Source organism: Trichosurus vulpecula, chromosome 5, assembly GCF_011100635.1.
Source record: "Trichosurus vulpecula isolate mTriVul1 chromosome 5, mTriVul1.pri, whole genome shotgun sequence".
In the NCBI taxonomy this organism is placed as follows: Eukaryota; Metazoa; Chordata; class Mammalia; order Diprotodontia; family Phalangeridae; genus Trichosurus; species Trichosurus vulpecula.
In genome coordinates this window covers 277,066,011-277,210,189 of record NC_050577.1, presented here as the reverse complement: position 1 = coordinate 277,210,189, position 144,179 = coordinate 277,066,011, and the positions used below count along the sequence as shown (strand labels likewise).

The 144,179-nt window shown below is 42.0% G+C and overlaps 3 protein-coding genes across 5 annotated transcripts; 1 reads left to right on the top strand and 2 right to left on the bottom strand.

The window, feature by feature from the left end:
* The first annotated feature begins 48,474 nt into the window (after window positions 1-48,474).
* On the top strand, window positions 48,475-64,579 carry CACNB3 (calcium voltage-gated channel auxiliary subunit beta 3). Of its 2 annotated transcripts, XM_036761738.1 has the most exons (13): window positions 48,475-48,527; window positions 58,448-58,570; window positions 58,737-58,859; window positions 59,498-59,613; window positions 59,745-59,803; window positions 60,075-60,094; window positions 60,655-60,735; window positions 60,982-61,040; window positions 61,206-61,315; window positions 61,750-61,901; window positions 62,205-62,300; window positions 62,547-62,696; window positions 63,165-64,579. In XM_036761738.1, the coding sequence occupies exons 7-13, from the start codon at window positions 60,691-60,693 to the stop codon at window positions 63,477-63,479; spliced, it is 927 nt and encodes a 308-aa protein (XP_036617633.1). In that variant the 5' UTR covers window positions 48,475-48,527; window positions 58,448-58,570; window positions 58,737-58,859; window positions 59,498-59,613; window positions 59,745-59,803; window positions 60,075-60,094; window positions 60,655-60,690; the 3' UTR covers window positions 63,480-64,579. The 2 variants fall into 2 exon arrangements, with proteins under 2 accessions (XP_036617633.1, XP_036617632.1); XM_036761737.1 differs by lacking the exons at window positions 48,475-48,527; window positions 58,448-58,570; window positions 58,737-58,859; ... (1 more) ...; window positions 59,745-59,803; window positions 60,075-60,094 and having other exon boundaries at window positions 60,600-60,735; window positions 63,165-64,556.
* A 1,255-nt stretch (window positions 64,580-65,834) lies between these two features.
* DDX23 (DEAD-box helicase 23) lies at window positions 65,835-82,882 on the bottom strand. 2 transcript variants are annotated; one of them, XM_036761155.1, is made up of 17 exons: window positions 82,796-82,882; window positions 76,481-76,689; window positions 75,289-75,393; window positions 73,155-73,248; window positions 72,972-73,037; window positions 72,701-72,839; window positions 72,333-72,466; window positions 72,127-72,239; window positions 71,749-71,892; window positions 71,441-71,666; window positions 71,052-71,197; window positions 70,016-70,193; window positions 69,209-69,451; window positions 68,596-68,747; window positions 68,119-68,227; window positions 67,253-67,427; window positions 65,835-66,783 (listed from the first exon to the last, which is right to left on the bottom strand). In XM_036761155.1, the coding sequence occupies exons 2-17, from the start codon at window positions 76,687-76,689 to the stop codon at window positions 66,560-66,562; spliced, it is 2,457 nt and encodes an 818-aa protein (XP_036617050.1). In that variant the 5' UTR covers window positions 82,796-82,882; the 3' UTR covers window positions 65,835-66,559. The 2 variants fall into 2 exon arrangements, with proteins under 2 accessions (XP_036617050.1, XP_036617051.1); XM_036761156.1 differs by lacking the exon at window positions 82,796-82,882 and adding an exon at window positions 77,366-77,437.
* Window positions 82,883-96,256: 13,374 nt separating this feature from the next.
* On the bottom strand, window positions 96,257-102,796 carry RND1 (Rho family GTPase 1). The gene is made up of 5 exons (XM_036761891.1): window positions 102,590-102,796; window positions 101,806-101,893; window positions 99,036-99,145; window positions 97,686-97,820; window positions 96,257-97,277 (listed from the first exon to the last, which is right to left on the bottom strand). The coding sequence occupies exons 1-5, from the start codon at window positions 102,707-102,709 to the stop codon at window positions 97,032-97,034; spliced, it is 699 nt and encodes a 232-aa protein (XP_036617786.1). The 5' UTR covers window positions 102,710-102,796; the 3' UTR covers window positions 96,257-97,031.
* Between the last annotated feature and the right edge of the window lie 41,383 nt (window positions 102,797-144,179).

Genomic DNA, 144,179 nt, shown 5'->3' with positions numbered 1-144,179 from the left:
AGCATCTTGGGAATTATACTCTCCCACTCCCCCACCCCACTTCACAGCCTTGGCTTAGCTGGAGAGGGAGGAAACAACAGTTGGGATTTGGAGTAGGAGATGTGGCAGTCTTAAGTGTCTAAGAGGAAGTGCGGGTAGAGACAAAGCCACAGAGATAAGGAAGAAGGCAGAGACTTTTCACCAGGCTGCAGAACAATCAGGTCAATCAGGTTCCCCCCCTCCCCGGGTCAATTTCTTCCTCCACAGCAGTAAGTACCAGATTAGAGGAAGGGTCTCAGTGATAGTGAACTTTCTCCCATCAACTTCAATGCTAAGTGACTGAGATGCATCTTTTTCCTCTTCTCTTCCACCTTCTTTTCCTCTTTCCTCCTTCTTTTCTTTCCTTCAATCCATTTCGGTGAAGCCAGGGATACTTCTCTTGTTGTTGATGAGATTGCCCTCATTTGTTCCCATTTCCCATAACCTCAGCTTTATCCTGGACTTATCATTCTCCCTTCCATTACATAGCCAATCCGTTTCCGTATCTTACTGTTTCTACCTTCACAATATTTCTTTCATCTGACCCCCTTCTCTTCACTCACACAGCTACCACCTCAGTTCAGATCCTTCTCAGCTCTCAATTAGGTTGCTGTGACAGCCTTCTAATTGGTCTCTCTGTCTCAGGTCTCTGACCACTCAAGTCCATCTTACACACTGCTGCTGAATTAAGTACAGACGGGACTGCCCGGCCAAACCAATTTCAATTGCTTCACGTTGCCTCTAAAGCCCTACGTAACGTGGCCCCAACCTATCTTTCCAGTGTGATTGCACATCACTCCCTTTTCTGCACATTTTCAATCCAATCAAACTGGCCTTCTCTCTGTTCTTCATCACAACACTTTCTCCCATCTGTATCCTTTTCTCTTTTTCTTTCTGCATGCTTGTAATATTACACTCCCTCCTCACCTCCTCAGAGAATCCATCTCTTTAAAAAAAATGCAACTTAAGCCCTATATTTTGCATGAAGCCTTTCCTAAGCTCCCTTACTTGCTAGCATTCTTCCCTCCCAAACTAACTTGTATTTAACTTCTTTGTATATATTTATTAATTTTATATGCTTTTCCATTAGAATGTAAGCTCATTGCAAGGATTTTTTTTTTCACTCTTTGAATTTGTATCCCCAGTGCCTAGCACAGTACCTGGCACATTTATTGTTGTTTTTAAGTCATTTCAGTTGTGTCCAACTCTTTGTGACCCTATTTGGGGTTTTCTTGGCAAAGATACAGCAAACAGGGTTAAGTGACTTGCCCTGAGTCACACAGCTAGTAAGGGTCTGAGGTCACATTTGAACTCAGGAAGAGTTGTTTTCCTGACTCCAGGCCCAGAACTCTATCCACTTTGCTATCTAGCTGCCCACTTGGCACAAAATAGGTACTTAATAAATACTTGTTGATTTATTATCTTTCAGGAAAGTTGATCAGTTCATGAGGGAATCACCCTGAGAAATTTTGTATTTTATAATCTATGCTAGGAGATTGAAAGAACTCCCTGGAGGTTATGGAGACTGCTCAGTTTGATGAATAATCCTGTAACTCTACTAAGCAAAAACTCAAACTTGAACTTAGGACTCACTTATATTTCCTCTGAAGAAAGAGCCAATTGAAGTCATGCTGTGACTGAGGGTGTGAGCCCCTGTCTCTGTCTGGAGGTAGGGGTGTGTGTGTGTGTGTGTGTGTGTGTGTGTGTGTGTGTGTGTGTTCAAGGGACTAGAAGAGACAGTCCAATCACTAAGTTAGTTCAGCAGGCATGGTCTATCAGGATTTCAACTCTACTTCTTTCTGTTTGGGAGAAAAAAGTTAGGAGAGCATAGACCTCCCTTATGTTATTATTCTCTCTCTGCTTATAGACTCTCTTATCTATGGAAACTTGCTTTTGCTTAGGGGTGCAATTTCAATGTGCTCTCATTGCATTTGTGCTTTCCAAATGGAGCCAGGGCCAGTTCTTCCTCCATTTTTGTGTCTCAGCATCACTGTAGCAAGGACATGTCTCCTGTCCCTCCTCAGAAATCCAAGCCCCTTCTCAAATTTCTACCCAGGACAGCATTAATCACACCAGACAAGTGTAGTGAGTTCATTCTGGTACACTCTCCTAGAATCAGGAGATTCATCTACATCATCCCTTCACCTCAGGGTTTTTAGGGTACCTTAAGTTTTAGGGGTTGCCTCTTCTTTACTATTATTTGCTCAAACCTCCAGTGGCTATATTCCTCCCACTGTTGGGTACCAGTAAGTAATTCCCTAGTTCCATTTAACCACTTAGTACTACTTAGCTTTTGCAAGGGATATTTACTTCAAAGATACAGCAATAACAAAAATACCAGTGTTTTCCCCCATACCTTGGCAATACAATTTCCCTGACACCTGGGTCTCTGGGGAGAATGGACTCAAATTTAGTTCAGTGCCTGTATAGAATTGATTCCATCCAGTTCATGTATAGATGTCACATAACTGTTGCATGAGTCCTGGTCTCAGTTACTACTGGTCTGGGTCCTATAGGTCATTGTTGTGTCACTTCAGTCATGTCCAACTTTTTGTGACCCCTTTTGGGAGTTTTCTTGGCAAAGATACTAGAGTTATTTGCCATTTCCTTCTCCAGCATATTTAACAGATGAGGAAACTGAGGTAAATAGGGTTAAGTGACTTGCCCAGCTATTAAGCATCTGAGGTTGGATTTGAACTCAGGTCTTCCTGACTCTGGGTCCAGGGCTCAATGCACTGCACTACCTACTGGACCTAGTGGACCTTTGTCAAGTAACACACTCTGGGAAATTTTCTACATGTTTCATTGGATTTGAAATTTACTTTTATTTTTCTATAGCTTCTGGATTCAGAATTAGACAAATTTAGTTTACTATTTTAATTTCTTGATCTCTCTTCTTTTTGTTAATGTTTTTCTTAACTCTGACACCTTAGACTTATGCTTTTATTCAACTCGATTTATTTTTTTCAATTAGTTCAATGGCTGACTCAGAGTCTTTCCTCCTTGGAAGTCCTGCTTTCACAATAGAGGACTTCAACATACATACTGATTCTCCCTCAAACCTCCTAAACCCACAATTCTTCAACTTGTTGTTTCCCATGGCCTACTCCCCTGCCCCCATCTCAGCCACACACAGATGATTATACCCTTAAGCTTGCCATCACCCACAAATGTACCACTTTCATGTTTCTGAACTCTGAAATTTCCTTATTTGATTCATCTCTCTCTTAAACAAAGTATTACCACCCAACTTCACAACTGTTTTCTTAATTGTTTTTAACCCTTAGCAGACTTCAGACTGGCATTGCTGAGGTGGCAGCCAGCCTGTTCCTGATTCTTTCTTCTAAGGAGATTTTTGTGTCTTGGAGGTTAGTAGATGATAGCTACCAGAATTTTGATTGGGTAGTATATATGGACTGAGTGAACCTCAAAGCAGAAGAAGCTATTGAGTGTGATGGTGGTATAGGGCAGAGGTGGCGAACCCATGGCCTCAAGGCCACATGTGCCCTCTAGGTCCTCAAATGAGGCCCTTTGAATTCAAACTTCACAGAACAAAGCCCCTTAATAAAAGGATTTGTTTTGTAAAACTTGGACTCAGCAAAAAGCTGTACCCAAGGATCTAGAAGGCCATACTGTGGCCTAGAGGCTGCAGGTTCCCCGCCCCTGGTATAGGGTAAACTTAGGAGTGGCAATGGGAGTAAGGAAGGAAGGAAATAAGCATTTATTAAACACATGCTATGTGCTAGACACTGTGCTAAGTGTTCTATGAATATTATCTTTTTTGATCTTCAAAACAACCTTGGTGAAAGTAGGTGGAAGGAGTATTCAAATTCCTCTACCTTGACCAGTGAGTTGGGAGGAATGAGTGAAAATGCAGCCAGTCCTAGAAAAAGAGGCCAGGGAGGCTGTGCCATCAGGAAAGAGCCAGATCTCAGTAGGAACAAGAAGATGGGAAAAAAAAGGAAAGGGAACAATTTGAGAAGAAAGCAAGTTTGTTGTACTTGGATCAAGCATTCTATCTGAGCAGCCTAAATGTGTAGCAAAGCCCAGTGAAGGGCTAACACAGCATCGGGGTGACCTGCTTGACCCAGTCCAGATAAGCTACTTGTCCAGCTGAGATGTAATACCTATCGAGAAGGAAGAAGTTTCAGGGGTAGGAAACCCGCAGGCCTCGAGGCCAGGTGTGGTGCTCTAGGTCCTCAAGCATGCCCTTTTGAAAAGTGGATTCATTCAAAGGGCTGCACTTGAGGACCTAGAGGGCCACATGTGGCCTCAAGTACTAGAAACCCCAGCTCCTCAGAGTTGCCCCTAGAACCCAGAAGGCAAAAGTAAGTCACCCATCCTCTGGGGACCCTAACCTGTGATTACAAGTGTGAATTGGGGAAGTGCCCAGAGGAAATGTTACACAGGCAAAGAAAACCCAATCCTTGTGTGGTATGATTAATGCCAATGCAGGTAGAGATTTAGGAAGAAGTTTTGATTCCTCTAGAGAGATGGGACACATATTCCTGCTTCTGTGTGGGCTGAGCTGAACCTGTTCTCATTTGGAAGTTCCATATACAAGAGGGATGTGCTAATATCAGACCCCTAGTCAAGCACTAGTTTCTAATAAACAGAAGAGCTTATAAAGCAGAGAAACATAATTTTATATATTTACTTCTTATCCTCACTGAAATAATCCCTTGAAGCAGATAAGGGCTGAGTCTGGGTAGGATGAGCTTCCAGCAGGGTGTTTATGCTTCACAGAACTAGGCCTGCTCCTGCTACCACTTTGGGTGGGGCAGCCCATGCTTGGCCAGACACAAGCATGCTACATGTGCACCACCATAGAATGTCAGTTCCTTTTAAGGCAGAGTTTCAGTTTTGTCTCTTTATCCCTTGCTCCTCACACAGTGCCAGGCACATAATAAGCACTTAATAAATGCTTGTCACTTGATTCATCTCTCTCTTAAGCAAAGCGTTACTACCCAACTTCAAAACTGTTTTCTTGTTGATTGTTTTTAACCCTTAGCCGACTTAGGACTTCAGGAATTGCTGATGTGGCAGCCAGCCTATACCTGATCCTTTCTTCTCAGTAGATTTTTTACAATGCAAATAATTGCCTCCTAGCTCAGATTTTTGTAAGATCTACGTATTTCTTTTTAAATCAAACATATACCTACACGTGAAGCAAGGTTGTTCCTATTCTCCTCCTACTGAATTCCATCCAATTCTTCCTGCAACAAGCAAGTGTCAAAGGTTGCTCCTTCTAAGTCACGTGGCAACTGGTGCTGGAGACTGCTGCTACCACCAACCATCACCACATACGCAGGAAGACGGAAGGAATAACTCCAATTAGCAACACTGCCATGGTGACTGACAGGTTAAAACAAAGATTCCTAATCTATTTTTGTGCTATGGTGCCCTTTGGCAGTCTGGTGAAACCTCAGGGCTCCTCACTAATTTTTTTCTAACTACATAAAAGAAAGGATTACAAAGGAAAACAATTATATTCATGTAGAGTTGTCAAGATAATTTTCCCTACCAAGTTCACAGACCCCTCTGAAAGAGTTAAAAAGTTAGAGCCAGGAGCTTAAAATTCAAGGGAGCAAAATATCCCTTAACTCACATATTAGATGTTATTCCTAACTTTTACCATCAGCCTTGGACCTGGGGCTCTAATCTATGCCCTCTCCCCTAACCTGTGACCTGCTTTCCATGACCTTGGCTCCCTTTTGCATCTCTCACTAATCTTATATACACGTACTTGCCCTCCCTGTGCTTCCGTGAGAGTGGGAGATGTGTGTAGGGATTTGTGGCTCTTACTTCACATCCTAAATGGCTAGGATGGAAAAGAACTGAACTCCGAGTCAATAGACCTGGATTAGCATTCCATCAGGGACACTTACCACCTGGGTGACCACTGCAAGTCTTTAAGCCTGAGTTTCTGAATTGGTAAAGTAAGGATAATGTAAATTACATGATTTTCCCTACAGGGTTGTTGTGAATAAAGTACTTTGCAAACTTTGAAGTATTTGAGAATAATTATAATTATAAGATTGGCAGCACAGTGTACCTTCTCACAACCTCCCCAATATGCAGAGTTTAAGCCTTAATAGTGTAAAACTGCATTGAGACTTTGGTGACGCCATATACACGTATAGGCTTGGGGGCTCCTGCCTCTTCTGCCTCCACAAAAGCCACAGGCACAGCTCCCACCAACTACTGCTTAGACTCTTGCTTATTGGACCCCTGGATTGAGGTGAAGAGAGAAAGGGAAGCTGTGGAAAGAGGGAGAGTGTGTTTGCAGATGGGAGATTAGGACAACGAAGAGGAAAAGAATCTAATGTCCTTTCAAGATCTTGTGTCAAAACCTATAGTCCACGGTCTAGAGGAAAAAAATCTGAGGGAGCTTGCCGTGCAACCAGGGTCTAGAAAACAAGGGGGGCCCATTTGGGTGGATGGATGCCCATTTTTCTTTATTTCCTGCTTCCAAAATCCCAGTTAGCAGCCACAAGCTACAAGGTTTTGTTTTTTTTAAAGGGAAAAACACTCTCTGCCTGCCTCTGGATGTTTCTGAGCCTCTTATGCCCTCTGCAGGCAGATCCTAGCACATCAGTCTTTTTCCCACATATCTGCAAAGGATTCCCCTATGCAACTCAGAACTCCCAACCTTACACAAACTTCTCATTGATCCGGGTGCTAAAGAGCAGGATGAGAGACATTATGATACTATGAAGTCAAGAGGGAAGCCCAGGCAAAATATAAAATCCTCATGTAAACACTTGAGTCTCTGAGACACTAAGATAGGAAGATACTCTGTAAAGCATCATATAAATGAGAGCTATTATTATGCCACCTGAACAATCCTACACACAACTGCCAGATTAATCTTCCAAAAATTCCATTTTCACAATTTCCTACACCCCTTCTTAAAAGCCTCAGATAGCTTCCCATCAGAGTCATAATTAAACTAAGGTGAGGCAATGGGGGCTTTGCTCAAGAGCCATAATAGGATGCCAAAATTTAGAAGAAGTCAACAACACTTAAAATCCTTCAGCTGGTAGAAAAAACTAAGATGAGAGCCTAGTTATCAAGAGCAATGAGTGAAAATAGGAGTGCCCTAGGTCAGTAAATCTTTATTCCTTACCTTCGCCTCCCCATTCCTCTCTGCAGCCAGAACTTCTTTGTGTCCTGGAGTTCCTGTCTCCTGACTATAAGACATTGTCCTGTTTCAAAAATCTGCTAGTAAGACCCACCAACAACCAGCACACAGAAAGCTGCCAAGACAGGTTCTTTTGATCTGCTTTACTAAGGAAAGCAATGTTAAGGGGTTAACAATCTTAGTTTAATCCAGCATACAAATATCATTCACTTAGTTCAGGTGCAAAAGCCAGCACCCTGAACTTCAGAGCAAATACAAACAAATTACAAACATGGACAGACAGACCTTGTCTGATTCAAATCTCAATGCATAGTTACCAGAGTTTGACAAAGTCCGAACATCTGGGTTTACAGGCTGGAGGGCTCTTAACTACAGCTGCCCAGAGTCTCCACATCAGCACCACACTGCCAATGAGTGAGAGCCCTAAGCAAATAGCTCTGTTCTCTCTTTTTATGTACTCTTCAGCCATCATCAAACGTCATCTGAGTGACCAGAACTTAGGCTCCTACTATTGGCTCTGGTCTTAGCAACTCCCCTTAGGATGCTGACCGTTTCACGCCCACATAGGCTTAGCACCTAATAGATAGGGGTTTAGGCCTGGGGCTTAGCACCTAATAAGACTCAATCAAAGACACCCAACTTAATTGATATTACATGTCCTAAGAGCTCTCTTCCTACAATTGCATTTGTCTTTAAAAGTTGACTTCAGGGTTTATTTTATTATGCCCCAAGCATATTTTCTGAAGTTCATCTCAGGTACCAAAACTGTTAGTTATGGCTCTGTTCTGTATTTATCTGTAATATTAGGTTCTACTTCCCATTATCTGTAGGATCAAATTGTAATTCCTTATGTTGGTTCTCAAGGCCTTCCACAGTTTTATTCAACAAACCTTATCTTACACTACTTCCCTTTGTGAACCCTCTGCACCAGTCTCTCTCTCTCTCTCTCTCTCTCTCTCTCTCTTTCTGTCTCTCTATAAATAGAACACCTGCATTCTCATCTCTGTCTTCTTACTCAATTCCCTCAAGCTTGGAATGCCCTGCCCACCCCTCTCAGTCTATCCTCAAATCCCCATTCTCCTTCCATGAACCCTTCAGTCTATAGTATTCGATTAAGCAAAATCCAACAAACACTTATTGTCTATTATGTGCCAGGCATTGTGCTAAGTGCTATGGAAACAAAGACAAAGGTGAAGCTATTACTACCTTCAGGGAGCTTATATTCTTCCTTCTGTGATTGATTGGCTAGCCACTCATTTCATAAGAAATTATAATCTAATTTGGAAGGTACCTTAGAAATCAACCATTTCCCTTACTTTATAGATGATGAAAATGAAGCCCAGAAAGGTAACTAATAAAACTAATAAAATAACTAATAAAAATAAATAGTAACTAATAAAGTCATGTTTTGAAAGTAGGTATTCTGACTCCAAAAACAATGCTCTTTCTATTATACCACAATTAGGACTTTTTACATACTACCCTGCATTGCTCTTTAACTTTACATTTGTGTATAACTTGTCTGTATATCCTCCACAACCCCTAGAACAGTGCTGAGCACAAAGTAGATACTTAGTAAATACTACACAGATAAATGAACATTCCTATTGCCCAGTTAGGACCTCAGTCACAATTACCTGCTTAACAATTTGGATCTATGCCCAAAGGGCCACAAAACCATGCATACCCTTTGACCAAACAATACCACTTCTAGGTCCCAGGTCTGTACCCCAAAGACATAAAAAACAAAAAGGGAAAGGATCTATATGTATAAAAATATTTATAGCAGGTCTTTTAGTTGTGACCAGTAATTGGGAATTGAGGGAATGTCCATCAATTGGGGAATGGCTAAACAAGTTGTTGTATATGATTGTGATGGAATACTATTATGCTTTAAGAAATGCTGAGAAGGATGCTCTCACAAAGACCTGGAAAGACTTACATGAACTGATGCAATGTGAAATGAGGAGAACTAGTAGAACATTGTACACAATAACAGTAATATTACCTGTTGATCAACAGTGAATAACTTAGCTATTCTCAGCAAGACAATGATACAAGACAATTTGGAAGGACTTGTAATAAAAGGTGTTGTTCATCTCCAGAGAAAGAACTAGTGGAGCCTGAATGTAAATGGAAGATACATTTTCTTTACATTCTTTATTTTTCTTGTTATTTTTGCTCTATGTTTTCTTTCACAGCATGACTTACATGGAAATGTGTTTTCATGACTATACTTGTATAACCTATGTCAAATTGCTTGCCTTTTCAATGATGTGGGGAGGAGAGAGAGGGAGAGAATTTGGAACTCAAAATTTGGAAAAAGAATGCTAAAATTGTTTTTACGTGTAATTGGAGGAAAATAAAATATTAAATTTAAAAAAAGAAAAAAAAAACAACTCCCTGCTTAAGGACAAGGTGTGATGAGATCAATGTCTGTCAGAGTTTACCCCTTCTCTTTTCTTCCCTAACAGGGAGTACTTTTTCTAAAAGTCCACAAAGCTGTCTCTAGGATCTGATTGGCCTCTGACCCCCTTAAAGTAGCTCCTTGGCCATTGAAGGGCAAAAAGTTCCACTTATGGGGAGTTGGTGCCCCTTCAACTTGGTAGATGTTTGAAGACCACCCTGCTTGCCAAAAGGGTTTTCATATAGTTATAAGAGATGCTATGCCTATAGAAGCTAAATGCCACTGTACCTTTGCTAAGTTAGGGTTAAATAAATCTCCTTTTGTTAACCATTCAATGATTTCTTCATGTCTCATTTTGTCCCCAATTGAGACTGAATTAACAGAGTATTGGCCTTAGGTCCATCCTGAGCATTTGGTATTATAGTTGGAAATTGGGATGAGACGAAATAGTCTCATTGCTCACATGAACTGAGCTAAATTTGGGGAAAGGCAATGCAAATATAGAGGGAGGAGTGATCTGATGACCTGATGTTACTCCATGCCATTCAGTAACAAGAACAATGGCTGTTTATGAAGAGTCTTCTCAAAAAGACAGGAAGCAGGCTCTCACTCAGGCAAAGTAATTAGCCCAGTCAGGTCTGGAAAAGGTTGTCCAGGAGGGTAAAAATGTGCCATGCCTAGCATTGCCTGGTTGCTCTTGACCTTCAGAAACTGGACTGCCAAAATAAAATAATTGGAGTGAACTGGCCCAGAATATTCATTAATTAGAGAAAGAGGGACCATGTAATGAAAGCTGAGGGGAAGCTATTGGAGATGGTGGCCATAAAAGTCAAGGGACCTCTCTGGAGGGGGTGGGGACTAACAGGCCACAGCCAAGAACCTATCATAAGGTCTCCAAACCAGAGGTTCCAATTCTACCTCATTCTGCTGATATTAGAACCATGAGATAGGGGAGTGAGAACAGAAGTGAGGAAAAGACTTGGGAACTTCCCCAGAATTATTCTCCTTCTGGGAGAGGGGGATTCACTCCCCCAAGGGAGGGAGTGGAGAAGTCTTCACTATCAAGGAACTGGGTAGGTAAGAAATTCAAGCAGAAACCCAATGAAGCAATGGAGCAATGAATGGAGTATTCTAACAGAGTTAGTGCTGAGACATTTACCCTGGCTGAGTTCCATAGGTTTGGGGAACTGCCTGTAGATTTATTATTATAGAGTCGACTAAACTGTTTTAGAGTTTTCAAACAGAGATTGTCTTTTGTTTCTTTTTAGATGGCTAAGCTGAGAGTTATTTGTATCTGACCCCATAAAGATGAATTCTGGCTGCATATAGTTCTCTGATGGGGATCTGCATGCAAAGGAAGGGGTGAAGTTACAAAAGAAAATGGATTAGATTTATTGGATTTATGGGTAGGGGGAGGGCTACTCTGCCATATTCAATGACCAGCCTGGGCTGTGGTCAAGTGGTCTGGAGCCTGGAGAGCAACCTAGGTATGGATAATTAAAGGCTATATTCCCTTTGGGGTGAGGACCAATGGAGGAATTTTGCCACAGCCTCCCACTGCATACAGTTGTTTGTAGGGTATGGCAGCACACATCAGAAATATCATATGCGAAAAAGTCAGATTGAAACCATTATATGAACAGGAGAGGTCAGGGAGTGAGTCTATTTCCAATATGGGCATTGAGGTGACATTACCACTAACTAAGGATAAGTTCCAACTCCTTGTCCAACTAGACTCTTTATGTCACTTGAAACATGGACCTAATCCAAATGTCCCTCAATTTGTCACCAACTAATAAAATGTCATTTTTCCATTTTGGGTTAAGAGGTTTTCCCCTGCTAATCTACAATTGCATCTTCTCTTGTCCATAGTCATTACCTTGCATCAGGAGAAAAGTCTGTGCCTGTATTGGAGATGCCATCATCTGCTCCGTGTCCCTGATATTACTGGTGCTGTTTCAATTCAGTGGCTTATGGGGCTATAGGTACCACCTTGCATTAGGAGGTTTACTTTGATCTGCAAAGATGCAGCATCACTTACTTCATTGACTAGATTGTTGAGGTCTGAGATTTGGTCCTTCCAAATAGGGGAGAAAAATCATAGGATTTTTAGCTTTTGACCTCTTTATACTTTTTCATCTTTCTTCTTTTTTCTTTATGGTGATGCTTAGAAGGAGAAAGGGCATGTTTTTTTTCTTTTCACCTTAGTACTGCCCATGACAGGAAGATTGTTCAGTAAAAGCCCTGAAAATATTTAAGTGGTTGAAGGTCCTCTAGACAGTGGTGTCGACTCAAATAGAAATGGGATCCTTCTGGGCTGCATATTCAGTTGAAAAGCTACAAGTTAACATTACTTATGTTGTATTGCATTTTTATTTATTTTGGCAAACATTTCCCAATTACATTTTAATCTTGTTTTGGCCTGCACTTCGGAATTTTGTAGGCAGAAATGCCAGTGCGCCTAGAATTAGATGCCTCCTCTCCTAGAGGAGATCCTTAGGACCTTGCTACAAGGGGTGGAATATGTGAGAGAACCAATATCTAAAAGAGTTCCCCTTCCACCTGCTTAACAGGGATTCATTTTTCCGAAAAGGCAACAGAGCTGATTGGCTTCTCCCTCCTTTGAAGCAGGTCTCTGGTCACCTAAGGGTATAAAAAAAATCCCACCCATGGGAAGTTGAGACCTCTCTAACTTAACAGATATCTGAAAACCATTAAGTGACCATATCCTGCTCTGCTGACCATCTGGAGATGAAGGAGACCATATTTATAAAAGCTAAGTGCTACTGTCTCCTTGTTGCATATCCTTGTTATGTTAGAGCTAAGTAAACCTCCCTTTGTTGACCATTCAATGAATTCTGAGTGTCTCATTTTGTCCTCAATTGAAACTGAACTAACAAGGTGTTGGCCTCAGGCCCACTCCTAACATAGGAGCTGTTATTCCTAGCACAATACCTTATACATGGTGGGTGCTTAATAAATGCTTATTGAATTGAAAAAAAAATTGGGGAATAGGGGGTGGAGCCAAGATGGCAACTGGAAAGCTGGGACTTGCTTTGACTCCCTGTCAAATCCCTCCAAACACCTGTAAAAAATGTCTCTGAACAAATTCTAGAGCTGCAGAACCCATGAAATAGCACAGGGAAACAGGTCTCCAGCCCAGGAGAGCCTGGATGGTCGCCTGGAAGGGTCTATGGCATGGTGCTGAGAGCAGAGGGCAGCCCAGCATGGGCTGCTCAGGGACAGACCAGACCCTGAGTCAGCCAGCTGGAACAGGCTTTGGGGCCATGAAACAGTGAGCTGTGGCAATCACTAGACTTCTCAGCCCACAAATTCCAAAGAGCAGGTTAGGGGGAAACTGTAGGATTGAGTTCAGAGCAGTCTGGCCCACCAACTCTGGGGGTGGAGGAAGTGGTACAGCAGTAGTGGTGGAAGCAGCAGCAGGAAGTGCCTGAGGCTGCTTCCAGAGCACCTGTGTCAGCGGCTTCCTGAGTCCCTGGCTCACACGGTGGGAGGAATCTAGAAGTGGATCAGAGCGGGAGTGGAAGGAGTACTTTGTGGGCACAAAGGCAGATTCTCTTGCTGTGCCCTGTTTGGATCTATATTGCAGTCTTGGTGGGCAGTTCTTGGGGGAGGAGAAGTGCTGCTGGGACAGAGCTTGGGGTGACAGTGGAGTAGAAGTAGCTCTGAAAACAGCAGTGCTTGGACCCTAAAGCTTGGGACAAAGTATACTCTACAAGCAGTTATACACTGACAGAAAGCTCAAGGGTCAAGTAGTTGGCTGGGAACACGAACAGGCAATGAAAACAAACAAAGACTCAAACTCAAACTCTAGATTTCTTTTTTGGTGACAAAGAAGACCAAAACATACAGCCAGAAGAAGTCAGCAAAGTCAAAGACCCTACATCAAAAGCCTCCAAGAAAAACATGAATTGGGCTCAGGCCATGGAAGAGCTCAAAAAGGATTTGGAAAAGCAAGTTAGAGAAGTAGAGGGAAAATTGGGAAGAGAAATGAGGGTGATGCAAGAAAACTATGAAAAACAAGTCAATGACTTGCTAAAGGAGACTCAAAAAAAAATACTGAAGAAAATAACACCTTAAAGGATAGACTAACCTGAATGTCAAAAGAACTCCAAAAAGCCAATGAGGAGAAGAATGTTTTGAAAAGCAGAATTAGCCAAATAGAAAAAGAAGTCCAAAAGACCACTGAAGAAAATACCACCTTAAAAATTAGATTGAAGCAAGTGGAAGCTAGTGACTTTATGAGACACCAAGATATTATAAAACAGTACCAAAGGAATGAAAAAACGGAAGACAATGTAAAATATCTCATTGGAAAAACCACTGACCTGGAAAATAGATCCAGGAGAGATAATTTAAAAATGATTGGAATACCTGAAAGCCATGATCAAAAAAAGAGCCTAGATATCATCTTTCAAGAAATTATCAAGGAAAACTGCTCTAATATTCTAGAACCAGAGGTAAAATAGAAATTGAAAGAATATACAGATCACCTCCTCAAAAAGATCCCAAAAAGAAAACTCCTAGGAATATTGTCACCAAATTCCAGAGCTCCCAGATCAAGCAGAAAATACTGCAAGCAGCCAGAAAGAAACAATTTGAGTTTTGTGGAAACCCAATCAGAATTACACAAGATCCAGCAGCTTCTACATTAAGGGATTGAAGGGCTTGGAATATGGTACTCCAGAGGTCAATGGAGCTAGGATTAAAATCAAGAATCACCTACCCAGCAAAACTGAGTATCATGCTCCAAGGCAAAATATGGATTTTCAATAAAATAGAGGACTTCCAAGCTTCCTCAGTGAAAAGACCAGAGCTGAATAGAAAATTTGACTTTCAAACACAAGAGTCAAGAGAAGCATGAAAAGGTAAACAAGAAAGAGAAATCACAAGGGACTTACTAAAGTTGAACTGTTTTGTTTACATTCCTACATGGAAAGATGATGTGTATAATTCATGAGACTTCAGTATTAGGTTAGCTGAAGGGAATATACATATATACATATATATATAGACAGAGGGCCCAGGGTGAGTTGAATATGAAGGGATGATATCTAAAAAAATACAATCAAATTAAGGGATGAGAGAGGAATATATTGAGGAGGGAGAAAGAGAGAGATAGAATAAGGCAAATTATCTCACATAAAAGTGGCAAGAAATAGCAGTTCTGTTGGGAGGGAAGAGGGGGCTGGTGAGGGGGAATGAGTGAATCTTGCTCTCATCGGATTTGACCTGAGGAGGGAATATCATACACACTCAATTGGATATCTTACTCCACAGGAAAGTAAGGGGAAGGGGACAAAAAAAGGGGGGATGACAGAAGGGAGGGCAGATAGGGGGAGCAGGTAATCAAAAGCAAACACCTTTGAAAAGGGACAGTGTCAAGGGAGGAAACTGAATAAAGGGGGACAGGATAGAATGGAAGAAAATATAGTTAGCCTTTCACAGCAAGAGCATTGTGGAAGTGTTTTACATAATGATACATGTATGATCTATGTTGAATGGCTTGCCTTCCTAGGGAGGGTGGGTGGGAAGGGAAGAGGGGAGAGAATTTGAAACTCAAAGTTTTAAAAGCTTAAAAAAATTTTTAAAAAGTTTTTTACATGCAGCTGGGAAGCAAGATCTATAGGGAATGGGGCATAGAAATCTATCCTGCCCTACAAGAGAGTAAGGGGAAAGGGGATGGGGGCAGGGAGTGGGGTGAAAGAGGGGAAGGCTGACTGAGGAACAAGGTAATCAGAATATATGCCATCTTGGAAATAGGGGGGAGGGTAGAAATGGGGAAAAAATTGGTAACTCAAAATCTTATGGAAATCAATGTTGAAAACTAAAATATTAAATAAAATCACTAATACATAAAAAATAAAAAAATAGATGAATAAAAGAAAAGCTAAAAAAAGAAAAACAAAATTGGAGGCATAAGCTAGCATGCACAGAGAGACACTTGAAGATACACACAAACAGAACTCTTAATCCTATCCATCTTTTAAGAAGTGGTTCAAGGGATATAAATAATTCACATTTATATATTGAGACATCTTTATGGTTTTCAAAATGCTTCACCCTCTCCCCAGTTAGTGCAAATATTATTAACCCATTTAATAGACTGAGGTTCAGAGAAATTAAGCGACTTCTATATAGTCACAGCTTGTAGGTGACAGGTCTCTTTACTCTAGATCCTCTGTACTGCATTGCCTTTCCTGATCCTCCAAGTCAAAATGTCCTTTCTTGACTCAACTCTCACAGCACTCTGAACACTTCTTATGTATTTACAATATTTTATAGCATAATTATTTGTTTTAAGTTTTAGATTAGATTAAAACAATACCTGACAGCAGGCTCTCTCTTATTTATGTTTATAATTCCCTCAGCAACTCAGTTGGTTTCTAATCTTCCTGGATATGCCTTCCTTCTTTTGATTATCTTAATTTCTCCTGTATCCTTGTCTGTACATAATTGTTTGCACGTTGTCTTTCCCATTGGACTGTGAGCTCCTTGAGAGAAAAGACTGTCTTTTGCCATTCTTTTTATCTCCAGAGTTTAGCACAGTGCCTAGAACAGAGTTAGTGCTTAATAAATGCTTTTCGACTGACTGACTGATTTAGTCATTCATCAGCCCTGACTTCTCCTTTAAACAACAATCTTAAATTTCCAATTGCCTGCTGGACTACTTTACCTGCACCTCAACCACAATATATTGATGTTGGATTTTGTTTAAATCTGTTGAAACATATTTAATCTGCCCTCAAAACCTGCTCTTCCTACTGATTTCCCAGTTTGTTAATGGCACCATTATTCTTTTTTTGTCCCGGGCTTAAAACCTCATCTTTTACTCTCTCCTTCAACTCTTATACCCAAGCAATTGCCAAGTGCTGTCGATGTGATCCCATTTACTTTGGCCTCTCCAGGACCTTATTCTTGCAGTCACCCCTTCTCTCATATGCATTTTTAATTTCTCACTCACCAATGGCCTCTTCAGATCTGCCTACACACAAGCAAGCCTAAAAAAATTTCTCAGCAAGCCTGAAAAAACCTCCCCTTGACCCTTCCTGACCAGCCAGCTACAATGCTATTTCCTCCCCTTCACTGCTAAACTCACTGAAGAAAAAAAAGCTATCTGCCTTCTTCACTCCTCATTTCTCAACCCCTTTCCACCAGATTTCTTACCCCTAACACTTACATATTTCTACATATTTGTTTGCTTGTCTCCACCATTAAATTGTGAGCTCCTTGAGGACTGTCTTTTGCCTCTTTTTAGATCCTCAGTGCTTATTACAGTGCCTGGCATATAGTAGCTGCTTACTTATTTATGCTTATTCATTTACTGATTAATTGATTGACTTGACATTGTACTCTCAAATGTTAACCTTAACTTTCAGTTAAGATGGTGTTCTAAGCCAAGCCTGACTCAGGCCACTGGTTCTGGTTTGGAATTGTAGTGAAATGCAAGACATATGTAGACCATCTATTATCTAAGGGAAAAAAAGTTTAATTAACAATAGCACAGAAAGGATATTGAGCAAGAATACAGTATTGACTTACTTGGGCACAGGTGTTCTCCCTCCTTATGTGTCACGGCAGCTTGCCTACCAAGCCTGAGGAGCAAACGATTGGTCACATGCTGGGCTTTTGTACTTAGGTGACAGGGAAGTAATTAAATGGCTTGACTCATAGTTTCTTGGACCAAGCTGAGGACACTCCCTTCCTCTTTGTAACAACAATGTTACCTGCGGCTACTGTAGCTTTGTAAGGCCAATAACATCAACACACAGGAGGGCTGCTAGCAAGGCTCTTTGGTTCTTTAATCTACTTTTTGAAGGAAAGCAACTTTAAGGGGTTAACAATCTTACTTTCATTAAACATACATATATCATTCATTTAGTTCAGGGGGAAAAGCCAGAACCCTGAACTTACGAGAAAACATAAACAGAAATTACAAGCAGAAATTATATAAACAGAGCAAATAACACAAATCAACAGACAGGTTTCTAGCTGTCTGACCAAAGCTATACATACATAGTTACTAGAGAGACAAGCACCAACATCTGGGTTTTCAAAGCTGGAGGGGAGGGGCTCATTAACAGCTGCCCAGAGTCTCCACACCAACACTCTTTCAGTAAGTGGAGCCCCAAGCAAAATGCTAACCTCAGAGTATATATATATATACTGCTTCAGGGTCAAAGGGCATCACAACCATGGGACTCAAACCCATGTGACCTAGGCCTTCCTCTGAAGGTCATCAAAGACTACCAGTTCAATCAAAGACTCCTGACTGAAACAAAGACAAGACTCCAAGGCACTTGATTGCCTTAGTGCTGAGAAGCACTTCAAAACAAAAACACAGCAAAAAGTCCCACCCTGCTTGCCATTACACACTTTTAGGGAAAACTAGCCTAGCTTACATGGCAAATGTTGCTTGTAGGACATGTGGGTATGTGAAATGTTGTGGAGGAGCCCACCTCCACCACAAATGTCCCAGCAAATGTCTAAAAAGGATCATAGATAGAGCAATGATAAAGAAAACCAAAAAAACAGAAGTAAGCATTTGAAGCAGCTGATGGTGTGGTAGAGAGAGCACTGGGTCTGGAGTCAGGAAGGCTTGAGTTCAAATCCAGCCTCAGATACTTACTAGTTATATAGCCCTGGGAAAGTAATTTAACTTTTACCTGCCTCAGTTTCCACAACTGTAAAATGGGGCTGATAATAGTATTGTTGTGAATAGTTATGAGGAACAAATGAGATAATATTTGTAAAGAACTTATCACAGTGCCTGAAACACAGCCGATGCTTAATAAATGCTTATTCCTTCCTTCCTTCCTTCCTTCCATTCTTCCTTCCTTCCTTTCTTCTTCCTTTCCTGTATAGTACTTCACAAAACTACAGCCAGAGGCTTGGAGAGGGGTCAGACCATGAAAGAAGAAAATACAAAACACGATGAAAAAATACCTCAAGAGAAACCTATGAGGTAAATCCAGAAGGAACATATATGCCTTCACAAGAGAAAAGTATGTCCCAGCCACAAGAAATACAAGACTCCCTGAAAGAAGTTAAACAAGAGATACAAAATGCAAAATTAAAGAAAATGATAGCTAGGGAGGAAGGAGAATTAATAGCTTAGAACAAAGAATGGTGAGCCTCACCCAGAAACTGAGATCCCTGAAAGCTTAACTAGGTCAAAAAGAAACCCTATAGTATTTGATAAATCCAAAGACCCCAGTTACTGGGCAAGGACTTGCTATTTGTTAAAAATTTCTAAAGAAACTGGAAAGCTGTTGGGCAGAAATTAAGTATAGACTGACATTTCACACCAAGATAAGCTCCAGATGGACACATAGCTTAAGACATAAAAAGTGGCATCATAAACAAATTAAAAGAACCAGGAAGAAATTACTCTCACATGTGTGGATAAGAAAAAATACATAACTAAAGAAGAGACAGTGAGGATTACAGATTAAAATGGATAATCTTCATCACATAATAAAAAGTAAAAAAAATAGTTGTTACACACACAAAAAAAAAAACCTAAGGAAGCTAAAAATGGAAGGGAAACAGGTAACTGGGATGGGTGATCTTTGTAGCAAATTTTTCTGATAAAGGTGTCATCTGAAATATAAGGACTGGATTCAAATTTATGACAAAAGCCATTGCTCAATGGATAAATGGTGAAAGGAAATCAGGATGTAAAGAATTCTGATCTCAAAGGCTCAAAGGCCATTTGCATAAGATTCTCCTCATTGGCAGAGACTGGGGATAGATTGTGCTCAGTGATCCATGCTTGTGTAAGGGACAGAGCTGGCAAGAGTTTGGGGGACAAAAGAAATTGTGGTCTTCTGACTTCTAGATTTGAGAGAGAAGGCAAGCAGTTCCAGACTCTTTAGGTCCCTGAAGGAAAGGAGACCTTGGGGAAGAAGCAGATATATAGAGCTGGAAACTTGATTATGTCCCTATCCCTAATTTGCTATGCTAGAGTCTTTGGGGAATTTTCCCTTAGGTGAGATCTGGGATTATCTTTTTCTCTCTTTTTACTGAGCTATCTGTGTGTTAATCCTGTTTAAAAAGGAAAAAATTCAAGCTGTCAACAATCATATGAAAAATACTCCAACACTAGCAAGAAGAGAAGTATAAAACAAAGCTCCTCTAAGGAGCTTTCCCACTTGTCAGATTGATAGAGACGATGGAAAAAGGAAAGTGACAAATGTTGAAGAGGTTCCAGGAAAACAGGCCTACCAAGACACTGTAGGTGGAGATGTGAATTGGTCCAGCCATTATGAAAAGTAGTCTGATACCATGCCTCCAAAGTTATTCAGATTTACATACTCTTTGACCCAGCAATGCCACTATTAGGCCTATGTCCCAAAGAGATCAAACAAAGAGGAAAAGGACCCATGTGTACAAAGATATTTGTAGTAACTCTTTTTTGTGATGGCAAAGAACTGGAATGGAGAAGGTGCCCATTATTTAGTAATGGCTGATCAAATCATAGCATATGAATATAACATTTTTATGCTACAAGAAATGACAAAATGCATGGTTTCAGAGAAACCTGGGAAGATTTGTATAGATAGAAGCAGAGTGAAGTGTGAAGAACCCTGAGAAAAATTTCTATAACATTATAAAGATAACTTTGAAAGATTTAATTGTGCTCAGTGCAAAGATAAACCATGACTTTAGAAGCCTGGTGATGAACCTCCTGACAGAGTGATGATTGACTGAAATGGAGGATGAGACATATTTTTAGGCATAGTCAATATGGTATTTTGTTTTGCTTGAATGTGAATAGTTGTTATATAGTTTTTGTTTTTCTTTTTCTTTTCCATTTTGTGGGGGGAAGAGAAAATAAATTCTCGTTACTAGAAAAAACTTGATTTTTTAAAAAAGTATTTGATTCAGTAAAGCAAAATGCTGTCTTAAAGGCTCTCTTCCCACAAGGTGTCTCCTAGAAACCATCATAGATAAGAATAAGCTTTATAGAGGGGAGATCTGCCACATCTGCTACCACCAACCCAAATTATCAAACAATTGCCAAAGATCCTCAGGTAACTTCTAAGAGCCCTGTTAATAACAGTGCTCCTCAGACCAATGACTCCACTTTTAGCTCACCCCCTACAGCCATTATAAAGCAGCTCTTAGGAGTTAAGATCTGGAAACTTCTTCTGCAGACCTCCTCAGAAACAATAGCTACTGAAGACTCAGGGAAAAAAAAAAAGTTCTCACTGAAAAAATACTTGGCATTGTTAAATGACTCAAGATCAGAAATGGATATACTTTTATTAATGCAAATGACACTAAAGAATATACATTACTATCTGCTTTGCCACTGTACCATAAAGACCCTTGGGCCTTTCCATCTTACTTGTGGCTAAAACCTCTATGTATTCTCTTCCCTACCAGAATAGATTTGGTTTTGCTTTTCCCCCACACCCACCTCAGTTGATATAACCACAGAAAGTAAAGAGTTAAGAGGCAAATCTAAGATGGCAGAGTATAGGCAGGAATTCAGTTGTACTCTCCCAACATTCTCCTCCAAACTACCTTCAAATAACACCTCAAATCGAATTTTAGAGTGATAGAGTCAACAAAAGGTCAGAGGGAGACATTTTTCTGACCTATGACAACTTAGGAGCTCCTCAGGAGAGGTTTATAACACTGGGGTGGGTGCAGGCCTGGAGCAGTAGGAGCACTAGTAGTGGGCCATGGAGGTAGACCCAATACCAGCAGGAGCAGCTTTGGGAGCTCTGAGATAGAGATGACAAGGGGGTTGGACAACTTGTCAGAAAGAGATTGTAGGGGGCCCTTTGCTTACATTAGGTGCAGCTAGCACTGACTGGCAACTCTATGGCCCATAAGCAGTTCTAGGTCACAATTCAACAGTGGAGAGAAGTGCTTGTGATCAGTTATAAGGAAGCAGGGGCCCTGGTCACAATTCTAGGACCAAGAGGAGCACTAGTACTTGTGGCTGCAGGGAAGCAGGGGCTTTTCCTGGGCAAACATCAGAGCACAAAACAGGAGGACAGTGACCACACCTCCCCCAGCATAATACTACCTTGGAAGCACCAGAATTAGTTCTGAAAACAGCAGCACAAATAAGCCTAAATCTCGAGACAGTATTTTCCCATCCCCTGGTAAGCAGATATTAACAGAAAGTTCAAAAGGAAGAAACAGGCTGGGAAAATGAGCAAACAACAAAAAAAGAACTTGACCATAAAAAGTTACTATGGTGACATGGAAGACCAAAGCACAAACTTAGAAGAAGATAACAAAATGAAAGCAGCTACAAAGCAAAGCCTCAAAGAAAAATGCCAATTGGCCCCAAGGCCAGCAAGTATTCCTGGAAGAGTTAAAGAAAGAGATAAGAGTGATAGAGGAAAAATTGGGAAATGAAATGAGGGCGATGTAAGAAAATTATGAAAGAGAGAATTAACGGCTTTATAAGAGAGGCACAAAAAATACTGAAGAAAATAACACCTAAAAAACAGAATTGGCCTAATGGTAAAAGAAGCACAAAAATTCACTGAAGAACTCCTTTAAAAGCAGAATAGGCCAAATGGAAAAGGAGATACAAAAACTCACTGAAGAAAATAATTCCTCAAAAATTAGAATTGGATAGGTGGAACTAATGACTCCATGAGCTGTCAAGAAACAATAAAACTAAGTCAAAAGAATGGGAAAATGTAAAATATCTAATTGAAAAAATGAATTGACCTGGAAAATAAATCAAGGAGAGATTATTTTTGGTTTTTTGGAGGGCAATTGGGATTAAGTGACTTGCCCAAGGTCACACAGCTAGTAAGTGTGTCGAGTGTCTGAGACCAGATTTGAACTCGGGTCCTCCTGACTCCAGGGCCGGTGCTTTGCTCACTGCACCACCTAACTGCCCCCATATTTCAAGAAAATAAAGAAAAACCACCCCAATATCTTAGATCCAGAGTACAAAATAGAAATGGAAGGAATCTATCACTTCCTAAAGGAGATTCCAAAATGAAAACTCCCATGAATATTATAGCCAAATTCCATAACTTTTAGGTCAAGGAGAAAACATTGCAAGCAGCTAGGAAGAAAGAATTTAAAAATTCCATGGAAATGCAAGTCAAAACAATTCTGAGGTACCATATCACACCTATCAGATGATTGGCTAACATGACAAAACAGGAAAATAATAAATGTTGGAGATGTGGGAAAATTGGAACACTAATGCATTGTTGGTGGAGTTGTGAACTCATCCAGCCATTCTGGAGAGCAATTTGGAAATATGTCCAAAGGGCTATAAAAATGTTCATACCCTTTGACCCAGAAATACCACTTCTAGGGCTATATCCCAAAGAGATCATAAAAAAGGGAAAAGGACCCACATGTACTAAAATATTTATAGTAGCTCTATTTGTGGTGGCAGAGAATTGGAAATTGAGGGCATGCCCATCAATTCAGGAGTGGCTGAACAAATTGTGGTGTATGAATGTAACGGAATACTATTGTGTTATAAGAAATGATGAGCAGGTGGACTTCAGAAAAACCTGTAAAGACTGATACGAACTGATGCTGAGTGAAGTGAGCAGAACCAAGAGAGCATTTTACACAGTAACAGCCACATTATGTGATGACTAACTTTGATAGACTCAGCTCTTTTCAGCAATGCAAGGATCTAAGGTAGCTTCAAAAGCATCATGACAGAAAATACTATCCACATCCAGAGAAAGCACTATGGAGTCTGAAGCATACATTTTGTTCTCTTTTTTTCTTGTTTTGTTTTGTTTCTTCTTTCTCATGGTTCCTCCCATTGGTTCTAATTCTTCTTTACAACATGACTAATGTGGAAATATGTTTAAAAAATACCATGGAACCATAGTCGCAACTGCCACATTAAAGGAGCCAAGGGACTGGAATATGATATTCTAGAAGGCAAATAGCTACTATTACAACAAAGAATAATCTATCCAGCAAAACTAAATAAAATCCTTTAGGTTAAAAAGATGTGTATTTAATGAAAAAGAGGACTTCTAAGCATTTCTGACAAAAAAACTAAAGCTGAATAGAAAATTTGACATTCAAACAGAAGACTCAAGAGAAACATGAAAAGGTAAACATGAAAGAGTAATCATAAGGGACTCAATGAAGTTAAAGTGTTTACATTCCTATATGGGAAGATGATACATGTAACTCCTAAGAACTTTATCATTATTGGGGCAGTTAGAGGGAGTTTGCACAATAGAGAGCATGGTTATGAGTCTATTGTGTTGGGATGATTTCTAACAAAAGAATGTAGGGGTGAGAAAGAGGGAGAAGGAGGAAGAGAGAGATAAAATGGGGCAATTTTTCTCACATAAAGGAGATATGCAAGGAAGAACTTTTATGGTAGAGGAGAAAATTTGCAAGGGGGGGCGAGTGGCAATGTTTGAACCTCACTCTCATTGGAATTGGTTCAAAGAGGGAAAATGCATATATACATACATACATACGCATATGTATGTACATATGCACTCAGATGGGTATAGAAATCTATCTTACCAGATAGAGAGAAAGGAGAGGGAGGGGATAAGAAGTATGGGGGGACATGCTAAGGAAGAGGCTAGATTGGTGGAAGAAGTGGTTGGAAGCAAGACAGACTTTTCAGAAGGGACACGATAAAAAGAAAGAGAAGGATAAACAAAAGAAAATGAGACTGTAGGAAATGCAGTTAGTGATCATAACTCTGAATGTGAATGGGACGAGCTAACCCATAGAATGGAGTCAGATAGCAGAATGGATTGGAAACCAGAATTCAAGAATATGTGGTATACAAGAGACATAGTACAGAAAGACACACACAGAATTAAAATGAAGGGCTAGAGTGGAGTCTTACAATTCATCTGAAGTGAAGAGGGCAGAGGTGATTGCCACCTGGCAATCATCATCTCAGACAAAGCAAAAGCAAAAACAGACCTAATTGAAAGAAATAATCAGGGATGCTACATTTTGCTAAAGGTACCACAGACATTGAAATAATATCGAAAAAATTTACAGCAAGCTTCTTTGATAAAGGCCTAATTTCTCAAATATATAGGGAATTGAGTTAAATTTATAAAAATCAGAGCCATTACCCAATTGATAAATTGTCAAAGGATGTGAAGAAGTCAGCAGAAGAAATCAAAGCTATCTATAGTCATACAAAATAAAAATGCTTTAAATCACCACTAATTAGAGAAATGCAAATTAAAACAACACTAAAGTACAACCTCACACCTGTCAGAAATGGCAAATGCTGGAGGGGGTGAGGGAAAATAGGTACATTAGTGAACTGGTGGTGGAGTAGTGAACTGGTCCAACCATTCTAGAGAAAGGTCCAGAACTATGCCCAAAAGGCTATAAAACTGTATATACCTTTTGATCCAGCAATGCCACTACTAGCTTTGTATCCCAAAGAGATGTAAAAAAAGAAAATGTATAAAAATATTTATAGTAACTCTTTTTCTGGTAGCAAAGAATTTGAAATTGAGGGCATGCTCACTGATTGGGGAATGGCTGAACAAATTGTGGCATAAGATTATGATGCAGTACTATTGTGCTATAAGAAATGACAAGGGAGTTGGTTTGAGGAAAAAAAAAAACACGGCAAGACCTATATGAACTGATGCAAAGTGAAATGAGAAGAACTGGGGAGGACATTATACACAATAATGATGATAACTGTGAAAGACTTGGCTACACAATGATCCTAGATAACTCCAAAGGACTTATGAAAAAATACTACCCACCTCCAGGGAGAGAACTGAGGAACTTGGAATGCAAACTGAAGTATAATTTTCTTTTTTTTTTGAGTATTTTTATTTTTAGTTTACAACACTCAGTTCCACACAATTTTGAGTTTCAGATTTTCTTCCTCCCCTCCCCACATCCCTCCCCAAGATGGCATGGAATCCGATATATCTTCTACATATAACTTCACATTGAACTTATTTGCACAATAGTCAAGTTGTAAAGAAGAATTATGACCAGTGCAATGAAACATGAGAAAGAAGAAACTAAACCAAAAAATAAAAATAAAATAATGACAAAAACAAAAGAGAAAAAAAAAACAAAGGGAAGGAAAAAAAAAAAGATGAGCATAAAGTGTGCCTCAATCTGCATTCAGAATCCGTAGTTCTTTCTCTGGATGTAGATAGCTCTCTCTATCATGAGTCGTTTGGAGTTGTTTTTGTACCTTGTATTGCTGAGAAGAGCGAAATCTATCAGGGTTAGTCATCACAGAATCCATACATCTGTGGTTGTGTATAATGTTTTCCTGGTTCTGCTCCGCTCGCTCAGCATTATATCGTGTAGGTTTTTCCAGGTTATTATGAAGTCCGTATCATCCCCATTTCTTATACCACAATAGTATGCCATTACCTTCATATAGCATAACTTGTTCAGCCATTCCCCAATTGATGGGCATCCCCTTGATTTTCAATTCTTTGCTACTACAAAAAGAGCTGCTATAAATATTTTTGTACGTATGGGTCCTTTTCCCACTTGTATCTTTGGGATACAACCCTAGAAGTGGCATTGCTGGATCAGAGGATATGAACGTTTTTATAGCCCTTTGGGCATAGTTCCAAATTGCTCTCCAGAATGGCTGGATCAGTTTGCAATTCCACCAGCAATGTAACAGTGTTCTAGTTTTCCCACATCCCCTCCAGCATTTAACATTTTCCTGTTTTGTCATTTTAGCCAATCTGACAGGAGAGATGTGGTACCTAAGAGCTGTTTTGATTTGCATTTCTCTAATCAGTAGTGATTTAGAGCTTTTTTTCATATGCCTATAGATATCTTTAATTTCTTCCTCTGAAAACTGCCTGTTCATATCCTTTGACCATTTCTCAATTGGGGAATGACTTATATTCCTATGAATTTGGCTCAGTTCCCTGTATATTTTAGAGATGAGGCCTTTATCAGAGACACTAGTTGTAAAATTTTCTCCTAATTTTCTGCTTCCCTCCTAATCTTTGTTGCATTGGCTTTTTTATACAAAAACATTTCAATTTAACATAATCAAAATTATCCATTTTGCATTTTGTAATGCTCTCTATCTCTTGTTGTGTCATGAATTCTTTGCTTTTTCGTAAATCTGATAGGTAAACTATTCCTTGCTCTCCCAAATTGCTTATAGTATCAGCCTTTATTCCTAAATCATGAACCCATTTTGACTTTATTTTGGTATATGGTGTAAGACATTGGTCTATGCCCAGTTTCTGCCCTGCCATTTTCTGATTTGCCCAGCAGTTTTTGTGAAATAGTGAATTCTTAGCCCAGAAGCTGGATTCTTTGGGTTTATCAAAGAGTAGATTGCTATAGTTGTTGACTACTGAGTCTTGTGTACCTATCCTATTCCACTGATTCACAACTGTTTCTTAGCCAGTACCAGGTAGTTTTGATGACTGCTGCTTTATGGTACAGTTTAATATATGGTATGGCTAGGCCACCTTCCTATATTAGGAAGGCAGAATTTATGATTTCAAAGAGAATCTCATATGTGCCTAAAAGGTCCGGAACCGCGGGATATAAGGAATTCTCTAGGCAGAAGGCAGGAGAACTAAAGCATGTATTTACACTCCACAATAACAAGCCCACAAACCAGCATCCCCATTTTGATATTTTCATCAAAAACTTCCAGGCCCAATAAGTCCGCCTTACAAGGGTAATCAGAAGGCCACAGAGAAACGAGATGGTATAAGGCAAAATTGTATACATGCTTCCCCTCTACGGTAAGAAGATTACCCACTAGCCTCTAGTCAGCTCTGCTACTGGCAGCTCAGCTTCGGCTGTAGGTATCTCTGGCTCCAACCGGAAAAGGAAAGGAGGATCTTCAAGCTATCCTCTCCCCTCTTATAGAGTTTTTGACATCATCAAGCGCCGCCTGAACGACCAGGGCCGATTGGTTCCTGACTTGGACCCTCCCCCAATGTAGACCACGTTAACACACCTCCCCTCAGCCAGCGCCACTACTCATCACACAGGAAGCTCTGGTCCTGCCCCGGAAGAGCAAGCCCCAGCGTCCAGGGAAGCTCAACGAGGCGAGCTGAGTCATTCAAAGAAAACAAAGTCCATTCTGGCTACACTTCCCTAGCATTTCTTTTCATTAATTCCCTAGATATTCTGGACCTCTTGTTCTTCCAGATGAATTTTGTTATTATTTTATCCAGCTCTGTAGAATAATTTTTTGGTAGTTTGATTGGTATGGCACTGAATAGATAATTAATTTAGGTAAAATTGTCATTTTTTTTATATTAGCTCAGCCTAATCATGAGCAACTGATATTTTTCCATTTACTTAGATCTGGCTTTATTCCCATGAAAAGTGTTTCATAATTATGTTCATATAAGCCCTGGGTTTGTCTTGGCAGATAGACTCCCAAATATTTTATAGTGTCTACAGTAACTTTGAATGGAATTTCTCTTTCTATCTCTTGCTGTTGGGCTTTGTTAGTACTGTATAGGAATGCCAAGGATTTATGTGGGTTTATTTTATATCCTGCAACTTTGCTAAAGTTGTTTATTATTTCAAGTAGTTTTTTTACTTGATTCTCTAGGATTCTCTAAGTAAATCATAATATCATCTGCAAAAAGTGATAATTTAGTTTCTTCTTTGCCTATTCTAATTCCTTCAATTTCTTTTTCTTCTCTCATGGCTACAGCTAACATTTCTAGTACCAAATTGAATAGTAGGGGTGATAATGGACATCCTTGTTTCACCCCTGATCTTATTGGGAATGCATCTAGCTTATCCCCATTACAAATAATGCTTGTTGATGGTTTTAGGTAGATGCTATTTATAATTTTAAGGAAGGCTCCACTTATTCCTATGCTTTCTAGTGTTTTTAATAGGAATGGGTATCATATTTTGTCAAAGACTTTTTCAGCATCTATTGAGATGATCATATGGTTTCTGCTAGTTTTGTTGTTGATATGATCAATTATGCTGATAGTTTTCCTAATATTGAACCAGCCTTGCATTCCTGGAGTAAATCCTACCTGGTCGTAGTGTATTATTCTTGTGATAAGTTGCTGCAATCTTTTTGCTAATATTTTATTTAAAATTTTTGCATCAGTATTCATTAGGGAAATTGGTCTATAATTTTCTTTCTCTGTTTTGACTCTTCCTGGTTTGGGTATTAGTGCCATATTTGTGTCATAAAAAGAATTTGGTAGGACTCCTTCTTCACCTATTTTCCCAAATAGTCTATAAAGTATAGGAATTAATTGTTCTTTAAATGTTTGATAAAATTCACATGTAAAACTATCTGGCCCTGGAGATTTTTTCATTGATGGCTTGCTCAATTTCTTTTTCTGAGATGGGGTTATTTAGGAATTTTACTTCCTCTTCTGTTAACCTGGGCAATTTATATTTTTGTAGATATTCATCCATATTCCTAAGGTTGTCAAATTTATGGGCATACAATCAGGCTAAATAATTCCTAATTATTGTTTTGATTTCCTCTTCATTGGAGGTGAATTCACCCTTTTCATTTTTAATACTGGTAATTTGATTTTCTTCTTTCTTTTTTTAAAATCAAATTGACCAAGGGTTTATCAATTTTATTGGTTTTTTCATAAAATCAGCTCTTGGTTTTATTTATTAATTTCATAGTTTTCTTGATTTCAAGTTTATTAATCTCTCCTTTGATTTTCAGTATTTCTAATTTTGTATTTAATTAGGGATTTTCAATTTGTTCTTTTTCTAGCTTTTTCAGTTGTATGCCCAATTCGTTGATCTCCTTTTTCTGTATTTTATTCATGTGAGCATTTAGAGATATAAAACTTCCCCTAAGAACTGCTTTTGCTGCATCCCATAAGTTTTGGTATGTTGTCTCATTATTGTCATTTTCTTGCATGAAGTTATTAATTGTTTCTATGATTTGTTCTTTGGCCCACTCATTCTTTAGAATTATATTATTTAGCTTCCAATTAATTTTTAGCTTATTTTTTCATGGTTCTTTATTACAAATAATTTTTATTGCATCATGATCTGAAAAGTATGCATTGACTACTTCTGCCTTTCTGCACTGGATTGTGAGGTTTTTATGCCCTAGTACATGGTCAATTTTTGAGTATGTGCCATGTACCGCTGAGAAAAAAGTATATTCCTTTTTTATACCCATTCAGTTCTCTCCAGAGGTCTAACGTATCTGCCTTTTCTAAAATTCCGTTCACCTCCTTAACTTTTTTCTTGTTTATTTTGAAGTTAGATTTATCAAGTTCAGAGAGGGGGAGGATGAGGTCCCCCATTATTATAGTTTTGCTGTCTATTTCTTCCTGTAAATCCCTTAACCTCTCCTCTAAGAATCTGCATGTTATACCACTTGATGCATATATGTTAAACAATGATATTGCTTCATTGTTTATGGTGCCTTTTAGCAGGATGTAGTGTCCTTCATCTCTTTTAATTAGATCTATCTTTACTTTTGCTTTGTCTGAGATTAGGATTGCTACCCCTGCTTTTTTTTACTTTAGCTGAAGCACAATCTATTTTACTCCAGCCTTTTACCTTTAACCTGTGTGTATCCCCCTGTTTCAAATGTGTTTCTTGTAAAGAGCATATTGTAGGATTATGGTTTTTAATCCATTCTGCTATCCACTTCCATTTTATGGGAGAGTTCATCCCATTCACATTCACAGTTATGAATGTGACTATCTGTGTCTTTTTCTCCATCCTATTTCCCCCCTGTTTATGCTTTTATTTTTCCCTTTTCCCTTCCACTCCTCAACAAAATTTTGCTTTTGACCGCTGCCTTCCTCAGTTTACTCTTCTTCTTGATTCCCCTCCCTTGTCTTGCCTTTTGCCCTTTGCTACTTCTTCCCTCCCTTCTGACTACCCCCTTCCCTTTTCTTTCCCCTTTCCGCTCCTACTGCCTGTAGGACAAGTTAGATTTCTATACTTATCAGGGTACGTTATTCCCTTCTTGAACCCAATCCGATGAGAGTAAAGTTCAAATACTGCTCTTCTCCTTCCCTTCTTTCCCTCTACTATAATATATTTTTGTGCCTCTTCATCTGATGTAATTTACCCTTTTCTACTACTTCTTTACCTCTTGCCCCAGAACCATCCCTTTATAGCTCTTAATGATATTTTTTATCATTATTATCAGTTATTTTATACTGACACCCACAGTCTATGAATATCCTTTTCAATTGTCATAATAATTGTACTGTTTTCAAGATTGACATATATATAAAACATATATAAAACAAAATAATCCTATATAAGGATATAACTAATTAGCCTTATTGATTAACTAGGGTTTTTTCCCCCTGTTTACCTTTTTATGTCTTTCTTGAATTTTGTATTTGAAGATCAAATTTTTCCATTGAGTTCTGGCCTTTTCATCAGGAAGGTCTGGAATTCCCTTATTTTGTTGAATGTCCATCTCCTTGCCTGAAAAATTATGCTCAATTTTGCTGGGTAGTTGATCCTTGGTTGTAGTCCCAGCTCCTTTGCCCTTTGGGATATCATATTCCAATTTCTGCTGCCATTTAATGCAGAAGCTGAAAGATCCTGCATGATCCTGGCTATAGTTCCTTGATATTTGAATTGTTTCTTTTTGGCTGCTTGCAGCATTTTCTCCTTGACTTTGTAATTCTAAAATTTGGCTATAATATTTCTTGGAGTTTTCAATTTGGGATCTCTTTTAGGGGGTGATTGGTGGATTCGTTCAATGACTATTTTACCCTCTGGTTCTAGGACCTCTGGGCAGTTATCTTTGATAATTTCTTCGAAGATACTCTCAAGGCTCTTTTTTCATCATGGATTTCTGGTAGACCAATAATTTTTAAATTGTTTCTCCTGGATCTATTTTCCAGGTCAGTTGTTTATCCAATCAGATATTTCACATTTTCTTCTATTTTGTCATTCTTTGCATTTTGTTTTACTACTTCTTGATGCCTCATAGAGTCATTAGCTTCCACTTGCTCAATTCCAATTTTTAATGAGTTGCTGTCTTCATTTTGCTTTTGAATCTCCTTTTCCAATTGGTCGGTTTTACCTTTCAGGGTGTCATTTTCTCTATTTAGATTCTGAATCTCCACAGCTATTTCGCCAATCTTATTTTTTAAAGACTTGATCTCGTCAGTGTTTTTTTTTTTTCCATTTTTTCTTTTACCTCCCTAATTTAGTTTTTAAAATCCTCCTTTAACTCTTCCAGTAGTGCTTTTTGGGCTTGAGACCAGTTCACATTCCCTTTTGAGGTATCAGATGTGGGTATAGTGTCAATGCTATCCTCTTCCCAATTGGTATTTTGATCATCCCTGTCTCCATAAAAAGAATCAATGGTCCTCAGTTTTTTCATGTTCTTCTTCATGTTGGTTAGCTTTTGCCTGGCTTTACAGTGGATTTCTGCTTTTGGGGTGCAGGGATTTCTGTCCCAGGTTTCTCGTTCTGGGGATTGTGAGTCTAGTTACTGGCTTTGTGTATTATAGCCTTCAGTTTCCTGAGGTGTGGGGGAGGGGTCTGGCTCCCTGAAGTCTCCTTTTCCCCTGGGGCTGCTGTCCAGCACTGTTGCTCTTCAGAAATGGTCTCAGCTATTTGCTGTCTGTGCTGGTGTCTGCCACTTCCCTTGGCTGTGCAAAGGTATGTCTGGGCTCCTTGTGTTGACCGCTCCTGGCTCTGCCCCTCTGGGACTCAGGAACTCCCACTGCTTGACCACTGAAGCCCCACTTCCGTCTCCTCTATTCCAGCATTTTTCCTGAGGAATTCTCTGGGTCAGGGAGGGAGGGATTAGAGCCGTTTACCTGGCCATTATGTCTCCAGGGAGTTTAAGAAAGCACGTTTCCAACCTTTGGGCTGCAAGCCCCAGGAGTAGATGTCTCATGGCCAGAGGTGCTGCGCTGCTGTCTCTAGTCACTTCAACAGACTCCCATACTGTGTTGAGAAGCCTGGGGATCTCTGCCGGTTTCGGGCTCCCAGCTTTCTCCCAGCCTGGATTGCTGACTGGTTTCCGCAGTTGCTTCCGCTTTGGTGCTGTCTGGTGCAGCTCTGCTTGCCCAATGCTCTTCCAGCCTACAGATCCATCCCATCGACCTTTTGGACTCTCCAGGCTTGGAAATTTGCCCCACTCAGATTGCTAGCAGCTTCTAACTCTCTCAAATCTGCTCAGATTCACTTTTTTAGAGGTATCTGGCAGAACTTGTGAGAGAGCTTCGATAAGACCCTGTTTTCACACCGCCATCTTGGCTCCACCCCTCTGAAAGATAATTTTCTCACTTTATTTTTTTATTTTTTGTCAATATGGCTAACACGGAAATTTGTTTTGCATGCTTTCACATGCATAAATAATGTCACATTTTTTGCCTTCTCAGTGAATGGGAGGCAGATGAGAGGGAGGGAGAGAATCTGGAACTCAAAATTTAAAAAGAAAAGAATGTTAAAAATAAATAATAAATCTTAAAAAAATCCAAAAGTAAGGAGTTAATTAGAGGTAAGAATGTATTTATATGCTAATAAAGTTCAAAATGTGTATTCTTTGTTATCTCTTTATGAAGTATGAAAAAGTTTCTTTGATTAAGTTGAAAGAGGAGATGGTATTGACTAGTGAAACATTGGTCACATCCCTAGAAACCTCTAAAATTTTCAAAAAATTTATTACAAACTAGAAAAGCACTGAAAAGCACAAACCATTCCATTTCCAAAGAAAGTTTAAAAAAAGATAGCATATGAAATCTTGACTCTATTACATATAGCTTGGTTTTAAATATATAGATGTATGTGTATACATACATATGCACAATACGTATATTGTATATGTGCACATACATGTATATGTGTCTATGTATGTATATGTAATGTATAGAATGCACACACATCATATATGTATATATACATATATTAAATGGGGTAATATCAACACTTTCCTGCTTGTCTATATCCTTTTCTCATTCTCCTTCTACCTTCTTCTGCATATTTTAAATGATTGACATTCTTTTCTTCTAATTTTTTTGCATTACTATATTGTCTCATAATCTCCTCACCAATTAGCCCTATCAACAAGTAAAATCTTTCCTTTATTAAAAAAATGTAAGAAACATGTCATAAAATCCAACTAACCTGAAAAAAAGATCAAGGAAATAAGAATTATCAGACTATCTTAAAATCATGACCCTTGAAAAAAGTATAGATGTCATATTTCAAGAAAATACAAATGAAAATGGCTTATAACCCTTGGGACCAGATGGCAAGGTGAAAATAGAGTGATCACCTCCTGAGAAAAAAAGTCCAAAAATGAAAATTCAGAGAAACATCATAGCCAAAATCCAGAGCTTCCTGGTCAAAGCAGAAAAGAAGAAGAATGAGAAGAAGAATGAGAAAAAGGAGGAGGAGGAGGAGGAGGAGGAGAAATGAAGCACCAAGGAGCCACTATAACAATTACACAAGACTTAGCAGCTGATACCATAAAGAAGTGGAAATCTTGGAATATGATATCCCCAAAGGCAAAAGATAAAACCTTACAATCAAGAATAATCTATCCTGTAAAACTAAGTGTCATTCTATAGGGGTGGGATGGGGGTGGGGGGGAATGGACCTTTAATGAAATAGAAATTTCCAAGAATCTCTGAGTAAAAGAACAGAACTGAGTAGACATTTTGAAATGGAAGCACAGGCTCCATTAAAAACATAGAAAGACACATATTTGTTTAATTGGAAGGGAACATATTACTATGAACTATTTACATGACAATAGGAAGATAAAAAATAAATGTCTTCTCAAAACTCTAAAATCAAGTGCTTGTAACTCTACCCAGCCTCTCATTCAGGGGTGGGCATTGAATAATCAATCTCCAATGAGGAGAAAGTTCCATACAATTGGCCATTTGTTATGTTATATGAAGTGATACAAAGTTAATGGAACAGAACTAAGAGAACAATTGATACAATAATAACATAGAGAAAAATAACTATGAAAGACTTTAAAACTCCAAACAATGCAATGATAAATCATAAGTCCAGAGGATTACATACGAAACTTGCTACCTACCTTCTGCCAATTAGGTGATGGACTTAAAAAGGAGAATAAGATATATTTTTAACCTTGGGCAATGTAGGAATCAATTTTATTGGACTACACAGATTTATTATGAGGATTTTATTTTTTATTTTTTCATTGTTCAGTGAGGGCAGAAAGTGGGAGGGAGACATAATAGATGCTCACTGATATTAATTGATTAGAAGCTAACTGTAAGGGGAGTTCTTCCCCTACTCTAGACTTCATTAAAAACTGGTAGTCCAGAGGGGCTAAATGATTGAGACATTGAAATTAAAAGAGGAAACTATTCAGACACAAAATAAACATTCTACACTTTAGAAAGAGTCTGAGGGTTGAACACTTCTATTGCATATGTACAATCTACTAAGACAATGAACTTGCCTCTAGAGCACAGAACGCATTCATAAATTTGTCACAAGTCACTCATCAGCATAAGATTCCAAATGGAGTTTGGGAAATATCAATGACTAAATTGAGACTGATCACTGTAAATCAAGGTGGAGTCCATTTCCAAAGGAAGGTACTTTGGAAATTGGAAAGATTGTTGAATGGGAGAGGCTAGTCCCTCCTACCTATTTTTTTCAGGTTATAAACCTCAGAGCTGAGGCTCTAAGGTAATGAAAGAGGAGATGCATTTTGCCAATACTAAGTTAAAGATCATTGTCCTAACAGAAAGAGCATGATCAGCACTCCACTTGATAAGAGTACAGTAACAATCCAGCTAAAGAAAACACAGTACCACCCAGCCAAGTCTGTGGCTAAAAGTACCAAAAAACTTCAGCAGCTCATCAAAGAAAGAGCCCAGGGACTCCATCTGACTGATGATCCACTAAAGACGCTTTGCCTTGAGAATAGTCAAGGAGCTTGATAGCTTGGCCAGCCCTACCTGGCAGGAGCTGACCAGTGGCAGAGTGGTTTGCTTGGCCCAACTGGCAGCTACTGCCTATTGGCAGAGCATCCTGCCCTGAGTAGTCCAACAGCAGCTTCCCAACAGCTGAATAACTTGCCTGGCCCAATCCAGCATCTGTCCACTGTCTGGGAGACACAACTAGAGTAGTCCCAAATTACAGAGCTTGGAGGAAAGGCAATACAGCAACGTACCAGCCTCCTTGACTCAACCCAGCCATAGATTGGCATGTTCAGTTGAGACACCATACCCTGTGAAAAGCCTACCCAGTAGAACTACCCCCAGAAAAGATAACCAGCCCCTGTGAGGATTCAGTCCAAATGAGTAAAGGAGTGAATTATTCATCACAGATGCCATGCCTTGTGGTGAATTTCATGAGGACCCTCTTGGGAAAGAAATGACATTAAGACCCATCAATTCTGGAGTTGTGAATTGTCTTGGCAGTGTGTAATTCTCTACATGCTTTTTACCTCACTAACAATTTAAACTCATGACTATTTTTTTCCCACAGACTTGGGGTTTATTTGTGGTTTGGCGGAGGGGACACTTTTTCAAATAGTATTATTGTCATGTCATTTGAGTAACATTTGAGAATTGAATCTAAATGTCTGATTTTTAAGGGGAAGCACAGTGGTAGGGGCTCATAAAATAGTGTTAAAAGAATAGCAATTCACAAAGCTGCTCTTAGAATCCTGAAAGTGCCGCAGCCTTTTCTAGGATCTAATCTATCAGTGCCAATGAGAGGTGGGGGAGTGAAATAAAATGCTATGTTACATAAGTATAGTCAAGCGAAACAAATTGGTGTTGATTTAGTCAGGTCTGGAAACGTATATCTCATTCTGTATTTACAGTCTATCAACTCTCCAACAAGAGGTGGTAGGCTTATCTCATTATCAGTGCTCTGGAGTCAAGCTTGGTCATTGCATTGATCAGAGTTCTTAAGTCTTTCAAAGGATTTTTCTTTACAATGCTGTGGTCATTGTATAAATAGTTCTCTTGGCTCTGTTCACTTACTCTGCATCATTTTATGCAAGTCTACCCAAGTTTCCCAGAATCCATCCTGTTCATCATTTCTTATGACACAATAATATTCCACCCCATTCATATATACAATAATTTATTTGGAAATTCCACAATTTGATGGTACCTCTGCTAGTTTTTGGTTCTTTGCTACAACAACAAAGTGCTTCTATAAATGTTTTTGTACATATGGGTCCTTTCCCTCTTTCTTTGAGTTCTTTGGGGTTATGTGCCTAGTAATAGTATTTCTGGGCCAATTTGATGAGTTGGGGGGTATAGTTCTAAATTGTTTTATGTGAAGACCTTTAAAAAGTTAAGCCTTCTAAGCCCTGGAGACACTTGATGATCCATGGGAGTACAGAGGCAGGAGAAGCTTGGTAAAGTATGACCATTCCAATTCTACCAGAAGGCAGTTAGGAGGGGGGAAAGAAGGTGATTTTTCTCCCTTCCTCATGCCTCATTTGTCTTGATGCATCAAGATGCAAGGCATCTTGCAGCAGAGCTACTTACACAGTAAAAGATACCACATTAAGCAGAAAGATAGAGATACTGTGACTTGGGAGCAGGAAGCAGTTTCAAGGAGCATGACCTCTGGCAGCAGAGAAGAAAACAGACTGAATTCTTGAAAGAGAACCTGGCAATCAGGAGTTAAACTTCAGAAAGGAGCAGACCCAGGGATTCCCCGGCTGAGTGACCTTCCCACAGTTACTCCCAGTGGGGAGCACCATTAGAACACCATGAGAAGAGACAGTCAACAAGTATTGACTAAGCATTTACAGTGTCAGAAACTATGCTAAGCACTGGAGATATTTTAAAAAGGGCAAAAACATGGTCCCTGCCCTCATCCTCATCCCATGCCCCCTGCTCACATCCTAATGGAAGAGATGACAAGCAAATAACTTTGTATATGCAAGATAGAAAGATATATAGATAGATAGATAGACAGATAGATAGTGTAAATGAAAGATAATCTCAGACAGAAGGTGTTGAAGGACCAAGAAAGTCACCTTACAGAAGGTGGAATTTGAGTTGAATAGTGAGGGGAGCTAGGGAATCCAGGAGGTGAAGGTATGGAGGAAGAGGATTCCAGGCCAATGGAACAACCAATTATGGAGTTGGAAGATGGAATGTTGTGTATTGGAAGCGGCAAGAAGATCAGTGTCTCTGTATTACATAGAGTACGTGGAAAGGAGTAAGATGTAAGAAAGGTGTAAAAGTAGGAAGGGTCCATGCTATGAAAGAGGATTTTATATTTGATCTAGGAGATAACATTGAACCACCAGAGTTTGGAGTTATGAAGTGACTGTGAAGTAGTGGAGAGTTTGGAGTAAGAGGGTGACAAGGTAAGACTTTCATGTGTGCCCTGAAGTATCAGAAGAATCAAGTATCCTCACCACATTTTCTTTATGGACCCAAAGTTTGTGCCCACTTTTCTCATGGATGTATATTGTGGGAGTGCTCCCAAGGTTTATGGGGGTGGGGTTTATAGCCACTGTCACTACGAAGCCCTTGCTTTGGGAAGTGGTTTTTTTCCCCATTGGAGTATTCTACAGACCACTTGGATAGAAAAAGGAATTAGGTGAAGAATTTGGGAAAGAGATCATGGAGTATGATATAATAGTGATAGGGGAATTCAGTTATCCAAACATCTGCTGGAATTCTCTATGCCAAAAGCAGAGCAACTAATAATTTCTTGATTTGCCTTAGTGATAATTTCATCCTTTAAAAGGTGTTGGAACTAAGAAGGGGAAATTCTATTCTAGAGCTGATTCTCACTAACAAGGTTAGTGGTTAGGGTGGAAATGATACTTACATGGACCACCCTACCCTTGAGTCTGGGTTCAGAGGGAAGATAGGTAGAAACCAATGGATCAAGTGTTCCAGGAGAAAGTTAATCCAGGAGAGATGGGAGATACTCAAGGATAAAATTATGAAGACAAAAAGGGAAAATTCCAGTGAGAAAGAAAAAATGGGACAGATGTGAATATATAAGGAATTCACCTACTAAGGTAGATTTTTAAAAGAAATAAGCAGAAGATAGAAGCAAAGCCATTTTACAGAGAATGAGCATAAGAACATATCCCCTAAAAATGTGCCTAACTACTACTGTACTTTAAGTTTGTGTTTACATTTTCCTCAGCCCTGGACTTTCACTATGCTTATGAGAGAGTGCTGAGTGTCCTGGTATTGGGGAAAATGCTTTGTAACATCTGTCTTTGCTATGCCATTTGAGTACATGCCTTTGCTAAAAAGAATTGAGTCTCCTGTATGAGTAAGAAAAAGCACATTTGTTGGGGTTTAGCCACATGGTTGTCCCTAGGATCCTAGAAGTAATAAGAACCAACCCTCTGGGTATTCAATCTGCCAATGGTGATATGAATTGGGCTAGTGAGTCCTAAGGGGTTGTTACACAAAAATGACAAGAAGGAGGTCATACCTAAGATAAATAAAGAGCTAGAAAAAAAGCACCTAGATGCCACTGATGAATTCAAGTCACCAAGTGAAGATGAATTACACCCTTGGGTCCTGAGTCACTATCAGTGATATTTGGAGGGTCATGAATGATGGGACAGGTAACATGAAATTGGAAAATGTCCTGATTTTCAAAAAATGGAAAAGAAGCAATTGAAAACTATAGACCAATGAACTTGCCTTCAGTTTCTGGGAAACATCTTGAAAGCATAACTAAGAGATGATTGGAATATATTTGGAAAGGGAAAAAGCCGTTACAAAGAGTCACCTGGCTTCAGCAAGAAGACATCATGTCAAACTAACCTCATTTTATTTTTTTGAAATTAGTATTGCTAAACCAGTAAATGAGGGATATACTATAGACTTTAGCAAAGATTTTAATAAAGTATGCCATATACTTGTTGAAAAGATATAGAGATATGGAGTAGGTGACAATATCGTTAGATAATTTCAGAATTGGTTGGATGGTTGGATTAAAAGAGTTAATAGTTTGATGTCCTCATGACAGGAGGTCTCTGTTGGAGTAACCCAGTGATCGGTGTCTAGTCTGTGCTATTTAAGATTTTTATTAATGTCTCGGATAAAGGTATAGATGGTATTGTGTGGGTTGGATAATTGTGAAGACTTCACAGGGTATGTCTAATAGAGAGGTTTTGGGATTTGGCCTTGTAATTTTGGGAAGGCATGCCCTTCCCTCTCTCTCTCAGATGTTAGAAGATAATGAACTTCCTGTGAGCTATTTGTTCTCTGCTCCAGGAAGGGTCTCTCCTTCCCCCATCCCATTTCTCCTCCTAGACTTTCAGACGCCACCCTGGCGGTTGAGTTCTGATAGGGAAAAACCTGGACGAACCGGATCAATCTTGGTCCTCTGTGTAGTTTTCGCGCCTAGATTGTAAGCCCACCCACCCCAGCCAATGGTGAGAAGGGATACAGATGGGTGGGAATCTTCTTCATTAAGACTATAAATTAAGGCAGGTACCCTTTTACCTCGCCTCCTCCCTTATGGAGGTGTGCCCAAGTCTTGCAAGGTTTGTGTAATAAATTTACTTTGTTTCTCTTAAAGATGTCTCTCCTATTATTTAAAGATTCTGTCCCATACAGTATGCTCACTAAAGTTTCTGATGAATCACAGCTGGGAGGGATAGATAATACACTTGGGTGACAGAAAAGTCAATGTAATCTTGGACTGCATTAAGAAGGGCTTAGCTTCCAGGAATAGAGAGGTGATAGTTCCAATGCACTTTGATCTCATCAGATCTCACCTGGAATATTGTGTTCAGCTCTGAGTATCATAGATTAAGGAGGAATTATCAATATAAACTAGGGAGTGTCTAGAGGAGGGTAACCAGAGTGCCCTGGTTGATGAAGAGCCTTGAGTCCATAACATATAAGGATCAGTTTAAGGGGTTGGGCATATTTCCTCAAGAGAAAAGAAGACTCAGGAAGAATATGATATATCTGCCTTCAAGTATTTGAAGAGCTGTCATGTGATTGTTCTATTTGGCCCGAGAAGATAGAACCAGGAGAAATGGGTGAAAGTGAAAAACAAGCAAATTTAGGCTTAATGTCAGGAAAAAATTCTTAAGAATTTGAGCTGTTCAAAAGTGCAATAGGTTGCCTCAGAGAGGGGGTAGGTTGTTCCTCCTTGGAGGTCTTCAAATAAAGGCTTGATGATTACTTTCCAAGTATGTTACATCTATTCCAACTTATTCCTTTCACGAATGGATTGGATTTATTGCTACTGAGGTCTCTTCTAATTCTTAGTTTCTGTGAGCTGATTGTTTCTACTGGCTGATTGTTAAGGGTAAATTCACCAATAGGGGCTTGTGAGCTTTAGTTTTAGGAGAATGAACCCACAGACTCTCTTTAAAGAGGAGTAGTCAGGCCCCCAGTGATCCAACTTGCAAACTGTGAATTTGAATGCACATTGTGGGGAGTGGCCCTAGAAAGAGTGCTACACATTGCTCCAAAGAATGACTCTCTGATTATAAGTATCAAGGCATAAAACAGGGAGATTCATGCTCACCAAAAGTGTTTGCTGCCATTATGGTGGGAGTCCAGAGCAGAGTTCAAGTTATTCCCTATGGATGAGAGGTCTTTCAGATGCTTTTTTTGTGGATGATTGATTACATCAAGCCCTAAAATATTATGGAGCCTCTTGGAAAAGATGCATAATGGCTCAAGAAAGTTTGGTTCAACTATCCACACAGGAAATACCAAGAGGATGAAGAATATGTATTGGCCAAATGGTGATGTGATTAAATGGACAACCATTGGTATTGCATATATGGGACAAACAGTAAAATAGTTGAGTTGGGCCTAGAGTTTAAGAGGAAATTGCAAAGCTCCTTTAATGACCATGTTTCTCTTACAAACAAAAGACTAGGTGACTTGAATTCATCTGTGGCATCTAGGTGTTTTCTTACTATTTCTTTGTTTATCTTAGGTATTACCTCCTTACTAAACAAAAGATCATTTTTTTAAAATGCCAGTTTTCTACCAATGCGTGCTTGTCATTGTTTGATTGTGAGATATCCAACACAATAGTCTCCAAAGAATGGAAAATGAACATCACACAGAGGGAACAAGATGGTTGTGAGTAAGCTAAAAGATATAGTCAATGAGGAACTTCAAAAAAAATTATGAGGAAAAGGCGTCATCAGAAAAACATCATAGGAAGGAAATTGGGTTGGTCATCTGATGAGGGTTTGAAGGATAACAGGTGGACAGCCAGAGTTGTTAACTAGCTTCACTGGTATCCTTGATATATAAGAAGAAATTGAGGAAGGCCTCCATCTACAGTGGGCAGACCCACTGTGGCAAACTTAGGGGAGGATATGGTGAAGAGTTGCACAGGATGAGCAGGGATGAGATTCATCATTGGAGCAAACATACAAATTGGTGAGATTGCAGATCCCTTTAATATTTAGAATCATAGATTTAGAGCTGGAAGGGACTTGAAAGTCATTGAATCCAACCCTATCATTTTTTACATTAGGAAACTGAGGCACAGAAAGGTTACATGGCTTATACACAGCTAGTAAATATATTAGGTGGTACTTAAATCCAGGTCTTCCTGATCTAAAGTCCAGTGGCCTCTCCATTACACCACAATGCCTCTCAAATCTCATCACATCCCACCACTGCCAATAAGGATTTGAGTGGAAGAATTTGAGTATGTGTATGTGTACTTGGGATGCTTCCCAATACTAATGCTTTGCAAGCACACACTTAGAATAACTCTAGACCAGATGGCCCATTCTGGGTTGGTACTGCAGAATTCCAGGGTTCCTGAACAAGGGCATCACTACCTATCTGGCCTGATAATTCCTTGGTGTGTCCCCTTTCCAAATTTCAGTGAAAAGCAATTGATACGGAATCCAGAAACCTTCTGGACTTGGGTTACTGTGCAGAAGTATTTGAGGCCTCGCTGCTAAGGTAATCTGGGAAACTCTACACACCATTTCTTTTGCCCCTCCCTCCAGTTCAACTCCAAAGTAATGATCACATTCTATTTTAAAGAGCCCCTCCTGGTTAATAGCCCACACTGCAGGCTTTTTTTCTCCATGTTTCCCAATTCACCTCTTGGCTTTGCCCACTATGCCCACTGTCCCTACAGTTTGCAAAGGGGTTGGAAGAACACCGTGATAAGTGAAGTGATAGGCAATGGGGGACCCAAGGGGCACACAGCTCTGAGCATGATTCCCTTACCCTCTTTAATAATTCATGCTTGAGGAGGTTGGCCAGCACCATGCCCTCATTCTGAGCTGGAGACGTTGCAACCAGGTTCCTTATGAGGATATGAAGGAGGCTGGTATAGAGAGGGTGGAGGGCACCTAGTCTTTCCAGGCTCCCCAACCCTGCCTCACAATTTTTTACAAGCCGCATGGTGATATGGAGTTAATGCTGCAGCAGTAGGGATTGAGGGATAGATTACAGGAATGCAAGCTCCACAGTGCAGAGGGAGGAGGGAACAGATAAGGAATCAAAAGAGAAATGCTCTTCACCCTCATAAACACACCATGTAGCTGAGGGTGCCAGAACTTTTCCCCACAGCATCTCTGTATCTTCTCCAATCTGCCCTGTCTCCCATCAGCAGAACCATAACCCCCCTAAACAAAATTTGGGTATCTAGTCACCCAGATCCAGTTTTTCTTTTTAAGAAGTCCCTGGAAGTCCCAGCTGCTCCTTTCCCTGGGACAGGCCTTTCACTAAGGGACTCCCACCCTTCAGACCCCAGACCCACTAGCTTTTTGTCTGTGAGGAAGGGAAGAGTTCCTTGTTTGGATCCCTGGTTTCAGTCTCATCTGTTCTCCGTTCATTTATTTCACTTTGGATAATAATAAAAATAATACTTAAAATTTACATAGCATTTTAAAGTTTGCAAAATACTTTGCAGATATCTCATTTTATCCTCATAGCAACCTTGTGAGGTAGAGGTTCTTATTATTCCCATTTCACAGATGGGGAAATAGAGGCAAACTGAAGTTATGTGACTTGCCAAGGTCACGTAGCTATTAAGAGTTTAAGTCAGGTCCTCCCTACTCCAGGTCACCACAAGGATGCCTCATACTGCCTGGGGACTTTGAATTTAACCCCCTCTTCTTAAGTGCTGAGTTTCAGGGTATCTGGAAGTATCAAGGGGCCTCTAAGGACTAGGGCGAACTAAATAAATGTTTATCGTGGAGAGGGCAGCTGACAAGCTGAGTTTTCCAATGCCTTTAAGAGGACCCAGCAAGCCCTATAAAGGCCACACCCAGTGTTGTTACTGGCACTTTGGCTATAGTGCATCACTGTTCTTTCCCTGGCCCTTTTCTTCCCTCCAAATGATAGAATCTCCCAGTCGGTGGAACAGATATCACATCATCTCAACCCTGAGCACAAAATAGAAACAGAGGCCAAATGATATTTAGGCTTCTGGCAAGTGAGTGAGGATGCTTGGGAGAAGAATCCAGGTATCTTGTGTGTCTCAATACCTGATTCCTCCATCCTCTGACCCTAGGAATGCCCCCCAAACTTCACAATAATTACTGGGCAGACTAGAAGCCACAAAACCAGCAGAGTGGGTCTTTAAGCCGCAGCCCCAGTCCCCCAGAGAGAAACTGATGGGGGATGGGAGAGCTCACCAGATGCTGGGTCCATAAGCAAGAACCTCTTCAGACATATTTATAGCAAGTGCTGTGTCAGGGGATGGAGGCTGAAACTGCCTGGAAGCATTGAATAACATCATGGGCCCAGAGGAGGAGCCCAGAGGAGGGAGGATAAATTTACAACAGGAAGAACTGAGGTTAGATTTCAGAAGAACTTCCCCAGTATGATATTCTGTAGTTGGTCGTGGAGAATGCTTGTGGAAACTCCCTCCCCAAAGACCTCTCAGAACAGAAGAAAAAAAGCTTTGTTTTAGCTTGGGCTAAGTGATGGGCTGTTCCTTCACAGAGATAGAGGGATGGACAATGTGAACTCTGTTCTCTACCCTAAGCTGCCCTTTTGGTACTGATTGCAAATTCCCCGAGGACTTGATTTGGGACAGACCAAAGGAAGTGGAGGGGAGGGTGAGTTGATGCTTCCAGACACTGAGGAGTCTAGCTGCTGAGAAGATGGGGGGGGGGGGTAGAGGGAAGAGCTCATTGGTTCCAGTAAGAACAAGGATGTAATGCTAGTCCTATCTAACACCCCTACCCCCAGTCTCTAGTGTACCCCCAAGAGGAGTATCCAGCACAATTCCAAGATCTGTGAGGTCAGTGATGAGACCAGGGTGGGAGGATGTCTGGAGGAAGAAAAGATTCCTGGTGGGAAGAAAGGAGTCTGGATCTAGGACAGGAGAGGTGGTGGTGGTGGTGGTGAGGGAACTAGTAATCCTACATTGGAGACCCTTAGGGGAAGGGAAAGTTCAAGGCCAGGGATATAGATCGGGTCAGGGCCTGCATTTGCCATCTACCCACCCTTTGTGACAAAAAGGGTATCTCTAACCAGACATCTAGAGTAGGTAGAGGGGGAGGAGAACAGTGGAGGGGATAGAGTTCTTTAGTTACTCATCCTAACTTTACCCCCCCCCTTCCCTTCCCCTTCAGGCTCAGAGAGAAACAATTGATGTTTCTATTTAAAAGCAAGGGGGTGGGGAGAAGTGGAAATGGCATTTCTCTAAACTGCAGATTCTGGGAGAGAGGGAGAGGAATGAGAGAGAAAAGGGGGGGGATGCTCTAACCAGGCCAGCCCCCACCCCAAAGCTCCTCCCTGGGTAACTCAAGATGCCCCCAAGGCCCAAAGGAGCCACTCCATTAGCTGTGGTCAGCAGGTGGTGGTGGAGGGGTGACTCTCTTCTCCAGCTCACATTGCCAAATGGCTGGCGCTATCCTTGCTTCACTCCAAACATATACAAAGTAAAAACCCTGGGGAAATACCGTGCGCCCGCGCGCGCGCGCACGCACACACACACACACACAATCTCTGAATAGTTGAAGCTGAATAATGGGGGTGGGGGGTTAGGGAGGAATACATTCAGTGCCTTTAATTGGTCGGGGGTGGGGGTAGGATGGGAGATGAGATTAAACACACACACATACACACACACACACACACACACACACACACACACACACACACCCCTCACTGCTCTTTCAGATCGCAGAGTATACAGATCTTTTCGCTTGGGGGGGAGGCGAGGGAGGGCGGATTGAGGATAGCGGCTAGCATGGAAGGAGGTCTGGCAAGGTGATAACTGGAGAAGGGAATCTAATATTCCCAATGACATTATTCTCCCAAACTAGCTCCCAGGAATGAAAGGGAGGGTTGGAGTGTTGGAGTTGGGTGGAGGAAGCCTCGACTTCTTAGGCAGGTGATGCTGAACTCAGTGGTAGAGAAAGGAAAGTTCTTAGATGCCCAGTCTGGGAAATGATTTAGGGGAGTAATGGGATTGGGATGGAAAAGGGTGAGGAGCATGTTGACTTGGGGTAGGGGGAAAATCTTGGTTTCAGGGTGAAACCAAGGTCCTAGTTCATATTGTCTGCTTATTCCATACCTGGGGGAAGTAGGGCTCCCTCTGTAGGGCCTCGGAAGGGAGGCGGCACGGACTTCTAGGGTTGGGGAAGATGGAGAAAAAGAGGACGGACTGCATAAGCTCTTGGAGGGGAAGGGGCATAAAGACAACTAGGCTTAGGTTTCAGAAGCAACACTACTACCACCACCCTGCCCCCATCCTTTCCCTCTCCCCCCTCCCCCCGTCAGGACTTGGGCTTGTCCTGTTTGACGTGCCAGCCGAAAGGGGGTGGGGGGGTGCTGACCCGGGGAACAGTCCCCGTTGCTCCGGCCACTCCTGTCTTCTAGCCTAGCAGCAGCGTCCAGGGATTCGGTCTGGCTCTGCCTAGGAACTCAAAGGGCGGGCGTGCTCCGAGGGGGCGGAGGTGCCGGCAGGATGGAGGTAAGTCCAAGTGGTCTAGGAGTCTGGGGGCAGGGTGGGGAGGAGGAAAGGAGAGGGCAACTAAAGGGTCTGGGCTGGAGGGGAGGAGCCAAAGCGGGGGTCGTGGCGAGAAGTGACAGAACCTGAGTGAAGAGGAAGGATTGGGCTCCACGGAAGTGGACTGGCAAGGGCTAGTTATTGGGGTCTTATCTCCTATGGCTAAAGTCCTCTTCTAGAGCCCAAGGCAGCGCCTCCTGCTGGCCCAAGTGCACCCGGCACCCGGAGTTCCCCACCCACTCTGGGCTACGGGATCCCAAAATGTCTGTAAAGATTAACTGCCCCTCCGAGCTTCCCCCGCCTCACTCCACCCCGCCCAGTATCACCAGGGACCTCAGGTCTGGAGCAGTTGAGGATAGACTAAGCTCAGTACTCAGTGCAGCTGGTTTGGGAGAAGAATTGTACGACGATACTGAAACCCTGGGATGGGGAGAGGTAGGAAGAGGGGAGAGAGGCGTCAAATCCGTATAGAAGTGGGAGCACACACGTGAAGCCCAGCTAGTAACTTGGCTTATCACCAGACTGATACAGAAGCTTGGGCGTCGGGGGTGGGGATGGGCGAGAAGAGACAGTCATGAAGGCGCAGAGAATTGGGGAGCCAGAATGGGGCTTCAGTTGATTTACGCATTAAGAAAACGGCATGTGAATTGTTCATAAGTGACAGGCAAACTGAGTAGTTTATTTTCAGTCCTCAGCTCTGCTATGTAGCTATGCTGCAGCCTTGACTGTTCCTTTTTGGAAGCAAAGGGTTGAGCTAGTTTGCAGAAGTACTAGAAGCAAGTGACTAGGGATGAATCTCTCACTACTGGGCTCAGGAGTTGTGGGTGCCTCCAGATGCTTCTTTTATTCCTAATTCCCTCACCCTCTTTCCTCTCCCCTTGATTTTCCCCCCAGGCTAAATAATACCCAAAGTAATATAATAGGAGATGCCAGGGCGGCTAGTTTTCAGGAACTGGGGTGGGGGTCAGAGATCGAAGGGGAAGTTCATTTGAACATTATAATTCAATAGAATGTGATGGACATCTTCTCCTCCTCACCTCCCCCCTCCCCAGCACACCCCAGGTATTGTTGGGAGTACCTGCATCCCAATATTGTCTGAGGGAGGAAGAAAAGAAGGACCTGAATAGAGGACCAAAAGAATAGAGGACCTGAAAAGAGAAGACTGAGAGGGAGATGAAACTAACAGAGACAAAAACACAAAAATGAAGGACATATGAAAACAGGAGACAGAGAGAGAGAGAGAGAGAGAGAGAGAGAGAGAGTAAGGGAAAGGGAGGAGAAGGGGAGGGAGCCGATAGGGGAGGAGGCTGGTGGAGCGAGTCCGGACTGGTGCTGGGTGAGGCCAGGCAAGCAAGCGAGAGCTTGTGTGCCTGGCGGCTGCCTGCTGTGGTCTTGCTCCCGCCTTTGAGCTGCTGGCCCCGGGGGCGCCGCTAACCCTGTCTATGTCTTTTTCTGACTCCAGTGCAACGTTTCTGCTGAACGAGGTAACCACGGCCCTAAGCCAGCGGGCTCCGTGGCCAGGTCTGGGGAGGGGGGCGGGGGGAGAAGAAGTATCGTACAAGCTGCCCTGGGCAGGGTGGAGGTGCTCAGTTGAGAAAGATAGCAGCAATGGGGAGCCAGAAGAGAGACACCAGAGCTGAGGGAGATGGAAGAATCAATCATTGGTGTGGGCAAAAGAAAGGAAAGGGCCAGAGCAGGGGAAAACGTGAGTATTTGGATTGGGGTGGTATCTAGTTCTAGGCTGGGGAGGATTAATTGTGAAGGGGAAAGAGGCAGTAGTCAGAGTTGCCTAGGAAAGAGGGAGAAGGACTATGGCCAGTCGTGCCCCTCCCCCACGGTCTCCGAGGATGACCTGGGAGTTACTGGGAGCTCCATCTAGATGCTGGAGGCAGCTGAGAAGGGGTGGCTTCCTGGGATGTCCTCAACTTCTTCCTTATTTCCTAATCAATGCTCTGGGAAATAAACTGCTCTGCTCTCCGGTGCACTTAGGAAAGATGGATTGCATTTTAAGGACTGCTATGCCCACAACTCACCTGCACATCCCTCCTCCAATCCTGGCCATCCTGATCTGTGCTTTGCCCTTCTTTGGTGTATGAACACCTGGTAGGTGACATCTCACCAGCTGTGATATATAATGGTCTATAGTCATTTATCACTGGGGAAAGATCAGGATGTTAAAGTCTGATTTTGTCCCCACTCTTTCATCTCATTCCTCTTTTTGGGAGGGGGGGGTCCCTTGTTCTCTTATGCCATCAACTTTCTCCTCTGAATCCCAGTTTGTGCTGTTCCATTAAGAATAATAGGTGTTGCTGGCAAAATGAGTTCCTAGAGGCTTGGCATAGCCTGCTATAGAATGGGGAGATTTTAGGTCCCTATGAGGCAGGCATGGGGTTGGGGTGGGAAATTGAAGAGAATGAGAGGGGAGAGCTCTAGGTAAAGATGTTGGCAAATCAGGGCAGATCTTGCACAAGGCAAGTTTTGCAAATGGATCATCTTTCCTATTTGAAAAATGTCTCCCCCCAACCTGATATGTTGCTGTACACAGATTTTGAGACTTTGATGTAACTTGAAATTGTAAAAATGTACTTCAAAGAAGCCTAATGTCTTAGAAGGAGCATTAGTTTTGGAGTGAGACAGCTTTGGTTTAAATCCAAGGTCTTGTCACTTTTGTGATTTGGACAAGTCACTTTACCTCCTGAGTCTCAATTTCCTTCTTTGTAAAATGAGATGGTTGGACTAGATGGTTTCTAAGGTCCCCTTAGATACCCTAAAATACCATGGCTTTAGAAAATTGCAGCATTCAATGCCTTTAATGTTCCTGGAATGGCATAGAGTGGACTTGGGAGAGAATGGGGCACAGTTGTGAGTAAGGTAAACCACAGTGAGGATAGGTGTAGGTATGAAGAACATAGACTCATTCTTTAATAAGTGATTAGAATGATAACCCATTGGCTGAGGGAAGCTTCTGCCACCAGAGCCCTGGGTTGGGGAGGGGTACCTTTTAAGAACAAGTGGGACTAGGCTGCCGTTAATGACACTACAAGTCTGGTAAACCAACTGCCCTTGACAATATTCAGGCTATTGCTACAGTCCTTGCCTTCTCCCCACACTCACAGACCTTGACTATACCCTGATGTTTTGTTACCTCTGAATGTGCTACTTACTCCCTGGAGAAAAGAAGAGCAATAAAGGGCCAGGGAAGGGGCTCAAGGGAGGGAGGGACAGATCTTGTTCTGATAATCCCATTCTCCAGTTCAGAGGACCTGATGAAATTTCTCTCTGAATGAAAATATAAATGAATAAAACATGGGGATACAAATAGAAAAGTGAGATAGTCTTTGCTCTCAAGGAGCTCACATTCTAGTGGTGGAGACAACACAATGAAAACTTGCAGCTGTAAGTCAGATGGAAAAATCCCATGCTTCTTTCATGTCATTTCCACTTATCAGTTTCTGGTGTTGTTTCTGATGTCATTTCCACTTATCAGTTTCTGATGTTGAGATATTTGACTGTGCCAAGGTAGCAAGAACTTTCCTTTCTGAGCCTTGAGGCTGTAACACCTATAGGAGCAGTTGCCAGGCTGCATCTCCACAGGGGTTCCTTCCCAGGATGATGGCTGTGAGGATTTGGCTGGAAGCAGGATTGGCGCTCTGGGAGTTCTGCCACTCTCAGGGTTCCTGTTCCCTCTGCCTGTCGGTAGCAGTCGGTCAGCAGAGGTTGCTGGTGGTGATGAGGAAGTTGGGCCACCTCTCCACAATGATTTCTCACTATATCAATGGTTGTGAGGGCTGGATTGCAAGCAGGAAGTGTTGTGGTTAAGTCATTTTTCAGTCTTGTGTCTGACTCTCCATGAGTCCATTTGGGAGTTTTCTTAGCTGAGATACTGGAATGGTCCAGTTCATTTTACAGATGAGGAACTGAGGCAAACAGGGTTAAGTGACTTGCCCAGGGTCACACAGCCAAATCTGAGGCCAGATTTGAACTCAGGAAGATGTCTCCCTGACTCCAGGCCCAGCGCTTTATCCACTGAGTCACCTAGCTACCCCTTTGGGGAGAGCATGGCACTGCTATCCTCAAAGCTCTTGTGCTTAGGGTTCTGCACTGATTCTGTTAAGGTCTGAGGGGAGATGGTGGTCAAGGTGGTGGTGGTGATGGTGGTTTGACTTACCTGGCATATACTACCTCCTGCCTCTCCCTCAGGGTGCCCTGCTACTTCCATCCTCAATTCTTCCTCTATACTCTGCTGAAAGTATATTAGAGGAAGGCTCAAAAGCATTTTATGGAGCAGGGAAACTGAGTATGGAAAGAAGAGTCAGTAACAGGGGAGGGGAGTCGCTACGTGGTGCAGTGGATATATTACTGACCCTGGAGTCAGAAGGACCTGAATTCAAATCTGGCCTCAGACACTTACTAGCTGTGTGACCTTGGGCAAGTCACTTAATGCCAACTGCCTTCAAAAAAAAGTCAATAGCAGAGTTGAAGTTAAAACCTAGACATCCTGTATTACAAACTTTCACACTCAGAATGTTAGAACTAGATGGGCCTTAGAATCTAGTTCAGCTAGTCCAATCCCCACATTTTATAGATGAGGAAAGTGAGACCCAGAGAGGAGACTAAGTGACTCATCCAAGGTTATACTACTAGCTAGAGACAAAAGCAAAACTAGAAACCAGGTCTCCTGATTCCCATTTCATTACTCATTTTATCATGCCATGATGTCTCCTCCCTGCCTCTTCGGGACCTCTTGCTTTTCAGACTAAGTGCCCCTATTAATTTTGAGATCCTATCCCTTCTATTGAAAAACTGTAATACTGAGACATCCATTGGTGCCTCCCACCCTACCCTCCAACTTCTATTCCCATTCCCACTATTGAAAGAGAAAGGGACATAATAGTAGACTTTTTATAAATGCTTTTTTAGACTGAATTGGATTGACAGGCTCCTTGGTGCACTCTCAGGCAAGGAGCTGGAGGTCAGAAAGCTGGAGGTCAGAAAGTTCCTTCTCCCTTCCTGGATCAACTTGCCCCCTGAGGGTAGAATCCCTCAAGATGACAGTTTTGAATTTGTGTCTAGACAAATGCAAATGACTTTTCCTTCCTATACTGCCCAGAGAATGGGGAGAGGAGAGAGCCAAAATGACAGAGGATCTGGAGGAGCTCCTAAATGCTTTGAGGTTGAGGAATGTTTTCAAAGATGTGCCACCCACCTCAATCTCTGTAGGAAGGAGGGAATTTGACATCGGCACCAGTGACTGGGTGGATATGAGAAGGCTCACCCCTGGTACTAACAGGGCATGCTAATTTACATTCATTCCCCATCCCAAGCTATGCTCCTGCTTTCTTCCTCAGAGTTTAATCATCCAACTCAACACTGTTTATTAAACATCTGCTTGGTACAAGACATGATTCTAGGTAATAGGTATGTAAAGATAAATGCAGCTATGCTCTCAAGAAGTTTAATGACTTTTAAAACTCAAGATAAGGGGAACAAGTAGCTACTTATCTACATATGCATACATACATACACACTCAAAAGGGAAAGTATGAAAAGTGCAAAGAAGAGATCTAGGAAAAGTGTTATGAGAAATTTAACAAAAAGGAGATCGCTTTCAGTTGGGGCAGATGTAGGAAGTAAAATCTTCTTGGAGAAGGAGGTACCTGAGTTGGGCCTTGAAAGAAAAGTGACTTCAATGCATGGTTTCAGGAACCTTCAAATGGGCAGCCTCCCTAGTCAAGCCCTCAGCTCTGTCCGAGGTACTGAGGATACTTTGGGGATAACCAAAGGGAATAACCCTTTCTCCACATACTTCCCAGCCTACTTTTGGGTGGGGTAAGGGAGAGAGGAGGCAATTTATTTTCACCAAGAAAAATGACTCTGACATTTACTGTATCGCCTCGGAGGGTCAGTGCCGAACTCACTCTAATAGTCCTCGAGGTGGATTTGGAAGTGTGGTCCTTTTCATCAGTTCCTCATCCTTCAGACACCTGCTGATCTTTGAAAGGGGTGGGGAAAGGGCAAAACTGCTTGTAGGTTTTGACCTGGAGTTCTCAAAACAGATTTAAAGCCCCCTCACAGGCCTCTTCTTTCTGTCTTTCACTCCTTTTGTCTTTTCCCCTTTTTCCCCCATCCGCTCCCCCCACCTCCAATACACCCCTTTAGCTTGTACTCTCTAGGCCTCTCTACTTTCTAGCTCTTTCCTTTTCCTCTGCCTCCCTTTCTGCCTTCCTCTCTTTATAGTTCTCTCCTCCTTTGCTTGGCTGCCTCCTTTTCTCTCTATGTCTCTCCTCCCCTCCCCCTCAGCCCTTTGTTTCCCTGAGGAGTATTTCCTGGGTTTCTGTGTGTCTGTCTCCGCATCTTTCCTCGCCCCGCCCCACTCTCTGCCAAGCCCTCCTCCCCTTCCTTCACCCTCCCACTCCCCCACCTTCCCTTTAGCGGGATAGGTGCTTAGGGACCCACCCTACCTCTTCGCCACCCCCACGCCCCACCGCCTTCCCCCCCTCACCCCAGTCTCCCTCCCCCCACCCCGCCCAAGCCTCCTTACCGGGAGCTGGGGGAGGGGGGACGCTGGTGGGCGGGCGCTATTGTTGTAGGGGCCGGAGCTGGATTCCTCAGCAGCGCTCTGGGTGGGACCAGCCTGGTGTGTGGAGAGGGCTGGGAAGAGGGAGGGGAAGAGGGTGGTCGGGGAGAGAGCTGAGATTTGAGCTCCTAGCAGCTGGTCTTCTCCTCTCGTTCCCTCGTCGCCTGTCCGTCTCCCCGGGCTCCGGTGACATCTCACAGGCCCGGGCGCTGCCCTCGCTCCCTGCCCCGGGCTATCCCCTCCCTGCCCCCGCCCACCCTCACCCCCGCGGCCCTGATCGCTCCCCAATCCGGACTCCCCCATGTATGACGACTCCTACGTGCCCGGGTTTGAGGACTCGGAGGCGGTGAGTGTCCACGGCGGTGGAGGTGGGGAAGTTGGGGACATCATCACCCCTTCCCCCTCTACCTCCCATTCTGAGATATGAAAAATATCTCTACTGAGGGAGAGGGGAAGAGACTGTCGGCAAGGAAGGAGGATCATCTTCCCGCTGTTTCTCCGTCGTCCCCCCGCCCCACCTCCCAGGGCCTGCGAACTCTGAGGTTGGGGTTGGCGGCGTGGGGTGGGGGAAGAAACCTTAGGGAAGATGAGGACAGGAACAGAGTTAAGCTCTTGGAGATCCCGGGAGGGGGGGAAAAGAAGCTTGGAGTTGGCAGCAGAGGAATTGATAGGAGAGGGATGTCACTAAAGTAAGGGGCACTAGGGATAGGGTTAACGTGGGGTTGTATAAGGGAGGTGGGAGGACGAGGTGTATAGGGACAACAGGACACCAGAGAAGAGTTAAAGGGCTCTGAACTGCTTGGACGAGCCAGAAATAAGTGGTATTGGGATCTGGAAGCATTTTGGAAACATAGCTACAACTAGGTGGATATGAAACACCTGGGCGACTGAGGGAGGTGGGGTGGATAAAGGATTGGGCCCCTTCTAGCCTAAACGGTCAGGAGCCTCCTTTGAGGGGGATCCCCCAAAGGGGCACCAAACTGTAGAAACCTTCTCTTCTCTTACTCCTATCCCCAGGGCCTTTGCTTCTTTCCTGCCTTCAAAACTTCCTCTTCTTACACACCTCCTGTCCAAACTCCTGATCAAAACCTGAGCACTGCACACATAATTGGGCTAACTGGGCCAGAGCTTGAATTGCCCACCAGATTCCTGGTATTGCCCACACATGGCCACTTTGATGCCAGATGACTCCTTTGCTTTCTCAGCAGAAAAAATCTGGGTGATGGGGCTGAGGGAGCCAGAGGATGGAGGAAGCTTTTTGCACAGGGAAACAGGCGACCGATAAATATTTAATTTTCATCTTTGCTTTTATCTCCTGACTCTTTGGAGACAAATCAGCTCATTAGGCAAGGATTCTGGTGATCTTAGGGAGGTGGGGTGATTGGAAGAAAAGGAGGGAAGTGTACTGGGGAGGACAGAGCAAAAGGTTGGGTAACAGCTTTTTGGCCCCCTACATGATTGCCCCTCCCTTCTCCCCTGATTCCATCGAGAAATTCCTGAATGTCCCAAAAGATGTCTCTATGATTCTAAGTGGAGGTAATGGATATTTAGGGTATTAGTCGAAGCGATTTTTGAAGGGGCAAGGTTCAAGCCTTCTGCCATCCATCCCTGACCTTAACCAAATCCTAGGTTAGATGTGGCCCAAGGGATCCAGGAGGTACATCCTGGTAAGGGAGGTAAGAGTACCAGTAGTACCCACAGTGCTCCCAGTTGGGGGTTCCCTTTGCTCTAGATTGCACCACGGGGGGCTAATTGTCTGGCATTCTGACTCATTGTCCAAGGCTTTATGGGTCTCATCTGTACTATTTGTTGAGGGGGCAGCTGGCACTACCCAGGGTGTCAGCTTATGCCTGAGAAGGGATTTTTGAGGTCAGAGGGACGTAGCAGATCTTTCTTATCCCTTGTGAATGAGCAGAGGATTTCTTTGAAAAGCTTAGGCAAGTGGCAGAATAATGTCACTCAAAAAAGAGGAATAAAATAAGGAGGGAGAGAACTTGGTGGGAATGTTAAGGGGATAAAGCCTTTATCTTGACCGTTCTGGCCCCATGCCTATTCTCTACCCTACTCTGATTCCTAGATCTACCATCTCCTCCCCCAATGCCCTCAACCTACTTCAATCCTCCCTCTCTCCAGGGTCCCCACTGAAGCAGTAGGAGGCAGATCCGGGCTCTAAATAAATCCACAGGCTCATCTTCCTTCTTTCCTTTCCTTGTGCCAGGCAAGAGCGGTGCTGCAGCCTGCCCACACATTCACCAGGCAAGGGGGGCACCACCAGGGCACCATGCCAACTCCCAGCAGCTCCACAGCACTGTGCCTCTGGCTGCCTTGTGTGAGGGGAAAGAACGAACTTGGGTCTCCAGGGTCTGGCTTGGCAGGACAGCCTTGCCTTCTCCAAGGTAATGGCAGGGTGCTAGGTCTGTGCACTAAGAGTAGTAGATCATAAGATTTAGAACAAGATGAAACCTTAGAAAACATCTGCTCCTACACTCTCATTTTACAGATGATGGAACTGAGGTCTAGAGAGGTGACATTATTCTCCCAAGGTCAAATACTTAGTAAGCAGCACTCAGGCTTGGAACCCAGGTCTACTAAATGCAGTACAACTCCAGTACAAAACACGATGTTGTCTCTGGCATGTGACACAGAGGAAGAAGTGCTAGCTTTGGAGTTTGAAGAGCTGGCTTCAAATCTCACCTCTGATACTACCTAAGTAGTATCAAGTGGACAAGTGACTTAATCTCTCTTTGCCTGAATTCCCTCATCTGTAAAATGAAGGAGTTGGACTAGATGGCTCCTGTGGTCCCTTCCTGTTCTGGATCTATGATCCTTATCTATGATCCTGTCTGTTTAGAGACATTTATTTATATCTCATTTAATGTCTCATTTATTTAAGTCACCATAAATTAATTCAATTCTCCATCTCCCACCTTCAAGTGGGGGCAAGGGGAACAATTTAATTTTGATGCCCCAAACAGGTAGGTAAGTTGAGGCTGGGAGTGGATGAATTGTTGATGTGTATTTTGGAGGGAGTTTTCATGATGGAAAGTACTTACCAGAATGAAGTTACAAATTGGGATCCTCTAATCTTCCTCCCAATCCTAGTACATATATTAAACTCCTAACCTACTATGTCATTGTGTTGGACACTAGGAGTGATACCAATATGAATTAGGGTACTGGGGAAGGAACACAATATAAATATTACATCATCCATGCTTACATCCTCAGAGGGGAATAAAAGGCAAATATTATAAGAAATCAAATGTTAAGCTTGGTGCCCACAAGAGGTACGAATGAGGTGCCATGAAAGATAGAGAAATCACTTCAGACTTGAGGGTGGGTGAAAGAAAATGATGAAGCTGACTCTCAAGTAAGTAGTTAATAATAAATGAGCATTTGTGGGTCAAAGACCCAAATGATTCTTCCTGATTCTGCCCAGGGGGCAGAAAGAGGAGAGAGCTTATATAACAGTGCCTGAGGATTGAGGTACTAGCGGAAGGGAGTCTCTGAATGCTTCTGAATGTCGTAAGACTGAGGGGCATTCCCATAGCCCAACCCTGGGCAGTATCAGGCCTACCTTCAAACCTCAGAACACATCTAACTGCCAGGGGTATAATAAATGCTTATTGCACAAATGAGTAAATGGGGATTCCAGTCTATTATTTTGCTCTCAGAGAAGGTGGAGCACAGTGAGAGGTTGCTTTCTGTGCAAAATCAGAGACTCCATCAAAATCAAGTCTCCATCATCTTTTTTTCCCCATGGATCCAAGCCACCTTTTTTTTTTTTTTAAAGACTGTTTGGTCTGGAGACTGAACCTGATGTGAAATAGAGAGCTATGGTGAGAGGGGAGATTTGTGTCCTAGGCGCATTGTCTTCTCATACCTAAGTGGCCTCTATCCCCAATCAAAAAGCTCTGGTTCCCTCTGTCAAAAGTGTTTTTAGATTTAAAGGTAGACAGGAGTCCTAAGGGTATGTGTGTAAGCCTAGGAATATCTAGGAAACTGATCTGATGCCCCCCCGCCCCCCACCTATTCTTTCAACAAACTCTCTCTCATCTAAACTTTTCATCCCTTGGACAGAATCAGACTCAAGATTTCCTGTCTTCTAGATACAATGAAGCAGTGAGATGGAGACATGATGTAAGACAAAGAGCATTGACTTTAGAGTCAGAGGTCTGAGTTCAAATAATAGTTCTGCTACTTCTTATCAGTGTAACCATACACTCTTCGCTTCTCTGAGTCTCAGGTTCTTCATCTGTATCTTGTGGGGGTTGGAATAAGGTCCTGTCCAACTTTAAACACTGTGAACAAAGCTGTTCAAAACTTTTATCCTGAGGGGCTTTTTTCATAGAGGGGGAAACTAAGATAGAAAGATTCCTTGCTACTTGTTCCAGAGTCCAGTTATCTGCCCTTCTCTATTTCTTGTTTCTTTCTTACACCCAAGAGAAAATCATGTACACTCAACAGTCTGCTACTACTGTCCTTATATTCAAGGATCTTCGCTTTTAGAGAAAGGAAACACTGCATATAGAACTTCATGGAATCCAAGTGATTCAATTGTACCTTCCCCAAATCCAGGTCCTTCTCGCCTGAGTTGCTTGGCATCAGCATAGGTCTCTCTAGAGCCTGGCATCCTGTGGGGATGGTAAAGGGGCGGGTCAAAGAAGATCAGGTGGGTGGGTGGGGCCTTTCCTTACAGGTGCTCAGGGAGCTGGTGCCAAGGGAGACAGCTTTGTGTCTTAGTCTGGAGCTGTACCCAGCTCTGATGCCCTAGCAAGTGGGGGAGGAGAAGGCACCAGGAAGTGACTGCCTTTTCTACCTGAGAGGAAGCAGGAACTGAAGAGGGTGGGATCTCAGTGCCCAGGGACAAGATGGGTATAAGTAGACAAGAGGGGTCAGTGCCACGCGTATCTAATTTTTTGTTGTCGTTGCTATACTTCAGCCAGCTCCCTATGACTGTCATGTATCTTAAAATGATTCTATTCAATCAGATCCTTTAGGAGGAGGTAGGATTCCTGGGTATCATCCCTGTGTTTGAGGTTTCCTCTGTTTGCTGTGGAAGACAGGAAGAAGTGGGAAGGAGGGATAAAAAAGGAAGTATAGCAGGTATTATATAAAGACAGTACTAATAGGTTAGCTTAGCAGTTCAAGTCCAGGTGTGATAGGGGATGGACAGAGTAGATCCTGGCAAACAAAGATTTTGGTGGCTTTTTGACCCGCTTCTATGACTTGATGCCCAGCCATGGGCTTAAGTGGTAGTGAGAGGACAACAGAATTCTGGCAGTTCTCCCTCTTCCTCCTTCCCCATGTAAAAGATGAGAGGGAGAGTATTATAACAATTTCAGGGTACTCTGCTGGTTTTTGCAGTCTCCATAACACTTTTGTACAGAATGTACCTTTTCTGGTAGTGCTCAACCCTGGGATCACTGCCTCTCTCTTCATCTAGGGTTCAGCAGATTCCTATACTAGCCGACCATCTTTGGACTCATACCCCTCCCTGGAGGAGGACAGGGAGAGTGCCTGTCGAGAGGTGGAGAGCCAGGCTCAGCAGCAGCTGGAGAGAGCCAAGGTATCCAGTGTGTCCACCTGTCCTGTCACTCCTGAATCTTTGGCCTTCCCCATCCATCTTACTTTTACTCTTAAAGTACCAAGAGTTAGGGAAGGAGGATAACTCAGAAACTGAGGAGTTCTTTGCCCCTCTTCTCATCTGTATTCTTTGCTTATCCCTCTCCTAGCACAAACCAGTGGCATTTGCTGTGAGGACCAATGTCAGTTACTGTGGGGTGCTGGATGAGGAGTGCCCTGTCCAGGGCTCAGGAGTCAACTTTGAAGCCCGAGATTTTCTGCATATCAAAGAGGTGAACCTTGTCCTGTTCCCAATCTTGAGTCTCCTTGATTTCCTAGGTCTCCTGCTGAGATTCTGCCCCTACAAACTTTCAAATTACCGTCCAAACATTAGGACCCTAACTCTCCAATCCCTAAAGACTAGGTCCCCAACCTCACCAACCCTTACTATTCTCCTTTCCCCCCCCCTTAATTTCTCTTCTCTTCTCTCCTTTCCCTCTTCCTAGCGGTCTCATGGAGACTTATGGAGAGCACCCCTCAGTTCCTTCCCCATCTTTGGGGGGTGAGGTTGAAGAACCCCAACACGCTGTTGGGATGAGAAGGGGTCAAAGTTCTGGGCAAACTCCCTAGACCCTCATTTTCCTCTGGAGGCTGCTAGGTGGCTCAGGGGAATAAGTTAGGAATGAGGAATCAGGAGCTCATGAGTTCAAATTCCACTTGAGATCAAATGAGGTATAATCTGTAAACAGTTTTGCAAATCTGAAAATGCTTTATAAATTCTAGCTGTTACTCCATTCCCTTCTTGCCTTACACCTAGGCCAAATGACTGACCTGCTCTCTGGCTCCAAACTTGGGAGAAGAAATGAAGGAGTTGCCCCTTCTCCTGTACCCTTTTCCTAATTCCTGAACTGCCTTCCCTTTCTGCTTCTAGAAATACAACAATGACTGGTGGATTGGGAGGCTAGTGAAGGAGGGTGGGGATATTGCCTTCATCCCCAGCCCTCAGCGTCTGGAAACCATACGCCTCAAGCAAGAACAGAAGGCTAGGTATGGGACAGGCACTAATATGGGGAGGGCTAAGTATACGAAAAGGCAGGAGCCACTCACTTTCTTCATTTATCTTCTCCCTCTTCAACCCTCCTCCCTACACCATCCTCCTAATCTTGGTCTAACTTCAGGAGATCTGGGAACCTCTCTGGTGATATTGGCAACCGCCGTTCCCCTCCCCCATCTCTAGGTAATCTCCTCCCTTCCCATTTCAGGTGGAAAAAGGGTTCAGTGGGGGAGGGAGAGATCTTCTTATAATGACTGATTGGGAAGAGGGTGGGGGGAGGGAAAGGTATAGTACTGGGGGATGCTGGCACCTCTCCCACAAGGTGGGGCCACCCTCACCCCATTGACTAGTGTGGGTGTGGGCATGGGTATGGGGAAGACAGGGGCCACCATGTCTCTCCCAGGGCTCCCTCCCCCCTCACCAACCTCAGTCTCTTATTTCCTTTTCCAAAAAGCCAAACAGAAGCAAAAGCAGGTGAGTGCAAGGATGGGGTTGTGGGCTAGGGAGGCTCAGAATTTATGGGGAACTGTTAGAATTCCCCCCCCCAGTACCCCTTTTCTCCTCCAAGCCAGAACAGAGGAAGTGGAAGTTCAGTCAGCTGCCCAATCCAAGAGAAATTTTGTGGGGAGGGTAATCTAGGAGCTCCCAGGAGGAGCAGATAGTGAGAATATAACTGAGAACTTAGGGCAAAGCTTGAGGAGGAAACCCTTCCTCATTTTCCACATGGTAGGGCAAATCCTTACCTTGTCCTGTTTCTCTCCCCCTTTCTTTCCATCTTATACACTTTCTACAACTCTAGGACCTCTAATTTTAGGAAATGAAGCAGAGCAAGGAAGGAAATTGAGGACGAGAGGTCTGGAAGGATCAAGTCATCCTGATTTTCTGCTTGCCCTTCAATACCTCCCTGCTTCTATCCCTCAACCCTATTTATCCTACCCATGTCCAATGGTCATACATAGTGCATTAGGGAGGAGAGGTGTCCTTTAATGAATGATGGGACCCCATGTGGCTCTGATGTTCTTTGCCCTCTTCAGGCAGAACATGTGCCCCCATATGATGTGGTCCCTTCCATGCGACCTGTGGTGCTTGTGGGCCCTTCCTTGAAAGGCTACGAGGTAAGCAGGGCAGTGGTCTTCCACTCCAACTCCCCATCTCGACTATGTGTCCCAAGCCTCTTGAAGATATCCGCTGTCCAGGGCAAGGTCTCAGAGAATGCGAAAGGCAACAAAATCTGATCCCCTACCCAATGGCACAATGGATATATGTAGAGATGGGACTATGTTATGGAGAATGGAGCATGCTATCCCTTTCCATAGGGCTTTTATATCCAATCAATCTGTTTCCATACCCTAACCCATCAGGTCACAGACATGATGCAGAAGGCACTCTTCGACTTTCTCAAGCATCGATTTGATGGCAGGTGAGTCTCCCCTGTGGTTGCATAGAGCAGAGTCAGACTCCCTAATCCACTGTGTCATTTTTGAGGGGGTAATTTGGTGGTTAGACTTGGAAAGACCTTAGGGTCAAGCTTTCTTGGCTTTAGAGTCCAGTAGTGACTTTCCATTCCATTTCCTCTACTCTCCAGGATCTCTATTACTCGAGTTACAGCTGACCTCTCTCTGGCAAAGCGATCAGTGCTCAACAACCCAGGCAAAAGAACTATAATTGAACGCTCTACAGCCCGATCCAGCATTGGTGAGAACCCTTCCCAGCTCACACAAAGCTCCTCCTAGTTCCCAGATACCTTATTCCTTCTATCCCCTCCATTTGCTCCCAACCTCATCACATCCCATCGCTGTTCCACCCATGCTACAATGCTACCCCATCACCCATTCCCACCAGGGTACCTTAACTCTCAGTCCTTCGGAAAGCTGAAACAGAATGATGTTTTTGAGAAACGCTTCGATTCAACAACTATTTAAGCCTTACTAGGTAGTATGGAACTGGGCTTGGTACTGGAGATTCACATCTGAAATTAGATAGCCACTGCCCTCAAGGAATTTACAATCTACTAGAACATTTATGGTCACAAGGCAGTGTGGGGAAAGGTAGACTCTTGGAAACCTCCCAAAGTCCCGGAGTTTCCCCCTCTGGGGGTGGGGGGAACCTGCTGACCACTCCCCCCACAGCTGAGGTGCAGAGTGAGATCGAGCGGATCTTCGAGTTGGCCAAGTCTCTGCAGCTGGTAGTGCTGGATGCCGACACCATCAACCACCCTGCCCAGCTGGCTAAGACCTCTCTGGCCCCCATCATCGTATATGTCAAAGTGTCCTCACCCAAGGTCAGCAGGGAGGTGCAAGGGGGATGGGGATGGTGCCAATCTGGGTCCCCGAAACCTACCAGGGATGAGCCTGCTTAGCTCGGTGTCACTGCCTAAGTCAAGCATGTCTGTGCTCTCTTCCTGCCCACTAGCAGCTAGGCTTATTTTCCCTTATACCTTTCATAGTCACCATACTCAGCTCCACTCATGTCCCTGAAGACAGCATACCAAGAACCTCCCCCATTCCCTTGAATGACATCATGCCCAATTTTACTCATGATCCCTGCCAAGAGACATTGTGCCCATGTTTATTTTTTCCCCTAGGTGCTTCATCGTCTGATCCGCTCCCGGGGAAAGTCACAGATGAAACATGTGAATGTTCAGATGATGGCATATGATAAGCTGGTGCAATGCCCACCAGTGAGTATGCTAACTCTTGCTCCCACTTTACTTTTTAGGATCTGGCTGAGGTGGATTGTGGGAAGTATGGAAGAAGCAGCCTGGACCTTCATATGTAAACTTAGGCAAGATGCTTAACCTCTCTGGGTCTCAGTTCCTTCATCTGTAAAATGATGGAGCTGGATTAGATGGCCTCTGAGGTCCCTTCCAACTCTAGATCTGTGTTCTCTCATGCTTGCTCCCTGCCTCTCCCCCTTACTCCCCAAGGAATCTTTTGATGTGATCCTGGATGAAAACCAGCTGGAAGATGCCTGTGAGCACTTGGCTGAGTACCTGGAAGTGTACTGGAGAGCTACTCACTACCCAGCCCCAGGGCCTGGCCTGCTGGGCCCACCCAGTGCCATCTCTGACCTTCAGGTAACCAGACTTCCCTCAGACCAAGTATCTTAGTTATTATTCCCTTCCTAAACTATTGCCAACGCAGACATATTAGTCTTCAAATTTCTGGAGAGAAAGGGATGATGAGCTGGTTTAGCAGATAGTTTCTATCAGCGGGCAGAACCAAAACAAGACAGGATGAAGGACTGATGGGCAAGGAAGGCAAACTGCAATATAGGTGGAGGTGAGGAGAGTCAAGAGCATTTGAAAACAGCACTCATCTCCTTTCAGATTTGGGTGCAGTGCCATAGAGATGATAGGAAAAACTGTGATTAAATTACAGTCCCCCATTTCCGAGGAAGGAAATCACCTTCTTTAAGTGTGGTCAGGAAGAGACTCATTCAAGTTTATCTTTTCCCTCCACCTCACACTCTGCCTGCCTAGAATATGGTTGGGGAGAGGATGAGAGGGAAGTCAGTTTTGATTTTGCTTTGATGTCATGCCCAGAACCAGCAGCTGCTGGGGGAGCGAGGAGGGGAGTGCTCACCCCTGGAGCGGGACAGCCTGATGCCTTCAGATGAGGCCAGTGAGAGCTCACACCAAGCTTGGACTGGATCTTCTCAGCGCAGTTCTCACCATCTGGAGGATGAGTACACTGATGTCTATCAAGATTTGTACCAGCCACATCGTCAGCACACATCAGGGCTACCCAGTGCCAATGGACAGGACCCTCAAGACAGGCTTCTGGCCCGGAATTCGGAGCATAATTACAATGAAAGGAACTGGCAACGCAACCGGCCTTGGCCTAAGGACAGCTACTGAACTCCTTCCTCATGCCCTGCCCTGGTCTGTCCAAGGGAGTGGAGGGGGAAATGGGAATAGCAGGGCATGAGCTTACTCGCAGGTTGGAGTTAAGCTAGCATTAGGCTGGCACTAGGCTTAGCCCCCTAGGTCCCCTTGCCCAGCTCTGGACCCCGATATTCCAAGAGCTATAGGTGGCCCTTTTACCTTCTGGGCTAAGGACCCCCTTGCTCTCCACTTTCCAAGTACTAGTTGTACACAGTTCTGTACCCCTGGCACCTTTGTCTTCTCTCCTGCACAAGAAGCTGTCCTCACTGGGTAGCACCCTCAAGTCTAAGATTCCTGTAGAAATGGCCTTCCATTTCTTCCAGACTCAGGAAACGGTTGTCCCCCAAAAGGTGACTAGGAGATGAGGAGGGGCCATGGCAAGGGACAGTGCCTGGGTCCAGCAGAGAGTAAAGGTCCTATTGCTTCATCAACCAAGGGATTCAGACTTTGGGATCCTCATAGGACCTCTCTAGCCCTGAAACCACGCGCAAGAAGTGAGACAATCACCCCATTTCCACACCTGAATTTTGCTTCTACCCATCCATTCAGTGGTCAAGGTGTGGGGGATGGGATAGGGGTGGAGATGACAAGAGCAATCACCAAACTATGTTGGGAAGAGAGAAAGGGACCACTTGGAGATCTTAGGGTGGAAAAGGAGTCAAGCACAGGAGACAGTCAGGCCCTCACATTTTCTAGGATTTTTCTGACCCAAGTGTTAATCCTTCAAAACTGGAGTCTGAGGGGGAAATGGCAGCACTGAAAATACTGAACAGTTCTGGGGGCCCCTCATCTGCTCCTGTATTTTCCTTTAATTCCTTCTACCCTGTCATGACCAATGGGGGCCATGGACCCCAAACTTTTCTTCTTGCCTCATATACACAACTATTTAAGTTACAGTTAGGCTAGGGGAGAGAAAAGGAGCAGAGGTGGGGAATCTCCTCTGGCTTCTGGACAACCTAACTGCATCCCTCCTGTATGACTGTGTAGCTGAGCCCATACCCCACATGGCCATGGCCTCCACCCTGCTGTCATCACCAATAAATATCACATACTGCCCCACCACACCACACCCCATCCTTCCCAGGGTCAATGTCTTTTGTCTCGAGTATGAATGTCATACTGGCTGGCTTATGTCTGGAGTAGATTGAAGAAATTACCTGGTTTTCCCTGAAGAATATACTTAGTGGAAAAAGGGGAGAGAAATGAGGCTTACATTGTCCACCCACCCCTATGACCAAAGGCTTAGAGGAAGAAGTATTCACCAGAACATAAGGGAATGAGGGAGAAAGGAGGCTGGGTTTGGTCTAGGTCTCATATTTCCTAATTCTTTTTCTTCAGGGATTCAGGATCCCCAGGCCATAGATAGCCTGGTCCCCTTCCACCTCCCTTTCTAACTTAGGTTCTGAGCAGCATAATGGAAAGTGTAATGGATCAGGATTCTTGTCCTAACAATACCGGTAACTCAAAATCAAATAATTTCATCTGTCTGGGCCTCAAAATGTGATAGCTGGGTTAGACAATTTTCAAAGCCAGTTTAGCACTGAGATTTTTGTGACTAGATAAAGTATTCCCTTAGTCACGACTCCATTTCCTCCGGGAGTCTGTCTAGCCCTTTCTGATGGGCCAGGGTCCTTTAGTAACAGTGAGTGAAGTTGTCATGGGGAGGGAGTGTGGTACCAAGTGTTTAGCTTAGGCTCTCAGTTATAAACTATCATTGTCCCCTGAGCTGCTGGCACCGGCCCAGGTCTGGTTCCAAGTACATGGAATTCACTACTGCCCAGGAAAGGCAGTCCTGCCCCTGCTTCCACTAGAGCTTGCACAATCTTTCCCTGTGGGCCGTGAACTCTAGGTAACTATGAAGGACCTGAGGCTAAAAGGACAGTGTTGGACACAACTGTACTCTTACCTGAGCTATCAACCATCCCCACATTTCAGAAACACTCCAACAAGCCGGCTGCCCCCTTACCTTGCAAAGCTCCCTGCTGGACATTCAGTTTAATCATGGAAATAAGGGCAGGACTTTCACTGCTATCCTGCTGCTAACCTCACAAAAGCACCCCCACGCAAACACAGAATGCTCCTAAGTCTGTCTGGTGCGTGTCTTCCCTGGGTTCCAATATCAGTTCTTTTTCCCAACCTTTCTTCCAAGCCTTTTGGATCTGCATTGGCCCAAAGTTTCTACCCCCAAATGAATTTAGTAAAAATGAGCCCTGCTCTCCCATACTATTCCCACATATATCTAGAAACTAGGTTTTTCTTTTGTTTCTGTCTTCAAAATGTCAGGCAACGTCCAGGAGGTGAGCTAGCACATGAAACTGACTAAATACATACATAATGTTTATATATTTATTCCCAGAACATACAAATTTTCATCTCAGAGAATAGAAAACAGAACTGTTCACAGCTAGTAATTGAGATTCAGACAGCCAGTCCTACTCTGACCCCACAATATTTGTTTAAAAAAAAATACTCCCCTTGGGCCAGGAGTGGCTGAGTATGCAGAACATTTTCTCCCTGGCACAGCAGCTATACACAGGTCAAATGCTCTTGACTTGCTTTATAAGCCAAATGGGAAAAGGTGATCAAAGTGACCATGAAGGAAAGCTGCCAATGTCAAAGAGCCTTCGTGGTTTCAGTACCCCCAGATCACTCCAGGCAACGCTGCTGTGGCTAGTGCAATCAGAAGACTGTGCCAAAGAAGGTTCCATCCAGGCACCCAGGGGCCTGTTCAGTCTGGGGGAAAATGACAACCCAACGCCCAACTGAGAGCCAGAGGGAAGTCTCTACTACCCTAGGAGAGACCACAGATGGGTATGGTGAGGCCAGAGTTTGCAGCTGTTTACTTTACTCCTGCTTTAACCCCCACCTCTTACCTCCCCTTACAGTCCTAATCCTGGGCTTGGAACTTGTCCAAGGGATTAGGCAGGATGGTCTAAATGCTTCCATCAGCCCCCATCACTCAGTAGGAAGCTGAAAAAAACAGATGTAAAGGCCCAAAGAAAAAGCAGCAGGAAGCCACAGAGCATCTGACACCCAGGGAAAGGGCTGTGGGGTTAGGCAAAGATGGTCTCCTCCCGACGTTTCTTGGTGAGGATGGTGCCTGGCTTGTGCTGAGCATCAGGATGGTTGGCCAGCTCTGGGGGACAGGATGACACAGGGCTTTCTAGTATGGCCTGCTTTAGCTCATAGAAAACAGCAGAGTCCTCCTTGGTGAGAAAGGTGATGGCAACACCACTCTTGCCTGCTCTCCCTGTACGTCCAATACGGTGGATATAATCTGAAGAGTTGGAGAGAAGCTTGTAATTAGGTATATGTTCATTTCACTAATATTTATCTCTCGGCTAAGAAGTATCTGCAGACTCTAACCTCCTAGTTACAAGTTCTTCCTACATCTACGTCCTCCAGGGCACCTTGAGACTGCCTGGCTAGGACTGCCCCAGGGGCTGCAACTTAAGACTTTGTTTCCACATCCCATTACCTTTGCCCCACTCTTTCCCCCAACATCCGAGGGACATTATATTTTTCCCCAGTGGACAGGGGCACAGATTACTGGGACGTGAAAGAAAGATAAGGTTAGAGAAAGGGCTGAAGGTTTTCCCAGGGTGAGGGGCAAAGCTGGGTCTCAGCAGGAAAAGCTGGATAAGGATCTCCCGGGTGTGGTGCCTTTTGATACTGAGTATTAGACATGAAAGTAGCGGCCAAATGAGAATGATGGGCTTGGGAGATTGTCATGGCACACTCCTTACCTTCAATATTTTTGGCCATGTCATAGTTGACGACCATAGATACATCTTGAATATCGATACCACGACCAGCCACATCTGTGGCCACCAGTATGTCCTTTGCACCAGCTTTGAGATTGGAGAGGGCAAACTCACGCTGCTCTTGCCCCTTTCCACCATGGAGTGTGCAAGCATTGTACTGTGGAGAGAGAAATAAGGTCAGGAGAGAGTACTGCATTCAGAAAAGGACAGAAGAATTGCTGAAGGGATCAGGAAAAGAGACACTGACTTGGAGGAAAGAGCAATAGAAGTGAAGAGAATACTTCAGTATTCTAGGGGGTATGCTGTGAGAAAGAATGACTGAGACGAGTAAAATCAGAATAGGTAGAAGAGAGGAGAGGATGAGGAGTGGTAGGGTTGAACGGGGTAAATACAGGAAGAAAAGCAGACAGGAAGACAATGAGATCAGTTAGGACAGGGGATGGGAAGAGCAAGGGGGCTATACAGGACTGACTGCTTTGGTGAAGGTTAAGAGTTCAGTGGAAGGAATACACTCAATACCCACCACTGGAGAAAAGGAGCACAGACTGTATGCCTTAACCCCACCCCAGCTCTAGGCTTTTTAGAGGCCTGTTCTACTTTGCATCTCCAGACTTCTGACAGAGAAGAACCTTTCCTAGCCCCTTTAAATCTGAGTGGGACTCAACCACAGACTGCTGTGGTTGTCACTGCTAGGCTGACCTGGCTTTCCCTTGACCCTAAGATCATTCCCATCATACTGTCCTTGGCTTCCAGGATTCTGAAAAGGGGCAGAAAAGGGTTAGAAAAGAATCCCATAGCTTGTGGCCATTGCCCATTAGTCTAGGCTTCTTTCTTCCCCCAACACTCACCCCCATTTTTTCTAGGGACTTGGCCAGCACATCGCAGCCTTTCTTTTGGTTGACGAAGATGATGATGGGTGGGTCGAAGCCTTGCTCCAATATTGCTAAGAGTTTTTTCCTGGGTTAAGAAGAGAAAGATTAGTAAAAGGCAGGAGGCTGCAAATGAGCTCTCCAACCCACTGACTGGACACCCAGAACCACAGGAAAGTTGCCTGCAATGGAATGACCTACTTTACCCCAATACAGGCTCCCCAAGACTGCCTGGCACTAATAGCTGCCAAAGGAAAAATAGCAGAGCAGAGTAAGCAACCCCAATTTAACATTTTGAGTCTTAAAATTTATCATCCAAGTCCCCTCCTCACTCTGCTTCCCATCAATACTCTACCCCCCAAACCAGCTCTGGTATCTATGCCCTGACTCAGATGAGAGGTTATCTTAGAGTCCCTTCCCATTCCATCTTACCCCTAGTCAGACTGCCCTTTGTACCTTTTCTCTGACTCTGACATGAGGAACACTTTCTGCTCCACACGCTCATGGGGCTTGCCTGCAGAGCCAATGTACACCACAGCCGGACGCCGCAGGTAGCTACGAGCCAAACGTTCCACTGCTGGAGGCATGGTGGCTGTAAACATGACTGTCTGTTGGAACAAAAGACTACCATCTCAATCCCTTATCCTTTCACTCCCACCTGATAGTTTAACCGAGGATGTAGGACGTAAAGTGCTATGTATGAAGATAAGCTTTAACATGAAATTTATGCCTTAAAATGGTAGGGAAAAAAAAAAGGAAAACCATAATGTTATTTAAAGTCCTTTTAAGATCTCATTTAAAGAGTACAGGGCTTTCACGGGACTCTGACTTTCAGGATAATGGTAATGACGGAGTCTTATTTGCTAGACACTGTGAAAAACTCTTGTAAGGTCTGAATTAAATGCCCTATTCTCCTAAGCCATTGCCTAATCATGTCCTCACCACCACAGCGTCATGCCTGGTTAATAGTATTCTCTGCTGCCAACTTCAGTAAAAAAAGTACCCTCAGGATGAGCAGGTTCTTGGAGCATGCCCAACCCTCGAGCCCTGTCCAGAGATCCAGCCTTACCTGGCGGTACTTATGCTTGCCTGACTCAAAGTTTGCCAACATCTTCTCCGGATCCTCGGCCTCATCTGTATCTGGCTTCTGGTTGCTGACAGGCATGTGCTCAAGGATCTTCTGCACATCTGGCTCAAAGCCCATGTCAATCATCCTGTCGGCTTCATCCAGGACCACATAGGTGCAGCGGCTCAGCACCAGGTAGCGGTTCTCAAGCACATCAATCAGTCTTCCAGGGGTGGCGATGACAATCTGCAAGAAGACATTCTTTTCTTCTCCTTCCTGCTTAGTTTCCCCCGAGGAACAGCACATCAACCCTGGGACATTTGTAACACCCTGATGGCATTTCAGCCCCGACTATGTCTGGTAGTGCAAACTGGCCAAAAATTATGCTGCCCTAAGACCACCTTGGATTGTTCCAAGAAAGAATGGACTAAATCAGTAAGGAGGGTGAGCAGAGATAATATCCAAGGGAACTTTCTAAGGAGAAAGGACATATGAAGGTGGAATTCTATAAAGAGAGTGATGGAGGTAGGCAACTAAAGGCAGAAGGGCTGGACCTACTACCCTAATTCTTCTGAAGAGATGCTTCCTGCTTCCCTCTCCAACTCCGGGAGGAGAACCATATTTCGGACTTGCAAACTTATTCCCAGAGTGAGTTTAGAGGTATATATAGTTGTCAATTAGCCAGATAAGCCATATTACTCTTAATTCCACTAAATACCCACAGAAGGAGCTCTCAAACCAGAACCAAAGTCTCCTACAATGGAGATTCCCCTGAACCAGAGGGTTGACTTGTTGGCCAAACAAACAAACCTCACAGCCCATTCGTAGTCTGAATCCCTGGTCCTCTCGGGAGATGCCACCAATGACAGCCACGGTACGGATACCTAAGGGTTTCCCAAACTTGATAGTCTCCTCTTCAATCTGCTGGGCCAACTCACGGGTAGGAGCCAAGATAATTGCATAGGGGCCCTGGTCCGACTCTTCAATCCTGTGACAAATGAAACCACCCCATTTTCATCAACCTCAGTTCTTCCTCTAATACACCACTTCTCTTCTTCCTGTTCAGTAGGCAGGCCTTAAGGAGGTACAATCATCCTTAAGGGAAGCTGGAGAGTAAGGGGATTAAGGGTCATACTGTAGACTAGCAGGGCTCTCTAACTCCTTCTAATTTCTCATTTGTCTCTGGGCAAGACAGGCCTAACCCTAGCCTAGGAAGAATGTCCTTCCTATTCTTGAGGGCATTGGAACAAGATACTGAAATTCTACTCATCAACTATTTCACACCATGTGCAGCCAAAAAATTCTTCCTAATGTTTAAACTAAGTACTTTAAGTCTCGTTCAGACATTAAGAGAAATAAAAATTAGCTGTTCACCTTCCTCTGTGTGATCTCTCTTCACAAACTAGAAAACAATTATTAAACCATCCCTCTACATTCTGAGTCCCAGCTCCTTTCACCATGTCTGAGCGGTAGTGAACAGTCTTGGACTAGGAGTTAGAAAAACGAGATTCTAGTGACAGTTCTTTTTCTCACTAGTTATGTGACCCTGGATAATCTACTTAACCTCTCTGGGCCTCAGTGTCCTTGTCAGTAGAATAAGGGGTTGGACTAGATTACTTTTAAAGTCCCTTTCCAGCTATAAAATCCTATATTCTGTGATCCTGTCTGCAGTCCTATTCCTTTGCTCTGGACCTCATTTAAGATCTTTGGCAGTGGAGAACCCCCAAAATGGACCCACGTTTACAGAGAGGCCTACTCACTGAAGAGGCAGAAAAAAGAATTCAGAGAGTTCATTTGTTGCCTCTGCTCCCTTCCACCCAGCTTCACCCACTCCATCAGGAGTCACCTGTCAATTTTGGGAAGGGTGGTGATCCAGACCAGCAGGGGGATAAGGAAGGCTGCTGTCTTGCCACTGCCAGTCTCAGCCACACCAATGATGTCACGATTCTGTAGTCCAATAGGAATTGCCTGTCGCTGGATGGGTGTTGGTTCCTACAGAGAAGCAAGGAAAGATCAGTAAGTCCACACAGGATCATTCTACCAGGGATGGTACTGAAGCGGGGGATACACTCACCGAGTGAGGTTGTAAGGTAAAGAGACGCAGGAAATAAACAGAAATACCAACAGGCCAAAGCTTTTTGAAGAAGAATGCCCACTTAAGTCAGAAGAGACAGCAGGTAGGGAAGAGGCTGAGTTCTTGTAACTGCCACACAGGACCTCCCTGGCTCCACTCACCTTATAGCCACACTTGTCAATGACCTCCAAAATGTGTGGGGGTAGTGAAGAGTCTTTCCAGGAGCGGATGGGATTGGGGATCTTACCACCCTTGGTGGTAATGCTGTAGTCTTCCCGGAAGATGCGCCAATCTCTGTCTGTCATCTCATCCAGCTTTTTCTGTGACCAGTGCCTGTCATCCCAGCGCTGCTTAGCTTCTTTCTTCCGAAGTTTTCGAAGTCGTGCCCTGGGAGAAGAATCAGGACTCTCACACTCATTTCTGGGGAGCATTATATTTCACACCACCACTCTCAGCTCGGGTCACTTACTCTTCCTGCTCTTTCTCTTCCAGAGTGCGTCGTTTCTCCATCAGGTCTCCGTAGAAACGTGACTGTTCCCGTTTCTGCTGCTTCAGGTCAATGCCAGCAATAAAGCCTCGGCCTAACAACTGCACCTGGTGCCTTTCCTTGTACCTGGGAGTTGGAAAGGAAAAGGATAGGAAAAGTGGGTGTTCAGCTGACGAGTCAGGAACGTAGAAGAGCGACGAGCCTCAGCTCTGCTTCCTGACCAGGGGCTCTATTTTCCAGGAGATCAGGGTAAGGAACACTATTTCCAGTCACTCAGTTCTCCTGTTTAGTTCTGATTTATTCTCATTCCCGCTCCCGTTTATAGGGGTGTCTTCCTGTACAAGCACCAAAGCCACTCACAACGGGTTGTAGTCTATGGATGTGTCCTCAGAGGCATCCCACTCAAAGACAAACTTCCTGTCATTGAGGTGCCTCGTACGACGCCTCTTCTTCACACCGCCCAGGTAGCGTTCCTGCCCAGGAAGACAGAGCCCTGCCTGTGAGGCTTGGGTTCCACCGGCCTTTTTCACTTTCTTAGTGAGAGGTCGGTGAGGTCACGTAGATACCTTAATGGCATGCAGCTCCTTGCTCTTGTCCTTCTCCTCACGGATCTTCTGCCTCCCTTCCTCATCTTCATTGCCGTTCGTTTCTCTCTCCATTCTTTCCCTTCGTTCTCGGCGTTCCCGCTCTTGAGGGTCTTCTGTAGACCAGAAGAAAACAAAGGAAGCGTTAGCAGAAGAGAAGGAAATGAATGGGGGAATAAGCACAGTAACCAGTGAAAAAAAGAAAGAAAATACAGTCCTGGTATAAGGAGAATTTTGCTTCAAGGCAAATCTATTATTTCATCTTGTCCGTGTATCAAGACCCCAGAAGTTTCTCTCCTTCCTAGTCTCCCTGTCATCCAATCCACAGTTTCACCTAGAAGCGCACTCACCCAGCATCTTCCTGCCCAGGTCTTGGAAGTGTTTCCTTTTCTTTCTCTCCTCCTCGATCAACTTTTGCCTCTCTTCTACTTCTTGCTGCCGCCGTTTGAGGGCTTCAGCCTCTCTTTCTGCTTTAGAGAGGAACTTGGGCTGTACAAATGATTAGCACAGTCAATGAAGATACAAAATATCTAACCAATGCAGAGAAAGGAAGGGGCTAAACCCAGAGTTCTAGGCACCAGGACCTCCAGGGAGAAATAATCCAAATATTTAAATTCTTACCTTGGCCTCAGCTTCCTCTTCAGCCTTCTTCTTGGCCAGAAGTTCCTCCAGAGATAAGGGCTGGGCCTGCAGACATAAAGGGTACCTATTACTGGCACATAAAACTCTCCTTTCTCTGAAGACTATCAGTCACTAGGAAACGCAGGCAGTAAGTAAAGTAAAGGAATCTGTCCATTCCCTTACTTTTGGCTTCTTTTCCCCCTGGTCATCTTCTTCATCCTTCTTGGAATCTCTGTCCTTCCGGGATTTAGAGTCTTTTCCTCGGCCAGGGGATAAGCTTCAAGAGGAGGGGAAGAGAAAAATCCCATGTTACTGCTTTGTCTCGGGCCCTTTATTTATGCAAGCTCAGACTGAGCTCCGGAGTATGACAGAAAAGCTGAATGAGACAAGATCTGCTAATCAACCACCTCTTAAGGAATCATGGCAAACATGCCTTGTCTACAGCTGAGCAGGGACTGAATCTCTGTTCTCTATTTTACTTTAATTTCCTCCGCTAAGCCAATATGGTGAAATAAGTCTTCAATTGGCCTTTACAAACGTCAAAGCTATTTTCTCCAAATTGGTTGTAGGCATGACAAAAAATCTTACTTATCTGTAAATGATCCAAAATTAACATAAATGACTTCTTAGATCCCACACAACAGCCCTTACAGTCTCTTTCCCATTTATTAACAAATATTCCCTCTTCTTCTAGCCTCATCCTTTTTCTCCTGAGGTTAAGGTATGAAGAAATTTGAAATAACCTCCAAAATATCAGCATTTTTAAAAAAATATAACATTCTTCAATTTATCTCATATACTTAGGGCTTGTCAGAACTTTGAAGAAGATGCTGAAACAGTCTTATTTCTTATTCACTTGTGAATAAATTGAGGCACTAAACCATTACAATAACAAAACTGGGCAATTAATAGACTTGTACTTTTTTCCCCTAAAATTATACCTAAAGTCAAAGGCAAGTCAAAGGCTATATAAGAATTTAAAAAAATAAAAATCTAATAATGGTGTTTGATAACCCTAGGAATATAAAAATACTTGGGGAAGAACACTGTATTTGACATGTACTGTTCAGAGAAAGCAATTTGGTGGAAATCAGATTTAGACGAGTATCTTGTATATAAACCATAATAAGTTTAAAATGGATGCTGGACCTGACTATCAAAGGTCAAACTATAAAAACAATTAGAATAAAATAAGATCAGGTAACTTTCACAATGACTCTGGCTAGGAGAATTCTTAACCAAACAAGGGATAGAACTTTTAAAATAAAAGAGGTAATTTTGATTATATGAATTTGAAAAGCTTTTGAATGGACACAATCAATGCAACTGGGATAAAAGGGAAATCATGGATTGGGAAAATAAAAAGCTTACATCAAATATCTCTGATAAGCATCAGATATCCAAGATCTCTAGGAAACTAACACAAATACATAAGACCAAGAATCATTTTCCAACAGATAAATGGTGAAAGGATATGAATACAAATAGTCTCAAAAGGAGAATTTCAAACTATCAACAATCATATGAAACACTACCCCAAGTTGTTGGGGTTTCATCTCACATCCATTATTAACAACCATGTGAAACTACCCCAAATTCCTAATAGAGAAATATTAAAAAACACAACTGAGGTTTTACCTCACATCCAACAAACTGGCAATAACAATAAATGATGGAAAAAGTCAAGGTCAGAGATGCTGTAGAGAGACAGGTACACTAACATGTTATTGGTGGAACTGCAAATTGGTCCAACCATTTTGGAAAGCAATTGGGAATTATGCAAAGAAAGTGAATAAAATGTCCATCACCTTTGACCCAGAGATCTCAATACAAGGCATATACCCCAAGAAGGTCAAAAGTAGAAGCAGTCCCAGATATAGCAAAAGATTAAATTAGTGGAGCTTAGTAGCAGCCACTGCATAATTTCAAATGCCTTTTTAATAAAAAGGAACATGTGAACAAAGTCACCCCATGGGGTTAAATGCTTCATTGATTTTTATATGGTTTTACTGCTAATTCATATTTTTATATTACCTTCATTTCTGAATCTACTCCTCCCCACTCCCTTACCCGGTAAGCCATCTCTTATTACAAAGAAAAGAGAAAGAATAAAAAAGCAATTCAACCAAATACATCAACCAAGTCTAACAATATAGGAAACGTTCCATTCTCACAGTACCCCACCCCTGCAAAGAAAGAAGAGAGGTTATGTGCCAATAATTTAAATTTACTTTTATATGGACTCAGGGCCATTCATCATGCAGATGCAAAGGGCCAGGTGAGTTCATACGCAGACCTTTTCCTATTTCTCAGATACCTGGATCGTTTACGGTCCTTATCTCGTCTGTGTCCATCCTTGTCCCGGTCCTTCTTGTTTCGCTCCCTATCCTTGTCCCGATCTCGATCTTTATGTCGCCTTTCCCTGAAAGACAACAAATTTAAGGAATCATTTATGTCATTCCCACTTCAACCATAAGAATCTCCTTTTTCCCCTCTCTTTTCCTTTACCTCAAGCAATATTTTCCTTCATTATCACCCTAAAGAAATGTTTCTCAAACTGGGAGACAGGGCTCTTAAGGATGTCATGAATGAGATCTCAAGTCGTGTAGATCTGTTATACTGAGGGAGAAGGAAGTTGCCAAGTGACAAACAACAGCTGATTGATAATGGTAATAACTACAAATGACCCAGGATATGGAAAGAGAACTGGGTCAAGGCATATATGCACTTTGGGCACAATTACGAACACAATTTTACCTCTTAAAAGAGTGGTTCATCTCTATTTTAGAGTTGTAACAAGAGTAGCACAACAAAATTAGTTACTTATATACCTTTAATAATAATTACAACACTTTCTTTGCTTTTAATGGCTGTAAAATCATCGGCCATGCTACTGAGATGAGTGTGCTTTGTAGTGCTGTATCAATGAGTGCTTGGTCCGTAGTCTTTACATTTCACTGAAACCTGCAGTTCTTTCTCAGTATTTCCCACCCCGGATGCCTAACACACAAAGTAGACAGCAACAAAATATGATTTACAGAAACATTTGCAGTGTGCTGCACCAAACAGAGAATTCTCTATCTAAACTGCCTTAGGACAGAGACCATGTCATTTTTATATTCTGACTATTTGGTACAGTGCCTTGTACATAGCAGGTACTTAATGTTTATTGAATTCAACTGAATTAAATTCTCACTGGTGTTACTTTCCACATTTTAATATATATAACTAACTAAACTTAACACAAAATAACATTACCTGTGGGCCTCTGAAACAACCAAGTTTTCTAGCCTTAAAATTTGCATTTATAAAAAATGTTACAAAAGGTCCTCTATTTCCAGCCTCACTCTCCCACCCCTTTTTGCCACAGCCTAGCTGACTGCCTGTTGTGCTTATCCCAGGCCTAACTCTTTGACAAATGCAATGTGGAGTCATGGGAGCCACCCCAAGGGCTAGAGTGGGCATGAGTTAGAATCTCCAGTTCTTTCCCCCACACCAGAAACATTTACCTTTCTGTGGACTTGGACCTGGAACGTGAACGAGAATGGCTGCCTCCTCGTCGTCTGTCCCTTGACCTGTGACGCTTCCGATCTTTGGAAGGGGAAGACTTTCGATCTCTATCCCTCTCCCTCTCTCTATCAGGGGACCGTGACCTTTTCCTCTCTTCCTTCGAAGGTGATGTATCACGGTCCTTCTTATCAGTCAGCTCTCCTGCCATCTGTTGATGGACAACGAGTGGTGGTGAGGAAACAGGGTACTACTGAACCACAAAAACATCTCAAATTGGCCGTCTAAGTACAATGCTACGTCAGCTAGCCCTATCTGGACCTGAATAACATGTCTAAGGTCCAGAGAGGATGCTTGGGAGGAAAAAGTAAATAATAATAGTTAACATTTAATGCTTTACGGTTTATAAAGAGATATACGCACACACACTCTCTCTCTCATTTGATGCTTGTGACAACCCTGTGAAGTAAATGTTACATTTTATTTCCATTTTGGAGATAAAAAAAATTAGGCCTGAGAGAGGTTAAATAACTTGCACAGGGTCTCATAGCTAGAAGGCAGGTTTTGAACTCAGTCTTTCTGATTCCAAGCCCAGCACTTAACCCTACCACCCAGCTTCCAAAATCTAAAGAAAAACTTAGAGGTTTGGAATAACAATTCACAAGGCTGTTGATCTCAAAAGAAACCTGGTTTTGGATACTACAACTCACCTTCAATCAGACTAAGAAAACAGTACCATGCAGGAACAAGGAAGAAGTCCTGGGGTCCTATTTCTTATACTCAAACAGATCTCACTCTCCCAAGGACCTGAGACTTAGAAAGTAATACTGCTATTAGGGCCAACCAGATCTCACAACCTGGTTCAACTGCCATCCTGTCTGCATTACCTTGTCTCATCGAAGGGCTGAGCAAAAGTGATTCTGTTCCCCCTTCTGCCTGGGGTACTCTAAAGTCCCAACCTAAAGAGAACAACATTGACACTTTTACTCACTGTGGCTCAGTGTTTCCAAATGCCACTTGGTCCATCAAACCCACTTCAAGCACTCATAAACTGGGCTTTCATCCTCTACAAGTCCAGATCATTGGTTCTCTAACTTCTGACCACAAAACTTTTCAGTCTCATTTTATATCGTACATTCAAAGTGCAGGAGGGGACTGGCTGTGTCAATAAATGTATATGGGCAAGAAGAGAAAATCATGAATACTCTATAATGGTCTATGTCACTAGACCTGTTAACACTATACGGAAGTAAGTTGGTGACTGTCCCATTTTATACACCAACACTTGTAAAAATGAAGGAGTTGGATTAGAGTGCCCTTTAAGGTCCCTTCCAAATCTAGATCTATGATACCATAACTATGTAGCCCCAAGGAAAGTTCTTGAGGAAGTACTGGTCTATCAGGTTTTCTCCCTGTTTGAAGTAGCTTTTGCCCCACAGGGCCAAGTAGTGGAGGCACAAGGGCTGTGGCAATCCCTTCCCTGATGAAGCCGGACACTCAAAGTATCTGAGCCCTTCACGGTGATAACTACCTCTGTCCGCACAGTGCTTGTGCATAAATCAGGGGAGCTGCTCACTGACCAAGCAGAGCTTTTAGACTGCTTTCTCCAGAACCATAAGTGCGCTCAATAAACGTTCCTGAGTTACACTGATTCCTTGATTCTTTCCTCGCTTTCATTTTTCATATAATTTTCATATAATTACCAAGTATTGTTGATTCTACTTTTCTAATAACTCTCACATCTGTCCTCTCTTCCCTACTTCTATTACAAATACTCTAGTTAAATATTAGCACTCATTGTCACCTGATGCCTAGATCAGCAGTCTCCAAAGTGGAGTATACAAAATGATCCACTGGAGTAACTAATCATATGAAAAATGAAAGCGTGAATTGACTCAAAGAAGGAATAACATACACATTCAATTGGGTACAGAAATCTATCTAACCCTACAAGTAAGTAGGAGGGGAAGGGGATAAGAGGGAGAGGGTGCTCATAGAAGGGTGGGTGGATTGGGGGGAGGCAACAGTCAGAAGCAAAACTTTTGAGGAAGGACATGGTAAAAGGAGAGAGAGAAAAGAATAAACATGGGAAATAGGATAGTGGGAAGTACAGTTAGCAATTATAACTGTGAAAAATTTTTTGAAGTAAGTTTCTTTGATAAAGGCCTCATCTCTCAAATATATAGAGAAATGAGTCAAATATATACAAATAAGTACCATTCCCCAATCGATAAATGATAAAAAAACACGAAGTTTTCAGATAAAGTAATCAAAGCTATCTATAGCCATATTAAAAAAATGCTCTAAATCACTATTGATTGGAGAAATGCAAATTAAAACAATACTAAGGTACTACCTCATGCCTAGGTATACCTAGGACAGAAAAAGAGAATGATCAAAATATTGGAGTATAGGAAAATTGAGACACTAATGTACTGTTGGTGGAGTTGTGAACCAACTCAGCCATTACGTAGAGAAATTTGGAACTATGCCCAAATATTTATAGCAGCTCTTTTCTGATGGCAAAGAACTGGAAATTGAAGGGATGCCCATCAATGGGGGAATGACTGAACAATCTGTAGTATATGATTGTGATGGAATAGTATTATAAGAAATGATGAGCTAGATGCTCTCAGAAAAACCTGGAGAGACTGATGCAAAGCGAAATGAAGAGCACCAGAACACTGTACACAGTAACAGCAGTACTGTAAGATGATCAGCTATGAATGACTTAGCTATTCTCAGCAATACAGTGGCTCTGAAAGACTTATGAAGAAAAATGCTATCGATCCCCAGAGAAAGAACTGATGGAGTCTGATTACAAATCGAAGCATACTTTTAAAACTTTATTTTTCTTGGTTTTTTATTTTGGTCTATATTTTCTTTTACAACATGACTAATATAGAAATATGTTTCGCATGATTACACATGTATAACCTATGTCAAATTGATTGACTGCCTTCTCAATGGGGAAGGAGGGAGAGAATTTGGAACTTATCTTTTAAAATAAATGTTGAAAATTTTTTTTACCTATAATTGGGGGAAAATAAAATATTAAATTAAAAAATGATTGAAATTCAACATGACCAAAAGAGAACTTATTATCTTTTCCCCAAAACCTATCCCTCTTCCAAACTTCCCTATTTCTGTCAAAGGCACCACCATTCTTCCAGTCTCCCAGGTTCATAATTTTGGGAATTATCCTGGATAACTCTCCTCACCACATATTCCTCCACCACATCTCACACCAGACTTTGTTATCTGTATTCACAGTTACCACCTTAGTTCAGATCCTAATCATATCTCACTTAGATGGCCTCCTGATTGATCTTGCTGTCTCAAGCTGCTCTCCAGTTCAGTACATCCTAAACACCGCTGCCAAAGTGATGTCCTTAAGCATAGATCGAAACATGTCACTCCTCTACTCAATCAACTCCAGTGGCTTCCCTGCCTCTAGAATTAAATATAAATTTCTCTATTTAGTTTTTAAAGCCTTTCACAACACTGTCTCAAGCTATGTTTCCTGCCTCACTATACATTAGGCCCCCTCCTCTTGCACTGTGAGATTCAGTCAAATTGGCTTTCTGTTTCACAAATGCGACGTTCCACTTTTCATCTCCAAGCCTTTGCACTGGCTGTCCCTGGAATGCATTCTCCTTATGGTCACTTCATGTTCCTTCAAAAGAGTAGAGAGAATCCCTCTCCTCTTTAGGAAAACGCTGAAGATTACCTGGCAAGATAAAGTACTAGACAACGAGGTCCTTTCTCAAGCTGAACTGCCAAGCATTCCGACTCCAAATGCCCGAATGCCAAATGTACGTTTACCTAAGAGACCATTTTATGGAGAACTTAAGCAAGACAAATGCTCACACAGAGGTCAGAAGAAGTACAAAGACACTCTCTAGGTCTCTCTGAAAAACTTTACTATCAATTGTGGGACATGGGAGATGCTGGCATCCCACCCTAATCAAAGACACTGTGCTCTATGAGCAAAGCAGAATCACAGTAACATAAAGGAAACATGAGATGCACAAATCCAGAGATATCTCCATCCCAAATGTTCAAATGAACTATTTGTGCCTGACCTGTGGTAAAGTCTTCCAAGACTGCCACAAACACACTGTACCTTTACCCCAACGTCATGATGTCATTGGTTCTCTTCAAGTATGAAGTATGAAGTCTTTCCTGATACCAACTGCTAGTATTCTCCCTCCCAAACTGTCTTGAACTACTTTGTATTTATTTTCTTTTGCATAGTCTTATATGTACTTATTGTCTCCCCGACAGAACTTCCTTGCAAGCACAGATTGTTTCACTCTTTGTATTTGTATTTTCAAGGCCCACAACAGCTCCTGGTACATAGTAGGTACTTGATACACATTTAGAGATTGATATTAGCTAATGATTGTATAAAGCTGTCACAATAAAATATATATTTTTTAAAAACCCATAAATTTTGTAGGTTTTCTACCTATAAAAACTCTCATGTTTGCATACCTTAAAAACAAAGAAACTTGAAAACCAAATTTTCTAACCTATTTAAAAATCTTCCAAGTGAAGAGTTTCAGTGCTTCAGCAAGAAAATGCACTTGCTAAAAAATACAAACATGGGGTAAGGGAAAATGAGCTGAGGATAACTCCTTGCAAGAAGTGACCACTATGTAAAGTTGGATGGAAATCTACAGGACAAATTTCAACAAAAATGTTTGCATGGTGGTGGAAGGGACTGAAAAATGTATACTTTGATTCAGCCTAAGCATAGCCAATGATATCCTTCTTCCATGTGGATCTCTATGTCTTATGAAGCTTCTTTTCTAGCTGTGACAGTCATTAAAAGCAAATATTAAAATACACTGAACTTAGAACAAAACCTTCAACCAAAAATCAGTGTTAAACCAAGATTTTAAAAAATAATGAGGAACATCACAATTTGGTCACTAAAAATGTTACTTAAAAGCTTTTTTTGTATCATTAATAATGTTTATGTCATTCTTTTAAAATTTCCACCTTTGCGCCTGTTTTATTATGAATACGTATATGATGTACTGATATGTAATACATGTCATGAGAGGTATACAACAGTAATAATTTACAAATAGGATACTGGATCTGTGATTTCATTTTAAAATAAAGACACACCTCCAGAATTATCTACTGACGAGTGCGAAATGGAAAAAGTTTGGAGACCACTGTCCTAGGCTTTGCAATGGCAAGTCTTCCTACCTTTACTCTCACTTTTTTTGTATTCGTCCTTCATGTTGCTCCCAAACTGACTTTCCTTGTCATGTCATTCCTCGGGCCAAAATCTTTCAAAGGTTCCCTATTTAAACCTACCAAATAATGTTCAAACTCCTCAGCCCAGTACTTAACACTTTCTTCAACCTTTCTAGGATCCCATACTCCCTGCTCCTGTCAAATTGGCCGATTTGGCATCCCTTATGGAGGCTTTTAAGTTATGTTTTGGGTTTTGTTTTGGTTTTTTTGCCATACTCTTCCCTATGCCGGGCATCATCCTCACCTTTATTAACCTTTTAACCTCACCTTTATTGATTAAAATTATTATTAAGGTTAATGCTTTTGTATTAGATTTTTACTTATATCTTTTGTTTTAAATTTTCACCTTCTCCGGCTTCCCAGTCATCCCTTATAACAATCCACTCATACTTTCTGAAGCTGGAAAAGTAAAACGTGTCTTCCTTAAGTCTTTCCAGATGTAACTGGGAAATGTCTTTTCCACACTTGGGCTTCTTAGGCACTTATCCAGGATTAGTCATTTGTGCTATGGGCCACTGCCTCTATTAGACTACAAGCTCCAAGAAGAGGGAGGTCTTTTCTGCTCTGAACTTTTGACATCCCCTTCCCCCCCAAGTTTCTCGGCTTCCCTCTCCTCCCCACTCCCACCCCCGTGCCTAGCAGAGTGCTCTGGCTCAGCACGCAGGCGTCGTATAAACGCCAGCCGGCTCTAGGGCTGAGGGTAGGGCCCCGGCCGGGCCGGCTTGGGGTGGGCGATCAATGTCCCAGGGGCTCCCGAAGAGCCCTTTTCCGAGCAGTTCCCGGTCCTGCAGGGCCCAGCGCGCGTCAGAGGCGGAAGAGGCCCCCACCGCCTGCCGCCCGTCCGGAGGACCTCCCCGAGGCTGCAGGCAGGTAGTCAGAGTATCCCCACGGAAGGTCCACAGGATGCACCACGTCCCCGCCCTCCTGAGCTTCCTGTATCCCCAGGGCGCCTCCGCGAGCCCCACTCCCGTTCCTGATTCCCCGGGGGTTGGGGGCCTCGGAGGCCCCATTTCGTCCTTGTTCCCAGGGAGCCCGGGACTCACCACACCGGAGCTGAACCGCTCAACGCGGCCTCAACGTCGCAGAGGGACCGCCATTTTTCCCGGTTCCTGATCACCCAGACGGCACCTGGGGCCGCGCGCCAAGCTGGGAAAGCGAGTCCCCGGCCTCTTGGGCCTGGGCTTGCCACACGAACAGAAAACTACAGTTCCCAACGTGCATAGCGCGGGCGATCTGTTGAGGGGGCGGAGCCGCTGGGCAATGTGGTTCTTCCAGGGCGCCTCCTAGAGTGTGGTGTGGTATCCTGAGTATAACTAAGATGTACTCGGAGGGCTTGCTCTGGGGTTCCACAATTGCACAATTTAAAGCTAAAACAGATCTCAGCGTGATGCCCAACTCCTTTTTAAAGATGAAGAAAATGAGGCCATTTTATTTGCCTAGGCAGGCAAAGCTGTCACGCCACCTGTTTTGCAAAGCCCAAAGACACTTTTTGTGCCAGTATAATCATGAAGAATCAGGCTCCATGTCTTTTTTTTTTTTATGGCGAGGTTTTGGGGGGGGGGGCGGGGTGATGGCGAGGCGTGGGGCGTGGGGGTGGTGGAGGCAATCAGCATTCGTTAAGACTAGGCATTGTTCTAAACCCTCCATGTACTTTCAGTTCTTCCCAAAGCACTGTTTATTTCTGTACCCTTCTTCATTTCGTATGCCTGGGCACATGCACAGGCACATCTTCATCTCTTTAAATAGTTCTCCAAAAAAAAAAAAAATATCCAGAGCTGGCTAGCTTGCTTTTTTGTGTGGCCCCAAGGGGGTGTGGGCTGAGCCTCCCAGCTCCTGCGCCTTCATCACACTTCCTAGACCTTGTTATATGGGAGCGGGTTTTCTTTTGCATATGCGTTAGACTGGAGGGTCACTGAGGTCCCTTTGAGCTCTCCAATTCGATGATTCCTTTACATCAGTGATGGAAAAAGCTGAGCAGGCGACTGGACAAAAGGAAAGAGGCGGGAAAAAGGCAGAGAGAATGGTTTAATTAGTCTTCCAAGTACATTAAACAACCTTTATGGAGTTAGGAATATGAACCCCCAAAGCCACGGACGAGGGGGAGCTGACGAAGAACAATTGGAGAAGATACAATTTGGGGCAAAGGAAATTAAATGAAAGGAATGGGGTTCTGGGAGAAGAAGCTAAAGGGGTATAAAAGACCCTTATATAGAATATACATAATTATATCTTATATGATAACATGTATACGTAAATAACACTACAATTTCATTGATGTCTCACAGGGCAAGAAAAGGGGGGCAAGGCTGCCAGGGTGTATATTTTCCAAGGCCCAAATGTCAAGATAGTGAACTGTAGGAAAGGCTTTTTTTTTTTTTTTTTTGATATGTCTGGTGTCTCTACTGCTTGTCTGCAGTTTCCTGTGTCTTCAGCTTTACGCTCAGCTGTCAGTCTGATGGATGCATGGACACGCTGCTCCTTGCTCCTTGTTTGCTCTTATACTCTGCTGGGCACAGCGTCTTCTCTCCTACACCCACATGCTCCTACTACTGTAAGACATTTTGCTTGGAGAAAGATCTCCTCTTTGCACTCTGAAAGAAAAAGTGAAGACTGACTTTTCTCAGAGCTCTTTTGATTCACTCTTGAGCAGTTATTAAATTAAATTAAAGCTCTCGACAAGCATTATCTCATTGGACCCTTGTGGTAGCCCTGGGAGGTAGATACTACAGGTATTATTGATTACTTCTATTTTGCCACAGAGGGAATAGTCTCAAAGGTGTTAAATTTTAATAAACTTGCCTTTTGGAATTGTTCTTTATTATGAACAACAGGTATTACCTTATCTTTGTTATTTTAGTTTATAGCTGAAGAAAGCTTTTTATTTTAGGACACTTAGTATCCTTTTGACATTTTAATTGACTGGGATTGTGAAAAAAGATAAAGTAGATGCCTAAAAGATAAAATAAAATCTATTATTATAACTAACTAAAGCCTATTCAGATGTCCCAAGAAAAGAGAAATGAGTTTTCCAGCAGCCAACTTCCTAAGATCTTTCTGAAGTTTGTTAAATAAATTTGTCACTTGGTTAGGAATCCATTTTTTTTTTTAATCTGAGAGATGTTATTGTAAAATTTCTTCAGTGGATCCCTGCAAAACTATAGGGCATTCCCAAAGGAGGTCTAAACTTAACCCTGTAGGAGGACAGCAGCCTGGATTAAGAAGAAATCAAACTTGTGCCACCCCGCCCCCCTCCAAAAAAAAAGAAAAGAAAAAGAAATCAAACTCAAAAAAGTTCCAAAATTGGTTGGGGCTTCATAAAAGGGATTAAGCACTTAGAGCTCATTATTTGGGGTTTTTAGGCCATCAGGTAAATCTTATCTTAAGGAACTGCAGCCCATAAGAATCTCAGACAAACTATCTGGACTGATGCCACAACAGGGCAGGCTGTGCATATCTGCTTAAAAATTTATTAAAAAATAAATTAATATGAGTGAGTGCCACAAGAAGTTCTAGGTGTATTTCTAGGCACTAGTAATTCTAGGAGTGCAACATGCATACTTCGCGTATCAGCTTCTGTACTTGTAATAAACGCAATAAGACAAATTTCAGTATGTAATAACGAATAAATGAAAAGGCATAAATTAAGTGTGCACTGTATACCAAGCACTGTGTTGAAGATACAAATACAAAAAGACAGGAATTTTCTTCCCTTTCTTCAAGGAGCTTACATTCTAATAGACAAGACAGCACATATGAGCGGTGATATGTTGAATTGGAAAGCAGGGTGGGTGAGCAGAGCCATAAGGAAATAGATTGACACACTTTTACCAGGAGTAATAACAGAGTTGATTTGAATATGGTTTCAGAATTGGAAGTGGGGGAGGGGATGTGCATGGCAGCATGTCAAATGGTGACAACACGGCCATAGGGTAAAGTAAAGCTTGACTGGAGCTGGGCCTAGATGCATCAAACAACTGAGGTGACCACAGGACTGGAATTCCAGGGATGAAAGTCCTATGGGACTCAGTTTAAATTTTCTCAGAGCAACTGGTCTGGCTTGTAAAGGAAAGACATCAAAAACTGACTAAAGCCTAAAAAAAAAGAGAGAAAAATACTGATTCTTCTCCAGTGGATTCCTGTAACTAGAGCGTCTAAGAGGGAGATTTTGAGATTCTTTTCAGTGGGTTCCTACAAATGCAAACCCAAGATAAGTCCCAATTGATTCCACAAAGTATAATATACTAAATATATACTATATACTATCATATATATATACATTTATAATATACTATATTATATACTATATATATACCCCAGGCCCTGACTGCCCTCTTCCTCCCAATTCCACTTGCAGGTCAGATCCCCTGGGGTGGTATTATGTAGCAAGCAATATTCATTCATTTGTATTCTTCAGAATTAGGAAGGAGAGCACTTGGAGTTAGAAAATTCTTAAAAAAGTAAATCATGTACTTGTGCACTTAATAAAAAACAGGCTTCAAACTACAGAGGTGGGACATTATGGAAACACCGGAGTTCAAGTTTATTAGCTCTGTCCGTCACACAGGAGCATGGGACAGGGGCAACTAATGTCTCCAGTAGTGCAGTGCTGTTGGGCCACCGATGTCCTTGAAATGCCCCCACTAGCCTTGGTCTTAGTCTGCACTGTATGCTGCTTCATTGCCTGCTTGTAGCCATCACTGCCTCCAGTTTCAAGCTCAGCTGAAATTCTGACCTAGGCCACTGCTCTGTACTCTTCAAAAGAACTAGAGCCTACCATTTATGACCAGCATGGGTCTTAAGCTTTGAGATCTGTCTCCTGAGCACCAGGATCCATCCAGGAGCTAGACTCTCAGCTGCTCTAGCTGCCCAGCCCAACTCCCCAACTGGACTTCTTCTGTTTGCACTCTGAAGTAGTGGGATCTCCTACGGTAATGTGCTTTTACTGAAGGCACCATTTCTAATAGAGTGAGAAGAGGAATTCCCTTCTCTCTTTTGTTGCCCTCTGGAGGAGGTACAAAGAAAATGATGAAGAGGGGAACTTATTTTTCTCAGAGCTCACTGTCTCAGCTCACCCCAGAGTTGGCTAGCTTGCTTATTTTTAGCTATGGAACTGTGAACTTTATTATATGCAATATGGTTTTTTTAAAGATTTTTTAAAGTTTAAAAAATAGTAATAAAATAACTATATCATCACCTTATGAGCTTCCTTCTGTTGTCTTTTGCATATTTTTTTAATGTTTCATTAATTCTCATTTCTTTCTTTTTTTTTTTTGGTGCATCACTAACACTGCCCACCCCTTCTCCCCAAAGAGAAGCCCTCCTTTGTGAAACATGGGTATAAATCAAGCAAAACAAATTCACGTGTGTTTAGAAAGTTATGTCTCATTCACATCTCTTCCACCAACTCTTTGTCAAGTGGTGGGAAGCGTCATTATTAGTCTTCTAATAATTGGTCACTCAAAACTGTTTTTCTTTACACTTACATTCTATTTTAGAGGTAGCGGGTGGCTCAGTGGATAGAGAGTTGGGCCTGGAGTTCTAATCTAGCCTCAGATACTTCCTAGCTATGTGACCCTGGGCAAGTCACTAAAACCTCTGTTTGCCTCTGTTTTCTCAAGAGTAAAATGGGAATGATAAGAGCCCCTAGTTGTGAGGATCAGATGAAATAATATTTGTAAAGCACTTAGCCCAGTGCCTAGCTCATAGTAGGCATTATATCAGGGCTTGTTTCCTTTATATTTACTGTAGCCATTGTATAAATTGTTCTCCTTGTTCTGCCTTTTTTTTTTTTTGCTTTTTTTGGCAGGGCAATTGGGGTTAAGTGACTTGCTCAAGGTCACACAGCTAGTACCTGTGTCAAGTGTCTGAGGTCGGATTTGAACTCAGGTCCTCCTGACTCCAGGGCCGGTGCTCTACTCACTGCGCCACCTAGCTGTCACTGCTCTTTTCACTTTGCTTCAGTTCATGTGAGTCTTACCAGGTTTCTCTGAATCCATTCCTCTCATTTCTTACAATACAATTATATTCTGTTATATTACTTTATACCACAGAAAAGACAGTTTTGAAATATCAAAGAATTCCCTATGAACTGGTCCAACCATTCTGGAGAACAGTCTAGAACTATTCCCAAAGGGCTATAAAATTGTGCACACCCTTTGACCCAGCAACACCACTCACTGGGTCTATATCCCAAAGAGCTCAAAGAAATAGGAAAGGGACCTATTTGTAAAAAAAAAAAAAATGTAGTAGCTCTTTTTGTGGTGGCAAAAAATTTGAAATTTAGGGGGATTCCCATCAATTGAGGAATGGCTGAATAAGTTGTGATATATGATTGCAATGGAATGCTATTGTAGTACGAGAACTGACAAGTGGGATGGTTTCAGAAAAACTTGAGAAGCCTTATATGAACTAGTGCAAAGTGAAGTGAGCAGAACCAGGAGACCATTCTACATAAGAACAGCAATATTTATAATGGTGATCAACTGTGAAAGACTTAGTTATTCTGATCAAGACAATGATAGAAGACAATTCCAAAGGATTCATGATGAAAAATGCTAATCACTTCCAGAGAGAGAACTGATGAACTCTAAGTATAGATTGAAACATACTCTTTTCACTTTATTTTTTCTTGTTTTGTGTATGTGTGTGTATGTTTTCTTTTGCAACATTGCTAATATAGAAATATGTTTTGCATGACTTCACATGTAAAATCAATGTCACATTACTTGCATTCTCATGTGGCAGGTGAAAGATGAAATGACTGAAGAAACAAAAGTTTGAGCTTACAAACTATTAAGCAATGCATGCAAATTGTCTAACAAATCGGGACCAGGCCCCCTTCCTCAGCTCAGGGATGGACCCCAAATACAGAGGGAAACAGACTTTTATACACGAAAAACAATCAAATAAGACCAATTAGTTAAAAGACAACAATTAACCAGGGTACAACTTTAGGCAATCTGATTACTAATTGGAGGAAAGATTAGGGACTTTCCAAGTTGGGAGGGAGAGAGTGAATAGGTACAATTCCTTGAAATCAAGGAAAAAAAAAGGTGTCCTACTCTCTCCAAGTATCTGTAAACGATAAAAGACAAACAAACATGGAAACGATAACTGATCGATCAGTACAGGACCAGTTTTCAGATGAGACATATGGATTGTTTGAGTTGTATGTATAATTGTGAAAAAACTCCTTGCATCAATCTTAGGATCTGATTGGGTTACTTGTCAACATAACCTGAGTCCTTACTTAAGGGTCTCCAAATAGGTAGGGATAGTTCAGCTTCCCAGACACGCAGGATTAGGTTCAAACAATGCAATAAGGTTTTCTCTCAGTTCCCACAATTGATGAGTTTTCTCACAAGACAGAAGTTGGACTAGACCCATAATTGAATAGAAAGGGAACGGAGCTAGATAGCTCCAGAATTGAGTCACAAGATAGACAGTGTGGTTCACTCAATTTCCAATACCACTTGCTATTCTAATCCCCTCAATTCCTTCACTTAAGGGGTGGAAGAGAATTTGGAACTCAAATTTTAAAAAATGAATATTAAAATTTTTTAAAATGAAGCTGAGAAATATTTATCAAAATAAAGAAAAATACATATTTTTTTAAAAAAAGATCTAAGAACTCTGGCCAATACAATGACTAACCATGATTCCCATGGATCAGTGATGAAGCATGCTACACAACCACCTGACAGAGAGGTAGAGGTAGAGAATGAGATATATTTTTTTGGACATGACTAGTGTGGGAATTTGTTTTGTTTGACTAAGCATATTTATTACAAGAGTTTTGTTTTTCTTTCTTTTCTTTTAAATGGTAGGAAGGAGTGGGGGAGAAAAAGAAAATAGATTGTTGTTTATTGAAAGCCGTTACATTTTTTAAAAAATTACATATCGTAAGTTGTTTGTCCATTGCCCAGTTGATGGACATCCAATTTGTTTCCAGTTCTTTGCTATAGCAAAAAGGGCTGCTATAAATAGTTTTTTTAAATAATATTTAATTTTTTCCCAATAGCATGTAAAAACAATTTTTAATATTCATTTTTAAAAATGTGAGTTCTAAATTCTCTCCCTCCATCCTTTTCCCCTTCATTGAGAAGGCAAGCAATTTGATATAGTTGTGCATGTGCAGGTGTACAAAATGTATTTCTAGATTACTCAAGTTGTGAAAGAAAACACAGAACCAAAAAACCTCAAAAAACAAAACCACCCAACAAAGCCAAGAAAAACAAAAAAGTTTTTTTTTTTTAAACAGTATGCTTCAATCTGCATTCAGACTCCATCAGTTCTTTCTCTGGAGATTGATAGCATTTTTTTTATCACGAGTTCTATGAAATTGTCTTGTATCATTGTATTTCTAAGAATAGTTGATCACCACACAACATTGCTGTTACTGTGTATACAATATTTTGCTGTTTCTGCTCATTGCACTTTGCATCAGTTTATGTAAGTCTTTCCAGGTTTTTCTGAAATCACCCTGCTCATCATTTCTCATAGTATAGTTACATAGTTACAATCATATACCACAACTTGTTCAGCCATTCCCCAATTGATAGACATTCCCTCAATTTCTATTTCTTGGCCACCACAGAAATAGGTGCTGGCATTTGCCTATAATATTCCTGAGTGTTTTCATTTTGGGATCTCTTTCAGGAAGTGATTGGTGGATTTTTTCAATTTCTATTTTACTTATTTTCTTCAGTGAGCTTTTGTACCTCCTTTTCTACTTGGCCAATTCTACTTTTTAAGGGGTTGTTTTCTTCAGCGAATTTTTGTACATCTTTTGCCATTTTTTTAATGCTTCCTTTACCAAGCTGTTGACTTTTTTTCATGATTTTCTTGCATCACTTTCATTTCTTTTACCAATTTTCTTCTGCCTTTCTTATTTGATATTTTAAAAATCCTTTTTGTGCTCTTCTAGGAGTTCTTTTTGGGCCTGACACCAATTCACATTTTTCTTTGAGTCTTCACACATTTAGTTGGACATTGTTGTCCTCTTCTGAGTTTGTGTTTTGAGCTTCCTTGTCACCATAGTAACTTTCTGTGGTCAGATTCCTTTTTATTGTTGTTGTTTGTTCATTTTTCCAACTCATTTCTTGACTTTTAATTTTATGTTAAAGTTGGGCTCTGCTCCTAGGGTGGAAGAGGCACTATCCCAAGCTTTGTGATTCTTTGTGCTGCTGTTTTCTGAGCTAATTCTGGGGATCTGTAAGTGTTCAGTTCTTCTAAAGTGGTATGATCTAAGGAGAAGTGTAGTTACTGCTCTCCTGGCCTGTGCTCTGGTCTGTGAGCAACCACAAACACTCTTTTTCCACCCTGGACCTGTGACCAGGGTCCCTTGTGGCCACAAGCTCTAGTGTGCTTAGTGCTTTTCCTCACCCTGGGACTGTGACCCAGGACTGAGACCCAAGTCCCCATTTGGGCAATGCAACAGAGTCCTGCACCAGTGCCAGCAAAGAGTCTCCTGTAATCTCCTTCTGATCAGTTGTCTGGCCACCCTTACCATCAGTGGGGCTGAGAGCTCCAGGAGTCTCTGTAGTTTCAGTTGCCCCCAAAGGCCTGCACTGGTTTGCTGGGGCTCAGTCTCTTGTTGGCTTGCCCAGGTCCCTGTTCTCCTCTCTCACCTCACTGAGACAGACCTTTCCTATTGACCTACTAAGTTGTCACGGGCTGGAAAATTGTTTCACCTCATCCTTTTATTGGTTTTGCTACTCTAGAATTAATTTTTTTGAGGGGGTAGGTGAAGCAATTGGGGTTAAGTGACTTGCCCAAGGTCACACAGCTAGTAAGTGTCAAGTGTCTGAGGCTGGGTTTGAACTCAGGTCCTCCTGACTCCAGGGCCAGTGCTTTATTCACTGTGTCCAGAATTAATTTTGAGGTGTTATTTTAAAGTTGTTTGGAAGGGAATTTGGGAGAACTCAAGTGACTTTCTGCCTTACTCTTCCATTGTAGCTCTGCCCTCTCCTATAAATAGTTTTGAATACATGGGTCCCTTCCCTCTGTCTTTGGACACTTTGGGAATATGCCTTGTAGCAGAATGTAAGCTTCTTTTGAATAGAGATTATTTCGTTGTTTGTCTTTTTATCTCCAGTGCCTTACACAGTAGTAGTTTGATAAATGGCTTGTTGTTTGTTGATTACTAGCGATTTTGCTTAGTCAAAGGGCATGTCCACTTAGCAACTTTTTGGTTATAACTCTAAATTGTTTTCTGCATGTTTGGACCAATTCACATATCTGGTGAAAGTACATTCAGCTCCTCCAACAATTCTAGCTTGCTTTTACATAGGCCCAAAGAGGTATGACTGATTTAACCAGTTGTAATAGGTTTCTTTTGTGATGTCTATTACCTTAATCTAATGTTGCTGTTGTTACCTAATGACTGAGGCCCTATAGTCCTCTCATGCTAATTAAAGAACTTCACACCTAAAGCAGCCCTTTACACTGTTTTTAGTGTGTTATAAAAATTCACTGAATTTGAGCAACTTATTAATGACTAAAATAAGAAAATTTATTTCTTGGATACTTAACTTTCCTTTTATTATAGTAAAAAGGGGAAACCTATCTAGACTGTTTTAGGAGTTTATTTGATTTAAATGCTTGAAATTTTATTTTTACTGATGATAGATTGATTGTTTTGTATAGTTGTATAATATAAATCAGTGTTTACTGAATTGAATCATAGTTTAGAAGTCTTCAGGGAAATAAATATTTACAGTAATCCTATCAGGGACCTTTTAAAAAATAATTCTCTTTGGAAGTCAATCAACTCTAATTTTTAGTTCCATTGAGATATTATTATACCAAAGTTGTATAACATGCATAGCTGTATAAAGGGAGGAAGGAATTTGTGCAATAGATTAACTTAATTGAAATGTAACCAACCTATATAAAATGCACTTTTAAGTAGAGTAACATCTTTGGAACCCATATTTGCTTGGTACTTTTTTGTTTAAGGAATGTAATCATCACATGGTAAACATTACAGCTTTAAATATACATTTGATCTTTAAAAGTTTAAGGAGTGAATATTTGCATCCTAAAATATTTCCACAATTTAGGACTGCATTCTTTTTGTGTGTTTTGGTATCAGTAAACACTTTATGACCTTGCACCCTCTATAGCTTTCAGGCAATTGTGAGTGTGTAAAGATGTAGTCTGCCATATAAAATTTTTTTGGGAGGCCTAACTAGCTTCATTTTCATCAAGAACCCCTTTGATATCTGTGCCATAAATCATACTTGTACGGATTTTATGAAGATGAGGAAATAGGCATTTGGGTCAGCAGTCTTTATTTGTAGGGAATGATGTCAGTGATTGATTCTTTTTCTATCCTTCTGTCTTCCTCTCTCTGAGAACTTCTAAAAGGATCCCTTAATGTTTTCATGACTGTGTTGCCATCAACAGTCATACTTTTTTGTTTGTTTTAGGAGAATCTGTGAGCCATACTTGCATTTAGCTGGAACTTTCTTTTCTCTTTTGGCTTTGTTTATCTGGAGAATAGCCAGTACTAATATGCTTTAGTTCTTCAAAAAGCATGTCAATTCATTGGCCATAACAGCAATCTCACATATAGAGTCTATAACAACTGTATGAAGCTTAGCATTCTCTGCCCTCTGTTCTGGCACTACACCAGTCACTACAGAATCAGAAGAGGGCCATTTAAAAAAAATTTCCTTTCTTCCTTTGGTTGCCTTGGCCTATTGGTGTAGGCTAGATCAATACTCACACAGCAGACCCAGACATTGCAGGGTGGTAGACCTATCTAGAGCTTATACTTTGCTGACCCTTGCCTTTATCTCCAGAGTTTAGCAAGGGTCACCTCCAAGCCACAATGAGGTATTAGAGTAGAACCTTTGGAGGAAAAAACCCAAACTGAATAAATTAAGAACATTTGGAATTATCCAAATACATTTAAATCTATTATATGAAATAATATTATGAACAAAATCACAATACATTTTGTATTTTAATTCCTTCCCCAAAAGTCTACTTTTTCCTCTTTTCTACTTAAGAGAAAGTTTTTGCTTTTTCCATTTTTTTCAGCTTTTATGAAATTTTATTTCTAACTATTTGTGTTGTGGGTAGAGAGTTCTCCCCCCCTCCCTGCCCCCTTCCCGTGTAAACTCCCTGAGGATGGGAACTTCTCCTGCTATGGATCCTACTTTCCCTTTTTCCCTTCCCTCCTCTATTTATCTTAGTTCTGAGCATATTAATTAGGTCCTTGCTAAATACTTGCTATTTAACTGCAGCTCAAAGAAAAAAGAGCAAGTTCCAAGATTAAAGTACTTAAATACATTATGAACAAAGAGAAATCACAATTAATTTTGCTTAGTGTCCCTTTTTTAGCATTAATGTAATAGTCTTAACACTCCATAATTACTTCAATTAAAAAAAATAAAGTCATTCTTATGTGTAGCATACTCTAGAATACTAGGGAAACAAAAGTGAAAAAAACCAAAACCAAACCCCTAACAAGTCAGTTTTTGGCCTCGAGGAACTTTTATTTTACTGAAGATTGATTGAGGCCCAGGGCCTGCAGAAGTGAGAAACATGACACTTTCAGCTTCCTCCAAGATCATAATACTTCAAAACGAAGTAAGGTGTTTTTGCTGTGAAGTCCCCGAACATCAGTTGCACCCTTATTCTAATATAAGTTCAGCATAGCACTATGGAAAGAGTGCTCAGTCATAGGACTTGGGCTTAACTTCTGCTGCTGAGGCTTACTACTTGTGTGACCTTGAACGAGTAAGTTAAACAGAGAGGGCCCCAGTTTCCTTATCAGTAAAATGAGAGTGTTGGGTCTGCGTGGCTTCTGATATCCTTTCCAGCTCACAATATACAATCCTGTGTTAAGTGACTTGCCCATGGTCCCATAGTAAGTGTTAAGGCAGGATCTGAACCAAGGTCTCTTTCACTATGCAGCTGCACCTCTCCAGAGGTGTCTTTTTCCTTTTGAAGGCACCTGTCGGGCAGGCCAGATCACCCAAGGATTGTCAGCTCCAGCAAGGATCAAAACAGAAGCTGACAACTTCATGACAACTATTTATACCTCCCAATAACGACAAAACCAGGGCCATGACCACACTGATGAAATGCACCACGGAGGAGATAAGAGTCAAAGCTGAGCATTTGCCCTCCGACCCTTACCAAAGCCCCTAAACTATTTCTGATCCTCCATTTGCAATTTTCTATATGCAAAACCATCCGGAGTCCAGGGCAGCCCAGCCATAGGCCTCCGCTCCACCCCTAGTCCAAAGTAACTTGACATGTGATTAATCTTTCCTTTCACAACCCTGCAGCCTAAAGGGCTTCCAGAATGTAATTAATCTAGTGCACCAGTAGAGGGCCCCTATTTTAGGATAAGGTCTGGTCAGACTTCATACCTGTAACATAATAAGATCAAAGCCAGCCTGGCCACATGGACTTGGAGGGCAGTCAGAGCTTGAAGGTACCATGACGGGATGAAGGGGACCAAAAGAAGTGGATGACAAGAGAGACAGGGGTGGGAATAAGGAGGAGAGAGAGCAGCATTCTCTTTAATGGTCCATATTGGATTGTGTTGACACATGCTTTTTTAGGGGGAGTTAGGTGTGAGCCATTCAGGAACAGAGAGATCCTGCCCAATCCCAGCAGAAATACCCTCTCCCCGCAATATTGTAAAAATAAACTGTCATGCCCATTTCTTCTATACCAGTGATGCCCAGGGACGGTCAAGGTTTCTGCTTTATGATAACTAGGATAAAGTCAATATAGGGAAGGGCTGTCCCTACATCAGTCAGTCAATAAATATTTATTAAGCACATGTTATATGCTGGGCACTGTGCTAAACTCTGGGGATAAAGGCTTAGTATAGTGCCTGGCATATAGTAGGTACTTAATAGATATTTACTAAATTATTGGATACAAAAAGAGGTGAAAGAGAATCCTTGCCCTGAAAGAGACTACAATCTAATGGGGAAAGCAATAAGCAACCAAATATGACAAACAAGTTATACGCAGGATAAACAAGAAATAATTAACAGAGGGAAGTCACTAGAATTAAGAGAGGTTGGGAAAAGCTTCCTGCAGAATGGGGGGATTTTACCTGAGACTTAAAGGAAGCCAAGGTGAAGATAAGGAGGGAGAGCAATGGATACCAAAAACTCTGCAAGGGGAAAACAAATACCAGACTTCTGCCCATGTGGTAATTCTTGCTGAGAAGGGCAGGAGTAGGGAAGAGTGAGAAGGAAGGTGAACTTTCCAATGAGACTAAATTAGGTCGTATCCAGCCACTTAGAGGAAGATCCCTAAACCAGGTACTTCTCTTTTCCCCAGAGAACCATCTGAGGGAAACAGCAAGGAAGACAGGGAGATTATTAAAGGTCAATCAACATAGGGAAAAGAAAGTAACCAAGAAAACTGAGCCTGGTTCGTATGTTATATTTTTCATTAATAAATAAGTTTTCTTTAAACACAGAACATGTAACAGATTGAAACACTCCCCTATCCCTCCCCCCCACAACTAACCAACTCCAAAGACAAAAGTCTATAAAACAAATTCCACCTGTGCTGCCCCCGCAGAAGGCTGAGAAAACTTGTGCCCCCGCCTGCCCCTGCCCTGGCAGCATGCCCCCACCTCATGCTCTGGCAGGAGAAGGGGGTCAGGGCTTCTCCCTTGGACCCTGGGGACTTGGGTGAGAAGCATATGGATGTTTAATGTCACATCTACATGAGACATGGGCTGTGCAAAGAGATGAGTTTCCTTCTCAATGGCTCTGACTAAACCGTAGCCCTTCTGACTTCAGTTAGGAAGTACCCAAGCTAAGCTGCCAGGGCAGACCCCCTGCTGCCTACTCTGTGCATCCCCACTCCCTGGCTGTCTCCTGGGAGGGGAACCGGGGAGTCAGCCTTCCTTATCTGCCTCCCAGACTTACATGGAAACACTGCATGGAAGATGCTGAAGATGGAGGCACCTGGCCCTGGGCCCACGAGGCCAGAGTACCTCCGGCACCCCCCACACTTTTCCTTCTTCCCAGGCAGGGGGCACTGGAGTAAACTGGCCCCCTCCGTGACTCTATTGCCTGGCCTGGGGTGTGATGATTCTCCCTCTGTATCAGATCCTTGTCCTGGGCCCGTACCGTCCCTGTCACTTTCTAAGCCCTCACCTTGGCTATCTGAAAAAACTCATGTCTGGTGTCCTAAAATGTCTCATCCTCCCTCTTCCCATGCCTCCTCTCCCTAGGAGAGGAAGTGGGAGGAAATGGGAGGCAACCCCCCCACCCCCAGACCTTCCCTTCACATAATAGAACAGCTTTTGGCTTTTTCCTTCTTGAAGGTAGAAGAGATGAGTTCAGATCTGCTGGGAAGATGCAGGAGTCGTTTGGAGAAGCTGCGCACTGGGCTCTTGGGTGGGAGGGGGCTGCCCTTGTTCAGGCACACCATCGAAGCTGTCCGGAAGATGCTGTGGACGCTCTTTTCAGAAGTGAAGGCTGAACATTCCAGGTAAATCTGAGCACCTAGTTGCTTGGCCGTGGCACAACCCTGTGGAGAGGTGAATATTCTAGCATTCCCCAAATTGTGTAATAATGACTCCCCCACATGAAGCAGCCCTTGAAGGACTTCACCCTAAATTTCCTCCTGCTCCAGGACCAGTGGGGTCCAAGAGCAGTCCAGATTCCTTTTCTGATACCACAAAAGAACAACTCAGCTGTTTTCTTGTGAAATGCGTTTACACTAAACAGATGTTTATTGCCCTGTGGGGGACTGATTTGTAGACCGTAGCTATCCCACCACCTTCTACTTTCTAAATAGCTGCTATTTATATCTAAAGGCAGCAGGTAAGCTTCAGGGAGAGGTCTCACCGCTCCCAAGGTGTCTTACTCAACAGCAATCCCACATACCATGGCAACTCTCTTACCAACCCCAACACACACACACACACACACATACCTGTTCATGGGAGATGGGTGCCTGCTTCTGGTGGGACAGCTCCATCAGTGTGCTCAGGTCCGTCCTTAAGTCTGTCTTACAGCCAATGAGCAGCACTCGGGTACTGGGGCAGTAATCTAGAATCTCCATCTTCCACTGAAGGATCAGGTAGGCAGAGAAGGGAGGAAGGGAAGGGAATAAGTATTTCTTACGTATGTACTATGTGCCAGGCACTATCCTAGGTACAAATACCATAAATGAGAAGACCAAGAAATGAGGCCGAACTAGGAGAATTGCTCATGGAAGTTTTATATCACTGAGTTCATCAGCAGCCCTGCCCTCCACCAGAATCACAGTTGTCACCATGCTTAATATGCAATCATGAGTCATTATCTATGCCATGCTGCCTCCCAAGAGGCTTCTTATACCACAGATATGTTCGTCCAGGAGGCCTAGTTCCCTTTTTTCTTCAATCCTCCAGCAGAGGATTGGGCCACAGGCCTATCATCATGACTCACTCCCCCCCCTCCCTCCGCCTTTCTCTATACCAAGGGCTTCTGACCACTGGGTTCTGTTACTTCCTGGAGAAAACAGAGAATGGGAGTGGGTAGAGGGGTAATGAAAATGGGGAAAAAGAGAAATGATCTACTCTACCCAGTTATAAAGTACCTTAAAGGGGGTCCTAGCCTGATTCAAAAGTACCAGGAAATAGAGGTCTCATGACCCAGCCACAAAACTAGACCTAAGAATAGGTTCTGTGACCCCTTTAGGTACCACAGCTCCCCATCAGAAAAAGTTCATCTCGGTGATGCCTCTCTCCAGGGAATGGGAATGCATCCCTTCCCACTTGTCAAAGGACCTAAGCCAAGCACCCAAGAAAAGAACCCTAAATCTGGGGAGAAGCAGTTCCCAAGGGACCTTGCTAGGAAATAAGTAATTTGTATTTCCTTTGCAAAGGAAAAAAGTTAGCACTTCAGTAGCAGATTAGTTCTGTGTCAGTCAGGTTCTCTCAGTCCCAGAGGAAAGTGGCTTCAAGCATCCAAAGAAAATGCTTCCAAAATGATACCTATGAACATGACTTTATTGCCTACTCTGTGACCCCCTTTCTGAGAAGTTCCCATGGTCTCTTACCCCATTCCCCACCTCTAATGATATCAGTTTGCTAGGCCTCTAAGGGAGTACAGCATAACGGAAAGAACACTAAATCGACAATCCGGAGACCTAGATTTTCATCTCAGTTTCCCTCCTTAGGCAAGGCAACTTTACTCATTTGGGACTCCCTCATTATTTTTAAAAAAAGGTGGGGAGCTGGATTGGAAGATCTCTCAGGTTCCTTCCAGCTCTAATATCCTGGGATTCTTGGAGTCTCACCTTTTTGAGTGCGCTGTCCAGAGTCTCGGGACGGCTGACGTCAAAGCATAGCAATACTGCATCTGAATCGCTGTAGCAGAGTGGACGGACATTGTCATAGTAGGGAGAACCTGGTGGTGGGAAGGGAAAGGGAGAGAGAGAAGAAGAGTCAGTGTATTCAGGGAATTGCTGTCACTGCCTCTCCCACCACTATCACAAGCAGCATCAAAGCAAAGGACTCTTCTTATATGTAGACTCCCCCCTCCAAAAAAAAATCCTTTACCTTTCTATGTTGAGAGGACCCTCAGGCATACATTTTCTTTGCCCCCATATGCCAATCTGTTCCCCTCCCCCTTGTCTTGCCAGAACAGTTAAGCTGGTCCTTTACAAAAATGTAAAGGAAGAAGCAGGGGGGAAGAGGGAGAGGAATGAGGGAAGATCAATAGCCTTTGTCCCTCAAATCCAGTAGAGCCTAGAGTATAAGAAGAGTTGAAAAGAGGGAGAGAGAAAGAAATCTGACTCTGTCTGAGGCTCCTTTAGCTTCAACAATATATTTGGTGCTAAAACCCCGCCAGTTTCTTCATAGAACACCATGTCACCAAGCTTGTAAAGGGCTTGTAAAGGGCCCAGTCTATTTCTATAGTCTGTTCAGTGCTCATCCACCTTGTCCTCCCTCCTGTTCCAGTGTCTCCCCCCCTTAGGAAATGGCTCTTGTGGTTATATAACAAGCTGTCCAGCTCCCCTACCATGGGGTCAGCACTATGGAAGTTGTGGCATGAAAGCGGAGAGGGAAGGCAGCAGAGCCCCAAGCCTCTAGGACCTCGATCCCTAACTTCTAAAATCCTCTTACACCAGAAAAGAATAAGATAAATCACCAGGATGTAGATTAAACATGCTAAGGCCAGCAGCTGCCCAGATGTGGATGGCAGAGAAGGGGTCCTATGGGAAGGGGGTTAGCTGTTAGCCTGGGTGGTCCAACATAGGAGAATACTGGGGACCAGGCCAGCCTACCCATTTCCTCCCCAGGAGAAGGAATAGCATCAGCTTTGGAACCCAGACACTCCGTGCTGAGAATAGCAAGCAGCCTTTCTCTCTGCACCCGCAATTACCATGGAAACTGGGGGGAATCCAAGCTTATGACAGGAGCTGAGAAAAGGGGAGAAAGGATGACAACCCTCTCCCCTGCACCACCGCCCCCTTTTGAAGTAGGGTCATATCACTGCAGCACTGGGAAAAGGAGAAGGTTACGATACAAAGGGAATGTTGGAGGTGTGGGGGGACCTGAAAGCAATACCTCCATTTTGGCTTCAATCAGACCCCCTCATCCAGGTCTGACAAGTGAATCATCGGAACAGGTCTTTGCTTTGCCCTCAATATGGACGATTCCTATCCTACAGCCCTCTATATTATCTTTTCCTTCCTCATGGATACCCAGCTGAGAAAGGAAATTTGAGGACTATGGGGGAGGGTGCATTTTCTATTTTTTCAGGCACCTGAGGGAAAGGATGAAAATTCCTCTTCTTCATTGCTCCCCTGCTATGTACATGGAACCTAGAGCTGCAGTCGGAGTCCTGGAGGGGGTGTGAGAGGAGGTGCTGAAGATGCACAACCCAGACCTGCAGCCCCTCTGCATTTCGGGTCAGCTGGGAATAGGCAAAAGGGAATATACAAGAGTGCCAAGCTCCCTATCTGGACCACCTGCCACCTTTCCCATTTATTCCTCACTCTGAGGAGCTGCCTGGGGAGAGACTACACAATAGAGCTTTGGGTGAGTAGGGCATTATATTTCTGTAACAGGAGACTGTCTGACAGAGTTCCTCTTTAAACTCAGCCTGAATAAGCACTTAGGGGGAGGGACACGGAAAGGAGGCAAAAAGATTTTTTTCTCCCCTATCCCTTGTTTTCAATCCCTAATCGTGGACCTAGGCCCAGTTTGGAGAAAGGAAACAGATATTGAGTCATTCAGAGGTTTGGGATGGTCAGAAGCAAAGCAAAGGTTTTTCTAACGCAGAGGACATGGGTCTTAAAAATCTGTGATGGGGCTGCAAAGACGTCATTTCTCCACATTCTGGGAAAACAGGGTATCTGCTTTTGTCCCCCCCCTTCAGTAAGTGACATCTTTAGAGCCACCCCCTCCCTTCACTAGCCACTGTTTGGAAAGGAGCTCTGTACATTAAATATACACCATTTCCTCACCCTCCCAAACACCAGATAATGCATCTCCTCATCCATGAGCTGCAGTAGCTGTGCTGTGTTACTGTCACTGCTGCCATCCTTGAAATGGAATGTGGGAAGAATAAACCAGACACACACACACACACACACACACACACACACACACACACTCCCAGTTATATTACTAACCCACTTCTCCCAATCTAATTCCTACCCTGCACCTCCAACAAACTAGTTCCCTTTTTTTTTAAATCATAACTGTCTACTAAAATAGTTCATTCTATATGTAATTTAGTTTGCTGGGGACGAAGAAAAGAGATGGCAATGTCATATCTAAATACTATAACCCCTGAGCTCCTATGGCTAGCCTGCCCAGGCTATATAGTACGAACACAGGCTGTCAATTAGCTGATCTTCAGCCCTAGACTTCTCTGGGGTTTGCCAACTTTGCATGCCCAAAACCATCCAACTGGCATGATTCTTCACCTCTTGCCAAGTGAAAGAACAAACCAACATGCTTTCTTCTCTCTATTCCCTAACCCCACTAAAGGGAGGACCATCTCCAGAGAGAAAACAGCTGTAGGGACAGAAGAGCATTTGGAAACAGCATTCTTACCTGAGGTGTCCCAGAGACTGAGCTCTACCCTTTGTTCCTCCGTCTCCAGACAGGCTGTATAATTCTCAAATACAGTAGGCACATAAGTCTGTGAGATGAGAAAAGGAAGAAATAGCCACTATCATACCCTTGCCCAAGGCTCCTTTGCTTCCCAATCCTTTAGCCGAGCCTCTATGGGCAGTGCCACTCACTCTACCACCTTCCTGTAGTGTCAGGTGATATAGGAGGAAAGGGAATACCAGGTGAACAGGCATACTGTTCTAAGATACAGGATCGGCCCTTGGCCCAGGGAGATAGTCAAATATACTTATTTATTCTCCTTCGTTTCATTTCCCCATTTTAGGGTGGGAGCCCAATTCTATTTTCCCCAACTGCATACAATTCTCCACACTACAAGGGAACAGTAGAAACTAGACAACAGAAGCCTGATTGGGGAGTTGCTCACAATGAAAACCTTTAGAAGAGAAGGGGTGCGTTTCCAGAGGAAAATCTAAAATTTTAAAAATTCCTTCCGACTCCTTTCCAGAGACTGGAAGAGCCTGGGGAAGGGAGAAGAGGTGCGAAAGAGGCAATGCAGGGGCTCCTCTGGGCAATGAGGGCTGATGATAAAGAGGACGGGAATGAGATCTGCAAGATGAGAGAAGCTGGACAGGTCCCAGGGGGACCTCGGATCCAGCGCTCAGCGGTAAGTGGGTCGTAGCTGGGCTCAGAAAGCACCAGGACGCCGTTCGGGCTGGCCAGGAAGGGAGGGGGTGGTGGGCGCTCTCTCCATCAGGCAGCTCACCTCTGGGTAGCAGTCCTTAGCTAGCACCTGTAACATCGCTGTCTTCCCACATTGCACGTCCCCTACCAGGACGAGTTTACATCTGGCCACAGCCGGCTGGGGGGCCCGTCTCTCCTTCATGGTCTCTTCGGCTTCCACTGGGACACAGATTTAAACAGGGAAAGGGGATCCTCTGACAACAGCTCAAAATTCGACCCAAACCACTCCCCTACCTCCCTCCAACTGATGAAGAGGCTGGTATGGCCACTTTATATCCTGACGGTTCAGCCAATCACGGGAGGAGGTGGCCCCCCTCAGAGCCAATCCCTGGAATGAAATTTCCCCCTTCCCTGTCCTGCCAACAGCCAATGGCAGAGGGAGCTGAGTCAGAGCCTTTCCTCTCCACATCTTTTTCCCCCCTTAAAGCTGTAGACGCCTGGTCCCCCAAAGGGGGATTCCCGAGCTTCGTTTTGCATCAAGGAGGGAAAGGGGAGGAATCTGAACCAGGGCTAAACTACCGCATCAGCCAAGTAGTGATGGGAAGCTATGAACAAGCCAGCCCACAAGGCAGGAAGTTAAGTTAGACTGGACTTTTGAAGGTACTGAGGTTTGCCCTGGAGGGGACTTAAAGAACCTGCCAAAGCTACAGACTCTATCCCAGGGTAGAGGAGTTGGCTTGCAAAACAGCACCTGGTTCTTTCCCATATCACTCCTCCGCCCTGGTCTCAGCTTCTTTTCTTTCTCGTCTTTGAGCTCACCTTTTCCAAGAAGCCTCCCTGGACTCACGGAAGAAAAACACTTACAGCTTAACCTTTCAATGTGCTCCAGGCAACAAACTGTCTAAAACTGCAAGTTACAAAACACTTGTCAATCTGGGTTGGCACAAGGAGTTTCCTCATTGGGAATTCCCAATATCCCTTCGTCCCTCCAAAACACACACACACGCACACACACACACACACACACACACACACACACACACACACACGGAAATTAAAAATACGTGTAAGATGCTTCCCCACGTTTGAGAAGGTAACAAATGATTGGGAGGAGGGGACACAAAGGTCGGGGAAAATGGAAAAAAATAAGTCCGGAAGTCTTCAAGTAGAAGCCGAATGATTGTCAGGGATATCCTAGATTAGAATATGAAATCTGAAGCAGGAGACTTTACAGATCATCAGTAAAGACTTTACTATTCTGTCCCGTCCTTTGACAGATAAATAAACTGATCTCCAGAGAAGTTAAGCAATCGTTAGTAAGGAACAAAGCTATTCCGTATTCAAACCCAGGTTTTCTGGGTTTCTAGCAAATCGAGCACTATTACTTCTACACCAGATAGTCGTCCTACTACAGAGGAGATTTCCTGTTTAGGTGCAGGCTGGACTAGATGATTTTTTTTTTTTTTGGTCCATTCCAATTCTGGGATTCTGTATACAGAAAATGAATCCTTCACCTGTAACAAGCAGCCCTCACTGCACACAGGGTAGGAGGTGCTAGGAATGTTTGTTCTAATGTATTACACTCAGCTTCCTGTCTGAGTCAGATCCAAGTTCAATCAAAAGTTGACACAGGAATCAAGGTGACGTTGTCTACATGTCATCAGGTATAAAGTCCAACTGAAGCCTGACCCACAGACTTGTGAGAGTTAGGAGCTAGAGGGCCAAAAGGAGCTGAAACTCGCATACTTTTCTCCAAACACTGCTCTTTCAGAGACTCTCTAGACATGGAAGGTATCAGTCAAATCCCGTTCCTTACTCAATCTTCCTATCTAAACAATCTGATTTAAAAGATCAATTAAATTATCAATTTTTAAAAAAAGTCTAAATAAATAATTCATGGTACTGGGGAGGGTCATACTGAGACATAATGGATTGTGTATCAGGAGATCTGAATTCTAGACTTAACTATACCACTAATTTGCTTTGCGACCCCAGGCAAGTCACCTCTCAGTTTACTCATCTGTAAATTCAATTTCACAAGCATTTAAGTGCCTGCTGTGTGCCAGGCATTTTGCTAGATGTTGAAAAATGGGAAAGTTAGATCATATGATTGCTAAAGTCTTGGTTATCAGCTTTAAAACCGATTCTATGAAAAATTGTGAAACAGGTAAAATCCCAGCTTCCTTTACTGCACAGCTCATTCTGTGCTGGTCCTGCATCCCATCCTACAGGACTTTACTTTTCCTCAAAACTGGGTATATATTTTTTGATATCTCAAATATTAACATTTTAATTTAGATGTTAATGTTAAAAAAGATAGTTGAGTTGGATTTTAAAACTTGTAGATTTTAATTTGCTGACACTTTAATTGGATCTTTCGAGCTTTAGTTATTCTTTAAACAAAAATGCACATTTATTCTGTAAGGTATATTCCTTAATGCTTAAATCATTATTGATCATTACTATTCATTAAAAAACCCTTTTTTATTATTATTGCAAAATCATAAGGTTGTAAGGATTCCTCAGGTGGACTATTTTAATAAAAAGAAGAAAGGGTTGGGAGGTGTCCACATATAATATTTATATAGTGTCATTACGCATAATTCTTGAATGGAGATGTCTCTCATTTTTTGGGAGGAGGTGGTAGATGAAACCCAGAGGTAGCACAGATCCCCGTTTTCCTGCCTTAGCTTCATGTCGCCTCAAGGATATATCTCTAGGCCTGGGGAGGGGGGGGGTTTCAACTTATATTTATATTTTAAATCTCTCTAAGCTTATAGACTCCTGTTTATGGAAACATGCTTGTTGAGGGAGTTGTTTCAGTCATGTCTGACTCTTCATGACCCCATTTTGGGGTTTTCTTGGCAAGATGTTGGAATGGTTTGCCATTTCCTTCTCCAGCTCATTTTACAGATGAGGAAACTGAGGCAAATAGAGTTAAGTGACTTGCCTAGGGTCACAAAGCTAGTAAGTGTCTGAGGTCATATTTGAACTCACGAAGATCAGGCTTCCTGATTCTAAGCCAGTGCTCTATCCACTGCACCATCCAGCTGCCCTGCTGAGGGGCAGACACTATTTTAAGGTGTCTCCACTGGGTTTGTGACTTTGGAATAGAATCACTACCTGCTCTCAAAGCTCAGTCTGGATGGGAGTCACAAGTTTTCAATGCTCTCAGAGGGGTGTGATCTGGGGAGAGGTATGTTCACTGCTCTCCTGGTCTGAACTCTGCTAGTTCCTGACCCAGGTTTGGGTACATTTCCTTGGGTACAGTTGAGTTTTGGCAAAGTCCTGCTGGATTCAGTCACCATAAGCTAGATGAGAGGTTCTGTAAATTCAGAGTCACTGAACTTCAGGCTCTCTTTTGGCCTGGGACTCCTGCCCTGGTTATTACATGTCAGGCTCACATGCTGGGCCATAGACTAGAACAGAGTTCAGATCAGAGCCACACAGCTACATTTCTGGAACTTGCTCCTTGCTCAGTACACAACTAGGGCCCATGCTCTTGACCACTTTGCTCCATCTTTGATCTGTGACCCAGAACTGGATAGTAGACAACAGAGCTTCCGTATGGTACCCATTCTGGCACCTAGGTTCTGTGACCCTCTGGGATCACTTTCTGCCTCCATGTTTCCTGCCTTGTTGCTTTGTCTTGGCCTTTTTTCTCTTCCTGGGCACTGGAATGCTCCCCACTACTGTGGGCTTCTGTCTAGACCCCAACCCCAGCATCTGTAGACGTCTCTGTCTGTCTCCCTGAGCTGCCCTGGGCTGGAAGAATGATTCATTGTGACTTTTTCTTGTCTTTTTTTTAATCAGAATTTAGTTTGGTGCATTTTCTAGGTCACTGAGTGGGAATTGTCCTCAGTGAGCTGGAATAAAATGCTTCTTCTTGCTCCACCATCTTTATTCTGCCTGACAGAGAAAATTACCTATCAGCTTAAGTATGAGCTTTGAGACAATACTTTAACAGGCAAGTGAAGGAAAATGTACACTTCCCTCTGAACATTGCTTACCAATTCTGGAGAGTAAGGGAGGCTTCTGATTCCTATAGAAGAAAGGGAAGAAGAGCTGGTAACCAGAGATTGGGCATCCTAATGGATGCTGCCTGCCTTTCTCCCCATGATTGGTTACTTATTCCAGCTTCTAGCTTCCTGCTCCTAGAAGACCTACAAAAATCGCAGAAATCCAAGTTCAAGCATGTCACTAGCTGGTGAATTCTGAGATAGGTGTCTGCTTGAATTTCTCCTCTCCATAGCATGGCTTGCAACATAGTGTTTCATTACCAATTTGGTAAATGTCAATATAAACGTTTCTATGTATAAAGAACAGAAAAAGATTATTGTGTATGAAACCATGAGTCTCTATATTAAGCAGCTTTTTTAAAAGTATATATTAAATTTAACAATAATTAAAATGCTGTCCTGTGTCCCCTTCAATCAATCAGTCCATCAGTCAATAAACATTTATTAAGCACCTACTATGTAACAAGTACTATGCTAAATGCTAAGGATACAAAGAACAACAAAAGACAGTCCTTACTCTCAAGGAGCTCATAGTTTAAGAGGAGAGACAACATGTAGACAACTATGTACAAACAAGATACGCACAGGTAAAATGCAGATGATCAATAAAGAAGAAAGGCACTAGAATGAAGAGGAATCAGGAAAGGCTTCCTATAGAAGGCAGGGGTTTAGTTGGAGACTTAAAAGGAAGCCAGGGAAGTCAGGAGAGAGTGAAAGGGAGGGAGAGAATTCCAGGCATGGTAGAGAGCCAGAAAGAGTGCCTGAAGTTAGGAGATGGAGTGTTTTGTGTCAGCAAGGAGGCCAGTCAGTATCACTGGATCAAAGAGGACATGGGAGGGAGTAAGGTGTAAGAGGACCGGAAAAGTAAAGGAAGGGAACAGATTATGAAGGGTTTTGAATTTTGGACAGAGAATTCATAGTTGATCCTAGGAAAAATAGGGCGCCATATATTTTATTTTTAAATTAAATTTTATTTATTTAAAGAACAAGGATTTTAAAATTTTTTTTCTCAACTCCAAATTTTCTCCCACCCTTATTCCCTCCTCAATCCAATAAAAACAATAAGACAATAAAAACAAAATCTATTGCAAATATGTGTAGTCACACAAAGTAAATTTCTTCATTAGCCATGTTAAAAAAGAAAGAAAGAGAAAGGAAAATAAATGCTTTAATTTGCACTCTGAGTTCATCAGTTATCTTTCTAGAGGTAAATAGCATGTTTTATCGTAAATCCTTTGGAATTGTCATGGGTCATTGTGTTGATCAGAATTATTAAATCTTTCACAGTTGATTATCTTTACTATATTGTTGTTATTGTGTAAATTGTTCTCCTGGTTCTCCTCACTTCATTTTTATCAGTTCACACAATTCTTCCCAGGTTTTTCTGAAACCACACCCTTCACCATTTCTTACAGAACAATAGCATTCCATCTCATTAATATACCATGACTTGTTTAGACATTCCCTAACTAATGGGTATCCCTTCAGTTTACAATTCTTTGCCACCACAAAAAGAGCTGCTGTAAATATTTTTGTACATGTGGGTCTTTCTCCTTTTTCTCTGATTTCTTTGAGATACAGACCTAATAGGGGTATTGTTGGGTCAAAGGGTAAGCACAGTTTTATAGCTTTTTGGGCGTGGTTCCATAGTGCTCTCCAGAATGGTTGGACTAGTTTACAGCTCCACCAATAGTGCATCAGTGTGCCTATTTTCCCACATTCCCTCCAGAATTTATCAGTTTCCTTTTCTTTTGTTGTTCAGTCATTCAGTCATGTCCAACTCTTCATGACCCCATTGACCAGAGCACACCAGGCCCTTCTGTCTTTCACTATTTCCCAAAGTCTGTCCAAGTTCATGTTTGTTGCTTCCATGACACTATCTATCCATCTCATCCTCTGCCATCCCCTTTTCCTTTTGCCTTTAATTTTCCCAACATCAAGGTCTTCTGCAATGAGTCCAGTCTTCTCATTATGTGGACGAAGTATGTAAGCTTCAGCTTCACTATTTGACTTTCCAATGAATAGTCTGAATTAGTTTCTTTAAGTATAGACTGATTTAATCTCCTTGCTGTCCAAGGGACTCTCAAAAGTCTTCTCTAGCACCACAATTCAAAGTGTCAATTCTGAGGTGTGTTTAGCTTTCCTGATAGTCCAACTCTCCTAGCCATACATTACTACTGAAAAAACCATAGCTTTGACTATATGGACCTTTGTCAGCAAGGTGATGTCTCTGCTTTTTAGTATGCTATCCAGATGTGACATAGCTTTTCTTCCAAGAAACAAGCATCTTTTAATTTCATGGATGCAGTTGCCACCTGCAGTGATCTTTGAGACCAAGAATATAAGATCTGACACTGCTTCCATTTCTTCTCCCTCAGGAAGTGATGGGACCAGTTGTCAAGATCTTAAGATTTTTTTTTGGTGTTAAGCTTCAAGTCAGCTTTTGTACTCTTCTTTTTCACCCTCATCAAGAGTCTTCTTAATTCTTCTTCATTATCTGCCATCAAAGTGGTATGATCTGAATATCTGACACTGATATTTCTCCTAGCAACTTTAGTTCTGGCTTTTGATAAGACCAGTCTGGCATTTTGCATGATTTATATTTAAGTTAAATAAATAAAGTGACAATATACAGCCTGTCATACTCCTTTTCCAATCTTAAACCAATCAGTTATTCCATATTTGATTCTAACTGTTGCTTATTGGATTGCATACAGCTTCCTCAGGAGACAAGTAAGATGATCTGGCACTCCCATCTCTTTGAGGAGACTTGCCACTTTTTGTTGTGATCCACACAGAGACTTTAGTGTAGTCAGTGAAGCAGAAGTAGATGTTTTTCTGGAACTCCCTTGTTTTCTCCATAATCTAGTGAATATTGGCAATTTGGTCTCTGGTTTCTTTGCTTCTTCAAAACCAGCCTGCTCTTCTGGTAATTCTTGGTTCACATACTGCTGAAGCCTTGCTTACAGAATCTTAAGCATAACCTTGCTAGTGTGTGAAATGAACTTGGTTGTTCAGTAATTTGAACGTTCTTTGGCATTGCCCTTTTTAGGATTGGAACTTAAGTTGATTTTTTCTAATCCAGTGGCCATTGTTGAGTTTGCCAAATTTGCTGGCGTATTGAATGCAGCACTTTAAAAGCATCATCTTTTAGGATTTTAAATAGCTCAGCTGGAATTCCATCATCTCCACTTATTGTTAGCAAAGCTTCTTAAAGGCCCACTTAACTTCATATTCCAGGATGTAAGACTCTAGATTAGTAACATTGTGGTTGTTAGTGATGTTAAGATATATACATTCTTGCTACTTCTTCTTAATGTCTTCTACTTTTGTTAAGTCCCTACCATTTTTGTCTTTTATCATGCCCATTTTTTCATGAAATATTACCTTGATAGAGCTAATTTTCTTAAAGAGATCTCTCATCTTTCCCATTCTATTGTTTTCTGCATTGCTCATTTAAGAAAACCTTCTTATTTCTCCTTGCTATTCTCTGGAATTCTGCATCCAGTTAGGTATATCTTTTCCTTTCTCCTTTCCCTTTCCCTTTCTTTTTTTTCCTCAGCTATTTGTAAAGCCTCATCAGACAGCCATTTTGTGTTCTTGTTCTTCTTTTCTTTGGAATTTTTTTTTTGTTGTTGTTGCTGCCTCCTGTATGATATCTGTCATCTTAGCCAACCCCATGGTTGGGAGGTAGTATCTCAGAATTGTTTTAATTCACATTTGTTTAATTATTAGGGATTTAAGCATTTTTGTTCATATAGGTCCTTTCCCTCTTTTCTTTTATCTCTTTAGGTATCTCTGGGTCAAAGGGCATGAACAGTTTAGTGACTTTTGGAGCATTCCTCTAAATCGTTTTTCCAAAATAACTGGACTAGTTCATTCTTCTACCAACAATACATAGTTGTGCCTCTTTTCCTGCAGCCCATCCAACCACTGTTATTTTCCATCAGTATCATCTCTACCAATTTGATGGGTATGAGGTAGAATTGCAGAATTGTTTTAATTTGGACTTCTCTTATTATTAGTGATTTGAAGTGCTTTTTCATATGGTTGGTGATAACTTGTATAACAGGGGACTCAGTCTTGGAGCATGGACAGAGGGAACCTGCTTCCAGAAATTTGTGATGTCATGGAATGGAGGGGCTCAACTCTTCTTCTCAGAGCATATGTCGATATTCTATAACTGTTTCCTGTTCCCTTACTATGTGGTGAATAAAAGGCCTTTTGGCTGGCTGCTGAACTTGAACTGAGTATACTTATAAAAGACATTGACTGGTCACATTGGTTCTCTTTTTCCTAGTGGCAATCAAGGGAAGATATACCATGACTCTCTGTGGGGAACAGAAGGGAGAGAAAGGCTTTAGACACTCTATCTGAGCTCACATGTGGTCTGTGAAGGCATAGCCTGGCTGTTTTTCTTTCTCCGATGTGTTAATTCCTTCCTGATCTTAGGTAAAGAAAAATCGGCAGTGATTGCAATCTTGTGAGTTTGTGGCTATGACTACTAATTTTTAAATTCTCCACATCATATTCTTTTGTACCTTATCCTGCCTCCACCCCACCTCCTTTCAAAGAAGAACAAAGAAACGGAATCTGATCAACACTAGTAATCTCTGTTGTTGAAATATGTTGTTTCTACTTCTCTTCCTCTCCTTTCTTAACAGACCAAACCCTGATTTCTTTCTTTCTTATACTTTCTTTCCCTCCTTTTAATCCTGCCTGTATGATCTATCCCAGGGATGGGGAACCTGCGCCTGTGGCCCTCTAGGTCCTCAAGTGTCATCTGTTGATAGTCAGAGGGCTACACCTAAGAACCTAGAGGACCACATGTGACTTCGAGGTCACAGGTTCCCCATCTCTGATCTACCTTCTAAAGCTAAAGTTTGTGACTGTTCCCATACTATCTCTATCTTCTTAAACACTTCTGCCTGTCCCTGACTTTCATTGTTGAGTTTAATCTATCTGTAAGCCAATCTCTTTTTATGTGTGTGTGTATATGTTAAGCCTTTCTTTTGTTTAGATAAAAATGAGCTTGATTAATGCCTACCCCCTTACATTTTCTTTCAAATCTGTATATTCTTCTTACATACCCCAATTAAGAGAAACAGTAATTTCTTCCTTCTTCCTTGTTTCTTCTGTAGTGTACTCTCTTTCCCCTCTCTTTTTTCTTTCTTAAAATCAACAAAAGAAAACAAAACTATATCTAGCTCCTATGTCTCTGTCCTTCTTAACTCTCTCAGTGATCCTTGAAGACAGTGAAATTCTGAAGGGACAGTGGTGTGTCCTTCCTCATTCGAATTTAAGTATTTCATCATCATTTAGCCCGTTTCAGTTGCTAAAATGTATTTACCTTTCTAGGTTTTTCTGGACTCCTGTGTTTGCATTTCAAAGTTTCTACCTAGCTCTGGCATTTTCATCAAAAGTACTTGAATGTGCTCTATTCTATTAAAGGTATTTTTTTCCCTTGTAGGATTTTACTCAATTTTGCAGGCTCAGTTATTCATGGTGTTTGTAAGCCCTTATCCTTTGTCTTTTTCAGATACCACAGTTCTAAGATTTTCTCTCCTTTATAGTAATTTCAGTGTGATTTTGTGTGGTTTTGATTGGGTTCTTGGAACTTGAATATTTTCTTTCAGATTATTTGTAGTAGTTTCCATTTGATTTGGAAGCTTTGGATTTTGGCTCTAACAGTCTTGGATGTTTTCAGTATGGGATTTCTTTTAGGTAATGATTGGGGTATTCTTTCTATTTTAATTTTGCCCTTAGGTTCTAATAGATCCGGGTAGTTTTCTTTTGCAACATTGAATCCAGGTGTCTTTGTTGTTGTTGCATTGTTTTCAGGGAGGCTGATTATGTTTTCTTCTATTTTTTTCAATTTTTAGACTTGGTTCTGATATTTCTTGTTGTCTCATGGAATCATTGAGTTCTGTTTGCTCCATGACATTTTACAAGGGGTCCACTTAAAGGTGAGGTTTTCTACCTTCTATTCTAAACTATTTGCTCTCCTTCCAATTTTTTCTCCAGAGCTGTTATCTCAATTTCATTTTCATATTTTATCTTTTGTTTAATTTCTTCTAGCTATTGGGGTTTTTTTTTGCCTCTACTAGTTAAATTTTTTTTTCAATTAGCAAGATTTATATTTTCTCCCTCCCATTTCTTTCCTCATTGCAAAAGAAAAAGAAAAAGAAAACCTTGGTAAACTTGTGTACTCAAGCAAAACAAATTCACCCACAGTCACCATGACCAAAACTCTATGTCTCATTCTGCAGCAAGTCCATTACCTCTCCATTAGGAGATGGATAGCATGACTCATTATTGGTCTCCTGGAATCTCCATTTGTTTATTACATTGATGCTGGTCTCAGGCCTTTTGCAAGGTCCCTGGCACACTAGGCACCAGACTGGCCCTTTAATTTGCTGTGGTTCCCAATGTTCTGAAGAATGTATAACTAGGCCCTGTCTCTCTGTGCAAGTAATAGGTCTGTCTCCTGCTTCAGTTCTGACAGGACAGGAATGAAATCATGCTGGTTGACTGCTATTGGAATAAGTATACTTATAAGAATACAAGAGCTTATGATGACTCTCCCTGCCCTTCTCCTAGCATTCTCCCTCCCCCATCCCACCCCCTCCCCAACCAGTATCTCTGTTTAGAGTATTCATTGATTCAGGTTTATTTTTAGCACCTCTTGAGCTGGCTTTCCTGGCATGACCTTTCTCCTTACACCTTCAGGCTTTTGGCCATCTTTTTGTTTAGTCGTGAACCAGATTGGAGAATTTACTTTATATATCTTCAGTTTTCTTGAATGTTGCTCTATCTGGTCCCTTTTTTAGATGTTTGCTGGAATATACGTGAGAGAAATACTGCTGGTCTCCTCTATGATCTCCTTATTTTTTGGTTTTAACCAGAAATTCATACTTTACTCATAGCTTTGTAGAGCCCTTGCCCATTATGTGGCTGAGCCTGTAATTAAGGATGATTAATAGGCCCAGAGATAGAGGGCATGCATCACATGCCTTGCAGGGGTCACAAAGCTCATCAGGAGTTATGGAAGAGAAACCAGAGGGGTGCTCTAAAGCTGGGGGAAATCAGTATATAATAGGTCAGGAAACACTAGGAAGTGAGCAGCATAAGACTTTGCTGAATTGTTTGCCTCATGAGAAGTCTCCAACTTGAGACAACATCCTTTTATCAGTCAATTATTAAGTACCTACTTTTAAAGCAATAGCAAACCTGGCACAGCTATGTCTGTACTGCTCTGGACCTGGACAAATTAGTGGTCACCGTCCCTAGCCAAGGAGTAATTCAGGAATATTTGCATTGCAATAAGGGACTCTAGAAAATCATCAAGGACCAAAAGCGATGAATCTCTGATGGCTCAATTCATGGCAGAGGAATATCATATTCTGAAGAAGAGATTACTCAGTGTCCCTACATCATACCATTTCAATTTTCCGAGTGTATATTTCCCCAAACTTCATTGAGGATGGTAGGATACAGTCCTATATCATTATCCTAATTCACTTCCAAATGCTTCTGTCTTATAGGTCCCCCTAGAGTTGATTTAATAAGTCATTCAATAAACATTTATTAAGGACCTAGAGTATACACTGTGCAAAGCAATGGGGGAGTAGAAGCAAAGATAAAGAAGAAACCATCCCTGAGCTCAAGGAGTTTACAGTTGAGTCTAGTGGAATGCCCCAGGGATCTGTACTAAGCCCTGCGAAGTGACCATTTTTATCAGAGACTCACATAAGGGCATGCCTATTGAATTTGCAGATGATACAAAACTAGGAAAGAAAGAAAGCTGACAGAATCAGTATCCCCAAAGATTTTTGGTTCAAATGTTGATAAGATGTCAGCTCAAATAGGATGAGATGAAAGGCAATAGGTATAAATGCAAAGTCTTACACCTGAGCTAAAAAACAATCAACTCGAGAAGTATGAGATGGGAGAGATCGGATTATATCATTTGAAAAAAAAAACACACCACAATCTGGAAGTTTTAGTGAGACTGAGAGCTCTGAGTATGATATGTCTGACCCCTTCAAAGATAGCAAGATGTTAGGCTGCATTAAGTATCGAGTTCTGGGAAAGGGAATAGTCCCAGTGTACTCTCCACTGGCCAGTGCACACTGTAGTATTATGTTCAGTCCTGGGTGCCAAATTTTAGAGTAGGAAGACTGAGGGTTTTTTTGGCCACAATATAGTACTAAAGCATTCGGGCTTTGTTACTGGCAGAGATGACAGTAGACATGATGGCAGGAATTTGGGCAGGTAGATGGAGAGCACTGACCTTGCCTCCTTCTTCTATCTTAGGTTCTGGCTCCAATTCATTTGCAGCTAAACTAGAGAGAATTTTAGGAGTATTTCAGATTGCCTGCACCTTAAACTAGGTAGTTATTTGTAACACAAGGCTCCCCAGACATAGAGATAGAAAAGGAAAGCCCCAATGTTAACCTGGGGGCACTCTGTCTGGATTTTGTTAGCTGAGCATGGTGGCTATGCTTAAAGATTATGATTAAAGAGCTAAAAGCCTGTCCTTATCAGGTAGAGATTTAGCCAATATACCCTAGCAGACTGAAGCTGAGATGGGTAAACTGGCCTTGAAATTGTGAGACTAGCAGAGACTGTGAGAACAGAAAAATTCAGACAAGCAGGCCTGATGATATTTTGCTCAATAAGGAGCTGGCTTCATAGAGAGACACAACCTGAAAAAAATTGACCAACAAAAAGTATATAATCAATTCCACAAATTCCTTTCAAAACCATCCTACTTGTCTGGGCTTCCCTCTAAATTCCTTTCTATTCTCTTCTGGGCATTTCTTAAAATATTTCAGAGGTCCTTTATTTTTGGCATCACTATTGCTATGATCTCTCCTTGACTTGTTTTCCAGGCCAGTTTTTAAAATATCAAATATCATACATTTTCTATTTGACTTTGAACTTTCCACTGAACCATGTTATCTGCCAATAAGAGATATCTTTTGCCCTTCTATTCTACTAGTGTGCCAACCTTGCAAAACTACCTATATGCTTGTCCTAGGGAATGTTCTAGGGAATAACTCTGAGCTCACCAAGCTTGTTCAAATTGGGGCTCCTTTCCACACATCTTCCACTCTACCCTAGAGCTCAGGTTGGGAAGTATTGGTGATCTCCTTGTGGTCTCTGTTGTGGTGAGGAATAGTCTGTAGGGGCCTGAAGCAAGGGGCTAACATCCTACCTTGTGCCTTTCCTACATCTTTATTTCTTTCCCAATCTCCATGGACTTCTGGGTCATGAGGTGTGATAGCAAAGAATGGGTTGATGGATTGTGGGGTAGGATAGCAGGAAACTAGTTTTGCAGAATAGAGTTGTCTACATCTTTGAGTTCTATGATGGTCCTAGATCCTGGTACCTCCCTCAGGTTGTCATCTTATATCTCTCTTCCCTTTCTCAGCCAAACTCCTTGAAAAAGTTATTATCACTGCCTCAGTTCTTTTCTTCCCACTCACTCCCTAACCCTTTGCCTTCTGGCTTCTGATCTCATCATTCAATTTAAACTGTCCTCTCCAAAAGTTACCAGTGAGCTCTTAATGGCTATATCTGATGATATTTTCTTAGTCCTAATCTTTCTTGACCTGACCCTCCTATCTAACAGTGCTGACCAGTATCTCCTCCTGGAAATCCTCTCCTCTTTGCGTTTTTGTGAAACTATTCTCTCCCTATATGTCTGACTGCTCCTCAATCTCCTTTGCTGGCCATATTACTTTCCTCTCTTTGAGTGTTTTCTAAGCACTGACCCTAAACCTTTTCCATTTATCCCTCTATGATGTCTCTTTTGATAACTTCATCAGATTCTGTGATTTTACCAATCATCTCTATGAAGATGACTCTGAGTTCTATATATCCAGCCCTGGTCTTTCTCTTGAGTTCCCATTTCAAACTGGATGTTCTGGAGATATCTCTAACTTGAGGTGTCTAAATTGGACTTATCTTTCCCCCAAACCCTCCTTTCTTCCAAACTTTCCTATTTCTGTTGAAGATACCTCATCCTTCTAGTCTCCCAGACTCATAATCTTGACATTATCCTGAACTCCTCACTCTTCTTCATGCCACCATATCTAATCAGCTGCCAAATCTTGCTGTTGCTACCTTTACAACAATATCTGTCGCATCTGACCCCTTCTCTCTACTCACTGGAACTCATCCATTTAGTCCCCCAGGATCTCTCATCTAAATTATTGCAACAGTCTCCTAATTGGTGCCCCTGCCCAAGACTCTTTGTACCCCGGTTCATAATTTCTCATTCTCTCTCTCTCTCTCTGTCTCTCTCTCTCTCTCTCTCTCTCTGTCTCTCTCTCTCTCAGAGTCAGTCAGGGTTAACTGACTTGCCCACAGTCACACAGCTAGTAAGTGTCTGAGGCCATATTTAAACTCAGTTCCTCTTGACTCCAGGGTCATTGCACCATCTAGCTGCCCCACTCCAGTTCATCCTATACATTGCTGCCAATGTAAGTGTAGATGTGTCCATGTGACTTCCCTGCTTAATCATATCCAATGAGTACTAGGATAAAATATAAGCTCTTCGTTCGAACTTTTAAAGCTCTATACAACCTGGCCCCAAACTATATTTTCAGTCTCCTAGTCTTCCTGAGCAATTCAATCCAGCCAAACTGGCCTCACACAGGACTCTCTCACTCCCATCCCTGTGCCATTGCAGTGATCATCCCACATATCTCTAACCTCTTACTCACAGAGTCCTTTCTTCCTTTAAATGAAGCTCAGGAACCATCTTCTACTTGAAGCCTTTCTCTATACTCCCAAATGCTGGTGCCCTCCCTCCCACACTTCTTTGTGTGTGTTGTGTATATGTATATGTATGTGTGTGTGTATATTATATATGGAAATATTTATTAACTTTTTATTTATGCTGTGTCTATTCATATATGTACATATCGAAGAAAGCAGAGGGAGAAAATTTACATCAGGTCAGTTTGTAAATTTATCAGTAAACATTAGAGAATCTGTTCTGAAATTTACAACTAGCCAGGAAATGTCTATCATGGGTGAATAAACTTAATAAGGTTGAGCCAGAAATTTTTTTTAATCCTTAACCAGATGGAACACTCAGCTAAACTCCAAAAAGCTTCCACTAAGTACTTGACCTGCCATCTGTATCAGCAAGGCAATAAACGACATCGACAATAATTGTGAATATGCCTATGTAGTTCTGTATTGCAAAATATATGAGACTCTACACATAGAAGGTACAAGAAGTAAACCACTTATTCAGACACCAAATAACCAGATCCCATAACCAAGCAACGAATTCCCACAACCAGTGAGCCCACTTTATCATAACAGCAAGGAACTTAAAACACAATATCACAGCATGGAGCCTCACCATCCCAAAACCATCTGGCCCCTGCTGGAGCCTTGTCACCAACAAACAAACTTACAGTACAGTACAAATCTGCTCTTTCCCTCAGCTCTAACTGGTAACTGGTCTCTCAGCATTTCCTGTGACACAATATCCTTTTCCTCTCAGCAAGCTCCTCCCACCACATGTGACTTAGGCTTCCTGTGACATAAGCAGGTCACATGGCCTATTAATGGGTGGGAAAGATCTTCAAATCTAAATTGCTATTACACCATCTCAGGCAAAATAGTGGCTATGTTAAAACTGTATTGTGTTCTCATCTCCCTGACCACTCCCCCCACCCCTTATAGTCAATTTAGTAAATTTATAAGTAGCTAGTATAAAGGATCCCCTTTATAAGTAAGATTGCAAAGGGGAACCTAGAAGTCACATATAAACTTTTCCAAAGATCAAAAAAACATAATTTATAAGTTGTATCATATATTAACCAAAAATAATATCCTGGTAATATGTGTGGAATCAGGGAAAAACATCTTAGACTCTGCTGTCAGGGTCTTTTGGTGCTATGACATGTAAATCTCAGATAAGTTCTAGACATCCTCAGTAAGACCAGTAGAACTACAAAAGGTGCTGATAATTTTCAGATGATGTAGACATGTTGACCTTAAAGTTTTATTAACGACTTTGAGATGATTTGGATATGTTAATGAACTAACCCCAAAGTGGCACAGGTAAGAGTTATTTTGTTACCCCCAAAAAACTGTAAAAAAGAGACCCCAAACTCTTACCCCATCCCCAGCTTCCTTCCATCTCTATCAGGTCCATGCTAGCTAGTACTCCCAAATCTAATTTGTGGTTATGTGTGATATGATCTGCCTCTCTCCCTCCCCATCCTCTTACTCACATTGCCTGACTTCCTTCACCATCCTATCCCTTGTCCCCATGTTGTCTGCCTCTATCCCCCTTTCTCTACTTGTCTCTGCTATGCTATTTTCCTTCCACACCCTCTGTGCTTGATTAAAATGTGATTGCCACCCCATTGCCCACAGCTAGTTGTGGTCTTTCTTGGTGAGTACCCAAAGAACCAAGTGTTCCTACACCCATTTCATAATTTCATAAATAAATCAATTCAGTGACTACACTAAAATTCTCTTATAACAAAGTAAAACATTATGTACATTAGAACATAAGCTCATTGTAAGGATTGTTTTGTTCTTTGTACTTGCATCCCTAGCACCATGGCACGATCTCTAGCAAATAGTAGGCACTTAATAAATAGCTGTTGATTGTTTCATTGCTATGCTGTTGAGTCAGTGTGGTATAGTGGCAAGAGAGTGGACTCAAAATTAGGAGAGATATTCATATTCTACCTTTGACATCTTCTAGATGTGCCAAAGCAAGTTACTTGCTCTAAGAATCAGTTTCTCCATATGTCTGGATAATATCTGTAATGCCTACATCCCAGTGTGGCTTTTAGGTTTTCATGAGCTAATATGTTTGTTTATTCTTTAACACATTTTGATTTTTTTTCACTATTTTGAACTTGGCAAATGTCAATAAATATGAGCATTTCATTATGTAAAGAAGAAAAGAAAAAGAGAATTATACATTATACATTAAACCATGAATTTCTACTGCATGAGATCCAAAGCTGTCTCACTCATCTGTGTTTCCCTCTGAATCTCTTTCCATTGGACAGGGTAACTCATAACCTTGACACTAAAGCACCTTGAAGCCCTCTCTTCCTCTGGAGGTTCTTCATGAGATTCACTGGAGGATATGACATCACTTATGGATGTGTCATTCTCATGATCAGCTGGGCTGGCTTTTAACGAGGCTCAGCATTGGGTGGACAGTTCAGCTGGGCTTGCTCATTGTAGGGTGTGTTAGGTCAGTCCACTTCTGGGCTAGGCCAAGCAGTCAATCTATCAGTCAACAAGCATTTATCAAGGCCTCACTCTGTTCTAGGCGCTGTGCTAAGTGCTTGGGATACAAAGAAAGACAAAACTAGACCTTGACCTCAAGGACCTCACATTGTCGTAGTAAGTCATTCAGCTATTGAGCTAGCTCTTCAGTGGGCTTGGCTGCTTCTGGGCTCAACTGGACAGGTCACTTGGTCACTGGGCAACTGTTGTTGGACTTGGCTGGCCACTCTGCCATAAGACCTGCTGGAATGGTCTAGGCAGGTTGTTCTGCCTCTGGGCTGCTGACACCAGACCAGAATGGGCAGGTCACTTGGTTACTGAACTGTACTCAGACAAGAACACTACTCAGCTGTTGGACTCATCTTGGGGCCCGAGATCTCTGTTGGACAGATTGATCTAGGCTCACTCTCAAATTGGCAGCTTCAGCTTCAGTCTTCCACTTCATATGTGGTAGATAATACCATGCTCTCTTCAGCTGAAGTTTTACAGTGGTCTTTTCTGCTGAAATGCTATAGTATTTTTTTAGCCAGGGCAATGACAACTAGCCTAGAATTGGGACTAGGGGTTGCCCAGTTTTTAAACTAAGATTCTCTTCCATTCTCCTTTGTAGATGAGTAAATGAAGGAAGAAAAATAATACAGACTAGTTAATCAGATCATTGCCTCTTCTACCTACCTAACCACATTTCTGGCTTTTAGATACGCAGATGCTGTCAGTCTAAAGTCTCAGAGTGGTATTGGAGCGTGTCCTAACACACATATATACAACATGGCATAGAGGAATAGAGACCTGACCTTGGATGTAAGCAGATCTGAATTCAAATCCAACCTATTTTAGGCAGTGGCCAGGCCTATACACATTAAAGGGCATCTGGGTGTCAAAGTGGATAGAGTACCAGGCCTGGAGTCAGGAAGATCTGAGTTCAAACCCAGCCTCAGGCACTTAATAGCTGGGTAAGTCACTTAACCCTGTTTGCCTCAGGTTGCTCAACTGTGAAACCGGTTGGAGAAGGAAATGGCAAACCAATCCAGGATCTTTGCCAAGAAAACCCCAAATGGGGTCACAAAGAGTAAGATGTGACTGAAACAACTGAACAACAACAAAATATACGTTAAAAGGGAGGAGGTGTATCTGAGGGAGCAGCCAGGATGTTAAGAGGAAAATTCCTAGGCTTCAATGTATATAGAATTTCACAAGGAAGTCCCTAGCAGAGCCAGGGGTAGGAAACCTGTGGCCTCAAGGCCACATGTGGTCCTTTAGGTCCTCAAGTTCAGCCCTTTGGCCAAATCCAAACTTCACAGAATAAATCCCCTCAATAAAAGGATTTGTTCTGTAAGATTTGGACTCAGTCAAAAGGCTGCACCCAAGGACCTAGAAGGCCACATGTGGCCTGGAGGCCGCAGGTTCCCCACCCCTGCTAGCCTGTAGAGCTGAAAGGTAGAATCTGAATCATATCTCTCCTATCTTTGAGTCTAGCTCTCTTGCCACTACAGCACACTGACTCAACAGCATGGTAATAAAATAATCAACAACTATTTATTAAGTGCCTATTGTATTCAACAAGGTCTCTTTATGAAGTAAGTAAACCTATTTTTATATACCTTCATAGTGAAACTGGCTCAGTCCTTTGCACCATCCCAAAACCTGGACCGAGGGAAGCTTCCTGAGTTGCAGAACTCACTTCGTGGTTTCTGATGCATAGCGACTATAGGACTCTAGGCAAGTCTCTTAAGCTCTCTGCCCCAGGCAGCTTGCTGACACTGTAAATTACAAAGAAAGTTCTGATTAGTCTTGGTCAGTCAGTCAATAAACATTAATAAAGCACCTACCAATGCGGGAGACTGAGCTAAACACTGGGGATACAAAGAAAGGCAAAAGACAGTCCATGCCCTCAAGGAACTCACAGTCTAATGCAGAAGACCAAATACAGAAAACTATGTAAAAACAAGCAAAAGACAGGATAAACTGAGGACAAACAACAGAGAGAATCCGGAAAGGCTTCTTATACATAGGAGGTACTTGGTACTTATATATAGGAGCTGGGACTTGAAAAAAGTCAGGGAAGTGATTAGGCAGAGATGAGGAGGGAGAGAGTTCCAGGACTCCAAGTTGAGAGATGGAGTGTCTTATGGAAGAACAGCAAGGAAGTCCATGTCACTGGCCTGGAGAGAATGGAGGAAGGAGGGTGGAAGGAATAAGAAGACTGAAAAGGTAGAATGGGGTCAGACTATGGAGAGCTTTAAAGGCCCAACAGAGGATTTTATGTTTGATCCTTCAGGCAATACAGAGCCACTGAAACTGATTGAATTGGGGTGTGGAAGGTCAAACATGGTTGAACTTCTACTATAGAAAGATCACTTACACCTGAGTGGAGGATGGACTGGAGTGAGGAGACACTTCAGGCAGAAAATCCAATAGTCTGGGCATTAGGTGATGAGGGCCTTTACCAAGGTTTCAACAATTTTAGAAAGGCGGGGGGCAGTGTATATGAGAGAGAGTGAAGAGTCAACGATGACATCTAGGTTGTGTGACTGAGTAACTGGGAAGAAATGGGGAAGTTAGGAAAAGGGGAAAGTTTGAAGGAAAAAATAAATTCAGTTTTGGATGTATTGAGTTTCAGATGTCTATGGGACATCCAGTTTGATGTATTGAAGAGGCAATTACAAATGTATGACTGGAAATCAGGAGAGATGTTAGGAATGAACAAGTAGATGAAGGTCATTTTCATCAAAATGATCATTGAATCCATTGGAGTTGATAAAATCACCAAATGAAATAGTATAGAGAGAGAAGAGAAGAGGTCTAGGACAGAGCTCTGTGAGATACCCACCATTAGGGGGCATGACTTGGATAAAGACCCAGCTGATCCTCAGGAGACCAAGAAGAATAAGTCAAACAATTAGGAGGAGAACCAGAAGAGAGGAGTATCAGGGAAACCTAGAGAGAAGAAGGCATTAAGAATATCAAGGAGAAGAGGGTGATTGACAGTGTCGAAGGCTGCAGAGAGGTCAAGAAGGATTGATAAGGATGAGGCCGGTAGTGGGATTCAAATGAATTAACAACCAGTTCTCCACGCCGAGGTGCCCCCGCCGATGACGTGGTGGGCACAGGCCCCGACCCTGCTAACAATCGATTAGCTGAACTAAACCTAAAATTAGGTACTGGTTCTACTGAGCCTATGCAAACTGGCTGAATTCCACTGCTGGATAAGGCCATTGGATTTGCCAATTAAGAGATAAATGATAACTTAGAAAGGACAGTTTCAGTTGAGTGATGAGGTAGAAACCAGGTTGTAAAGGGTTTAAATGTGAATGAGAAGAGAGGAAGTGGAAGCACCTTGTGTAAACAGCCACAAAAGGGAGGAGAGACCACTGCTAATGGGGATGGATCACTGATGGAAGAAGTTCCTCACCAGGAGTTCTCCACACCAATGTAATTATAGGTCTAGTCAAATGAAAACATACATACATGTATATGTACACACCCATAAACACATACATATTTTATAACCTAGCAGGTGGCCTGTATTATAAAGTATACTAATCAACACCCACACTAAATCCCAACTCCTTAGCTCACTACTTGATTTACTAATTCTCATTCTGGGTTCTAAGGCAATCAAGGGGTATGTTCCAATATCTCTACATAAAGTAATAGAAATAAACAATCTCTGTCATTAGTTAACCAATTGGCTTTGAGCCCCTGAATTTACCTCAAGTTCCTGATTTAGCCAAGAATCCACATTCAGACTACGAGAGAGCTAATAACCTTTACTAAAGTCATCAAAAAATACAAAGAAATGTTAACTAAGGGTATAGGATGAAAAGTTGGAGACAATTTTTGTTGGCTTTCCATGCCTCTGTCTAAGTCTTTCAAAGAGGCTTATCCTAGGTCCTGATACATGCAGCTCACATGAATGGCGAGCATCTTTCCAAGTCAAAGAAAACCAATGACTTCCTCTCCCTCAATGACTTCATTTTACAACAGCTTTGGAGTCACTCAAGATAACTATAACTATTTTACAATTTTGTTTTTCCACAGTTAATTTTCCATTGTTTTTTTTTTTAGGAGAAACAAAGTAAATTTATTTTACAAACCTTGCAAGATTTGAGCACACCTCCATAATGGAGGAGGCGAGGTAAAAGGGAACCTGCCTTAATTTATACTGTTTAATGAAAAGATTCCCACCCACCTCTATCCCTTCTCACCATTGGCTGAGAGGTGGGCTTACAGTCTGGGCACGAAAACTACACAGAGGACCAAGGTTGATCCGATCCATTCAGGTTTTTCCCTATCAGAACTCAACTGCCAGGGTGGCATCTGAAAGTCTAGGAGAAGAAATGGGGTGGGGGAATTTTCCATTGTTTTGCCACCCTAAGTGTACTTCTTTACCCTGATTCTCTGTAAACAACTAGGCCTTGGAAGGGAAGGGAGTCACAGGAGGACCTAGCCAAAACCCACTACAGCCACTTATCTTAGTTTATTGAATAAACTGAAGAAACTTTTCACCCAAAAGTGTTCACTTACCTCTTTCTATATACCATTTCCCGCAGTTTCATAGGCTTAAATAAATATCAATATTACTGGCTTTACAATGTATTAAGACTATAACAAACAATGCAAAACCATATTTAAATATTTCAATAATGTATCATAGTAAGAAAGATCACAGCCAGACCTATCAACTGTAATTCCTAATATCTTTTCTCTGGAAGTAGAGTCACACCATTCAGCTCTCTTGGAATGTCAGTCAAAGTTGCCTCAATAATTCTTTTTATTATATATTTTTCACAGGATAAGATTTAAGCTCAGTTTCTCAGGAAAGAAGTTTTCTCAGACCTTTGTCTCTGACCTCAACCAATTTCCTTCTAGCCATGACAGCTAACAGTTTCTCCAAAAAGACAATATAACCACTTCTCTCCTAAGATTCCCTGTTAAAAGATAGAGTGATAATATCTGTAATCTTTGTGGGAGTGCCTACTGTAGCATACATGTGCATATGCATATATATGTGTGTGTACAGATAGATAACATCTATATACTGTGTAATATATACTGTGTGAATCTATACACTGTGTAATACATACAGTGGCCTCTATAGTACTTGGGGCAAAGGAAGGGAAAAGAGAAGAAGCATTTATATAGCATTTACTATGCATGTGCTAGCTAGCTAGGCACTCTAAGTGCTTTTTACAAATAAGTATCTTTTACTAAAATGTGCATTTACAAAAAAAGTGCTTTTTACAAATATTATCTCACAACAACCCTGGGAGGTAAGTGCTATTATCATCCCTATTTTACGGTTGAAGAAGCTGGGGCAAATAAAGGGTAAGTGACTTGCCCAGGGATACACAGGTAGTAAGTGTCTAAGGCTGGATTTGAACTAAGATCTTCCGGACTCCAGACGCTGAGTTCTATATACACCAGCCACCTTAGCAAGCAACAATTTTGATGTTATTTCTTTTGGGGCTCAACAATGGTGATGTACAGGTACTTCTACTGATACTAGGCTGACTTAATATTTCACCTTGACTAGATAAAACTGGATTGAGGTGATTTCCTCATATTTAGTTAGTTGTCTGTCAGTTGAATGCTATCTTTCATAACATATACATGCATTTAACTGCTCTCTTTTATTGCTTTTAATTCTATGGGGTTTGCGGTTTTGTTTTTTTTTTTTTGAGAGGAAAGGCAAGGCACCTTGCCCAAGGTCACAGAGCTAGTAAGTGTCAAGTGTCTGAAGTCAGATTTGAACTCAGGTCCTCCTGACTCCAGAGCCAGTGCTCTATTCACTGCTCCACCTAGCTGTACCTTAATTCTATGGTTTTTAAAAATGGATATTATTTCTAGGTAATACATAAAAGTTGTAGTGCACAGAGCTACTGCAGTGGCTATTGGTATGTGTACATCAACTATTTCAAGGATGATTTAAGACCATAAGGAATACAAATTAGTTACATCAAAGCTCAAAAGGAAGTGCTGTTGAAAATGAAAATGTGAAGAACAGACTAACTATTGCTTTAAAACAGCTTAATAAGTCCTTAGAAAATCAGCAAATGCCTTCAGAAGGACCTGCCACCTCAATATGGTTTTCTTTAAAGCTGGAAGACCATTGAGAAGATATATATGTGTGTATATAAATATATGCACACACACATATACATATGTGTGTATATATACATATATATACATATACATATATATGTGTGTATATATGTGTATATATATGTATATGTGTATATATATATATATATATATATATATATATATATATATATATATATTAGCTGCTAATTGTTGCTATGAAGAAAAATGTTGTGGGCAAGACAATAACTGAGACAAGAGTCTTGATTGGAAAAAGGTAATTTTGCCTCCTGAAACTCACTTTTTCATTTAAGGCTACACCAAATTATTATCAGAAGTCTAGGTGAGTCTCTAAGTTCTAGGCATCTTCATTGGATTGTAAGACATCCGGCCCCAAACATTCTTTGGGAGGGTGGTTTATTTCCAATAGTCTTGGAATTCTTGTCCTCTTTGAGGGAATGAAGAAGTCTGATACATACATTGATACAAAGAGAAGCAAAATTGCTCCAAAATTATGGAAATTCCATCTCCCAATAGAGATGGAATACTGCAACTAAACCCTGCACAATGCCACATGTCATTAAAGGTTAAGAATTTTAACCAAGAGACAGACATAAACATACTTCAGTGGCCTGGGAACTCTCTTGATTTAAGTCCCATAGAAAAACTATGCAGTATAAGAAAGGCTAGAATCAGGAAAACAGACTTTTCCTCAAAGGTATGCTTAATAGCCAATGTAATGTTTGGTTTCATGATGAAAAACTAAAGGATTATGTTTCAGAATCTTGTGAGCTCAATGACAAATCATATTTAAAAAGTGATTGCAACCCCTAATACGTTGCTGGTGGAGCTGTAAAATGGTACAAACATTTTGGAAAGCAATTTGGAATTATGCAAATAAAGTGACAGTTGTTCATACCCTTTGAACCAGAGACTCCATTACTGGGCTTATACTCCAAGGAAGCCATTGATAAGAGGAAAGTCCCTCTATACTCCAAAATAACAATTGGAAACAAAGTAGATGACCATCAATTGAGGAATGACTAAACACATTGTGGCACATTAAAGTAATGGAATATTTACTGCGCTATAAGAAATGGATGTGATGACTATAGAACACTATTTACTCTCTTGTGTTGTCATTCAGTTGTGTCCAACTCTTCATGACCCTGTATGGGATTTTCTTGGCAAGGATACTAGAGTGGTTTGTCATTTCCTTTTCCAGTGGACTAAGGCAAACAGAAGTTAAATGACTTGCCAAGAATCACACACCTAGTGAGTGTCTGAGGTCACATTTGCACTCACGTCTTCCAGACTCCAGGTCCAACACTCTATCCACTGAGTCACCTAGCTGCCTCATCTTCAACACTGCATAGTGGTATTTACTAAGTAAACATTTAATCAACGCTTTTTTATTCATTCATTCACTCATTCAGGATGAATCAGGACACAGCTCCAAAAAGCAGGACTTTGGTGAACGAGTTCTGTGGGCCACATGAGTTTCTGATGTGCGCCTCTTCACATGCCAACTCTTCCTACCAGGGGCACAACAGAGCAAAGCCAATCCTTAAATTTTCAGTGTGAGCATTTACACCTTGGAAATAAAGCAGACACTACAAATCAGGGACTGATTTATTGTTTTTTTAAATTGCCTGGACTTAAGACAGTGATGGAGAAAATGTTAATAATGCAACCTAAATTTGGAAGTATGTTCTGTATACATTTTTTTTTTCATGTGGTCAGTTGTTAAACATTTACCAGCATACTCATGCTTCTTGCTTACACTGTGTAATATTCCCCAGGTTTATGGGAAAAAATGCTTTATTACTACTGTTTTTAGGATATCATCTCTAAATGCCTTTACTTTGAGTTAATTATATCTATTGGATGACTATTAAAGGTAAATGTCCCAGTATTATTTTAAGAACATGGACCCACAAAGTACTTTGATCCTGTGTTAGTCACTCCCCTGGGGACCTAACTTTTGAACTCCAGTTGGGGGAAATATCCTAGATAGGGCACTACACTTGTATGTATGTGCTAGGTGGTACAATATATAGAATGGTGGAATTGGAGTAAGGAAGGCTACTTCAGATACTTATTAGCTGTATGAACCAGGATAAGTAACTAACTTTTCTCAGCCTCATTTTCTTGTGGAGATGATAATAGCACCTACTTCTCAGAGTTGCTTTAAGAATTAAGTGACCGAATGTGTATAAAGTATGTTTCAAACATTAAAACACTATTTGTTAATTATATATGTATAGGTCTATATAAACACATATGTCAGAGATGATTATTTCACTTTGGTTTATCTGGATCTCTGAATAGGGGGTTGGACCTCTGGATGTGTATGAGATAGGAGGGGGTGCTGTATTTGTGTATAAGGTCAGTTGTAAGAATGTGAAAACACATACTTGTTTTGGGGCTTCTTCAGGTCTCTTCTATCTGTATTTGGTCACACGTTGCCAGTTTGGAAATTCCCCTGGTGGTTTGTCTGTTTGCTTTATTCTTTCTTTTTTCAAAACTATGTGTGGCTGGGAGAAGTTGGGGGAAGGAGAAGAGGGAAAATTATTTTGTAAAGATGGGCTATAAAGAAGGATATAAAATTCACATTAAATTTTGTCAAAGCATAACCTCTTGCTATTCTTTCTCTATTCAGATGATGCTGGGGGATAGAGGGTGAGTTGGGGGCAAGGCCTGGCTAAGATGAGCCAATACACTGGGTCAAAGTTCTGTACCGCTGACAACTTTACTTAGAAGTTCCCAGGATCCTTTGTACCTCCCACTTACTTTTATTTATTCTGGGAGCGAACAAGGAGGCAAGGACTATTCTCCCCCAGAATAAGTTATTTTAGGTTTTATTTGTTCGGCTCAGGACTTGGGCCCTTGTGTGATAATTAGGCTACCTGATTTAATGATTTAAAGAATAATCACATGGCCTTAAGTCATGGAGACCTGTGGCGATAGACAACTATGCCCCCATAAATGCACTTAGGTCTGCTTGTGGAGGGGGACCATTTATGAACCAATATTAAAATGGGAGGATAGTTCTTTGGATTTGATAAACTATTTATTCCCAAGCATGATATTATTCTTGATCTGTGTGTATCTGTTCCCATAAGTGGGGACCTAGGGAGCTATACCTGTATACCCTTGCCAAATTAAAAAAAAAATATCTTTGTTTTGTATTTGTAAGGGGCTTTCCCTGGGCATGCCCAGATTGCCTAACACTGAGGGTACCCTGCATCTTGTGTTTTCCTATGACATTAGTGGAAGTAGCCTCCTTTGCTGGGCTGTGCAGCCAGAGCAGGCTGTCTTTAAAATGAACAGACTGACATAGTGTCTCTTTTTCCTGAGACCCACAGCACAGGTATCATGAACTGAACCAAGAGTGGGCATACCTTCCCCTGCCTCCCTCCTTTTAGACCCTGCGTTTTGTTCTGTTTCATTTGTCCTTTTCAGTTTCAAGGGCCAACGCGATCCCCACTATACCCAGAGTCTGAGCTTTGGTGACCTTGGAGCCAGAATTGCAGGCTGACAGCCAGCCTGCCTGCCAGGAAAGCCCGGAGAATCCAAAGTGCCTGGGAATCCCTGGGACTTGGGCTTGTGTGGGTTTTGGAGTTAGGACTGTGCTTTATAGGAACTGAACTAAGCTATAAACCTAATCCCTTCCTCCACCAGAGACAGCTAGCTGATGGTGTAGTGAATAGTGTGTTAAACTTGGAGTCAGGAAGACCTGAATTCAAATTTGACCATAGACACTTGCTAGCTGTGTGACTGTGGGCAAGTCATTTAATCTCTTTTTTCCTCAGTTTTCTAACTGTAAAATGGGGATAATAGCAGCACTTACATCAGGGATTATTATGAGGATCAAATGAGATAATATTTGTAAAAAAAAAGTACTTGGCACTAAATAAAAATAATCATTCTCTCCTTTCTTCTCCCCAGACACTGAGGTAGTAAAGTCTATGTGGGAGTAAGCCCCACATACTGGGAAATAAGTTTTGTGATTATTTCTTTTGTAAAAAGCTGATCTGACTATTGAATGGAACTAGGTACACAGCTATGCGTCAGGGCTGAAGCTGTAAGAAAAGAGCGTGGACGTGTATCCCAACCTGCCAAAGGGTGCTGGAGAACCCTTGGGGAAGGGGGGAAATGTACTATACCTGGCCTGCAGGCAGGGGAGGCCAGGGTAATCCAGGGTTACATTGAGATTTAGCTAAAGGAGTGCTTATTATTATTATTGTTGTCAATGTCACTCGCCTCACTGATTCAATTACTAAAGATCTGGAAGGAACTTGCTTTTTGGGCCTATCAGCCTGTCTTGGGGATCAAGACCTGGTGAGAATGAACATGGGCTTGCTAGGAAGAAGGATGGTAGTGAAGGGAGGAAGAAAAAAAAAGATAGAAGTATTCCTGTTAGAAGGCTCATTCCCTCTTATTCAGTGGAGAAGGAATTATGGGCTATGTGGAATGAGTTAGGGATGGGTTCTGGGTCTGGAAGGGGGTGTGTGTAGAAAATCCTCTAGTATTCCCTGCTTCTTGGACAATTGCTATGGAAAATCTGTTCACTGAATTAACAAAACAAGCTAGCTCCTCAAACAGAAGGTGGAAGGGTCAGTTGATGGATTTTTTGACAATCTAGTTGAAAGAAGGCTTACTTTACAAATATTATATCATTTGACCCTCCCAACAGCCCTGGAAAGTAAGGTGCTATTATTATCCTCATTTTACAAATGAAGAAATTGGGACTGACAATTAAATGACTTATGCAGGGTCACACAGCTAGTAAATGTCTGATGTCAGGTCTTCCTGACTCTAGGCCCAGTGTTCTATCTACTGCACCATCTAGTGGCCTGTGGGAGGGGCTCTGTTCCCATTAGGGACTGGCCAACAGTGGGCATCAGAATCAGACCCTAACTTAACCTAGCTGCTCTAGGAAATTAGAGCTATTAGAAGTGAAATTTAGAAGTCTAGGGCTTAGAGTAAAGAATATTTTCCCCAGCGCTGGCTCCTTGGCCTCCCCAAAGATCAAGATTCTGAGGACATATCCAGTTACCACCTCAAGGATGCTCTGATGGAGGTGATGATGGTGAATAGGAAGAAATTAGGAGTAATCTGGGAGGGAAGTAATCTGCCTGGAGGCTATATACTTGTGGAAGGGAGAGGCTGGTTACAGGCTTGGCAGGTTCAATTGTTTACTGACAATTTAAAGCCAGGGATTTGTTTACTGAGGCTGAATTCCATAAACTGGGGGAATTGATGCAGAACTCACTGTTGCAAGATCATTTTCAAAAAATGCTAATTAGTTGGACTAGGTGATCTAACTATCTCTATTCTAATGGGTTCAAGTGGGAATCAGGAAAGCTTAGTTTTCTAAAGAGGAGTCCCCTGTCTGCCCTGTTACTTTCTAGAAGTAGGCTAGGGAGGGCCTTTGTTATCTGAGTTAGGTTTAAATAGTTAAATAATTGTTCACCATTATAAATTTAAATAATTAAGTAATGCCAATCAGCTGGACATTCTCCAGTCCCCTTGTGTACAAACAGCTTCAGAGGCTTCAGAGCTCCTAAAGGTGGGATGGCTGAAGAGATTTCATTTTCACCTCCATCTGCATTGTCTAAGTAACTAGTGGCAGGGTCCGTATCTTGTAGCCAGCAGTGATTATTCATGGCTCATCCTCCTATCAGTGTTCAAGACCGGTCACATAACCTCAAGATCACTATTCAGTCATTTCTGCTCAGGGAAAGAAACACAAAGCAGAAGAGCCAAGTAGGGACATGAGATCAGGTGAGCATATATATTTGCTGCCATGTCCCAATGCCAATGGTCTTGTTCCTTCTTCCTTCCTTGCTAGCTAAGACCCAAGCACCAAGTTCAATGAGAGGGAGAGAGTTGATTCTTGTTTTAAACCTACTGAGTGGGTGACTCCTCAATCATCTCCCACCCAGCCCCCAGTGATAAGGATCATGGGTAACAACCAAGAACTTTTGTTTATGTGTGCCCCCTATAGCAAGAGGCCATGGCAGTGACCTGTCACCATACATATGCTATGATCCCATCATCCCAAAGCACAAGTTCTTCAGTCCTAAGAGTACATATTTTCTTCCATGGGGCCAAATGGAAAAGGATGTATTAAAGCTCACTGAAGAAAATAATTCCTTAAAAATTAGAATTGAACAAGTGGAAACTAGTGACCCTGTGAGACATCAAAATACCATAAAATAAAATCAAAAAAGTAAAAAAAAAATAGAAGAAAATGTGAAATTGTTCATTGGAAAAACAACTGACCTAGAAAACAGATCTAGGAGAGATAATATAAGAATTATTGGACTACCTAAAAGTTACAATTAAAAAAAAAGAAAGGCCTGGACAATATCTTTCAAGAAGTTATCAAAGAAAATTGCCTTGATATATTAGAAACAGAGGGCAAAATAGAAACAGAAAGAATCCATCTATCGCCACCTGAAAGAGATCCCAAAATGAAAACCCCCAGGAACATCATAGTCAAATTCTGGAGCTCAAAGATCAAGGAGAAAGTTTTGGAAGCAACCAAAAAGAAAAAAAAATTCAAATACAGTGGAGCTATAGTCAGAATTACACCAGATTTGGCAGCTTCCATATTAAAGAATGGAGGACTTAGAATATGATATACTGGAAGGCAAAGGAGTTAGGATTACAATGAAGCAAAATTGAATGCAATCTTTCAGGGGGAAAAATGGACATTTAACAAAATAGAGGACTTTCAAGCATTTCTAATTAAAAGACCAGAGCTGAATAAAAAATTTGATTGCCAAATACAAGACTCAATGGAAACATAAAAGGTAAAAAAAGAAACAAGAAAGAGAAAACATAAGAAATTCACTAAGATTAAACTTTATATTTCTATATGGCAAGATAATATTTATAACTCCACAATTTTATTACTATAAGGGCAATTAGTAGGAGTATATATAGACAGAGGGTGTGAATCTAAAGTGACGTTGATGAGATGATACCCCCAAAAACAAAATAAAGGGGTGAGAATGAAAATTGCACTGGAAGAAGAAGGAGGGAAGAGATTGAATGGGGTATATTATCCCACATAAAAAAGGCATGAAAAAGCAATTATAATGGAGGGGAAAACAGGTGTGGGGGGCAAAGCTTATACCTTACTCTCATCAAAACTAACTCAAATAGGGAATAACATACACACTCAGTTGGATATAGAAATCTAGCTTACCCTATAAGGAAGTAAAAAAGCATGGGGATAATATAAGTGGGAGGGGTACTGATAAAAGGGAGGGTGTATTGGGGAAGGTGAAACACTTGTGAGGAGGGAAATGCTAGGGGTAAGAGAGAGGGGGATAAATAAGAGAAAAATAGCATGGAGGGATATGTAGGGATAAGCTAGAAGCCTTCTCGATTCAATCAGGGTTGAAGCAAGGATGCCCATTATCACCTCTATTATTTAATATTGTACCAGAAATGTTAGCTATAGAAATGAAAGGAATTAGAATAGGCAATGAGGGAACAAAACTATCACTCTTTGCAGATAGTACTTAGAAAATCCTAGAAAATCAACAAAAAACTACTTGAAATTATTAATAACTTTAGGTAAGTTGCAGGATATAAAATAAATTCACATAGGTCATCAGCATTTCTATATATTACCAACAAAGTCCAGCAGCAAGAGATAGAAAGAGAAATTCCATTTAAAATAACTGTAGAAAATATAAAGTACTTGAGAGTCTACCTGTCAAGACAAACCCAGAAACTATATGAACACAAAACATAAAACACGTTGTACACAAATAAAGTCAGATCTAAACAATTGGAAATATGTTAATTGCTCATGGGTAGACCAAGCCAACATAATAAAAATGACAATTCTATCTAAATCAGTCTATTCAGTGCCATACCAATCAAACTATCAAAAAATATCTTATAGAACTAGAAAAAATAATAACATTCACCTGGAAGAATAAGGATATCAAGGGAATCAATGAAAAAAAATGCAAAAGAAAATGGTCTAGCCCTACCAGACCTCAAACTGAAGTGGTAAGTGTCAAAACAATCTGATACTGGCTAAGAAAGAGAGTGGTGGATTAGTGGAAAAGATTAGGTATAAATTACATTAAGTAAATGACTTTAGTAATCTAGTATATGATAAATCCAAAGATCCAAGCTTTTGGAACAAAAACTCATTATTTGACAAAAACTGCTGGGAAAACTGGTACTCACACAATATTTTCATAAGTACCCTGTACCCCATGGAGTCCCTCTGATTGAAGGGTGGAACATAAAGCCCCATAAGAACCTCCACTTAAGGAGGTCGCCCAGGCCAGCCATCTCTCCATTTCCCATCAGGTTGCATACATTTGGACTTCTCCATCATGCCCTGGGCACCAGGTACTTTCCTCTTTCCCCCCTTTTCAGCTTCCTTTGGTATGCTGTCTCCTCTCCCCTTCACCTTCTTGTTCATTCATTGAACCAGATGCTTACTATATGCCTGGTGTATAGTAAGTGCTTAATAAATACTTTTTGACTGACACAACAAGGCAAAAAGACAGAGAAACAAAGTGTATATTAATGTACTGTAGAGCAACATCAGTGCTGAGGGGGAATTAAGTAATAATTAAGATAATAACACATGACATGTTAATATAATACACAATATAATAATTAAAAGTTAATTAAGAAGAGAGATATTGAAGTTAAGACTGAGAAAACTATAAAGAGGGAATTTGCCATAACAGGTAATGTTAACATGTGGGTAGAGAGGGATAAAAGATGCCCTTTCTTTCCCATGAAAAATGGAAAGAATCTGGATGTCAAAGCTGAGTGTTTTCTTCTATTGTCTAAAAATACTGTGAAAAGGGAAGACACAGACTCAAGAAAAGGGGCAACGTGGCTATGGAAACAGCTGAGAAATATGAGACCAGAATTTCAGAAACTAGGATAATTCAAGTGACCCGGCTTTGGAAATTCCACACAGTCACTGAGTCCTTGGAACTAACAGCTTCTGATAAGGACCTAGAACACTTTCGAGCAGCCTTGGGGCAGGATTGTGGGGGTGGTGGGAGGAGGGAAAGGCAAAAGGAGAGGGCAGGGATCCAAGACAAAGATTTGGAAGTCTGAGCGGGGAGGGGAGTGGGCAGCTTAGTCACTGAGTACTTTGGTTTGGGCCAGGAGAAAGTGGGAGGTCCAAAGGAATTGAGATCTCTGATTTTCTCTTTCCATCCCCCGCTAGTTTGACTCAATGGAATGACTGGATTGGCCCAGAACTGGATATCTTATCCCCGGCCCCTCCATTTCCATTAAAGTAGTCTATATATGACTGGTGGTATTCTGAATATACACTTCCCCGGGCCAGATAGGAAATAAGTCACATCAATTGCCTGCCTCCCCCACGCCCCAAAGTATGTATTGCTCTGAAGCCTTCAAGTTAGCCAGGACTCCTCTGAGGACGCAATTCCAGTCGGGTCTGAGGACTGGAAGATGGGTAAGAATGGGAGAAAGGAATTCCAAATAGGATCCTATGGTAGCAGTGCTCTGCTCCTGGCACCCCACCCCCATCTTGCAGAGGTGATGGAAGGGAGGGGTTAGAATGGCCCTGGGAAGCATGGGCCAGGAGAAGGCTAAGTTCTCAAGTAATTAAATACTCAGTAGTTTCCATGGTAACAGGACCTCCCAACTCCTGACCAGAGACAATGGGGAGAGGAAACACCCATCCAAAAGAAGAGAAGCCCCATTGGGCCCCAACCCAGAAACCTCAAAGCAATGTGGGGAAGGGGCCAGGATGGGAGAGAAGGAGGATTATAGGTTACTGAAAAAAGGCTCAACTTTCTGCCTCTCTAGTTTTGGGCAAGAGTGGTCTCTTAAGGCCTGAGGCATTCTAGGCTGGGGCAATTTCATCAGAAAGCATAGGGGATTGTTGACAGTCAGTTACTGTAAAGAACCCTGCTCTGCCCTGCCCCCCACACCCCACACCCCATCAACACATATACCTTTGTTCTCAGAAGAGAAAGCTGGGCTGGTAAGACTAGAGGGCAGACAGCTAGAGATAAAGTCTCGGGGTAAACAAGGCCTGAGTAATGGGGACAGGAGAGAGAAAGGGTGGGTGAATTCCAAAAAGATTCTGCTAAACAGGAGCGCATTTACATACACCAGCAACCACAGGCTGCATGATTTCTGCTTTCACTCAGGCATGGACAATTTTCCTGCCTAGTTTCCTTTTTCTACACTTCACCATGACTTCTTGATCACTTTCAGGAAAACAGAAATCAAGCTAGGCTTCCTTTTATCTGGGGAGAATTGCCTATAAATCAGGATCTTCCCCCTCTTCCCTGATGCCCCGCTTCCTTCTCTGTGAGGGTCAGGAGCTCAGCACAAGCTCTGCAGAATCTTGCTAGTATCCAGAGGGTCACTGACCTTGGCCTAATCTCATTTTCCTGAGTTTTCACCAGGCTTAGGAGGAATTCATTCCACAGCCGGTCTTTTTAAGATTATGGAATGCGTAAGGATCAGGAGATAGAAAACAAACCTTCAGCTATATGGTGGAAAGGGAAACCCCTCTATGGGTCCATGAGTCCCGTGCTTTCTTTAACTTACCAATTCATGATCCCTTCCTGCTAAAAAATAAAACAAAACCCCCAAAGCCTCCCTCTGCAAGCCTTCTGAATTAAACTTTCTAAGCTTCTGTCAGTCTTATCATTGTACATTCCCTAAACACTTAAACAGGGCCTAACTTAAAAACAAGTTGAGTTCCTAAAAGTATATTTATATATAGCAGTTACCCTGAATTTCAAAGTACTGTGTGGCTCTGCAGTTCTAAAATTATATTCCACTTAACTTCTAAAATTATATTCATTTACCTTTTTTAAAAAACAATTTTTATTGATATTTTTGTTTTTACATTGCCTAAATTGTCAGTCAACAAGCATTTATTAAGCTCCTCCTACTGCCAGATCCAGTGCTAAGCTTTGTTTGCATTTGCCCTGTATCCCTCTTCTTCCCCCTCCTTTCCAGAGAGCTTTCTCGTAAAACAAAGAATTACACTTACCTTTAAAAGCCAACAGATCCAATTAGCTCAAAGCAAAGGAATTTACTGAGATGGCATCATGAGGATAAGAGTAACAAGGCACTCTCACCCCCACCTCCACATACCTGGGGGTGTATCACCAATACACACAATAAGAACAGTGGGCAGGGGGCCTCGAAGGTCCACACCATATACTAAAGAGGCACACACTTGGGGAACCCATAAATTAGGCCAAGGCAATTCAGTCCTCTGGCACTGCAGGGCCTGATGTCATTTCCCTTCTTTTGGTGTCTTCAAACTGCTCTACTTGGGCACAAGGTCTCACTGAATGGGCACCTCAGCTGGGCCCCCCTGGTCTGTCTAGACTCACCAAGGTCAGACTCTTTAAAGTTGTTTCCTGCTTTGAATGCTAGGCGCAGCATTTCCTACTGGGCAAGATGGTGTGATTTGTAGAGGTAGGGGGAAAAGACAGAAATTCTTACTCTACCCTCTTCTTGCTAAGAGGTGAAGAACTATTTTTCTCTCAAGTGCTGGATTCTTTTTCAAATCTCTTTTCTGTTGCCAGGGGTCACACTCCTAAAAATTATCTCCTCCCCCTGACAGCCTCTTTAGATCAGAAGTTCTCCAACTTTTTGGTCTCAGGATCTTTTTACACTCATAAAAATTACTGAAGACCCTCAAAGAACTTTCGGTTTTGCATGTCCTAGTATTATTATGAGAATAGTTTTGACCCTCTCCCTGTTTCTCTCAATGCCCACTCCTCTCCATGGGGTTCTGGGACAACGCCTTTGAGAGCTGCAACCAGGGGCATGGTGTAACCATTGTAAGCCCTTCTTGCCACTGAGTAAACACTTCTCTGTCTCTTACCATCTCCTTATTTTCTGTGATTTCGCCAGCTGGGTTGGGGAGAAATCAATTGATTGGAGATGTCCTGATAAACTAAGCCCAACTACATATAATTTGGTTCTTTGGAACTCTCATCCTCTCAAGGAAACAATGTGATAAAAGAAGAGTTAGGCTCCCCAGCAAGGTCACAAATTTCCTTTTTTTTTTTGTTATTGTTGTTTGGTCAAGTCCAACTCTTTGGGGTTTTCTTGGCAAAGATACCAGAGTGGTTTGCCATTTCCTTCTCCAGCTCCTTTTACAGATGAGGAAACTGAAGCAAACAGGGTTAAAGGACTTGTCCAGGGTCACACAGCTAGTAAATGTCTGAAGCCAAATTTGAACTCAGGTCTTCCTGACCCCAATGTTCAACCTAGCTGTCCCAAGCAGTAAGATGGCTAATTGGCTAGAGCCCTTGTTGCTGTTTGTCCTTCAATCTTGAAGAGAACCAACGACATCTGGGACATGCAAGTGAAATGCATTTAAGTGAGGCAGAGCTGTGCAAAGTCATTAGCCCCACTCTCTCCTCCAGAGTCGTTGGTGGTGCTGGCTGGAAGACCTTGACCTTTTTAAGCTAAGGTCTTTCCCAGGTCTCAGTTTATCTGAGGCAATGCCCATCAGCGATTAAGGCTAGGTAAGAAACAGCCTAAGAATCAGGAAAATTTGGGTTCAAGTCTTTTCTTTGATTCACAATGGCTGCCGTTCCTAGGCAAGATTCGAGACCTCTTAGTGTTCCTCAACTTAAGACTTAGAAGTTATATTATATGCATTGTTGGACTCAGAAAATGCATTGCCTAGTTGTGTTGCTTTCCCCATTCATTTTTTCTTTTTTTAATTCTGTAACAATAGATGGTTCACTGGACAGGGAGGGAAAGGGAGTAAGGAATGTAGTCTAAAATGGAAATAATGAACAAAATTAAAACTTTTTTTTTTCAAACAAGAACCATAAGTTATAGAACAGTTGCTTGCCTGTATTTGTAGAGAGTTTCCTTACTAGGAGTTCCTTATACCAATGACATCTCAAGTCTGGTCCAAAAAAAATTCCCATAATGTTGTAAAATTATAGCCTCAATAGTACTATTTTAGCTGAACTAACAGCATTCAACTACATTGTGGGTTAAATAGGCTTTTTGAGGGCTTTTAGTCTGGGAACTTAACTACCATTTATAACAATTTTTTTTACATAAATCAAAATATGCATTGTGTGTCTCACAATGAGAACCCAGTGGGAAAGAGCCTGATGTAGTGGAGAAAAAATGCTAGATTTGGAATCAGAGAATTGGGTTTGAATTCCAGTTTTGTTACTTATGTGTAGCTATTTCACTTCAATCGTAACCCAGAATGGGGGTCTCAGCAAGACCAGGGTTCAAATTGTACTTCAGATGCTGACTAGCTGTGTGCTCCTTAAGTCCCTTAACTTCCCTTCCACCTCTCAATTTATCATCCTATTATAACGCTCATTTGTGTGATGTACTTGGAACTGCTATTAAAGTGTGCACTTACTCACCAGGTTTTGTCTGAGTGTTTCACTTGAGATTGAGAGAGAGAATGGATATCAGTCCAAACAGGGAACAGATATTTCTCAAGGAGACTTGGATAGAAGACATAATGAACCATTGAAAGAAAGAAAGACCCTGAAATTTTAGAAATATAGATGTCATACCTTAAATTACTTTTTTTGAACTCAGAGACTTAGCAAGGAAAGGAGCCAGTAAGCAGTGTGGAGGGCGTGGGGCAAATTTTCATTCATGCATGAGCTTTGGCACTGTCACAGCTGGTCGACTATTATTATCTAATGTTTGAGAACTTTTGGCACTGCTCAGATACCACCATCCCAAACAGTGACACAAATATTTATTAAATGCCTACCATGTGCAGAGAGCACATGTGTGGGGTGTTGAGTTTGGGGAAAATAATACAAACCCAATATGCAATACAAAAATGATATGTGACAAACAAAGGAGGATCACAAGCCAAATGCTTTGTGAGGTCTGAGGTGGGGGGGCTGGTATTTGGGGGGAAGCTGGGGTACCTGCTGATTTAAGTTTCATAGGAAGCTTTCAAAGATGAGATGGCATTTGAGTTAGGCCCTAGATAATTTAAAGAGGCAAAGGTGGGGAGTGAAATAGAATTCTGAGAATAGGAAATGATGAGCAAAGGTGTAGAAGATAGAAAAGCACAGAATGTGTGTAGGGAATAGAAAGCAGTCCAGTTTGTCCAAAAGCTACTTTGAAACAGATATATGTAATGGCAGCTCACTAGTGCAGTGGATAGAGTACTGGGCTTAGAACCAGGAGTTCAAATCTGACCTCAGACTATATAAACCTGGGCAAGTAACTCCCCCAGCTTCAATATCCTCAACTATAAAGTGAGAGTAACGGTAACATCTACCATCCAGGCTTGTGAGGATCAAATGAGATAATGTTTGTAAAGCACTTAGTTCAGTGCCTGGCACATAGTAGGTGCTTAATAAATCCTTTCCATCTTTGTTATTCTGAGCAAATCACTTAACCTCTGATCACCTCAGTCTCCTCAACTGTAAAGTGAGAATAATGGTGATGTCTATCTCACAGGGTTGTGAAAATCAGATGAGATAATATTTGTAAAGCACTTAGGGCACCGTGACTGATACATAAAATGGACTTAATAAATGCTTTTTCCTTTCTTCATATTAAAAAAAAAGGAGGGAGAGCAGCCACTTCCAAAGATAAAAACTAGAGCGGTGTGGATCTGAAAGAATACTATAACAGTATCTGGATCTGAAGGTCCAGAATGAGCTGAGGCTTGAAATAAAACACTAAGGATTACAAATAGGGCATCTTAGTGGCTCATCATCTCTCTATTTAGGGAGCCAGCATGGTATAATGGATGGAGAGTTTATTTAAGAATATGGAAAGCCTGGGTTCAGTTCTTGCTTATAACTTAATGTCTATATGACCCTCAGGCAGTCATTGAAATTCTCAGTGCCCTAGGAAAGAAAGTCTGTTAAGTTCCTAAGTTAGGCGAAATGGCCAACTGGGATTCCAGAGTGCTACCCAACTTCTGACAGAGAGGCAATGATTGAGACAGAATAATTGCTATTATTTTCCCTTGAGACTTTCCTCAAGCTGTTTCTGGGATTGAACAGTTCAGTTCCAGTCCAGCACAAATTCAGGTCTCTGGCCACTCCCAGTCGGTGCCACATCTTAGAATGACACATCTGAGCCAAGTATCACCAAACTCATCTCAGTCCAGGCCCCTGGAGCTAGGATTGCAGTTCAAACCAAGGGTGACCTAGAAACACACACTCCTCTTTGAGTCACCCAACTCCTCAGGGATGCAAATAATCTAGAAAGATTCAATGGGAATATATCTGACCAATCTTCCTCCTGGACTGTACAGGTAAGAGTAATGGAACGGAAGTCAGAGGACCTGTGTTCAAATCGTAGTTCTGCTCCTGCTCTGGGTAAATTATTTAACTTCTCAGCTTCATCTGTAAATGTGGACCTTGGACTACATGTCCTTCCAGCCTTAAGTCTTTGACCCTCATGGTATGCAGTTTCTAGGGGTCAGTTGATGAAGTGAGAATTTAAAAAAAGTATATACATACATATATACATATATGCATACAGACACAATACATACGTATGCACATACAGACACACACATACATACACACACATATATATACATATAGACAGATAGACACATACAGTCATAATATACATATACATACATACATATATACACAGATATACACATAACACACATATACAGGCACAATACACATACACACACCTACACATATTGGCATATGTGTGTACATATACAGATACACACATATTATATACACACACATGCACATCACCAGAAAACACTAGTGGTACTTCCCATCACCTCTTGCCTAGACTATCGCAATAGCCTTCTAATTGTCTCCCTGACTCAACTCTAATTTATTCTCCACTCAACTGCCCAAATGATTTTCCTAAATTACAGATCTGATCATGTCACCCCCTCCTAAAAAACAAACAACCAAACTCCAGTAGCCCTTTCTTACCTCTAGGATAAAAAACCAAAAGCCTGTGTTTGGTATTTAAAGCCCTTCAAAACCTGGCCCCTCCCTACCTTTTTAGTCTCTTTATACTCTACCCTCCTCCACACATTCACTGATTCAACCCACTGGCTTTTACCTCCTGTTTCTCCATCTCCTGACTTTGCAGTAACTATCCCTGGTGTCTGAAATGTTTTCTTCCTCCTCAATTCCCCATCTTATTTCTCTGGCTTTCTTCAAGACTCAGATCAAATCCTACCTTCTAGAAGAGTCCTTTCTCTTTCCCTTCTCCTCCCTCAACCTTCTTTTCTGAGATTATCTTCCATTTACTCTATTTATTTCCATTTGCTCTCTATCTTGTATATACCTACTTATTTTCATATTCCTCATCAGAATTTGAGTCCCTTGAGGGCAGGGACTATTTATGCCTTCCTTTGCAATGCCACCTTTTATATAGTGCCTGTGTTGACTGACTGACATTCTGAAGGTGGGAGTCAGAGGAGAGAGAGTGGGAATCATACCCCTCCCCTCCTGGAGCATTTCTTCTGTAAACATTTTGCTTTATACAAATAGCCCTTCATAGGCACATTACATTCAGTTATTTTCAGTCTAATTTATATTGTATTCATATTATCTAATAATTATATCTAATAATTGCGTATCAAATAATTATACACCTTTTATCCAATCATCCAAAACATTATCCAATTTAATTACATAAAAGTAAAAGATAATAGAAAAAAATTCTTTTAAGTCCCTAGCTTACTGGTTAGTCAAACACTGAATTTGGCCTTTAACTATACTTATCGTTATAATGTTCTCAGGGGGCCTTGAGTGGTGCTGTTTGCAGCTCATGAGTAAACCATCACCCATATCAGCCCCTGCCACAGCCCAGTCTCCTTGTCCTGAAACTTCCCCTTTTTGCAAACTGGAGAAAGACGGAAGAAGGGCTATTCTGGATGGCTCAGTGGATTGAATGGGATAGGCTGCCCCCTGCTGTCTGCCCCACTGACAACACCTCTCCAATTACCAGGAGGAGAACCAGGTTGTGAAAGATTGTTGCTGTTTATCCTTCATACTCAAAGAAGACCATGACATCAGGAAGACGATGCCATGACTTGCGAGTGAATTGAATTTCAGCGAGGGAGGGCTGTGCATAGTCATCAGCTTCACTTTCTCCTCTGAAGCCATCTGGTCTTGTGGCAAAATGTAGATCAGGATGACTGGAGATCGCCCCTGATGTTGTAGGAAACCTTGGCCTTTTTAAGCTAAGGTCTTTCCCAGGTCTCAGTTTGTCTGAGGCAATGCCCATTCGATGATTAAGGCTAGGTAGGAACAAGGCAAAGAATAGCCTCTTTTACCTATTCAAAAAAATAAAATCAGTCTGGGAGCGGAAGATTCTCAGGGTTTCTGGCCCAAACAGAAACAATTGCTATTTACACTCACTCCAAGTAAGTTTGGGGGTGGGTAGGGAGAAGAAGGGGGTAATCATAGCTCCAGGAGCCAGGGTAAATGGCAGTCATCTCTGGAGGTAAGGCGAGGTTGGTAATCCTACTGGCTGAGAAGTAGGAGAATTTGGAAAATGTCTTGGAGCAAACTGGGGGCTGTAGCTTCTGCATGCTTAAATTGCCCCAGAAACCCTATTTCTTTCCTTCCTGGGGAGCTCATAACCCTTGGCCTACAGAATTAGAAGATGTAGCAAGAATTAGGGAACTCCAAAGGTGTTCAGACTGAAGCTATGTCACATTCCTTTTCTCCCAGAAGTCTCTTTTTGTCTACTCCGTCTTCCCTGCTGAGCACCACTAACCCAGCTAGCACTGAAGCTTCTGAATTGTGAGCCAATTTTTACTATCGCCTACACTTGAAGTGCAATGTACCAGGCCTTTCACATCACCATGGAAACAGGTGCCTCTGCATCCATCCCAGACCCAAATTGTAAGTGCTAAAGGAGAGAATCTGAATTTCTGACTGAGGGATGGGAGATGAAGAAAAGTGCAAAGAAATTACAGAAGGGAGAGAAGACCAGAATGGGAATGAGGATTAGTGACAAAGCTGACAGGATACTCTCATCTAATATCCAGTGGAGATGGGGAAAAGGCCAAGGGGTAATTCAGTCTCACATTTACATATTTCCTCTATGATGGAGTATGGGGGCAATTCAAACAGGCCAACTACTACAGAAAATGGTTTAGTCCATTTCCCCTACAGGCTAATTCAGTCAGCCTAATTCAGTCAGTCAGTCAGTCAGGGAGCATTTATTAAGTACCTACTGTGTCACATAAGTGCTGGGGATGCAAAGAAAAGGAAGGGAAAAAATAGTTCTTGCTTTCAAGTAGCTCACAGTCTTATT

What these genes read in the sequence shown, in the direction of transcription:
- CACNB3 (XM_036761737.1), top strand. Translation starts at nt 60,607, where the DNA reads ATGAATGATGGGACCCCATGTGGCTCTGATGTTCTTTGCCCTCTTCAG. An exon ending in CTTCCTTGAAAGGCTACGAG is followed by an intron (nt 60,736 to 60,981) that starts GTAAGCAGGGCA and finishes CTAACCCATCAG; the next exon opens with GTCACAGACATGATGCAGAA. An exon ending in TCAAAGTGTCCTCACCCAAG is followed by an intron (nt 61,902 to 62,204) that starts GTCAGCAGGGAG and finishes TTTTTCCCCTAG; the next exon opens with GTGCTTCATCGTCTGATCCG.
- DDX23 (XM_036761155.1), bottom strand. Translation starts at nt 76,689, where the DNA reads ATGGCAGGAGAGCTGACTGATAAGAAGGACCGTGATACATCACCTTCG. An exon ending in AGGAGCTGCATGCCATTAAG is followed by an intron (nt 72,240 to 72,332) that starts GTATCTACGTGA and finishes CTTCCTGGGCAG; the next exon opens with GAACGCTACCTGGGCGGTGT. An exon ending in TCCATAGACTACAACCCGTT is followed by an intron (nt 71,893 to 72,126) that starts GTGAGTGGCTTT and finishes TCCAACTCCCAG; the next exon opens with GTACAAGGAAAGGCACCAGG.
- RND1 (XM_036761891.1), bottom strand. Translation starts at nt 102,709, where the DNA reads ATGAAGGAGAGACGGGCCCCCCAGCCGGCTGTGGCCAGATGTAAACTC. An exon ending in CAGTCTCTGGGACACCTCAG is followed by an intron (nt 99,146 to 101,805) that starts GTAAGAATGCTG and finishes TCCCACCACCAG; the next exon opens with GTTCTCCCTACTATGACAAT. An exon ending in TGGACAGCGCACTCAAAAAG is followed by an intron (nt 97,821 to 99,035) that starts GTGAGACTCCAA and finishes CTGATCCTTCAG; the next exon opens with TGGAAGATGGAGATTCTAGA.